Below are 118,634 nucleotides of genomic sequence, written 5' to 3'. Positions count from 1 at the left end.
CTAGGAGGGAGGCTTTGGCAAGCCACTTCTGTATATATTGCCAAAGAAAGCTGCTGGCACCACCTAGACAGTTGCTAGCAATATGGTCCTCCAGCATAAGTTACATCAAGGGATAAACCTCAGTTCAGGAAAGTGTTATGGGAATTTTTCTTCTGTTTTACTCTTTGAGGGCTGTTTCAGTTCTCTGAAAGCAAAAGTTTTGTAAAAATTATTTTTACTCTGCCAGGCTTGGAGGAGCGGGGAAGGCGGAGGCAATTGTTTATATTTTCAGCTAATCTGTTGCTTCTTTGATTTGTATATCATCTTCCTAATATAAAAGCATCCCAGAATTGTTGGCTCAATGCTGATCAATGAGCCTATGTGTTTTACCTTTTAAAATCCTAAATGTGTTATTTACAACAAGTTTACTGTGTTACATTTTTGTCCCTTAACATGGCATCTGATAAGGGTGAAAAAGTGGGGAGGAGTAAGTAAAATTTGATAGAATTTCCATGGTCAGGTATAATCTACCTGCCACAGGAAAAATGATTTTCCCCCCTCAACCGTTGGCTGTGGAAGCAATCCAGACAATAATAAATACAGGCAGCCCTCAACATATGACAATTGAGCACAAAATTTATATTGCTAAGTGAGAAATTTGTTAAGTGAATTTTGCCCCATTTTATAACTTTTTCCATCACATTTGTTAAATGAATCACTGCAGTTCTTAAATTAGTAATACAGTTGTTAAAGTAAATCTGGTTTCCCCGCTGACTTTGCTTGTCAGGGGTTCACAGAGAGGGATCACATGACTCCGGGACACTTCAATCGTCATAAATATAAGTCAGCTGTCAACCATCTGAATGTACATCACATAACCATGGGGATGCTGCAACAGTCACAAGTGTGAAAAATAACCATGTCATTTTTTTCAGTGCCATTGCAACTTTGAACCGCTATTAAATGAACTGTTGTAAATTGAGGACTTACATTCTGTACATTCTCATGTAGCTTCCCAGCTTTGCAGGATCTTATTCTGGGAATTATTAAGAAATTGGAAAGTATTAAATACTTTTGGAGCTCAAGCAATGGCTAGTCCCAGTCTTGCCTTAGGCTATAGGTAGATGCACATAGTCCTATCCACAGTATGAGAACCTACTTTGCGGTTGTGCTGAGATGCCAATCTCTCCTGATTTATCTTCTTAAGGGGAGAGAAATATCTGCCTAGCAGCTTTATCTTACATTGCATGATTATATACTTAATCCTAATAAGACTCAAGGGCCAACTATGCTAGATAAGACCAACTAAGTTTGTAAAATTTTTTTATGCCTAGCATTGTAAATTCATTTTTAAAAAATAAAAATCCATCATTCTTTGATAAAGTGACTAAACTAGTAGACCAGCGAAATGCTGTGGACGTATTATAGTTAGACTTCAGTAAGGCATTTGATAAAGTAGACCACAACCTACTTGGTAAGCGAGAAAAAGGTGAAATAGACAACATCACCACCAGATGGATCTGTAGCTGGCTGGCAAACCGTACTCAATGAGTGTAGTCCTCAATGACACTACATCCACATGGAGAGAAGTAAGCACAAGGTTTCATCTTAGGCCCAATACTCTTTTATTTATTTTTTATTTTTTATTTTTTAATTTTAATTCCATTTATATCCCGCCCTTTTCCAAAGACTCAGGGTGGCTTACAAGCTTAGCAGTAGCCTTCATTCTATGTATATGCCTGCTTATTAGGGCTTTCACACACACCCCAAGCGGCATTATTACAAAGTCAGCTTAATTGCCCCCAACAATATCTTCATAAATGACTTAGATGAGGGAATTGAAGGGGAACTCATCAAATTTGCAGATGACACTAAACTGGCATGAGTATCCAATACCCCAGAAGACAAACTCAGGATCCAAAAAGATCTTGGCAGACTTGAACAATGGGCCCTATCCAACAAAATGAGTTTCAATGTGGAGAAAAGTGGAACAGTTGGGCTCCAGAAATCGTGAGAGACAGTCACTTGTCTGAGATGGTATAGGTTCTCCTGCTTGAGCAGGGAACTCTTCAAGGTCTCTTCCAGCTCTATTCTATTCAAAATCTGTTTGAACTTTGAAATTGAACCATTTACAGGTATTTTACCAATAAGGTAACAGAAATATGTGGAATTGAGGCAAAAGGAAGGTGGATACTTCAGGTTCTGGTGAGCTGTGGCATGCACTCTCTATAACAATACAATAGCACTTAGTCTTATAGACTTATATGCTGCTTCACAATGTTTTGCAGCTCTCTCTGGGTGGTTTGCAGGCTCGGCTTGTTGCCCCCGACAATCTGGATCCTCATTTTGCCAACCTCAAAATGATGAGCTAATGAAAATCAAACTGCTGGAGGTCAGCAGAGTCAGCCTGCTGTGTTGCATTCTGGCCATTGTGCCACCATGGCTCACTGTACCTGTGATTTCTTTGGCACCTGTGGCAACAGGCTGATATTCAGATGTCCTATGAGATTCAGAGGCTGGGAACAGCCCAAGTCAGTTATAGTAGCCATTACTTTCTGTAAGTTTTTTTAACAGCTGATTTGTCTCCTGTCTGACCATGGGTCATTCAAGCAAGGGAAGCAGTGCATCTCACCTAGTCTATGCAAGCAAAACACCAGGAGAGAAGGTTTGCATATCTCATGTGTGGAAGGAAGAACCTGTTTTCCTGCTGGTGGACACAACTTAGAGCTACAGCAACAGAACAAAAAATGCCCAATAACATCAATATGGCACCTGAGTGGGCACTAAATACCAATAGATGCATGGTGAGTGTTAAAATAGAACCCTGGGTCCCCAGAACTAATGGCTAATGATTGTCTTTTGATTCAGTAGACTTTAATAGGAATCTGTCAGGAGAAACTACAGCCACTTTGAGAAGAGTTCTCCATACTCCTGAAAACTATACAGAGCTGCACATGGTTACAGCTTTCCTCCTGATAACTACAGATGCTGAACAGATTGAGCACCATTCCAGCTACAAGATTGACATTGCTGTACTGTCATACAAGTAACACTCGAAAAATTAGAATATCATGCAAAAGTTCATTTATTTCAGTAATGCAACTCAAAAAGGGAAACTAATATATGAGATAGACTCATTACATGCAAAGCAAGATAGTTCAAGCCGTGGTTTGTCATAATTGTGATGATTATGACGTACAGCTCATGAAAACCCCAAATCCACAATCTCAGAAAATTAGAATATTACATGCAATCAATAAAACAAGGAGTGTACATAGAACAATATCGGACCTCTGAAAAGTATAAGCAAGCATACTGTATGTACTCAGTACATGGTTTGGGCCCCTTTTGCAGCAATTACTGCCTCAATGCGGCATGGCATGAAAGCTATCAGCCTGTGGCACTGCTGAGGTGTTATGGAAGACCAGGATGCTTCAATAGCGGCCTTCAGCTCTTCTGCATTGTTCAGTCTCATGTCTCTCATCTTTCTCTTGGCAATGCCCCATAGATTCTCTATGGGGTTCAGGTCAGGCGAGTTTTCTGGCCAATCAAGCACAGTAATCCCACGGTCGTTGAACCAGGTTTTGGTGCTTTTGGCAGTGTGGGCAGGTGCCAAGTCCTGCTGGAAAATGAAGTCAGCATCCCCATAAAGCTCATCCGCGGAAGGAAGGATGAAGTGATCCAAAATCTCCTGGTAGACAGCTGCGTTGACCCTGGACTTAATGAAACACAGTGGACCAACACCAGCAGATGACATGGCTCCCCAAATCAACACAGACTGTGGAAACTTCACACTGGACTTCAAGCATCTTGCAGTGTGTGCCTCTCCATTCTTCCTCCAGACTCTGGGTCCTTGGTTTCCAAATGAGATGCAAAAGTTGCTCTCATCAGAAAAGAGGACTTTGGACCACTGAGCAACAGACCAGGTCTGTTTTTCTTTAGCCCAGGTAAGACACTTCTGACGTTGTTTGTTGTTCAGGAGCGGCTTGACAAGAGGAATACGACATTTGAAGCCCATGTCCAGGATCCCTCTGTGTGTGGTGGCTCTTTTTTTTTTTTATTGAAAAGTTTTAAAATACAGTTTTCCTTTAAAAAACCCCCCTTCCCCCTCCCTATACCCCCCCTACCTCCCCCCAGCCTCCCTCCCTCCCCCCCTCCCCCCCCGACTTCCCAGAGCTAAATACAAGGTATATATATATAAAAAGGCAATCATAAACAACCATATACTAACAACTATAAGTTCTAAAATCCATCACTCTCTAGCTTATATAGGATAAAACACACCTTAACAATATTAAATATATATAAAAAACTAGAATAAAAAAAAGAAAGAGAAACGAAAGAAGACTTATTCGAATGCTACATAAAACTTCTTAACCCTATACTTATTCTGGATAAACTCAATCCATTTTCTCCATTCCATAATATAACGTTCTTGCGAATGATCTTTCAAATAGGCCGAAATCTTCGCCATCTCTGCCAGGTCGAAAACCTTTAAAGTCCACTCTTCTATGGTCGGCAACTCCTCTTTCTTCCAATATTGGCCTATCAAAAGTCTTGCCGCCGTAATTAAGTTCAACATCAGCTTGGTGTCCACAACTGTAGCGTCTGCAATTATTCCCAGCAAAAAAAGTTGCGGACAAAACTTTATCCTCTGTTTAAAAATCTTCTGCATATTCCACCAGATTTTTATCCAAAAAGCCTTAACCTTCTTACATGTCCACCATATGTGAAAATATGTTGCAACCTCATCACCACACCTCCAACATTTAGGCTGATAATTCGGATACATACTTGCAAGCTTTTTAGGATCTAGATGCCATCTATAAAACATTTTGTAAAAGTTCTCTCTTAGATTTTGAGCTTGAGTAAATTTTACGTTTCTCACCCAAATCTTTTCCCACGTGTCCATTGTAATAACTTCCTGGATGTTTTGGGCCCATTTAATCATACAATCCTTAACAAGCTCTGTTTCCGAGTCAATCTCTATCAATGCAAGATATATCCGTTTAATATGTGCTGGTCCCTGATTTCTAATCTGCTTTGTCAAATTTTCATCAGTCATTGTAAATCCATTTTTCTGGTCTTCTTTCCACCTGGCCTGTAATTGAATATATTGAAACCAAGTTTGAACAACCTTCTCTTCTCGCAAGAGGCTATATGATTTCAAACACCAAACGTTCCTTTCCAAGCTTAAAATTTCCTTGTACGTAGTCACATCATGTTTGAAACCAGCATGTATATTTTCTATTGCGTGTTTTGGAATTGCCCACAATGGTATCTTGCTGCTTAGCTTATGTCTATACTTCTTCCAAACTCTCAGCAATGCCTGTCTTAAAATATGCATCCTAAACACAGTATCTACCTTTTTATCATACAACAAATATGCATGCCAGCCAAACAACAAATCATGGCCCTCAAGATTTAATAACCTCAATTGCGTCAAATTAATCCAATCGCTTATTCCTACTAATGCAGCAGCTTCATAATATAATTTAAAATTAGGCAGTTTAAGGCCACCTCTCTCACGAATATCCTGCATTATCTTAAGTTTAACTCGTGGCTTTTTCCCTGCCCACACAAATTTATTGATACCACGCTGCCATTCCTCCAAGTTGGAATCTTTCTTAAGAATCGGTATCATTTGAAACAAAAATAAAAATTTGGGCAGGACATTCATTTTCACTGCTGCAATCCGTCCCAACAAAGACAGTTGCAATTTTTGCCAACTCTCCAGTTCTTTTTGAATCTTCCCCCATAGTTTTTCATAATTATTTTTATATAGCTTTGTATTAGAGGGCGACAAAATCACCCCCAGATATTTAACCCTTTTAACAATCTCAAATCCAGTTAATCCTTCTAAGAGAGCCTTCTGTGAAACTGTCATATTTCTAGCCAAAATTTTAGTTTTCTGTATATTTACTTTAAATCCAGAAACATTCCCATATTGTGTTATTATCTCCATCAGGTCCACAACAGAGTTCTCTGGCTGGGTCACTGTAACAACCAGATCATCTGCAAATGCTCTCAATCTATAGTCCTGATCTCCAACTTGTATCCCCTTAATTTTTTCCGAATTCCGAATCTTAACCAATAGTATCTCTAATGTTAACACAAATAACAAGGGCGATAACGGACACCCTTGCCTTGTGCCCTTCTCAATATTACATGCTGCTGTCAGGCTATTGTTAACTATAATTCGGGCAGTTTGTTTTTGATATAATGCCCTAATCGGCTGTAAAAATTTTTCCCCAAAATCCATTTTATCTAACACTTTCAACAAAAATTGCCAATTCAATTGATCAAAAGCCTTTTCAGCATCTAAAAAGATTAGCGCTGCAGAGATCTGGTTGTGCCTTTCCAAAAACTCTAACACATCAACTATATGTCTCACATTATTTTTCATTTGCCTACCACTAATAAACCCCGTTTGATCCCCATGAATCACCTGTTGCAGAACCCTCATCAGTCTATTAGCCAAAACCTTAGCAAATATCTTATAATCTGTATTTAAGAGCGATATTGGTCTGTAATTTTTAACTTGAGTAGCATCCTGGTCTTCCTTCGGAATCAAAGAGATAAAAGCTGTCTTCCAAGACGGTGGCACCTTTCCCCCCCTCTGAATTGTCTGAAACAGTTCCTTTAACGGCTTTATCATCTCAAATTGTAAATTTTTATAAAAGGCCGCGGTCAAGCTATCCGTGCCTGGCGCCTTATCGACCTTCAGTTCCTTAATTGCTATAAGAATTTCTTCTTCTGTAATCAGTTGATTAATCCCCTCTTTTTGTGCTTGCGTAAGAACCGGGATGCTAGCATTCTCCAAATATTTATCAATATCTTTCACATTAATTTCCTCTTTAGTATATAATTTCGAATAAAAATCCACAAAAGCATCCTTAATAAGATTCTGTTGAAACACAACCCTTCCTTTATACTCAATCTTGTCTATATTAGAGGCCCTTTGTTTTTTCCTCAGTCTATAGGCTAACCATCTGCCTGGTTTATTAGCGTTGCAAAAAGTATTGTGCCTAGCAAACCGCAGATTGGTTGCCACTTGATCTGCCATTAATTTATCAAATTGTCCTCTTAACAGTCTAATAGCCTCCTTGATCTTCACATCCTCTGAATTCAAAATCAAAGCCTTTTCTTTTTCCTTTATTTCATTCTCCAGTTCTTTCCTTCTAGTTTCCACTGCACGTCTATGTCTATTATTCATATATATCAACACTCCTCTCATATAGGCCTTGCTAGCATCCCAAACCATATCCATAGAGGTACCCTTATTCATATTAATCTCAAAAAAATCCTTCATCCGCTGTTTACATTCTTCCACATTTCTCTGATTTCTAAACAAATTCTCATTTACGCGCCACGAGCGCCTGTCTCTTTTCTCCTTATCAATCTCCAACCAAACTGGACTGTGGTCAGAGATAGTTCTTGCACATATCTTCACCTTTTTAGTTCTCAAAAAAAAATCATTAGTCAACAAAATAAAATCAATCCTCGAAAAAGATTGGTGTCTGTCAGAATAAAAAGTATAATCCTTCTCCTGCAAGTGTCTCTCACGCCAGATATCTCGCAATTCCAGGTCATCCTTCATTTCAAAAAAAGATTTAGGCAGTCTAGCATGACTTGGAATGCGCTTAAAAGCTCCAGCCTTATCCAACTGTACATCCAGAACACCATTCCAGTCTCCCATAAAAATAAAAGATTTATAATCCAACTGGGTAAGCTTTGTGTGGAGTAAGCTAAAAAAATCAGCTTGTTGTTGGTTAGGTGCATATAATCCAACTAGAAGCGTCTTTTTACCTTCTAACAACAGCTCAATCATAACATATCTTCCATGCTTATCTGCTTCAATTAAGTTTGCTGTTAAGGCACTTTTAACATAAACAACCACTCCATTTTTCTTATTCTCTGCAGAGGCAACAAAATGCGTACCCAGTCTCGAGTTCAGTAAATGCTTTTGATCCAAAACTCTAATATGCGTTTCTTGCAAACATATAACATCTATCTTAAATTGTTTTAAATATTGAAAAACTTTCTTCCTCTTCTGCGGTGAATTCAGTCCATTAACATTCCAAGTTAGAAATTTAGTTGCCATGCATATCCTCCAGAAGCTCTTGGACCACAGCTTTGATAGGACTAACTTCTTTAGGCCGTGCTCCTCCCACAGCTTGACTATATGTACGTTGTGAAGAATCTGAAGACTTTTGCTGATCTTGTTCTTTTATTTTCTTTGCTCGTTTTAAAGCAGCACGCGTTACTCTTTGCTCTCTAGGATCATCCAAAGAAGTTGTAACTTGATCTCCTCCAACACCACTTTCCTCTGTTTCATCCTCTTGATGTTCTCCTTCTCCAGATCCCTTTCCAGCTTCCAGAAGTGTTAATGGGGTTGCTTTTAAGACATTGTTGTAGAAATCACGCGCTTGCTTCACAGTAATCAGCCGGTACCTTTTACCTTCATGCATCACCATCAGCCCCTCTGGAATCTCCCATCTGAACCTTATATCTCTTTGCTTAAGCTCATGCACGAGAAATGTATAGTCCTTCCTTCCCCTTAAGATCCTTGGAGGAATTTCTTTTAAAACCAAGACTTCTTGTTCAGCAATCACCACTTTAGCATCATAGGCAGCTTGTATAACTTGGTCTCTGATTTCTCTTTTTGCAAAATAAACCACCACATCTCTAGGCAACTTTCTCTGTCTGGCAATCCATGAATTCACCCGGAACACTTTATCCATAGCTGCTCTTATTTCAGATGCTGGCTGGTTTAATACCACTTCAAGAGCCTCAGAGATCAGCTGCTTTAAATCTTCTTTAATATCCTCTTTTAAACCTCTAATTCTGATAGCAAACTGCATCTGGTAATATTGGGCTAAGCTTAACTCCTTTTCCACTTTGTCTCTTGCATTTTCATTCTCCCGTGCCTTTACTTCTAATATAGCATTCCTTTGAGCCAGATCATCCATTTTTTCATCTAATTCTTCCACACATTCCGCCACTTTATGCACTGAAGACAAAATGTCTACCTTCATCACGCTGAACTTCTGTTCCATCCTCTCTTCCATTCTCTCCTCCAATTTCTCCAATTTCTCCTCCATCTGCGCAAATTTGTCAGCCATTGATTGATTGATTGATTCCAAAAGTTTATCCAGAGCATCTCGTAAATCCTTCGGTGTCAGCGCTTCAGGAGGGTGCAATGCCTGTAATGATGATTGTTGCACTGGCGAGGATCCACCACTCCGAAGAGTTTTAGGGGGAGGTTTCGCCGCCATCTTTTAGTCCTCAATTATGACGCACTTTCACTTAAAGTTTAAAAAGTCCAACAAGCTAGAGAGTATAGTAAAATAAACCTCTTCACCTTTGTCTCTTGTACCGCTCTGCCTGCTCCTTTAAATCATAGTCCTTTCTTCAGGCAGGGATGGTTCGCAGACACCTGGCTCTGCTCCAAGAAGTTCGGAGCAGAGACGCCGGCCAGCTGGGAGCAACCCAGGCTTCGGGGGAGTTCGATCCTTCAGCCGCCCAAGCTCCAAGCTCAGGCGGCCCCGGAGAACTCTACCCCTACCTGGGGCCTCACCCCCTCCTCTTCTCCCGAGGAGGGGGCTTCAATTTCGCCCGAACAGCTGATCGGCGCTGTTTCGGGCGAAAAAACAAACAGCTGAGCCGTGGGCAGCCCGGGAAGGCTGTCTTCGGCGCCGCGCCGCCACCGGAAGTCCCGTGTGTGGTGGCTCTTGATGCACTGACTCCAGCCTCAGTCCACTCCTTGTGAAAGTCCCCAAAACTTTTGAATGGCCTTTTCCTGACAATCCTCTCCAGGCTGCGGTCATCCCTGCTGCTTGTGCACCTTTTTCTTCCACACTTTTCCCTTCCACATAACTTTCTATTAATGCGCTTTGATACAGCACTTTGGGAACATCCAACTTCTTTTGCAATTACCTTTTGAGGCTTTCCCTCCTTATGGAGGGTGTCAATGATGGTTTTCTGCACAACTGTCAGGTCAGCAGTCTTCCCCATGATTGTGATTCCTACTGAACCAGACTGAGAGATCATTTAAAGGCTCAGGAACCCTCTGCAGGTGTTATGGCTTAATTAGCTGATTAGAGTGGGACACTTTGAGCCTAGAATATTGCACCTTTTCACAATATTCTAATTTTCTGAGATTGTGGATTTGGAGTTTTCATGAGCTGTACGTCATAATCATCACAATTATGACAAATCACAGCTTGAACTATCTTGCTTTGTATGTAATGAGTCTATCTCATATATTAGTTTCCCCTTTTAAGCTGCATTACTGAAATAAATGAACTTTTGCACGATATTCTAATTTTTCGAGCTTCACCTGTATAAAAAAAACCCCATCAAATGAACCTCCAGGGAATACTTGTGGAAGACTAGGCATAGGAGATTGTGAGGGTAGTAACTTGTGGTGATAATTGACTTTGTATTTACATTTTCTTTCTACAAAAATATGTCTTGGTCCATAGAATGGAAGGACTGCATGACATGGAACATGATCAACAAGATAGCCAAGGTCATCTATTGGGTTTGAGAAATAATTTTCTTATTAATATGTCCTCTAACACTTTAATGCATTTAAAGCTAGCAGATTTCTGAGTGTGTACACAATCTATAGAGGGCATCCCTTTTTGTTGAGGGTTCCTTAACTCTTCATGGCCCTGTTTTTCTTGACGCATCTTATACCTGTAACTGATTGCCTATGCAAAGGGGAAGTTACTTTTGTCCATGGGTGGATAGAATTTTGGGCATATAAAGATCGATCTGATCAGAACATCCATTGTATTAAGGACACTGTGGCCTCTATGGTATTATCACAGTAATCTCTTATGGCCACCCCTAGGAGGAGGTACTCAATATATTGATGAAGGTCCTACTTATGACACGACTCACTCATGGCCAGGCCCTTTCGAACATGGGCACCCTGCAATATAAGGCCACTATTGGATATGTGGTAATAGAGCTTATCGAAGATTACCCCTGAATTGGACCGGGATTTGCTACCCCAACATGAGTTTTTTCTATTACCAGATGCCTCCAGTGAGGCTGTGGCCGTCCCAGCACACCAACATTTGCAGCAGCAAAAGTGAGCTGGAAATCAGGGTGCCCAAGCCTGGGGAAGTGAAGACAGGCTCCCCGCAAGGATAGTCAAGGAATTAAGACTGGTTACATGGAGATTTATGGGAGTCAGGGGACTCTGAACCTTAACTAATGGTCTAACCCAATTACAAGCTGTGGTAGAATTAATAGCTAACAAAACTGCCACGGCTCTAGAATTAATTACTTCTTTTTAAAATAATATTTTATTAATTTTCCAATTTTACATTTAAGTATTTAAAAAGCAACGTGGTGGCTGGATTAATCAATAGTTCAATAACATACAAAAATCTTTAGTACAAATTTCAAGTTACAACATCATTTCCTCTCTTTTTCCCTTAATATCTACTATTTCATATTTAAGCTTATACAGTTCTTATTATATCAACTGAGTAAAAATATCATTATTACATTTATCAATAAATGTTTAGCTTATACATATCTTAATTACTTTTACATTCAATCTTTATAGACAATCAATCTCCTGTTATTGATTTTTCCCCAATTTTTAGTTTCCCATCAATATTCAAATTTAACATTTGATATTTATAATTTCCCAGGCTTTAGGTAACCAAAGTTTCCCTTATCTCAATTCATAACAGAATCTAATATTCAGAATAACATCTTATCTATTTGAATATAGTCTTGTTCTATTTCCTAAAAGTTATCTATTTCCCACCATATTAAATCATCTAATTAGTAAAGCTGAGCTTGTCGATCAGAAGGTCGGCAGTTTGGCGGGTCGAATCCTGAGTGCCGCATAACAGAGTGAGCGCCTGTTACTCGTCCCAGCTTCTGTCAACCTAGCAGTTCGAAAGCACGTAAAAATGCAAGTAGAAAAATAGGGACCACTCCGGTGGGAAGGTAACAGCGTTCCGTGCGCCTTTGGCGTCCAGTCATGCCGGCCACATGACCACGGAGACATCCTCGGACAAGCGCTGGCTCTTTGGCTTTGAAATGGAGATGAGCACCGGCCCCTAGAGTCGGAAACGACTAGCACGCATGTGCGGGGGAACCTTTACCTTTACCTTTACCTTATCCCCTTTAATAAATCAAAACCTTTATATATATTGTCTGGGTTAATCAATAAATCAAACATATTCATATTTTTTTCTTTTGGGTCTAATTTTTAAATATTAAACAAATAGAATCCTTATTTTCAACTAATTTCCAAATATTTTAAAATTTAATGGTCAAAATTGTCCTTATCTCAATTTCTCCCTTTAACCCTCTAATTAGTAATATAAAATCCCCTCTAATAAATCAGAACCCCAATTTTCTTCAATCTATTTCTTCTGATTTATATAGAAAGTCTTTTCCATTTTCAGTTTTGTCAGTCTCTTTTCTGGATTTTCCATTAACTGTATTTGTTGATCAATTGAGTTCTCTGTCTTAGTATTTGATTGTTCCACTTCTTCCATTATCTTCTGCATTGTAAGTTCTTTGGTTGTAGTCAAAATTTGGGTTTGGGTTTGTATATGTAAGCTGACATTTTGTTTGTTTATGTTAGGTCTTAATTTTGTCACAAGCTGAAAGAATGGTTTCATGTATTGCTTTCAACATGGAAAGGATCTTTTCCTGGTCTATATCCATATTCTCTCAATAGTATATTAAGTTGAGGACTTTAAAATCAGATATTAAAAACGATTTTATAACTAGGTATAGGACCACTATTTCACATGTTTATAAGTAGTCTTTATAATAGAAGTCGTTTGTCAAGTAAGATTTTATAGTCCAAGGTATTTCATCATCTCATATAATATCCAATGTTCCTCAAATAAAGAGATAGGAAGGCAATTCCCCACATATAACTCTGAAAGTCACTAAAGGTTTACATTCATAGTTCAAGCTGGCCAGTTATGCCACCCAGAAGTTTTCTTTACAGCTGAGTTTCTCACAGGTGGTATCAAGGTCAAAAGAGTTTCATCAGTCTGGGCTTCAAGCCAAATCCCTTTTAGGCAATAACGTTGTAATACCACATTTTGCCACAAGATGTCATGGATGCTGCTTAAAAACATTTTTATGTCCAAAATTTTTATAATCCTTTTCCAGTTTTATTTCTTTTTTTGTAGATAAAAACAAAAGTCACCAGTAAAAATAAGAAAACTTTTGGTCCCCAAGTTTCAGAAACATATAAATCTAATTAAATTAAAATTGTTCTTTTAGTGCTTTAGCTCCCCTGGGTAATAAGTTGCCGCTATTCTTAGAGGGTGGGGCAGATATTCCTTTCCCTCTCTCCTCATAAAGATACTTTGGGTAGTTTTTGCAGGAAAAGAAAATACTTAGGATCTTAAATAGAAGATCACATCTCACCCAGTTTCATCTGCGTTGCTTTAGAAGTGCTTGATGGTAAGTTTGACTTCCGCTGTCTGCAGCTTAGTGATGAGCCATATTGCTATGGCCGGTCTTTCCTCTGCTGGTTTGGAGGGCTGCCCCTGATCAAGCAGAAGGGCTGCCGCCCTCCTGCGATCAAGCGGGGGTCCCCTCTGTTAGGCATATGGTGTTAGCCTACAATGTTGGGTTGAAAATATATTAACCATGATGTTGTTATGTCTTTAAGAAGTTAATTGGCCAATGGGTGTGTAAGTGTTCTCATGGCCATAAGAGGAAGCTAGGAACGTAGCTTCTCTCTCTCTCTGATTTCACTGATCTCTATTGTTACTGTTTTTGCTCTGCTGTTGGTTTACTACTGTTGTAACCTGAACTGTGTATTTGACCTCTGGACCGGTAAGAAGACTTTGTAGCTTGGACTGTTGCTATTGTTTATGACCTGGACTGTTTATTTTTTGACTGTGCATTTTTGTTCTTACACCACCTCAAAAGTAAACTACTTTTTGTTTTTATAACTCAGTGTATTCTTGTGTGATTTTTACTACTCTCAGTACCATTCCTTGTCTGTGCAACTCTTTGGTAGCACAAGGAGACCTCTGCACAATAAATTCCTTAACACTGGTTATGGGCCCAGACCTGTACTGAGAGTTAGTACACACAGTATTCCTAGCTGAGTTTGTGTTAGCTATTTGGTGTAAAATGGCACAAGAACTGATGTCAGGCATCTCCTGGATAACCCGGTTGGATGGGACAAACTATGTTTCCTGGTCCACTAAATGCTGCTTGCTTTTGCGCAAGGAAGGACTATGGTCTGTTGTAAATAACCCACCAGATACTACTGCTTGAGATCCAGATGACGAAGAGGATGTAAAGAAGTTAGACGACTTTAAACGTAGCAATGAGAAAGCTCTTTGCATTATTGGACTAACACTGAATGATCAGCAGCTTGTCCATATTAGTGGTGAGGAGTCTGCTGCTAGGTGTTGGGATGTTTTGCGAAGGCTTTATGTTCGAGATAGTGTGGGTGCACATATACATCTTACACGTAAGCTGTTTAGAGCTCGTCTGCAGAAGAATGGAGATATGCTGACCCATTTAAATTACATGAAGGCAGCTTTTCAAGAGCTTCATGAAAAGGAGCTGATTTTTTCAGAGTTGCATCAGGTCTACATTATTCTGTCATCTTTGGATGAGAGTTATGATGGGTATGTTTCTTCTTTGGAAGTCCTGACCAGAGAGGAACTGACATTGACCAACATTACTGGGAGACTGCTGGAAGAATCCAGAAGGAGGCGTGACAGAGACCAGCTGAGAGAGACACAGCCACGAGAGGAGCAGCCATTCACCACTGCTTACAACGTCAAGAAATGTTATTCTTGTGGGGCTAGAGGGCATATAGCCAAATTCTGTAGAAAGGGTAGAAAACAGAATGTGAATAGCAGTGGGAAGGCTAAGAAGGGCATTGGCTTGGCTATTTCTGGTGAACCAACATCCAGAAATAATGAATTGTGGGTTGTTGATAGTGGGGCTTCACAATGCATTACTAAAGAGAAAAAGAGGTTTGTTAATATGAAAAACAGCAACCAATATGTTTCACTAGCCAACGGTTGGAAGATGAAGGCCTCTGGTGAAGGTAATTCCTATTGTCCATGCATTGATGAACAGTTACCTATGTTATATATACCTAAACTAAGATTCAACCTGTTATCTGTAAGGGAATTGGTTAAAGTTGGGTTTGTGGTAACATTCAGAGGGGAGCAATGCACTACTGAGAGGAATGGAACCTGTGTAACTGCTAATTTGAAAGATGGTTTATTCGTTCTCACAAGTAACCAGGTTAGTACAGTTAAAGCTAACTCAATATGTGAGAACAAGAAGCCACATGATGAGTGTATACATTTATTGCATAGGCGATTAGGGCATGTAAACTTTAACTCACTACATAAAACAGTTGAATTAGTAGACGGAATTAAACTGAAGCCATGTAGTAAGTATTTGAATTGCAATGCCTGTAATCAGGAAAAGAGTAAGGCAACTCCTGCAAACAGGATAAACGGTTTCAAAACAACTGTTCCTTTGGAAGTTGTGTTTGCTGATTTAATTGGACCCATGAAGCCAAGTTTAGGAGGATCATGTTATATTTTAAGTATATTGGACCACTACTCTCGATATGGTTTTTGTTATCTGCTTAAGTCAAAGGCAGACACTTTCCAACAATTTGCAAACTGGCTGAAGTTCGTGGAGAGAAAAACAAAGAGAAAGGTTCAGTGTATAATTACTGATAATGGTACTGAATTTACAAACAAGCGCTTTGTTGATATGTTAGAATCTGCTGGCATTGAGCATAAACGTTCAGCTCCTTATAGGCCTCAACATAATGCATTTGTTGAGAGACGTGGGCAAACGTTACAAGCCATGATGAGAACCATGTTACAAGATTCAGGCTTAACAGATAGACTGTGGGGGGAGGCAGCAAAATGTGCAAACCATGTTCTGAATATAGTTGTTAATACTTCCACTGGTAAAATACCATATACTATATGGCATGGTAGAAGACCAAACCTTGATTACTTGCACACGTTTGGCACCCCAGCTTGGGTCCACATTCCTGCACAACTCAGTAGTAAAGGCCAACATAGGGCTAGGCAATTATACTTCGTAGGTTACGAAGCTAACCATAGATCCTATCGTTTCTGGGAACGAGGCACAACTAATGTATATAACAGTGCGAGTGCAAAATTCCTTGAGCACGTTGGTTGGGATAGGTTAGAGCAAGAAACTGTTAATACTGATCCTCTAGTGTTTGAGGACTCCTCTGATAACGTAACTAGTAATGATGATACATCTCCTGTAAATATAAAAGATGAAGAGGAGATAGGGGAGATAATAGATGAATCAGAGGAAGGAAGGAGTCAGAAATTCAAAGCCCTGTAATTCCTTGGCGTTCAACGTGCATCAGACATCCACCTGATCGCTATGAAGCTATATGTCAAGTTAATGTAGAGCCATCTAACTATGATGAGATCAGGATGTATCCTGAAAAGGAACAGGCATCATGGAAAGCTGCAATGAACAGGGAGTTGAAGTCTTTGCAGGATCTTAAGGTTTATGTGAAAGCAAAACTGCCACCTGGTGAGCAAGCTATAGGTTGTAAATGGATATATAAGTTAAAGAAGGGTGTAGATGGAACTATAACCCATAAGGCACATTTGGTTGCACAAGGTTTTGCCCAAACTACTGAGGATTATGACGAAGTGTTTGCACCCAGTCTGAGGGCAACTACTTTAAGAGCAGCTTTAGTATGGGCGGCTAAAAACCAATATATGGTTACCCATGTAGATGTTGAAACTGCATATTTACATGCTCCATTGCAACATACTATTTATTTAAGAATACCACCAGGATTGACCAATGATAGAAACCATGATTGTTGGGAATTAAAGAAAAGCCTCTATGGATTGAAACAATCAGGCTATGAGTGGAACAAATGTATAGTTAATGAGATAAGTGCATTAGGTTTTGTAGCCAGTAATGCTGATCCTTGTTTGTTTAGAAGAGATCACAATGGAGCATTATCTTTTCTCTTATTATTCACAGATGATATTGCAATAATAACAAAAACTGAGTTAGAAGCACAAACTATCATTTCAAGATTGCAAAATAAATTCACAATTAGAAATCTTGGGAAAATTAGCCACTATTTGGGGTTAGATATTGTGAAAACGAATAGGGGTTTTAAGATTTCGCAAGCCAGTAAAATTTCTCAGTTATTAAAGAGATACAATATGGAAATGTGTAAACCAGCAAAAACTCCGATGGCTATGGATTTTAAGGACACTAATGTTGAGAGTCCTGTATTTGATAAGACTATGTACCAATCTTTGATAGGAAGTCTTATGTATTTGAGTAATTGGACTAGACCTGATATTTCTTACTGTGTAAACCAATTAGCTAGGTACAACAATAATCCAACTGTTAGACACTGGCAATCAGCTAAACGAGTATTAAGGTATCTGAAGCAAACTATTCACTACTCGTTATATTTAGAGCCAAATCGTGAGTTAATCCTTACTGCATATGCAGATGCGAGTTTTGCCTCTGATACAAACACTCGTAAATCTACCTCAGGGTTGGCTGTAATGTTGGGTGATTCTTTGATTGGATGGAAATCTATTAGACAAAAACACATAAGCTTATCTACAATGGAGGCTGAATTTTCATGTCTATCAGTGTTATGTACAGAACTGCTAGTGTACAAACAATTATTGTTAGATATGGGTTTAGATGTAAATGATCCATTCATTGTGTATGAGGACAATCAAGCTGCGATAAAGATGGCTAATAATGCTGCAGTAAGAACAAGATCTAAATATACTGATCTTCGTTATTTAAATGTCAGACAATGTATCAAAGATAAATTAATACAGCTAGAGTATTGTTCATCTGATGTAAATATTGCAGACCATTTTACAAAGGTACAAAGTGCTGTGAAACACAATGTTAATTGTGAAAGAATGTGCATAAGATTGTAAGAGTTATACATTATTCTACCCAAAGGGGAGAATGTTAGGCATATGGTGTTAGCCTACAATGTTGGGTTGAAAATATATTAACCATGATGTTGTTATGTCTTTAAGAAGTTAATTGGCCAATGGGTGTGTAAGTGTTCTCATGGCCATAAGAGGAAGCTAGGAACGTAGCTTCTCTCTCTCTCTGATTTCACTGATCTCTATTGTTACTGTTTTTGCTCTGCTGTTGGTTTACTACTGTTGTAACCTGAACTATGTATTTGACCTCTGGACCGGTAAGAAGACTTTGTAGCTTGGACTGTTGCTATTGTTTATGACCTGGACTGTTTATTTTTTGACTGTGCATTTTTGTTCTTACACCACCTCAAAAGTAAACTACTTTTTGTTTTTATAACTCAGTGTATTCTTGTGTGATTTTTACTACTCTCAGTACCATTCCTTGTCTGTGCAACTCTTTGGTAGCACAAGGAGACCTCTGCACAATAAATTCCTTAACACCCTCCTTGCTCGTCACCCCTACAGGGCAACTTTCAACCCTTTCCAGGGTCTCCCAGCAGAATGAAATCAGAGGTGGAAGACGGAGCTTGCCTTCTAGCAGCCGCAGCAGCCACAGTGGCAAACCAGAAGTCTAAAATTAATTACTTCTGAAGTGACCCAGATTAGGGAAGTAGTCCTTCAGAATAGGATGGCTCTTGACTACCTTTTAGCTGCTGAAGGGGAGAGGGAATTGTAGAAAGTTAAACTAGACAAATTGTTGTTTGCAAAAAAACAGCACCAGGTTATTTTATAACTTACCAAGGGCATCTGACAAATAGCCCATGTACCTGTACAAAACTGGGACACTGAACCTGGGATTGGCTTACTAGCTGGTTACCAGACTTTTCGTGGCTCAAATCTCTGGCTGTTTTTTCATTTTATTTTTTACTTGTTACAGACTACAATGCTTACCCTCATTCCTCACTCCCTGCCAACAAACTATCAAAACACTTAAAAATCAGATGCTGATTGTTGATGAATCTTAGGGAAATAATTTTTTCCCAGATTCAAAGAGGGAACATAATGGTACATCTATTGAATCAAGTTTGTATCAGAATATTGCTGGAAGGGACCTTGGGGGTCTTCTAGTCCAGTCCCCTGTTCAATCAGGAGTCCCTATACCATTTCAGACAAGTGGTTGTCCAGTCTCTTCTTAAAAACCTCGAGTGATGAAGCACCCACAATGTCTGAATTCATGTTCCACTAGTTAATTTTCCTTACTGTTAGGAAGTTTCTCCTTAATTCCAGGTTGCTTCTCTCTTTGATTAGTTTCCATCTGTTATTTCTTGTCTTGCCTTCTGGTGCTTTGGAAAATAACTTCACCCCCTCCTCCTTGTGGCAGCCTTTCAAATACTGGAATACTGCTATCATGTCCCCCCTAGTCCTTCTTTTCTCCAGACTAGACTGGCTGAGAATCAATACACCCCCATCCTAGGAAAGAATAAATACTTAGAGAAATGCAACTGTATTATGTGTCAGTTCAAAATGAAGGAAATGTAACAACACTGCTGGGAATTAAGTTACAAAGTTTAATAACAAGAAGCAATATAACTGCAAGTAGGAACAATGGACATGTAGAATCTTTGTGCAAGATAATTCTATGGGGAAAATGACAGATATACTCGGGTATAGGCAATTCCACAAACAGACTTGTATGCTAAAAGCAAGGTAGAACTCCAAAAAAGGTGACAGTTCTGTGAAATTTTACTTCCCCATTTTTGAAAACTACTGTAAAAAAGCTATGCTTTACTATTATTGTTCAGGGTCTCAGCCCCCTTAGTGGTTGGGACCCGTTTGCTGGAATGCTTCAGTAAATTTTTTGCAAAAGTCCATATGTCATGTCTGGCTCTGATTTGCTGAATCAATTTTTTGGACTTTATGACAGTTGCAGCATCCCTATGGTCACATGATTTACATTTGGATGCTTGACAACTGGTTCATATTTATGACAGTTTCAGTGTCCTGGAGTCATGTGACCATCTTTTGTGAACTGACGCAAAATGGAGAAGCCAGATTCACTTAACCATGCTTACTAATTTAACAACTTCAGTGATTCATTTAACAAATGCGGCAAGAAAAGTTGTTAAATGGGACAAAACGCAACACATTTCTCACTTAGGAACATAAATTCTAGGCTCAATTGTGGTCGTTGGAGGACTACCTGTAAATACCTTGCCCTCTCTCGAATCTGCAATGGAGGTGGCCTGCCTTGGATGGAATCTGAAAGCAAAGCCTTTCACATGTCACAATTCTTCTGATCCACCATTACATTTCAATGTACAAGATATGAAATGTACATTAATAATGTAATGCCATCCAAACAGGTTTTTTTTCCTTTAATGTGCTTCTTTATTCCTTCCTTCTTTGTAGAGATTACAAATACCTTTCTTTTTCTGGAAGCCAGCCACTTTTTTCAGTGCTGTTGTAACTTTGAATGGTCACTAAATGAAGTGTTGTAAGTCGAGGACTACCTATATTGTTAAATTGAGCTCTGAAATATGAAAACTTCTTACTTTCATTTTAAACTTAGACCGAAAGTGTCCGTAAGGATCCTGATACCTCCAGTCTAGCATTTCTATCTCTATCGTCCAGTCCCTTCCTCGAGCCCTCCATTCACCAGGCTTCGTTCTGGACTCTGCTAGCTAGGATCATAAGGAACACCTTTACGGAAGAGAAATTGCGTCACGTCCGACTGTCTCTCGTCACGTGATGATCCTGGAGACTGTAATATGGCGACGTTCTTGTCGCCGCCGCCAGTTGAGGGGATGGTGAAATTGAGGTAAGAATGGGTTAGTTATGTGTTTTGGTTCAGTTGCTAGGTTTCAGAGTTGTCTTGTCTCGCTTTGGCAATGATGTCATGGTAGTGCCGTTTGTTATCCTGAGCTCCCTGTTGTCACTTGGCGCTTGGGTGATCGAAGTAATCTTCTCTGTCAATGAGAAATTAAGGAGCTGGTAATCCTGAATTCGTGGCGGTTAACGGAGTAAGAATAAAGAGGACTTATTTTGCAGGAGACAGCTAGCAAACTGTAATGCCAAAGATTTCATGAGAGATGCAGCAAGTGGCTCTCGCAGAGGATATAAATATGGCTTAGGTAACGTGAACTTTAAATGTCAGCCTGCATGGGGAAAGCTGCAAACAGGCTAATGTGGTTAATAAAGGAAAGGAGGGGCGTATGTGGGATATAAATGCATTATGTCATCAGTTAGGGATGGAGAATAATAGACTAAAAATTAATAGTAAGCCTTCTGTGTTTACATTAGCAGATTTTAAAAATTGGGACAATATAAGTACTTTTGTAAAACAATGCATCTCAATTCTCAATGCATCTCAGTTCCCAAAATGATTACAGTGGGATACTAGTCAGACATTAACAGTTGCCACAACCCCCCCTTCCCCAAATTCAAATTTACGAGAGTAAAAAAAAGCACTAGTTTAGGTGCTCAATTATGTTGGAGAGGAGGTATTTCTTTGAAAAATTTCTTACTACAAGAATACTGTGGCTGGACTGTAGTAATTTACTGCTATTTGATGGTGGGGGTCAGGTGGGGAGGGGAATTGAAAAAACCTGAACAATAAAATCATCTGAATTTGCACAATTGTGTTAAATATTTGGAGCCAAGTTATTAAAGGACCAGGATTGCATTATGACATTGCCATATGCACATAATCACTTTTTCCACATCATTGTGTCTGGATGACACTCTTTGGCAAAACAACCATTAATTTAGTGAGTTGTGTGAGCTAGCCAGGTAATAATTCTAAGCCATAGTAGTGTTTACGTTGAAGGTATATGTGTGAATATAAGTATTGCCTCTCTGTCCTTTTCAGATGTGACTTCTAGATTTAATTAAACATTTTTTGCCAAACAGTATAGAACTACATCATGTTTCTTCAGTATAGTTTTTAATTGGGCATCTGTATCTGTGGTTTTGCTGGAAAATTGGGAATTCATTTGTTTCTTTGGGACCCTTTTTTGGAATGCACATTTACAATGGGGATGAATGGGAAGGGTTTGATCTGAATGAAAATCCTAGTAGCAAGGCTAAATTTCTTATGTTTCTACTTCACCCTCTGTTCAGTCTTATCTAAATAGGCACCATAAATGTCAATTTTGCATTGCTATTACAGGTAGTCCTTGACTTATGACCACAACTGAACCCAACATTTCTGTTGCTAAGTGAGACATTTGTTAAATGAGTTTTGTCCCATTTTACGACCTTTCTTGCCACATTTGTTAAGTGAATCACTGTAGTTTTTAAATTAGTAATACAATTATTAATCTGGTTTCCCCATTGACTTACTTGTCAGGGGGTTGCAGAGGGGGATCACATGACTCCAGGACACTTCAACAGTCATAAATATGAGTCAGTCAAGCATTTGAATTTTGATCACGTGACCATTGGGATGCTGCAGTGGTTATAAATGCGAAAAAGGGTCGTCATTTTTTTCAGTGCTGTTGTAACTTTGAATGGTCACTAAGTGAACTGTTGTAAATCAAGGACTATCTGTAGTTTTAAGCCTCTCACTTCTTTCTAATATATATTCTAATTGAGACTTCAGGTCTGGTTTGAAACAGCTTAGAGCAAGGGTGTCAAACTGCTGGCCTGCGGGCCGGATGCGTCATGCCGAAACTGCGCCCACCCCATTGCTGGCAATGGAAAAAAAGTCACGATACATCACGACACCTCACTTGACATTGCGAGTTTGACACCCCTGGCTTAGAGGAAAAAATTACATCTACATATCACTTACTTTGAACTTATGTCCAAATTCAGAATTCAAGTGCTGGCAGCTGAGTAAAAAAACCCAGATATATGCAGACTATATTTTTCTCTTCACAGAAGAATCTGGAAAAAACAATACTGCAGAAGCTGGCCCCTAACTTTGTAAACTAGCAAAAGGACCCAAAACAAAACACATTTTAGGCTAAAATCTATCTCTACATTATTTTATTTTTCTTGGGTGTTTTAATATTTGATAACTTTAGTAATTAAAAATGGAATACGTTTACCAGAAGTAAATTCTAAAAAAGTAAGTTTTATTTCTGAAATATTAATCAGATTCCACAGAAATTCCACTGAGTTCAATTAATTCCTAGTAAGAAAAACAGAATTATAACATGATCTATTTAAAATACTATATATTTAGAATCTGAGAATTTTAGTATTTCATCAGTTTTCAAAATAAAAGAAAAACTGTTTAATCTTCAGCCACAAAAGGTACAGAGCACTTTTGAAGAAAGAGAAGCGGAAGAAAAGGAGACAAGCTCTAGCAAGACTGAGAGATTCAGGTAAAAGAAAATATATTCTGATATAAATAAAGAAATACAGATTTTTTGCCAACTATGAGTTGTATTCTAATGATCAGAGGGAGTTGTCAATTTCCACTGTTTTGAATATATATGTATATGTTCAAAATGGTGAATATGGTTTTTTTACAGGAGTATGTAGACTATACGTCTGTGTGTATCAAATAACTTTGAGATTACAAAAGATAGGCTATATAGGCAGTAATAGTAAACTGCTGCTGATTTTTTTGATTAAAAAGTAAAATAGATATTAATTATTGTGTTTGAGTTCTTATGTACAATCTGGACATGGACAAAATTGAAATATAATCAGACTTGAGAAAACCAAGTATTTCTTGGGGAAGAGGAATGTTTGGAATAGCTTTAGAATATTTTTTGGGAAAGGTATGTCATAAAAGAGCAATATTCCCTTTACTAACATTATTAGATCCTGTTGTTTTGATATAAAATTAAATCTGAATCTAGATTGCTTTCATTTTGATAAAGTGATTGTATTATTTAGGTTACTATAGTGCCTGTCCCTCCAGTGAGGTTTGGGAGTCTAGTTGCATCAATGATTACAGAAACATACAATTAATTGAATTATTCAGGCCATTCGAACCAATCCCCTATATAAGGGCTTATTTGTTTATATTTTATTTAACAGTATTTCTTAGACCCTGGGCAGTCCTAGATGCTTAGACAAAAGCATCCTAGAACCTTTAATCCAAACTAAAACAATACAATTATTAAATGGTTCCTCATAGGTACTTGTGATAGTCAAAGACTCATTGAACAGGCTATTTTCAGGGCCTTCTGAAGTAGGAGGAGGATAGGAGCCGTGTATACCTTTCATGTCAGTTTATTACAGTCAAGGGACTATTATAGAGAGAACTTGGCTGATACATCTCTTACTTTTTCTTGGGAATGGGTATACTAGATCCACTGTAGATATTTGGAAGAAGCAGGCATGCTTGGTAAAACAGTGCCCGACGTAACCCAGCAGTATGCCATTCAGAGCTTTATAGGTTCTAGCCAGCACTTTGAACTGGATCCATAAGTTTATTGAAAACCAAAATAGCACTCTTAAGATCAATGTGATTCTAATGTAGTTGGCATCCCCAAGTAACCATCTGGCTGTTCTAATCCCCTATAGAGCACAATTTGCTGTAAATTAATGTGCTGTAAATTAATTTAAAGCCTTATAATGCAGGGTGCCCATGTCCATCTTTTTCTAGAGGGGACATAGGAGAACCTACCACCTTTCCTGGTAATTAGTTGTATTGTCATAAATATTATAGGTATAAGAAACAGAATTGACTTCCTATAACTGAAGTGCACCAATACTTATTTAAATAATGTGGAATGCACTAATCTGCCTTCTAACCAAAGATGAACAATTCTTTTTATTTATTTATTTATTCTTTATTCTTTTTCTTTATAGAAAATGCAAATAAAGATGAACCAATTTATGAAGACGAACCAAATGAAGAAGAGCAAGAACTTGAAGATGAAAGGTGAATAAACAGATTTAACCTATAACCAGGCAGCTCAAATTTCTGCATGCTTACTTAAAGCCATTAACCTTCTATCTAGGTATATATAACTTGGAAGACAAGTATATACAGTGCATTCAGAAAGTATTCAGACCCGCTTCACTTTTGTCACTTTTTGTTATTCTGCAGCTTGATTTTACAGTTGTTTTTTTCCTCATTAATCAACACTCAGTATCCTATAATAACAAAAAACAATTTTAGAAATGTCTCTAAATTTATTAAAAAGAAAAAAAACTTAATTATCATATTGGCTTAAGTATTCAGACCCTTCACTTAGTACTTCGTTGAAGCTCCTTTAGCCACAATTACAACCTAGAGTCTTTTTGGGTGTGATGCGACAAGCTTTGCACACCTGGATTGGGGGATTTTCTGTCATTCTTTGCTGCAAATCCTCTCAAGCTGAATGTAAGGACCCGCTTCAAAACCTCATCCCAAGAAAGCAGGACTCTTGGAACACTTTCATTCCAAAAGAACTTTTATTAGGAGAAGCTGACAGCAGGCATAAAAGGCAGGATCTGAGGGTTTCCCACTCAGATTAATAGGTTAAAGTAGCATCAAACAAACCCCACCCCAATAGTTCATCCGGTCAGTTCAAACGAGCCAATCAGGTGTTAAGTCCACTGTGGGAACGGAGGTGATAATGGAGTCTGTACCCATGCCCGTGAAGACGTTATTGGATCTTCACAGGTTGACCTCGGGGAAACAGTTCAAAGAGCAAGCATATAGAAAAGGCAGAGAAGATACATTGTAGCTAAGCAAAGGAGAAATAATGCATTCCATAGGGCCTCCCCCCTCCCCCTCAGGAGAATGACACAACCCACAGAAAGAAGCTGAAAAGGGACAGAACCACCCTCCCCCTAACAAGGAAATGGGTTCTGACAGGTTGGATGGCGACCGTCAGTGGACAGCCATTTTCAGGTCCCTTCAGAGATGTTCAATAGGGTTCAAGTTAGGGCTCTGGCTGGGCCACTCTAGGACATTCACAGAATTGTCCCTAAGCCACTGGCTGTGTGCTTAGGATCATTGTTATGTTGGAAAGTGAACCTTCGGCCCAGCACTGTGGAACAGGTTTTCATTGAGCATATCCTTGTACTTTGCTCCATTCAGTTTTCCCTCAACCCTGACCAGTCTCCCAGTTCCTGCTGCTGAAGAACACTCCCACAGCATGATGCTGCCACCACCATGCTTCACTGTTGGGATCATATTGGGCAGGTGATGAGCGGTGCCTGGTTTCCTCCAGACATAACATTTAGATTTGAGGCCAAACAGTTCAATCTTGGTTTCATCAGAACAGAGAATCTTGTTCCTCACAGTCTTGAGAATCCTTCAAACGCTTTTTTGCAACTCCAAACAGGCTTTCATGTGTTTTGCAGTGAGGAGAGGCTTCCATCTAGCCACTCTGTCATAAAGCCAGATCAGTGGAGGGCTGCAGTGATGATTGTCCTTCTGGAACTCTGTCCCATCTCCACACACGATCTCTGGAGCTCAGTCAGAGTGACCATTGGGTTCTTGGTCACCTCTCTTACTAAGGCCCTTCTTCCCCAATTGCTCAGTTTGACATGGCAACCAGCTCTTGGAATAGTCCTGGTTGTGCCAAACCTCTTCCATTTGAGAATTATGGAGGCCACTGTACCTTGTAATAATCCTTTCTCTGAGCTCTGCAGGCAGTTCCTTTGATTTCATGTGTTTTGCTCTGCTACAGTATGCATTGTCTGCTGTGAGGCATCCTATAGAGCAGTGGTGGCGAATCTTTTAAACACCGAGTGCCCAAACTGCAACCCAAAACCCACTTATTTATCGCTGGGTGCCAGGTGGGCGTGGCTCACTGGGTGGGTGTGGCTGTGGTGGTCATGGAAGATTGGGTGTGGCCAAGGTGGGTGTGGTCACCTCAGTGCTCGTGGGGAGGGACACCTGTGGGCAGTGGGCAGAGTTGAGGGAGCTCCAGGAGGTCTCTGGCAGGTGGGGCAGTAGGCAGGAGACTCATCCTGTGGGGTGAGGTGAGGCAGGGTGGGGGTGCCATTGCCATTGGGCAAGGCAAGGGCTGCGGCAGCAGCTGCCTGACACCATTGGCCCCCGCACACAGAGGCCAGCAAGCGCATGGGGGCCAATGTTGTCTGTTAGTAGCCACAGCCGGTCGGCCCCTCAACAGGTGCATTCTGGGGCTCTGCAGCCCATCGCTAACAGTTCAAAGAAGCCTCTGAGATGGATGGTCGGCCAACAGCTGAGGAGGTGATGCAGTGGGTTGTGCCTGGGAAAAGGAGAGCATGCGAGGCCAGGAGGGACAGGATGGGTGGGAGGGAAACCAGCCGTGCTGGGATGCATTCAGCCACGTGGGACCTTGGTGAATTAGCAGGCGGCTAGTTGAAGAGGGACAGTTGCCACCTCCGGGGCATGGCACGGGTGCCCACAGAGAGAGCTCTGAGTGCTGCCTCTGGCACTTGTGCCATAGGTTCACCACCATTGCTATAATGTATGCCTTTCCAAATCAGGTCCAATAAATTAGTCACTTGTCTGAAATGGTTTAGGTTCTCCTGCTCTAGCAGGGAGCTGGACTAGAAGACCTCTAAGGTCCCTTCCAGCTCTGTTCTATTCTAATTTACTACAGGTCAACTCCAATCAAGATGTAGAAACATCAACAACAATGTTAGCAACAATCGAGAGAAATGGGAGGCATCTAACTAAATTCCAAATGCTGTTGCAAAGGGTCTGAATACTTATGCCAATGTGATATTTAAGTTTTTTTCTTTTTAATAAATTTACAGACATTTCTAAAATTCTGTTTTCACTTTGTCATTATGGGGTACTGAGTGTAGATTAATGAGAAAAATATGAATTTCAACAACTGTAGAATCAGGCTGCAGAATAACAACATTGACAAAAGTGAAGGGGGTCTGAATACTTTCTAATGCACTATAAATAGCAAAGTGTGTAAACAATTTAATACATGTAAAACATTCTCTTTTTTCTCTATCTTTAATTGATTACTCTTGTTAGGCATATGGTGTTAGCCTACAATGTTGGGTTGAAAATATATTAACCATAATGCTATGTCTTTAAGAAGTTAATTGGCCAATGGGTGTGTAAGTGTTCTCATGGCCATAAGAGGAAGCTAGGAACGTAGCTTCTCTCTCTCTCTCTGAATTCACTGATCTCTACTATTACTGTTTTTGCTCTACTGTTGGTTTACTACTGTTGTAACCTGAACTGTGTATTGACCTCTGGACCGGTAAGAAGACTTTGTATTTTTGGATTACTCTTTGGACTGTTGCTATTGTTTATGACCTGGACTGTTTATTTTTTGACTGTGCATTTTTGTTCTTACACCACCTCAAAAGTAAACTACTTTTTGTTTTTATAACTCAGTGTATTCTTGTGTGACTTTTACTACTCTCAGTACCCTTTCTTGTCTGTGCAACTCTTTGGTAGCACAAGGAGACCTCTGCACATTAAATTCCTTAACACTGGTTATGGGCCCAGGCCTGTACTGAGAGTTAGTTCACACAGTTTCCTAGCTGAGTTTGTGTTAGCTTTTTGGTGTAAAATGGCACAAGAACTGTTGTCAGGCATCTCCTGGATAACCCGGTTGGATGGGACAAACTATGTTTCCTGGTCCACAAAATGCTGCTTGCTTTTGCGCAAGGAAGGACTATGGACTGTTGTAAATAACCCACCAGATACTACTGCTTGGGATCCAGATGACAAAGAGGATGCAAAGAAGTTAGACGACTTTAAAAGAAGCAATGAGAAAGCTCTTTGCATTATTGGGCTAACACTGAATGACCAGCAACTTGTCCATATTCGTGGTGAGGAGTCTGCTGCTAGGTGTTGGGGCATTTTGCGAAGGCTTTATCTTCGAGACAGTGTGGGTGCACATATACACCTTACACGTAAGCTGTTTAGGGCTCGTCTGCAGAAGAATGGAGATATGCTGACCCATTTAAATTACATGAAGGCAACTTTTCAAGAGCTTCATGAAAAGGAGCTGATTTTTTCAGAGTTGCATCAGGTCTACATTATTCTGTCATCTTTGGATGAGAGTTATGATGAGTATGTTTCTTCTTTGGAAGTCCTGACCAGAGAGGAACTGACTTTGACTAACATTACTGGGAGACTGCTGGAAGAGTCCAGAAGGAGGCGTGACAGAGACCAGCTGAGAGAGACACAGCTACAAGAGGAGCAGCCATTCTCCACTGCTTACAATATCAAGAAATGTTATTCTTGTGGGGCTAGAGGGCATATAGCCAAATGGTAGAAGGGAAGGGTAGAAAACAGAATGTAAATAGCAGTGGGAAAACTAAGAAGGGCATTGGTTTGGCTGTTTTTGGTGAATCAACATCCAGAAACAATGAATTGTGGGTTGTTGATAGTGGGGCTTCACAATGCATTACTAAAGTGAAAAAGAGGTTTATTACTATGAAAAACAGCAACCAATATGTTTCACTAGCCAACGGTTGGAAGATGAAGGCCTCTGGTGAAGGTAATTCCTATTGTCCATGCATTGATGAACAGTTACCTATGTTATATATACCTAAACTAAGATTCAACCTGTTATCTGTAAGGGAATTGGTTAAAGTTGGGTTTGTGGTAACATTCAGAGGGGAGCAATGCACTATTGAGAGGAATGGAACCTGTGTAACTGCTAATTTCAAAGATGGTTTATTCTCACAAGTAACCAGATTAGTACAGTTAAAGCTAACTCAATATGTGAGAACAAGAAGCCACATGATGAATGTATACATTTATTGCATAGGCGGTTAGGGCATGTAAACTTTAACTCACTGCGTAAAACAGTTAAGTTAGTAGAAGGAATTAAACTGAAGCCATGTAGTAAGTATTTGAATTGCAATGCCTGTAATCAGGAAAAGAGTAAGGCAACTCCTGCAAACAGGTTAAACGGCTTCAAAACAACTGTACCTTTGGAAGTTGTGTTTGCTGATTTAATTGGACCCATGAAACCAAGTTTAGGAGGGTCATGTTATATTTTAAGTATATTGGACCACTACTCTCGTTATGGATTTTGTTATCTGCTTAAGTCAAAGGCAGACACTTTCCAACAATTTGCAAACTGGCTGAAATTCGTGGAGAGAAAAACAAAGAGAAAGGTTCAGTGTATAATTACTGATAATGGCACTGAATTTACAAACAAGCGCTTTGTTGATATGCTACAATCAGCTGGCATTGAGCATAAACGTTCAGCCCCTTATAGGCCTCAACATAATGCATTTGTTGAGAGACGTGGGCAAACATTACAAGCCATGATGAGAACCATGTTAAGAGATTCTGGCTTAACAGATAGACTGTGGGGGGAGGCAGCAAAATGTGCAAACCATGTTCTAAATTTAGTTGTTAATACTTCTACTGGTAAAATACCATATACTATATGGCATGGTAGAAGACCAAACCTTGATTACCTGCACACGTTTGGCACTCCAGCTTGGGTCCACATTCCTGCACAACTCAGGAGTAAAGGCCAACATAGGGCTAGGCAATTATACTTCGTAGGTTATGAAGCTAACCATAGATCCTATCGTTTCTGGGAACGAGGCACAACTAATGTATATAACAGTGCGAGTGCAAAATTCCTTGAGCACGTTGGTTGGGATAGGTTAGAGCAAGTAACTGTTAATACTGATCCTCTAGTGTTTGAGGACTCCTCTGATAACGTAACTAGTAATGATAATACATCTCCTGTAAATATAAAAGATGAAGAGGAGATAGGGGAGATTAAAGATGAATCAGAGGAAGGTGAGGTGTCAGAAATTCAAAGCCCTGTAATTCCTTGGCGTTCAACGCGCATCAGACGTCCACCTGATCGCTATGAAGCTAGTATAATATGTCAAGTTAGTTCAATACCTTCTAACTATGATGAGATCAGGATGTATCCTGAAGATTGCAAAATAAATTCACAATTAGAAATCTTGGGGGAATAAGCCACTATTTGGGGTTAGATATTGTGAAAACGAATAGGGGTTTTAAGATTTCGCAAGCCAGTAAAATATCTCAGTTATTAAAGAGATACAATATGGAAATGTGTAAACCAGCAAAAACTCCGATGGCTATGGATTTTAAGGACACTAATGTTGAGAGTCCTGTATTTGATAAGACTATGTACCAATCTTTGATAGGAAGCCTTATGTATCTTAGTAATTGGACTAGACCTGATATTTCTTACTGTGTAAACCAATTGGCTAGGTACAACAATAATCCAACTGTTAGACACTGGCAATCAGCTAAACGAGTATTAAGGTATTTGAAGCAAACTATTCACTACTCGTTATATCTAGAGCCAAATCGTGAGTTAATCCTTACTGCATATGCAGATGCGAGTTTTGCCTCTGATACAAGCACTCGTAAATCTACTTCAGGGTTGGCTGTAATGTTGGGTGATTCTTTGATTGGATGGAAGTCCATTAGACAAAAACACATAAGCTTGTTTACAATGGAGGCTGAATTTTCATGTCTATCAGTGTTATGTACAGAACTGCTAGTGTACAAACAATTATTGTTAGATATGGGTTTAAATGTAAATGATCCATTCATTGTATATGAGGACAATCAAGCTGCGATAAAGATGGCTAATAATGCTGCAGTAAGAACAAGATCTAAATATACTGATCTTCGTTATTTAAATGTGAGACAATGTATCAAGGATAAATTAATACAGCTAGAGTATTGCCCATCTGATTTAAATATTGCAGACCATTTTACGAAGGTACAAAGTGCTGTGAAACACAGTGCTAATTGTGAAAGAATGTGCATAAGATTGTAAGAGTTATATATTATTCTACCCAAAGGGGAGAATGTTAGGCATATGGTGTTAGCCTACAATTTTGGGTTGAAAATATATTAACCATAATGCTATGTCTTTAAGAAGTTAATTGGCCAATGGGTGTGTAAGTGTTCTCATGGCCATAAGAGGAAGCTAGGAACATAGCTTCTCTCTCTCTCTCTCTGAATTCACTGATCTCTACTATTACTGTTTTTGCTCTACTGTTGGTTTACTACTGTTGTAACCTGAACTGTGTATTGACCTCTGGACCGGTAAGAAGACTTTGTATTTTTGGATTACTCTTTGGACTGTTGCTATTGTTTATGACCTGGACTGTTTATTTTTTGACTGTGCATTTTTGTTCTTACACCACCTCAAAAGTAAACTACTTTTTGTTTTTATAACTCAGTGTATTCTTGTGTGACTTTTACTACTCTCAGTACCCTTTCTTGTCTGTGCAACTCTTTGGTAGCACAAGGAGACCTCTGCACATTAAATTCCTTAACAACTCTCTAAAATTATATAATAAGTTGCTGAACTTGTCTTTATTGATAAACTTTATTTATAAAAGGTATATATAAAGCTTATATACACCTTCTTAGTCTTAATCATATCTGCTTGGAGATAGGCCTCTGTTGTGATTCAGGGTCAGCCTGTGGGTTCGGCAGTTGGGTCGGACGACTCAGAGGAGGAGGGGGGTGTTGAAGAGCTTGCTGAGGGGGTTGGAGAGCTTGCTGATGAGAGCCCTCAGCCAGGCCCCTCCCACCTGGTCACGACAGAGACCCAGCTGTGTGAGCCTGACAGCATGGATGAAGATGACCCACAGCTGGCCCTGTTCAAGGACGCCCGACGCAGGAGGCAGTCAATCAGGAGTAAACGGAGGAAGGCAATGGGGCACCTCGGAAGGAGGCAGAGAGAAGCCACGCCCTGAACTGTATAAAAGGGGAATGCGTGGGAGGGCTGGCTTGCTCAAGGCAACCGCTTGAATAGTTCCTGTTTCATAGCTCCTGTTTCATGGTTGGTGTCTTGTTTTGCTCTGTTTTATGTTAATAAATTTGGCAGGCTTAATTCCAGCCTCTTGCCGTTTGTAAAGGGGTTGTCCCTGTCTTTTCTGCAGGGCCGGTAGCAGGCTGGTACAGAACAGTCTCAAGGGTGTAGTAGAAGTTACTTCCTAAACAGGACTGCAGCCTCATTGCTGACGTATTAATTTTGATCAGTTCATTTAAAGAAGAAATAATGACTAGAATTGTTCAGAGTGAGACAAACTATTTCATTCATTGTTAACTTGATTATATTGGAAGGCAAAGGCTTCATGAAGAGTGGTTGCTAAGAGAAGAAAAGGCTCAAGAAGCTTTCAAGATCAGGAAGGAAAGAGAAGAGGCAGCCAGAAAGCGTCAGGAGGAAGAAGAGGTATAGTGAACCTTTTGAAGCAGTGAAATAGACTCCTAGAGTTAACTTTTGCATCTTCAAACATCATTAATTCCTTTATTTCAAAAAATTGTCAGGAACTAATATTGAGAATGCAGTATTATATTTGGAAGAGCTGCTAAATGAATAACAAAGGGCGCAGTTTTCATATTATTTGTGATTTAAGTTGCCTATAGACATTAAATATGGTTGATTACAGTGAAATATGGTCAGTCTTTCTTAAAGCTGTTTTATAAAACTATAGTTATATTTCTGTGAGAAGCCCTTAAATGTATTTATTTTTATTTATTTAAAACATTTATATAGCCTCCCATCTTATATCAAACTCTGGGTGTTTCCCAATCAGTAAGTAAAGCAACACCAATTTAAAAAAAAACAGTATAACCCATATACCTATTAAAACCATAAACATTAAAAACTTGGCACCAAACTTATGTTTCCAACTTCATTAAATGTATTATTTTGTTACGTTGTTGCCCTGCTTTCTTTTCAGTAATGCTTCTTTTTATCTTCTTTTTTAAATAAAGCAAACATAATCGCTGGATGTTGTAAAATTATGAGAATTTCCATGCAATGAAAACAAAATAACATGACAGCATATCTGACAGGTAGAAAAATAAAGAATAAATGGAGACCAACCCAGCCTTCCAAAAGAAGGGGGCTGGTACTCTGTTATAAAGAATGGAAGGAAAACAAAATGTAAGAATGTTTGATATACTTTTTTTCTGTGTAGGGCTGTTTTTATCACCAGAATTGCCAAATGTTTTTGGTTATGGCTTCTCTTCTCTTTTCCCTCTTATGATCTTACCTATTTAGATTTCTTCTGTGCTGGCTTTGTGGCTCATCCTTGCCTATGGAATAAGTGGGCAATTAATTTAAGCAACTTCTGTGAAGTATTTAAGTCTACTCACAAGAAATCCAAGAATGAGTAAGGTTTACTGAAGACTGTAGGAACCTGGAATCTAAGACTCAGCTACTTCAGTAGTTCAAAATTAAGCCCTTAAAACAGGTCATCGATTTTCTTTCATTTTGTTTTCCTTTCTGCTGTTTGTAAGACATTGGGTGGACTGTCATGTTTTCATTGTTGCAGCCGTTAGATTTGCTATTTTGTTTTTCTCTAGCTATGTGAGAAAAGTAACACTGAAATTTTTGAGGAAAAAAAATCAAATAAACTTGAATTGGTTCATTGGTCAAAAAGCAGATACCTAATTAAATTTAAGGAAACAATAATTAATTTAATACAATGCAACAATATTTGTACACATTTTCTAGATGAATAAAGGGTTTGCTCTTTTTTTTAGCAAAAAATAAAAGAAGAATGGAAGAAACAACAACAGAAAGAACAAGAGGAAGAAGACCGAAAACAACAAGTGAAGAGAGAAAGAGAGGTGATTCCGGCTCTAGGAGGATAAATCCAATGCATATCCTCTCACTGTACTCATAAGAGTCCTAAGTTACGTCAGCCAGGTGCCAGGTTTTTAACCAGAGATTTGAGTGGGAAAGTGCCAATCAGTTTATTCATAGAAATCTCATTTGGAATAAGTCATAGGACTAACTTTTGTCCAAGATAAAGTCTGATTGCTGGGTAGTAATGTTTCAAAGGGAGAAGATAAGACACCAGTGATGGCAGCCAAAGAAGAAGGGGAAAGCAGGAAAGGATGATTGGAAGGCAGGTGGACCAGTGGAATATTTTGTGTAGGCAGCTGATAGTAAGTAGGGACTGGATACGGGTAATGTTAGTGGGATATACTGAATGAGGAGAGAGGAGGCTGTGTGCACTGACCATTCCATAAAATCACTCCAGTTCCCTGTGGATTTGTTTTAGCTAGTTTTGGCCAACAAAAGCCTAAGCTTTGTTTCAGCCAAACTGTAGCCTTACACAATGGGGGGTTTGGCAGAACTTCCTGAATGGCTTGTTTCTTTTGAGTTCAAAACATAATACATTTGTGACTCTGCCTTGCTAATTCTAAATTAAGTCATTATGTAAACTATTAAACTAATACTTCTAAGTGTAAAGGGACTGGCTTGCACTGTAATTCAGTGTTAAATTGGAAAGAATATAAAGAATAACAACCAACTTTATCTCTCGTATATATAGTATCCTTTTTGTACATATGCTTCATCTTGCTACAGCTGGCAATTATAAATTTTGTGAGGCAGAAAGAAAAATCACAAATTTGCAGTCTACTTTTCTTGGTCAGTGGTTGTGATCAAGCTACCAGCTCTATTCCTATAATGGCAAATGAAAAAACTGTGGCTTTTGGTACAGTAGGTCTGAAAAAAGCAAGTAGGCTTCTTGCTGAGAGGATGTAAATGCAAGAAAATTATTCTTGTATGTCACTTACATAAATTTTAAAGGTGTAGCAAATAAAGATTAATCTTGTTTCAAGTTCTTAAAAATGGAATTATGCTGCTGCTGCGATTCCTTAACTATTTTTTTCACTTAAAGATGTTGCAGCTCATCTTATTCATCAAGACGTATCTTTTTCTATAGCTTATTAAGTGGGGGAAGAAGCAAATTACAAAGGTTTTTTTATAGGTTATACTTTACAGAATTTTGAAAGTAAAAAGTGAATATGTCTATTGCTCATTTCTTTGGCAAAAATTTGAGATTTGTCATACGGATATTTAAAACATGTTTAGAAAGAGGAGCTTGGGTCATAGAAATAATTGAAGTACAGCATTCTTCTTAAAAAATTGTCAGACTAGAAAGCATTAATTTAAATTAGCAAAATGGGCTAGGAAGGTTTTATGTATTGCTTTTTAAATGCTGATGGTATTTTATTCATTGTTTCTTAAGTCAAAAAGAAAATATTTGTGCACCAATTAGAAGCAGGTTATATAAACAGCATAATAGACTAAATGCTTTCCAAGTATGGTTTTACTGTGTTTGGGAACTAAGAGGGAAGCTGAGGGCTTCAAAGGAGGTGAAGACAGAAAGGAAAAGTTATGGATCAGGAGCCACAGTGTGATACCTGGATACACCATGGAAATTTTGTTGGATGTCTCTTACAATTTTTGTTTTATATAGTTTTTACATTTTAATTATTTTAATTAGAGTATTTTAATTTTTTAAAAAGAGAAAATTGTGATGTTATAAAGGTACATATCTGCCTTCAATTTCATTTTAATTCCAAGAAATGTCCTGGATCCTAAATGAGTCTCATAAGATTTCTTAGAAAATGAAAGTGATGAGTGGTTGCACCTAGTGCTGTTTCAGAGTGTGGCCACAAAAGGTAAAAAAGTGCTGGAAGGTGTGGTAGGGAGCTTATGTCTCCCCTGGCAGCTCTTTTGTGAATGAGCAACATATCCAAGTGGCCATTTGCCTGTATACCCACAATATAATCCAAATATGCCCACAAACCCTGAAAAGTTAAACCTACTATTGTTCTATAAAAACTGAGCTGGAATAAATAAACGTGATATTAGTGTGAACAAGTATTGGACTCAATGTGAATATCATCACTGAGGAATCATGTAATTGAATGATTTTGAGTATGACTGGTTACAACTGAAGTTCTGATATATAATGAGAAATCAGAAGCCGTTGATAAATTCTTAATTACCCTTAGTGCTTAGGATTTTTAAAATACACAACAATTTTTGATATACTAATATTTAACTTTATTCTACAACTCTAAGCTTTGCTATACAGGTATTAAAAATATGATTTGCTCAGCAATCAGTGCAGCAAGTGCAGTTGTGCATATTTCATCTTGTAGATACCATTGAGTTACATATAAATCAGTTTTTCTGGTACATAATTTGCAGAGTTGCTGCTACAATGACAAGATACTTGTCCCCTATAATATGTATTAGAGAACCAGTCTCATCCAAATTCAAAAGATTGATTCAAAGAATTCATAATATATTTAACTTATTGCAGAATTATATTGCTAGTTTGCAAAACTAAAAAAATCAGAATATCTTCTACACTTTCTAATGTTTTGGGCTGTTAATTGTTGGCAAAGGGAATACCATTATTGATGAATGATAGCATGATGAATGGTGATGTGGAGGAAATTATTTAAAACATTTAAATGCTTTATATAAGTTGTATGAGTGTGTATATGCATGAATACATTAGAATAATATGCAAGCCTTTTCTCAGTTGAACTAAGCAAAGCAACACTTAAAGCTGAGCATTTTGATCTTAACTGAACAAATCAGATGTCAGGATTCAAAGTTTTTACTAGTTCTGTATTTGCACCATTTGTAGGACGCTGTGCAGAAGATGTTGGATCAGGCTGAAAGTCAGGTATGTTTAGAGCAGGGACATAGAACTTTTTATCTAACAAGAAATATAGTTTGTAACATTAGATATGATTGCTGTTTAAAACTGTGTTGAATGTAATGAAATTTAATTTAGTGAAATTTTATTTTCCCTTTCTTAATAAAGTTAATGACATTTTTATAGAAAAGCTGATTTATTAGTTAAATTTACTCATCAGAATGCATTTTTAAACTTTATTTTGTTTTTATTATACTGGTATCGTTTTTTGGGGAAAAAACACAGCTGGAAAATGGAACTACTTGGCACAATCCTGAGCCCCCAGAGAATATAGGCACCGAGAAAGATCGTGCTAATTGCCCTTTCTATATTAAAACTGGAGCTTGCAGATTTGGGGACAGGTAATTCAATCCTAATTGAATAATTAAAATAACTAGAAATGGTTTTTTCTACAATGTTAATTAATAGTTTAAACATTTTGGCTTATATCCTAAGGGTGAAATTTACTTACTCAAAGACATTCCCTCTTGAGATGAATACCCACCAGTTTTATTTTAATATAGGCACACATTAATTCCTTTTTATTCATATTAACCTATGACATATTGTGTTCCATCCTTTCGCCCAGGAATATTGGTTATGTTGTTCTTGCTTTGTTGTTAATTTATAAAAAATGTTTTAACTTACAGTAACACTTTTAATATTGTACATCTCCTAATGCATAGAATGGCAGCTATTGTAGTGTTTTAATAGTTGATAAGCAAGCTTCTTCACCTGGAAAAGTGGCTCATTTCTCCCCCCTCCCTTTTGTGTTCATCTCCAGATTAGCTTTCAACTTCTGGAGACACATGGGAGACTGATTTGGGGGTCATGCACATCATTAAATGGGTAGTTCTGCTCAAGAAGGAACTCATTTTGTATATAAAATTAATGTCGGGTACAAGGTTACTGTTACTGTGCAGGGCCATGGTTTAATTATATTATTTAGTAAACATTTTTTTAAAAATCCCCATTGCATGTGAAGGCCTCAAACGTTGAGAAAGAATTGACCCAGTTGGAACAGGAATATATATTCAAGATATGAGAAAATAAAGATCATGTCCTTTCAGAGCTCAAAACGTCTGCTAAAATCTGAAACTTTATTCAAAGCCCCAAAGCTTTATGCTTCCCAATTAATTATAACTAGTAAATATCCAATGATAACTGTTTTTTCTCTTTGTGTGACACATTTATATTGATAAATACATATCCGTGAAGTCAATTTTTAGCTTGCTAACCATTGAAAAAAATTCTATGAGCGGGGGTAACTCATACAAGTTTAAAATCAAACCACATTCTTAAAGAGTTCTGCAAATACCATTTTTATTTATTGGCAGAATTGGAAATAATTTTCATCCAGTTTCCTTATCTGAAGGTATAATCAGATTGAATTTCAGTTGATTAGTTTCAAGAATTTTATTTTGTTATTCAGTAACAATAAATTCAGATTTTTAGTGTCTTAGTTAATGAAAAATGCTCCCTGAACAGTTAATTTTCCTGTTTTGCAGGGAGGATTATTTAATAAATCCCTTTTAAAGGTATAATCTGACACTCCTAATTTTGTTTGCCTTTGGATACTTTAGTGAAAAGGGTTCAGTGCTGAGTCCTTAAGATAATAAATTCTCATGCAAAATCTGTTGACAACATTTTTTTAGACCTCTGCCATATGTGTGGCAGGTGATCTCGGCTTCAAGCCACATTTTAGGGAAATATGGGCCAGATACCATATTTGAATGATTCATCTAAGAATGAGAGAAAATGTATTCAATTTTAAAGATACAATTAACTATATTCTCTTCTTTCATTTCTTTGTATTACTCAGAAATATTGTGTCAGAAAATTATTCCTATTGTTTGTTCTGGAACTTATGCAGGTCTGCTCTTCTTTGTCCTTTCTAGCTGAAGACAAGAGCCAGGATATTGCGTAAAGTAAAAGGAATTGACCCATACACTATTAACTGACAATTTTAATAGTGAGGTGCATGAATCGAAATGTAGTTCAGGATATTTTTATAGACAAAAATAAATACTATATCCTGAAAGGAAAATCATCATGTTTAAATGAACGCATTTGAAATGAGACATATGTTCTTTTTATATCTTTTGACTGGCCAATCTCTCATCTTGAAGACTTTGGAAATGGGCAGCATGTAAGGCAACACTTCAGATAAACGCGAAAAATAATTTATGAAGTAATGTCTTTTATCTCCATTTCCTATCACAAGTGAAAGATTTTGTTTGAAGCTTCTGTGTATGCTACAAGAATGCATTTTTATGCATTTTATGCATTTATGCATTATTAGGGAGAAAATTGAGGATGACTAATAATAATTGGAGTTACTTAAATCAATGGGTAGAACCTCGTAGATATATATTTAATAGTCCAAAATGAAAATGTCAGTTGCTCCAAGAATGGCTTTAAAGTAAGCAATAAATGTTGCTAACATATTTCACTAGGCTTAATGTTCTAGTGAAACATGTCATACATGATTAGACTTTTAGTAGGTTCAGTACCTTTTTCTTATTAATTTTAGGTGTTCTCGGAAACATCATTATCCAAGCTCTAGTCAGACCCTTCTTATCAGGGGAATGTTTGTTACTTTTGGGATGGAACAGTGTAAGAGAGATGACTATGACACAGATGCAAGTCTAGAATACAGTGAGGAGGAAATGTATCAACAGTTCCTAGATTTCTATGAAGACGTGCTTCCTGAATTCAAAAATGTGGGGAAGGTTATACAGTTCAAGGTACAAAAATATTTAATTTGGTATTTTCTGCATGCCTTAGTTGTGCATTTATAATCTGAAAAATTGTGGAAAACATAGGACCTTAGTCTTGTGTGAAAGAAGTGGGGAGGCAAAATAAGTTCATATGTTGACTATGAGTTTGTGCTTTTTCCTGCCGAACAAAATCTGACATGAAATGGTGCCCCAAAGCCAAAGGGTGAAAAAAAAATCTTATGATAATCCTCTGTTCAGTTTATAGGTGGAAAATAAGGAAGCATTTATTTTCTTTGTCTCTCTTTCTGCCCTTCTCTGTAACCTTGGTATATTAATTTCCTTAATGTCTTCTTTGAACCCAAATGTCATTGTCAGGTTTGTGTAACTTGGACGAATAAGGAACATTTATATTCTGACTCTATTCCAGCAAGAAAAGAGTTAGTGACCCAGTTGCTTAGGTCAAGATTTAGCTGAATGCCAAAATGAGTTCAATTACTTGTTGAATGTAGTAATATGTTAACTTTAATAGTGAATTAGATAAGATTTTGAATTTCAGTTTACCATCTATGAAAACAGCTGTTGGCTTACTAACATATGCTAAAACTAAGCACACAACCAGCTTATAGCTCTTTGAATTGGATGATGAAATTAATGCTTTGCATGCTGTAAATAGTGTATCTTGTAAACATGTATTATTGTGTAGCCCCCTGTTCAGAATTAAACCCCGACTACATCTAATTCCCAATACAATATGCGTAAGATTAAAGTTTAAATATAAACACAAAGAAACCATATTTACAAAATTAAGGGAAATGCTATGAGGTTAATTTTTCCAGATGTATAATTTGAATGACATTTTATCTTTTACATAGGTGAGCTGTAACTTTGAACCTCATCTTCGAGGAAATGTGTATGTTCAATATCAGTCGTAAGTGTTTAACAATAAATAGACTTTGATTAAATTTAATAAAGATCTTACAAAAAGCTTTAAAGCAAAGCATTAATCATGTCAGTGGCCCCATTTGAGCATTAATCTCCTATAAGTGACGTGTTTTAAACAAGATCTGCAGTGGGTTATGTGAATGGGAGCTACTTCACAAATCTAGGAACTGTTCTTTTTTAGGATTTCCTATCACAAAGGATTTCAATCATATTCTGATCCTTCCAGTTAAATATTAGAAGGTTAAGATAATTCAGTGCCCATTTGCTTTACCTGCACAGGTAATCCTTGATTTACAATCAGTCACTGTCATAGGTTATGACCATTACTGCAGGTGTAAGTCGATGACTACATTTGTAGGATAGGCATATCGAGGTATTTTCTGTTTGCTTCGCGGTATCTCGTTTTAATACTACTAGTTTCATGACAGTCTAGCAATATGTTCTCAATTTGATTTTTAAAGAGAACAAGAATGTCAGGAAGCTCTCACTTTATTCAACGGTCGGTGGTATGCAGGGCGGCAGCTGCAGTGTGAATTTTGTCCAGTAACAAGGTGGAAAACAGCTATTTGCGGTGAGTCAATGAAACACTTGGTTTCTGTCTTTGGGGTGGGGTTTTGTTTTTTTGTTGTTGTTTTTTTGCACTGAATGCCTAAAAATCAATATTTCTGAATTGAGTAGGAAGTGATAAAATACAATTTTCATTTCTGCTGCTATAGCACTTAGTTTTCCATCCAGCAGATTGCTGAGATCATGCCATAATCTTTAATTGACTTGGGCTCTCTAGGTCTAAATTGGCAAGTTTCTCTAGGACTGGTAACTCAGTATGACGAAATGCAGCAATGTTTAGCTACTGCTGTATTATTGAATATACTGAAGGAAATATCTCTCAGACATATGCAGTTATATATGGGATATTCTGGAAAAAGCTAACATTTTTGAAAACACCTTTGCCTAAATATTTCCGTTCACTGGTTGATTTCTAGATGAACCAAGCACAGAGCCTTTTTCGATACCTGTAATATTTTGCAGACACAAATAAATCACAAAGTGTACTGAATGGAAACATAATCTTGATTTCAAATTTGATAACTATTAAAATAAATCCTTTTTTAGGTTTGTTTGAAAGGCAAAAGTGTCCAAGAGGGAAGCACTGTAACTTTCTTCACGTATTCAAAAATCCAAATAATGAGTTCTGGGAAGCCAATAGAGATATGCACATTTGCACTGACTGGGCTAAAGAGGCAAATAAAAACTCTGAAAGGAGAAATAGACTGGAGTACTATGAAGAACATTACAGCAGATCAAGAAGAAGGAACAATCAAAGTCCCAATTATTCATACAATAAAAGAAATGGAGAATCTGAAAGAAAAAAATCTCATAAGCATAAGAAAAGTCATGTTTCTGAGAAATCAGGCAGTCATGGAAGGCAACGGTCACACAGTAAAAAGAAAAGAGGACGGAATCGCGATAGGAGCCTGACACGTAGTCATAGTAGAAGTCCATCTCCTACAAGAAATAGAGGCAGAAAGAGTAGCAAAGGAAGGAATAGTTGAACTTGCTGGAGAATTACTTTTAAGACTTGGATGTGTTTTGAAAAAGATTACTTATAATCCTATTGGATCAATTGTACATTGTTGTGTCTCAAAATAAAGTTGTTATGCACTATCCTATCTAAAGTTTTGTAATAAATTAAAAAATGAAACAAATTCCTTGGGACTTGTTTAATTAGCCTGCTGTGGAAAGTGGATGTTCTTTTTTTAATTTAGCTAAAATGTATTGTGTAACAAGTTAACAACTGAAGTAACAAAAATCTTTGGTTTAGACTTTGTTTATATATAAGTACATTAAATAAGTCAATTATACTTTCATATTTGTCCAAAGTTACATTTTGATTAGATATATTTCCATTTAGCATAGTCTCCATACAACAACAACAAAAACTTAAGAAAAACAGTACTTTGATAGAATGGCCACTATTAGCATGCTTTCTCCATCCTACTGCTTTCTAAATGTCATAGTATATCTGACTGTGCTGGCCATGGGAGTTGACTGCTATTAAATTTATGAAAAGCTTTCTTCTCTATGGCATTATTACATAAAATAATGATTAATTTAGGAGTCAAGAACTTGCTCATATGTCATTTAAAACACCTTTTTTGGCATATTAAATAAGCTCAAATTTATGTCTCCAGCCTGAAGATTTCCTAGTGTTTTCCCATCCAACTTTATTCAGGTATTTTGAAATTAGCCAAGGTCAGTTTGGTGTTGCCACCTGCTGTGACCTGAACACAGGTAATATAAATATGCATCTGTAAGACCTTCTTCCATGCATACCTGCTGATCCTGGAATTTCTCCCAGTTTGGAATGCTATTCAGGTTCCTTGTCCTATATTTTTTACATACTTGTGGTTTACAGTGGGTATCTTTTCCACTTCATAGCTTTAATTTTAATAGGGCTACGCAGTGTTTTCAGCATGCTTCTCAAATAATTTCTGAAACACTACTCCTTAACTATTTTTGAAACTTTAAAAAATACTTTTTATGAATAACATCTCCAAAATGTCAAATTCCTTTTTGCCAAGGAAGCAGATATGAAATTTGCCTGAGATTTAGTAATTCCACCTATAGTAAAAACTACTGATTTTAAATCAACTAAAATTAATAATAATAATAAAATTAGAAGGAACCTTGGGTGTTTTCTGGTCCAACCCCCTGCTCAGGCAGGAAACCCTATACTATTTCAGACAAACGGTTGTCCAGTCTCTTCCAGTGTTGGACCATTCACAACTTCTGGAAGTAGGTTGTTCCACTGAATAATTGTTCTGTCAGGACATTTCTCCTTAGTCCTAGGTTGCTCTTTGATTAGCTTCCATCCAGTGCTTCTTGTCCTACGTTCAGGTGCTTTGGAGAATAGCTTGACTCCCTCTTCTTTGTGGCAACCCCTGAGATATCAGAAGACTGCCATCATGTCACCCTTAGTCCTTCTCTTCATTAAACTAGACATACCAATTTCAGCAACCATGCATTTAAATCCTTTATCGGTTAAGCTACTCTGTAATCAATGAAGCTCACAAAAGTTTATAATAAAATTTCAAAAGGTGTTACAAAACTTGCTTGGCTAATATAGACCAGGGATTTTCAACCAGTGGTACAGGTGCCACCTGTGGTACATTGGCACCTGGCAAGTGGTATGTGACCATCCTAGAAAAGTGGTAGCGGGGGAGGGGAATGAGCTGAGCCAGTGGCAGCACTGCACAAGCCTGAGCGAGAGATGGCTGGAGCTGCAGGGCTGAGCAGAAGCGCCAGGATCAGCGCCAGGCTCCAGCTGGAGGTCGGCACTAATCCTGGCACTTCTGCTGAGCCCAGAAGAAGCACTGATCAGCTGGAATGTTGCAGCATCTCCAGGGTCTTGTGATTTACATTCAGATGCTTGGCAAATGGTTCATATTTATGATGGTCAGTGTCCCAGGGTCATGTGAAGTGACCAAACCCTGCTGCAACCACTCAGCAGATGGGGGGGAATAAAAACCAACCCCCCCACTCCACCCCCGCTGCCAATCATCAACAGAAATGCTCACAACAATGAAAACCTCGGACAGGAGGAAGAGTGCTGCCAGGTGGGCAGGCAGGTGTCTTGCTCGGCTGTGGCTTGGGGGATACTTTTTTCAGTGCCATTGAAACTTCAAACAGTCACTAAGCAAACTGTTGTAAGTTGAGGACTACCTGTACTTCATCACTTTTTTCCTTTTTTTTTTTTTTTTTTGCTCATCAAGCTTTTGATACCTTGCTAGGCGACTGGTGGTACTCAGATGTTGCCATATCCTAAAAGTTGTACAATGGGTGAAAAGGCTGAAAAGCCCTGCTATAGACTAACATGGGTCACAGTTGGCAATTTTGTACTTCAGTTTTCAGAAATTGGTATCAGTAAGTTTAACACTGCTTTATTTCCAAGTATGTAAAGCTGTATCATACATATAGAGTCCATATATTTATCATTGCAAATGGCTACAGATTACTTCCATGCACAGGCATAACAGAAATGAGCTGACGTTGAGCAGCCCTTTACTTTTTTTAAAAAAATGGCTGTTTTAACTCACCACTACAATGATTTATGTAATGTTTGAATAACTAACCTTTAAAATAAGGCAACATTAGTATTTTGGATTATTTAGTAGTGTGCTGACACAAACATTCCATACATTTTTGAATACACAGGCACAGTAGTGGAGTAAAAATGGACATTTATTACAACTAAACCGGTGTGATATACTACAGAGCTTATCTTACATCACAACGCTTTTTTAAACAAACACACAAGGCAACAGTGCAGACCTTAAACATGGTTTGGATGCATAAAAATTGTTTTTGATATTTTAAAATGTCAAGTAATTCCACCCAATTTCAACCTCACACATAGCAAATGGACCATTCTAATGCCATATGAACTTCATTCTTCCAGTTCCCATTAAGTTAAACATAGGACTCCAGTGTATGTACTTCATGTAACCTCTACTAATTCCATAATGCATCTATTGGACTCAGTATGATATAGTAATCTTTCTGATGTAACATTACTTATATTAATGCCTTACAATATTTGAGAATAACAATTATAGCAAATTGATGCACTAGAAGGCAATTTAGTAGTTATATTATTGAAAAAGTCTATGTATGAGAAAGTACCCCCACACACACAAATATATGTAAAGCAACCTACTTCCAGAAATAAAATGCTCTGAACAAAGTTTGCTTCAAACACATTACAGAATATTTAGCTAAATGCACATGAGGATAACAAACTATTGCTTTGTAATATCCATGCAGTCTGATCCTATGCATATTTAGAAGTTCTATTTTGTTTGATATGTACTACACCATAAAAATGTGCATATGCATACCATGGTAGTCAAAACTATGAACAAGCTGAGCAAAGGCATGTTGTAAGGTTTGCTTCTCTGCTGTGTTCACAATACACTATGATTAAATCTAGAATCTATGGTGGGATAATATTAATGGGCAGCTACAATTAGTAATGTACCTTTTCAGATTGACTTCAAACACACAGCAGATAATACTGGTAACAAGTAGATATTTTCTAATAATTCTTTTGTCAAATGTGTTCCAATGATACCTAAATTTATACTTTTGAAAAGACTATTTCAGTACTTACGCTTACAAAAAGTAACACACTTTATATAATTTCAATTTACATTCCCTTTGCAAAATATTAAATCAAGTTAGAATTTCATTCCAAGGAATTGTTACGTTTATAACTGAATCCTTAGAAATGAATCTGCCATGAAAGCTTACAATAGTTTGACTTGCAGATCTTGATATAATTCTTTGGTATAAATAAAACAGCTGTAAATACTTGTTTAATCTTCTGTGACAACCTAAAATGACTTAATAAAAGTCTTTGGCTATACAAAGCCAAGCTCTTTTGTTAACACATTTCACCACATGTAATAGTTTTCAGGATATAACACAAACTACAGTATTGGATACATTGTGTTTTAGCAAAGTAATTAACAAAACATAATTACTGAAATTGTCATTACTCAATACTTTAAAACTAATGTGGCTTAAATTGCTGTGAAATCCCCTTCCCCAATTTAAAAGGTTTAAAAATTTTGCTCCCTTTTTAAACTTTATAATAAATATTTTTTTCTCATAAACCTGAATATAAATAGCTTAGCAGAACAATAATACTGACAAATAGCATCATAATACCATTAGCTAACATTAAATGGAGGCAGTGAACATTTACACTTATATGGGACACTGTAGACATCAGAAAAGATTTATGTCAGTCCAATCTCTTCAAGAACACTACGAGGGGTCTCTGCTTCCTGTGGAGAAAACAAATAGACAATTAACTTTTTTTTGCTTCTGCCAAGCTAGATATATTAATAATTAATGAATTTCAGGAAATTACATCTCACCTTTTAAAAATAACTGTAATTGATACTCCCCATTTCCTGCAATTCTTCCCTTTCTTTAGTCAACTGAGTAGACTGGAAACAGTTTCTATTTTGTGAAATGCTTTGGTGAACCATAAAAGAGAAGGCAACCTACATAAAGTTGAACAACTCCCACAGGCACTAGCCACTTTGATAAGTGTGAATGTTTGACCTGATTAAGGGATTCAACCAAAGTAATAGTATTTTAGATAAAATTAATTGTAGATATTTAACAAATATGGATAATATCTTTAGAGAATAATTGTAAAGGCCAATTAAAATGTTATGTCTATGCTAGTGAAGTTAATGATTGTTTTAAATGTTCAATTTCAAATAAAATGTCAAAGCAAGTTATATTTTCCTTATATCAATGTACTCAAAGCACAGCCAGTAATTTTTGTATAAAAACACTTACTTTAGCATCCTAAAAAGGTATAGCCAAAAAGAAAGAAAATCAGAATTTTAGCAATATCTCCACATAAATGTAACAAATACACAGGAACATGAAAGCCTGTTTAGTCTAGTGGTTAAGACACAAGGCTAGAAACTGAAACATCATGAGTTTAAGTCCTTTTCCATAAAAGCCAGCAGGATGACTTTGCGCCAGACACTCTTTTAGTTTAATTCAATCACTTCACAATTTTTGCTGAGGGGAAAATATGAAGTGGAGTTATGTTGGATATGTTTGCCATCTTGAGTTATTTAAAAAATAGTAAAGGTAGATATAAATTAATTTTTAAAAATCTGTATTCCCAAAATGAAGGCACTATTGTAACACCTCTGAATTAACTAGCCAATATTGTTCTCTGCTGACATATATAAATTTTATATAGAGGATTGAAGTAATTTTGCTATGAAAAATAAGTTTTTATTAGATTCATGATTCTGAAGATTCATCCTCATTCACTATACAAACTTATAAAAACAAGATTGGTTTAGAGAAGGAGAGATTACCACAATGGCTCCCTTTCAAGTTTGCCACTTGATTCTGGCAATTTCTCATGAAAGTTAGAGCTGTAATCTGATAAATGAAATACTGCTGGATTTCACCTGCACTAATAGATCTTTTTATGTGGTCTAAATCAAATTGAATCTTTATTATGGTCATAGGCCAGCATAATATAATGAAGATATCCTATATTTTCTATTAAGAACCTGCATATCCTTATTACTGGATGCATTTTTGTATCATAGTATTTTTTAAAAATGTGTTTTATACTTCTCATAATGTACTATGAGCAATGATACAGCATACCCTTAATAAGTCTGCATCTCAAATACTACTTGGGGAAAGTAGCTGTACCATTCAAGGTGTATAAACAATAGCTCTTTGTGAATGTGCAACTATTTAGAAATAGCCGAGTTTAATCTTTTATCAGAAGGGTTTCATATGTTATGTCTGCAAATCAGAATTAAGGTAAATTCCACAAATATGAATTATTTCGCAGCAAAGAAATGGAGGGGGGAAAAAGCCAGTCACATGAGAAGTGCATGCAATAGTTTTATTACAGACATGCCCAAAAAATTCACAGTAATTTACAAGCATGCAGATAAATTTACAAGCATACATAAAGGTGCAACAATACTGCACCATCATCAGCACTCCATTTGCAGCCGTTTGAAGAGCCAGACTTTAAAAGAATGCAAAGCAGCATTTACCATGTACATTCACAGAAAGGGAGAGAGATCTGCAATATAAATGCTTCTTGCATGCTTCCCAGAGGTAATGGGAAGTTATGTTAATCCCGTGTTTTAAACAATCTCTCTAGTATGCTGTATCTGTATTTAATCATATTGCAGAAACCATTTTCTATTTTTTTTAAACAGCCATTTTGAAAGCCTGTCTTTGTAACAGCAGTTATGTCTCCTTTTTTATTATGACTTTTTGTTTTAAAATGAAATCAGGAGGGTTTTTTGTCATATACTTTGGTAGTTGCTTCTATACATTTATGAACATTTTTACTGCTATTGTAACATTTGGATCAGCTCCATTCATGCACTGAAAATATCCACATAAATCTACTCTAAAATGTTGAAATTAATGAAAAAAGACTTTGCATGCAGAAGGAATACCTTATGCACAGTTTAGAGAATATAAGATCAATGTACTTATTTTTTAAACTTAGCAGTGAAGCAAATCTGTTTAATATATATGTATAATAATTTGTGGCCTTCAGGGTTGTTTTTCATGATAAGCATAGAAGGCGCTATTTAAAAAACATTTTGTTTAGTGGGATAAAATGTATATGTTAAAATCAGTTGATCTCTATTTGCTAGCTGCATAAATTAGATTTATATACATTTTGAATTGGGTTAAATGTTTAAATGATAAGAGCGAGGCTAAGCAAAGTATTTCAAACTGGAGTTTTACATGCTATGTCAAGTGCTAATGAGATAGATTTAAATAGTTTTAACAAAAAAAATTACAGCATGCTGACAAAACATATGAAGAAAACAAACATTGCAAATGGCAGGAAAAGGAAAAATACAAACAGCAAAAACAAAACACACAACTGTGATATACACTAGTTTGTTCAAGATGATTGGATTCACCAAGCTGAGGAAAAGCGTTCTGCCATGAGAAAGCCAGGTCTAGTGCCTCTCTGTGTGCATGATGAATGAAGTCATTTAATATACTGGGACATTAAAGTATTCATGACGTGGCTATAAAAGAAATGTATATTCTTTATAAATAGTACAGAAATTAGCATGCATTTAATAAAACAAATGGATTTATATTACTTCCATTCTTCTCTATTCTGATCTTTGGAATTATGTAATAATAATGATAGAGAAGTTTAAGATATTTTTATTGTAATGGATGATTTAACAAACTATATTTAATATCCTGGGTGGTTTGCTTTAAACTAAGTTTGTAATGATTGATGTGTACACTGTTACTGCCAAACAGCCATCATTTTTTGCAAAACAGTATATTTAATTAGAGAAAATAGAATGGATATGCACTTTACACTTTGAACAAGCTATTTCAAAGATGTTTCTGATGTTGTATCAAATAATATCCAATTGTACAATTACTGAATTTTATAGCAATGTATGTAGACCACAATTAATTTATGTCCAAATTTCATTTTTCTTCAATGGTGCAATTATAAATCATATTTTAAGGGCTGCAATCAGAACAATAAACTCATTCTTTTTAAGCTGTTTTAAAACTACCTGTATTAACATTCCAGGCCAGCTAGCTGTTAATCCAACTACCTAGGGATCATTAATTTCCTACATTTTTTCGTGCTTATTTTAGGAGCAAAATAATTACACCATTCATAAAGCTAGTTCTACAAACAACTATAGATACTATATCTTTTTTTCTCTATATAAGAATGTGCAGGTTTTCAAGCATACTAATCAATATCTAATGGTAACTATGAATATTTCTATGTCTATCTCAGAAATATAGGTTTCCCAGGAAATAATGAAATAGAAAGTTTTCCTAAAACAGATACCCTGAGATTAATTCATTCAATGGAGAACATGTTATAAATTTCTGTTAACTTGGCAAATTGTAAAAGTACATTTTCCCAGACATCATATGAACATATTCAATAATCTTTGTCCTCCCAATACATTGTGATTAATATATCCAAACTCATAAAATTACTCTCCACCTGCCTAATATGCTTATGTGCAGTCTTCTCCACATTCTTTCAATGCTTATAAACTGGTACAGCAGGAATACATTTTTCCCCTTCAGTTTACCTACTTGGCCTAATAACTAATATGGATTTTCACTTCATGTATGCTCAGGTTTTTAACTAAAAGTAGTTAAATAACACCATTTGGTGATTAATGTATTAATTTACATTATTTACATTATTCTTAATTTGTTTTATGAAAATATTAAAAATTATAGGCAAAACCTTTCTATGAAAAGGTTCAAAAATGAAAATAAATTATCTGCATCATGTGTAATCAAAATTGAACAATTCTCAATTTTATCTGCTAAAAATCAAACTCGTGCAACTTTTAGCACCTTTCTGGCTAGAAACCAGGAAACTGAGTTCTAGTCCCACTGTAGGCATGAAAGCTGGCTTAGGCCAGTCATTCTCTCACACAGAGTTGTTACTATGGGGAAAAGAGGAGTATTAGGTATATTTACCACCTTGTATCATTTATTAAAAAAATAAAGATGAAGACTGCATATATAATAAATACAAAGACTATAAATATATATAAAATATATAAACAATAAAATAGGATTTGAAACTAAAGTTTCTTTTTGGAATCAGAACAAGGGAAGCTGTCATTTGAAAATATTCCAAGGGACATGGTGAACTGAAGACAACTCTGCAAGAGCATAGCCCACAACCACAGTGGAAAAAGGAGCCAATTCCTCCCCAAACTCCTCTCTGGATTAGAGAGAGAAATTGAGATGCCCGGAGTGTTTTCCTGCAAGAAGACTATAAAAGAACAGTCTCTGGGAGGTTTTAGAATTCTGGGAGCCAGGAGAGTCAGTTTTGCCCAAGCCATGATTCAGAGTCTTCAAGAGACACTGAGTTCACCTTTCTTAATCACTTTCACTGGAAATGGTTTGAAAATTGTTTTATGGATATTAAGAGCCTTCAGAAGGACATGTTTTATTACACTAGGTCAGGGGTAGGCAACCTCGGCTCTTTTATGACTCATGGACTTCAACTCCCAGTTGAAGTTGAAGTCCATGAGTCATAAAAGAGCCGAGGTTGCCTACCCCTGCACTAGGTGCTCTTCCTTCAATCCTCAGAAATAGAAGGTTCATGTAAGTTTTAAGTAAGAACTTAAAAACTTTGTTATAGCAAAAACATAATTGGAATGCTGATTTTGGAAAGGTTTTAAATGGACTAAAGGTCCAGATTAACTCAAAATAAGATTATGAAATAATTATAAAAATATTTCTGTGGTTTGTTTAAAATCCTATTAAAATATATGACAATTTTTAATTTTAAGTGCAAGAAATCTCCCCGGAAAAATTTTGTGGATTGGGAAAAGCATGAAAAAAGGAGACCTTGGTGGTTGGTTACTAGAAACAACTAGAAAGGTTATAATTAAAGGAAAAGACCTTCTATTACAGAATAGAGAGAAGTATTTTAACTCTGGAGGAATTCATGGATATTTGGCAACAGTATATTCAGAATTTTCTTTTTAGATTATCCAATAGTATAAAATGGATTCAAAAGAGGAGATAGAAGAAGATGCAACTGAGAATCAAGATGTTTTGGATATGGGTTTAAAAATGACAGGATACAAGAAAGAACTAACAAGAGAGGTGGCACACAAACAAACAAAAAATATTGACAAAGATGTTATACAAAATTTACAAATGAAACCAATTGATGTTTTAATAGCTAAAGGAGCACACAAATAATAAATTAAAATGATGACTTGGATGTCTAGATTCCAAGTCAGAAAAGTTACTTGGACAAGTTTTCTTATTTTGGACTTACAAAACAGATATGTAGAAGTTTCCAAGAAAGGATAGAATGAAAAGAAATCAGCTCTTGAGACATTTCTTAAAAGCATCAAGACTTTTAAACTGATTTATAAAGTTGGTTTATAAATAGTCATTCCTGAGAAAGTTATTTAACCAACTGAAACTTTCTTATGACAACCCACTGCTAAGAGTTTTTTCCATAACCAAGTCATTTGCTGCTTTTACTTAGAAGCAATGAAATTTTAAAATATATCACAATTAAGAATTACCCTGTTGACCAACTGTTTTGAAAAATGGACCAGAATGAACAGCTACCTCCTCAAGTGCTTGAATCAAAGCAAGAGAACAATGAGCTTGTCTTGAATTCCCATTGTTCTTTTGGTCAGAATACTCAAACATTTTGAAATTTATTCTGATGGATTTCTTCAATTATTCTGACTTTTATTTCATTGTAATACTGTCAGTTCAAAATTGTAAAAAGCAAGCAAGGATGTAACCTCTGAGCTCCACTTGCCTTTTTGTACACTTGAAAGCCAAGAGATTAAAGCACTAGGCAAGAAACCAGGAGACCCTGAGGCCTAAATCCAGCTGGGTGACTTTTGGTCGGTCACTCTCACAGTTAGAAAGAAGGCAATGGCAAGCAACTTGTGAAATCTTGCCAAGAAAATTGCAGATATCTCACTGCCTTATCATTATTTTATTTCAGAACTTTTGGAGAGATTATAAATTGTCAGGAATCGCCCAGTGATCCCTGTTTTGCTTTTTCAGATCTATTCCAAATGAACAGAGAATTAGTGGACAAGATAAAAGCAGTGAGAATTATGGGAGGAAGTGATCATAATTCCAGGAGGCTCAAGATATTGTAGAAAGAGAAACTAGAGCACAATTAATACATGCACACTAAATTTGAGGAGAGCCAATCTCTACAAGCTTAAAGTAGTATTAGGGAGCAACCCATGGTCAGAAATCATCAGGCCAAAGGACAGCTCCAAGAACACTTGCCTACTATTCTAATTATGGTAAGGAGAGGGCAGAGTTCCTCTATTCTTACTTTGCTTCAGTTGTCAGACAAAAAAAAAAGGAGTGGCAACTAAAGAAATTGGCTATAAATATCTTCAAAAAGATAACTGGTAACTAGAGACCAAACAGCTTGACAATGATACAGGGCAAAAGTGAGAAACAGATTATTCAGCAGTTGCTTTGTAAGCAAGAGATAGCATAAGTTTAATGAGAATAAATCATGCTATACCAAGAGTGACCAATTTCATTACCACAGAAACATAGTGGACACAGCACACCCTGCTTTTAGAAAAAGTATTCAACAAAGTCTTCCATGAGACTCTAGTAGAGAATGATAATAGACAAAATGTGATCAGGACATGTTACAATTATAAACAGTACCAACATAGGTCACTTTCAGCCCAACTCACCACACAGGATTGTTGTTGAGGGGAAAATAGCAGGAGGAAGGAGTATTAAGTATGTTTGCCATCTTAAGTTATTTATAAAAAATAATAAAGACAGGATAAATAAGTAAAATATAGAGAGCTAGCTGAACAATCGTATTACATTAATGACTTCATATTAAGATGGAAACAAGTATCATGTGGCATACTACACAGCTCCAGTCTATCGCCGAGTTGTTCTACATATATAAAAGTGCTTGAATGAAGGGTTAAACATATACTTATCACATGAATAATGAAGCAAAGTTAGGACACATAACAAACAAATGATAATATAAAGATTCAAAAGGATCTTGAAAAGTAGAAACAATGGGTGGAAACCAGCAAATACATTCAATCAGAAAATTGCAAAACCCTATGTTTGGGCAGTAAAAAGATGCAGTTTTATTCTAAATGAAATACCCCAGGTTTTTACGTACCATACATAAATTTGTAGCTATGTGTTTACATAAATACACATAGCTACAAATATGACAAGCTTAAAGGCTTTTATTTTAAACCTGAAGAAACTAATTTCATAACCTCTCCTTCATTACAAATGTAAGGTAAGAAGTGAAGAGCATCTAAGTAAGTATTGTGCAGGGGCCTATGATAAAATGTGGGATAAATAATATACTTTCAGAGACAGTTGAACTCTACAAGTCATCTTGGAAATCAACTTGTTTGGAGCAATTGAGAAACACCAATAGAAAAGGCATGGTTTTTAATAACCCTCAAGATGATGGGAATGAATTTTGTATTTGAGATAACTAATTCCATGGGCAATTAGGCCAGATGAATACGTCTTCTATAGAAGTATGAATGTATATAAGGCCTGTTTGTGCAGCCTTCTACTTTTTTGTTTTATTTAATTAGCAACACCATGAAACTAAGTTTTGCATTCTTAACTTCATCAAGCATGCTGTTCTAGAACACTTATAGTTACTTTTATATCTATGTTGAGAAAAAGGGAAGCTAAAAAAGCCTATTTAATTATATTCTTACAAAAGCCATATATGGAAAAAGCATAAAATAGCTGTGAAGAAAGTGCAGTTACTTGTTTTCTTGTATTCTTTGTTAACCAAATAATTCTATCCCTTAATGCCGATCCATGACTGTAATAAATTTTAGTCATCTACAATGCTACACTTCATACTAGGTCAGATTACTGTTTGTAGTTCTAGTTTTAATAAAGTAATCTCATGAAGTTGAATAAAAATTCCTTAATAAAAATAAATAATTCAACATATTAAGCTGAGTTATCATGGACAGAATTTAAATTACCCATTATAAGTGTTCTTACTCACTAGGAAAAATATAAAATGTAAGTAAAGTAATTATTATGAGGGGTGTGCAAAACAATGATTTCAAAATAAGATTTTAATATTACCAGAAGACTTTCAATGCTGTTCTGACCTTACTAGAAGTATTCAGAGTTTAAAAAGGAAGCTAAGCTTTCACATTTTAAATACAGACATTTATCCAACAAGAAATTGAAATACTTCCATCTATACCTGACAAATATGCCTTGATGATACTTGGAAAAATGTGAGAAAAAGAAAACAGAATAATCAATATTCTTGTCACAGTATAGGTCACAATGCCTACTTCAAATTCTTTGTTGAATTAATAGTGGAAGGCATTTCTCTTGCTTATATTGCTCATGTCCTTTTTGTTTCAATTTTATTGACTTTATCCTTCAACACATGTGTCCTTGGAAATTTAGTATGGGAGATTAAAAAGAAGCAAAATATTTTAGGATGCAGAAACTTTACAAGGATTCCTCCTGATCTGAACAGAGCTGAGAATCTTTTTGTCCATTTTATAAATATGTAAGGTAACCTTTTAACAAAATTAAATGACTGTTAAATTATCCGTAACCTGATCTGGTAGGATCTTTAAAACATAACCTACCCTCAGAATCTTGATGAAACATTAAATCACTATGAGACCAACACTGCTGATAGTATTGAGGCAAACTTCATGATGTTAACATGCTGATCACATTTAAGACTCTCTTTAGTACATACTATCAGACCACAGCTAAACCCCTATTAATATGTTTAAAATGACACTGATTTCTATGAAGAAAAGCACAAATAATTTTTATAAAATCAGTTAAAATTATACTTAGAAAATTATAATTAGGTTTAGTTAAATTGTGTATTTAAACATGCACATTTACGAGGCAGTCACAGTAAATCATAATTATACATACTGTATCAGTACATAATCTATTATATCAATTTATTTTGATGGAGAGTCACATGTTTAGAGCACGCTGTCAACATTTTAAGAGTTTTGTCCTTATTTCAATTTCAGAAAAGCTATTCCAGGAGCTTGGGAATTTTACCTGAAAGATGCTACTCATTCAAGTATAATCATGCAACCTTGTATGCAAGCCATTATGGTTGATTAAAGAGCATTTTTGTAAAGTTCTATAATTTAAAATCTATTGATACACATGCTTATTTGATGGTTATAATTTCTGCTTTATCAACATTTTAAATGGAGGATTGAATATGGTTAGTTTTAATTAATGCATTTAAGCCACATTATTTAAGAGGAACAGAAATTCTAATTTAATGTAAAATACACTAAAATATTTTAGATGATTTTTTTCCTCGTGCACCCGTTTGTGGAATATGGGATTTAAAATGGCAATTACACAATTACATTTTAAGAAATTCAGATGTTGAAATAAATTGGGACTAGTATATCATTTTTCCTTAAGATAAATATTTATATCAGCAATTTACTAATGTATAAATTATAAGATACTGCAGCTTTTTTCATTTACACACTGAACTATATTTAACACACATCTTTTTTCTGCTGCCAGTCATGATATATACTGTATTCCAGAAAATAGTTTAAACTACTTTAGAAGATGAGTGATCTGTTTATTGGCTAATGTGGGATCTTTTAAGCCCTTTCAGCATACAAAAATGATTAACATCATTAGAACAAAACCATGCAGCACAGACTTCAAAACTGATGCTGTTAGTATGAAAAATAATAAAGTTAAGACAGAACATCCAAAGCAAATGTCCATTCTGTCAAGCAAATAAGACAAAGAATAAGTCCATTACTCGTCACTTTTTGTTTTTTCTTGCTTAACAGACAAGGGTTCTTTTACACGTGCAAACCTCTGCAAAGCACCCATGTTATCCATGCCACCAAAAGGTAAATTTGGTAGTTACCAATTGTACAGGTAGGGGCCAAAGCGCTAAGGCTTTAGATTGTTCTTAATCATAAGATATCCTCAGACAAACCTCCCCAGTCTTCATTCTGGCTCTACAAACAAAATTAAGCACAATTGAAAATTTTATAGTGCATTTTACATGTTTGTGTAAAGATAATCAACTTCACATAGGTTTGTGGATATTAGTACTCTTTAGGGTTTTCTGCATGAGTATTAACAGGTACAAAGCTAGTGAACATATGAAGAAAAATGAATCTATTACACAAATACACCTCACTTTTACCATATGATAAGCAGTGAGTCTTCACTTTTCCAGAGGATTGCCAAACTCCTAATTAGGGTACTGATTTTCAGAATAGTACGTAAGAGGATTCCTTATAAAAGCTATAGGAAATGTATCAGTAGCGGGGACATCTTTCTTTTTCATTGCCTACCCCATTCGCATATAAAGAGGGGGTGGATAAGAGGATTGTTTTTTTCAAGCAAGAGAAGACTGAATCTTCCTATTCCCTTTCAGACAATCCTAGGTAGTCCTTGATTTACAACTATTTGTTTAACAATAGTTTGCAGTTATTATGTCTTGGGAAAAGCAACTTACAACTCCTCCTCAAAGTTATGATGATCCCACTACCTCCATTACCTGATCAAAATTCAGGCACTTGGCAACTGGCTTGCATGTATGATGGCTGCAGTGTTTTGTGTTATGTGATTGCAATTTGTGACCTTCTCAGCTGGCTTCCAACAGAAAAATCAACTCAAGAAGCTAGATTTGTTTAATGACCACATGGTTCACTTAATAATCATGTGGTTTACTTAACAACTGTGGTTTAATGACTGCAGTAAAAGTGGTTGTGAAATCAGGTCCACTGACATGATGATTCGTTTAATGACTACATCTCTTAGCAACCAAAATTCCAGTCCCAATCATAGTGATATGTCGGGAACTACCTGCAATGGATCCAGAAACATGGAAAGTGCAGTTCCAATTGGGGGGAAAAAAGAAACCAAGGAAGCTACAAGAGAATAAAAATTTCAGCATCTTTCTTCCACAAGGTTCTTTTAAGATCCTCTTCAAACTGTTTCTGTACTCAAATACAGATTCTGCTCCAATTATTTATCAACTACTGTATAAATGTCTATCAATACTGTACAGTATCTAAATTTACTTTAGAAACTACAATGTAAAACACGAGAAATAATGGAAAGAAACAGCTCTACTTTAAAAATTCTGTAATTTCAAGTTGAAAGACCAAACACCTAAGCAGGGTGGTGACAGTTTTAAAATTTAACCAAAGTTTGTGATTGAGATTATATAGCTTTTCTACATAAAGAAATGTTTATTTGCTGCATTATGAATGAGGTTCAGAGATGTACAACTTCACCAAAAATCAGGGACTATCAGGGTGCCCAATTAATTTATTTTAAACAGACATTCAGTATATATATTAATGAAGCAGCATGTTTACATCCCTAAGATTGATTTTATGCCACTACTATATCAATTAATGTAGCTATCACAGTGATAGGAACAAGATAAATGAGAAAAACTATGACAACATACACATGTATAACTCAATCCTGAACATAGGTATCTCTTCTCAGTTAACTGGCTTTACACGTTATCCTATTAGTTTTCTGTAACTAGAATAACTAGTATAGGAGAGTGATATCACAATTTTATATGGACCAATCTAGTGAGATTAGATCAGGGGTCTTCAAACTTGGCCCTTTTATGGCTTGTGGACTTCAACTCCCAGAATTCCTCAGCCAGAGTGTCTGGTTGAGGAATTCTAGGAGTTGAAGTCCACAAGCCATAAAAGGTCCAAGTTTGAAGATCCATGGATTAGATATAACATTATTACATTATATATAATACAAGTAATCACCAAATTATGAAGGTTCACTTAGCTCCTGCTGGAAGTTACGGGGCAAGCACCCCCTAGTGCTTACGAGCAAGTACCCAAATCATGAATCTTGCAGCACCATGGCAGTTTTTCACCCTTACAAATGACTGCAGAGGCTCTGCAACCTTCAACCTATTCCCCCCCTCACAACTGCTTCCCCCTCCCTTCCTGCCACGCCGGACTCACCTTGCAAAAATCCTCTCTGCCACTGTTTCTTTCCCTTTGGGGGAGAAGAGTTAGCTTGGTAATGCTTTTTGTGCTGAGAATGGAAGTTTCTGAAGTCCATGATCTTGCACAAGTATTTGAAGTTGTGCCAAATCACAGACCTCAGAAACTTTCCTTCTGTATGGAAAAGGTATTTGCAGTGCCTGTCTCCTGCTCCTGCCCCCAACTCCTTTCTGCCTGAGGGCAGGCCCAAAGCCTTCAACTGAGGGAGGCCAGGCCCCTCGCACCCGCATCCAGCCCACCAGAGCTCGCCACGCCGGAAGAAGTGAACCTGTTGTCCCCAGAGCCTCAGACACCTCCTCCATGCTGACAGGAACGGAAGCCAGGGGAGGCTTCTAAATACCTCCGGAGGTCAGATCCAGGACTGCTTCAAGACATTGCGGCTGGAACAGAGGCCGGGGGAGACTACTGCGTGCCTCCAGAGGTCAGATCCAGGCCTCGGAGGACTGCTCCAAGCTGTTGCTGCCTGGAACAGAGGCTGGGAGGCTTTGGATGCCTCAAGGAGGTCGGATCCAGGCCTCAGAGAACTGTTCCAGGTCTTTTCAAGATAAGTAAATCCAGTGCAGCAAGAAGGGAGGGGGAAGCATGAGTTATCTTAGTGGGTCGGGGAGGCCTTGGGTGCCTGTTCCATCACTAGGCCTCCCATGGCTTTCCGCACCTTGAGATACTTCATGTGCACCTAACGAGCTGCGTGTGTCTTAATGAGCAGGGAGTGACGTTGCTCAAGGTATGAGAGTACTGAGTTTCCTCCATTTGTTTAGAAAACTAATTATATTTAGGATTTTGACTAAAACTATTTTTATTGAATCAAATATATTTTTATTTGATTTGGATTTGGCAACCTGTATCACTACTGACCTGAATAGTAATAAAAGTCTAAAATGCATGTACAAAAACACTTAGAATGCCTGTTTATTGCTTGTACTTCTTTCCTCAGCTGTATCAGAGTATCAGTCTTGTAGGAATAACTAAGCACGTTAAGACTTACTTTCCTAAGCTATTGTTTCCTCAATTGTAACTTTCCTCATATATTTTCACCTCATTATTTCCTCACATATTTTCAGCTCTTTATTATGACTCCAATCCAGCTTTTCTCACAAAAAACAATTAGTGTGTCAGAACCAGATATTCATTAGTATTTTAAATAAAGCCAACTTAATGGGTTATCTTGAACAAGTATTCACAAATCATTTGCACATATGAGCAGAATTTTATCTTGTGCATAAACATGGCATTATAAAACTTCCTGCTTCTGCAGAAGACCTGGCAAAAAAAACCCTGAAACCAATGCTATACCAATTTAACACAATAAAGTTGCACTGAAAAAGTTCTTAACTTCAATATCATATTAAACAAGTTCTTATTAGGGATGATAACATTTTAAAATTAATTTCATTATATTACTAATACTGTTGACAATCATGCCCAAATAAGAAAATTTTTGTTCTTTATTTATGCATGTACTTTATTGATGGGCATTTAGGTGTCATGCCTGTAATGAAATGATGAGCAATGAAGCCCATCAAACAGTGCCAAAAAACAAAAGTTTTTTAAGAGGGAAAATTGTACAGTATTAATGAAAAATGTGAGATAAGCAAATTGTTGGGAAATGCCCAGGCAGGCAGGGAAAAAGATTCACGGGGGAAATTAGCCTTGAATTGTTGTGCAGCCATAAGAGATCCAAGACTGATCCTTCTCCTCCAAACTCCATGGGAACTTATCTATGTATTCCCAGGGGAAGACAAGCATTCTGGGGAGATTCCTATATTTAGGCAGAATTCAATAAATCAGTTAGCTTGAACTCTCTTTGCCTAATTTTTCATTAGAAGTCTTTTATTTTACTGAAGAGGTCACTGAATATAATGTATATTTTATTTACATAAGCAAAGGAATAAAAACATTAGAGTTCAAGCTAAATATTAAAATAATTTTAAACTTTTTAAATTTTAATTTTTTTCTACTTACCTAGTAGAGTCCCTTATTAATATAGTAGAAATCCAATACAGATATTACATTTCAAGACTCTACAAGGGAAGTATGTGATTACAAATACACTTCAGGTAACAAAGGAATATGTATTGTTCAGAAACTCTTAAATATATAAATGAATTCAGTGACAAATGTTAACTTTAAAAACATCTTGAGCAGATGTATCTACAATTAATTTCTGTGAGGTTATACGAGAACAGAAGCTACAGATTTGTCATGGTTTTACATATATTTTTTAATCCCATTTATATCCCGCCCTTCTCCGAAGACTCAGGGCGGCTTACAATCTAAAGCACAAATCAATGTGCTTAGCATATAAAATATTTTGGATATTTTTCTTCTATGAAGACTTTTAAAAGGAATATAATATATAGTATTGTTATTTAGTTTACTTTATTAAATTTCTATTATAGTTAGCATATTATATAATTAACTTCTTTCTAAATCATTGAGCTATAGAAGTAGGGATTCTTTGGGAATTTTGTAACAATTCCTGACCTCCTGTCCTTTCCTTGATTATTCTCAGGGCAATAACATTCTTCAGAAGAAGCAGCCAGGAAATTTTCTTAGCTACTTCAAGATACCTTGAGCATCTTCCCTGAAGCAGACAAACAAGCAATTTTTTTGTCTTTTCTCCTACCAATATCTGTGATAAGACACTGTTAATAACTTACATGTGGAAAACTTCCACTTTGTCATTAGTATCTAAACATTTTAAATAAGTAAAGCTTTCAAATAATCAGCTCCTTCTAGAATGACTAATTACCAAGAAAACTATATTTTATCAGCAAATACAACTAGATACATTTCTCTTAAATAGTTATATTAAGGATTTCAACTGATAAATGCAGGGATAGAATACGATGAGGGTACAGAATAAAATAAATACATTTATTAATATATCCCATGTAATGCTGGCAAAAAAACCCCAATTGTTTCTACTTACATAGAAAGCCAAGCACAATTTACCTAAAACAACATGCAAACCTGACTTTGCTAACATGATATAGCTATAATCAAAATTATTTTACCACAATATATTAATATAAGTATTATTATATTATAGTTTAAAGAGAATAGGTATGAATGATGAAAAAGGTATTATTTACTTCTCTGTCACACTTAGATAAACAGGAAACACATTTCCTAAATTAATAAGAAATAAAGAAATATATTTCAGCTACTACATTAACATCCACTTTAGGCCAAGGGGTTTAGGCATTACAGGCCAGAAAAAGTAGAAGTTATGGAATAATTAGCAGTTCAGATATAGTTCCAATCCAATCCACTTACTACTCATCAAATTATAACAAAATTACTTTTTTAAAAAAAACACTTAATAATAGCGATACTGCAAGTGTTTTAAAAAGGATCTAATTTTTGGATTTCAACATTGAAGAAAAGTAAAGAAATATACAATTATAACAAAATTATTCAATCATTCAATTAATTAAAAAAGGCAGAATATAAGTTGAACAGAGAAGTGGCTAAATCCATATGAATACAATTGTGTAGCAGCATAAAATATATAAAAAATAAAAGCATTATGTGGTAGAGGTTATTAAAAGCTTTTTGGCAACTTGGAAGAAATGGAAAAAAATAATGTGTATCAGCCCAGCATGCTGGTGTGCTTTAACAAACAAACAAAAATTGTATACCTCTTGTAATAGATCTGCCTGTTCAATGGCCTTAAGAACATTTTTCTTGGAGGTCTCTTGAACTTCTCCTCCCAAGAGGAATTCATCCAAAATAAAATAAGCCTTCTCAAAATTAAAGATGATATCAAGTTCACAGACCTACAAAATATTAAAAAAGAAAGAAGATGCAATGCCCAAACAGGAGTTCTCTGCAACAATCTATGGAATGTTTCCCTTCCAGAAGTATGGATGAGCACCACTCTGGCAACACTGTTGGCATTTTGTAAACTAGCCAAAGTATTTTGTCTCTGTACATTCAGTCCTTAATTAGCTTATTTATGGCTCATTGATTAGCAATTTGTTTTTAATACATTACTTTATTTATTGATTACATCTATTTGATATTTACTGATGTTAATATCTTAATGCTAATATTCCATTTTTAATTTGACTATTAACCTGATCAGCATCTGCAGAATCTTGGGTAGCCTACAGTGCTACATAAATTGATTTTTGTATTATCAATTTTGGACAAAATAAAGGGAGAAAATAATGAATATATGAGTAAACTAGCATTTTAAAGACAACATGCAGAATAACTATGAACTAGTCCTCTTTGCAAAAAAAATGTCCTTTATTCCTTTAATCATCTTTAGCCACAAGACATAATGAAAATCGTTCATGGGGTTATTACTGTGCTCGCAAGCTCCATGGCCATCTAACTTTAAAAAAAATTAAAAAGTTAAATAAACAGTTGCAAAGCAAGGCACCAGTCTGTAACAAATTTGCACTTATCTCTTTGAATACAGAGTTTCCTAGAGGTAAAGCATTGGAGATTTGGAGGGAGCTACTGGGTACCAAAAAGGGACGCGGTGGCTCAGTGGATTAGGACGCTGAGCTTGTCGATCAGAAGGTCGGCATTTTGGCGGGTCGAATCCTGAGTGCCGCGTTAACAGAGTGAGCACCTGTTACTCGTCCCAGCTTCTGCCAACCTAGCAGTTCAAAAGCACGTAAAAATGCAAGTAGAAAAATAGGGACCACTACGGTGGGAAGGTAACAGCGTTCCATGCGCCTTTGGCATCTAGTCATGCCGGCCACATGACCACGGAGATGTCCTTGGACAAGCGCTGGCTCTTCGTCTTTGAAACGGAGATGAGCACTGGCCCCTAGAGTCGGAAATGACTAGCACACATGTCCGGGGGAACCTTTACCTTTTACTGGGTACCAATTTAAATTGGTGAATTGGTGTTATGTAATTGGTCATATGCATTTTGATGACATTTTTTTCAATAGGCTATTTTTTTCAATGTACACAATGCATATTTTCAAATTTGAAAATGTTAATTTTCTGCCATGAAAATATAGAAAAATATCTCATCCCTACAACAGTGATTTCCCTGAAGAATTCAGAATAGTATTTTCTCTGGTTTCCTCCTCTCCCACCAGGTAACCACTACTTTTTATACTGTTTTATGGAATCCTGATTTTATTGATGAGCTTTATTCAAGTGTCAGAGAAAAAAAATCTTTCTGCTACTTCTCTTTTCCACTGAGAACCAATGAAACTACCTCTGAGATTTTCAAAAAGTAGGAAAAAAATACAGGGAATAACTTACACTTCCAAAATATTTATCAAGTAATTCTACATAACGATGAATTATTTCCAAGGTTATTAACTCATTATCCTGATCTTCAATGGCACAGCAGAAATAGAGGCTTGCATATCTGTAAGACACATATTTAATTTAGCAGGGACATGACTTTTGCAGTTTTAACTATGTTCAATAACAGTTTAACAAAAATGTCCAATCTTTAAAATAAAATTAAAATGTCACAATTGCAGAAATTGACAATAAAATATTAGATTTAGTATTTAAAAGTAAACCTAAGGTAACTGTGAACTAAGAAAATTAGTAAAAATGCTTTTAAAATCCCCTTTCTTCATTTTCTTTAAATATTGGTTGCGAAGTATGGTTGTTCAGAACAAGACTGTTGAAAAGCTTCTGATCTCTTCTAGAGAGGTGTTTTTATTCTCATCATAATTTAAATTATCAGATCACCTTTTTGTGAGATGGACAGTAATACAAAGTTGATTAATAAATACATCTTACAAAAGGGTGTGTGCCCAACAATTGATGGCCAAATGAAAACAATAAAAGACAGAAAAACACATTAATCAATTTACAGTTCAGTACAACTTTCTGTTTCTACTTATAACCCAAACTACAAAAAAGGGAGGTTTAGATGGTCAAAGCCAGAAGAAACAAAGGGAAGGGTAGTTATGACATCAAGAAAAGCAGCCATAAAAGTGTGGCATTAAAAACCATTTCTAAAAATTTCAAACTGCATGAAAAATTGTCTTTAGCACATGGTGTGTAAATAACTTGACTCATGTAAACATTGAGTTATGTAACTCAATATTTACATGCATTATTTAGTCTTTCTGAAATAGAATGTTACATAAATTGGGAAGAGTCTACGTATCGATACGGAAGTACACTTTTTTCCCCCCACACAGTGATGTATACATTGCAGCCTTATTAAAACAGCCCTTCAGGATACAGTTAGGTATTTTACATAATTAATTCTCACATTATGTTCCACTGACTATTTGATTATTACACTGTTTTGGGATCTATGAAACACTTTGACCATCACTGAAAAAATATACGGTAAATCATTGAGTTCTTTATTTCACATGAAAATATATGGCTACAGCATGGCAATAAACAAAAAAAATGCTATTCTGTTTTCAAAATGCATCCATTCTTTGATTGAACAAGAAAATAAGGTATTTATAATTTAATAAACAATTCTTAAACATTATGCTTGAATTCTTTGGGAAAATTGCCACAAAACATCTTTGATTAGTGATTACAGTTTTCTTTTCAACATCACTCCAGGTGGTCACTTTAGCAATCTCAATTTAAATGTAAGTAGCACACATATCACGATCCAATCTCCCATGTAACTCTTAAAGCACCATTATGTTTAATGCTCATTAAAAAACTAAGGTAATGAATAGGATACTTCAATAGAAGTTTATACTTATATTGAATACAGCGTTAATAAATTAACTTGCACAAAAGTTGTTACAAGAAATGATGTCAGATACTAAGATTTGGGAGCAGTTTCAAAATTCAAATCATACAGAATTGGTGTCAGACAAATTTTCAGTTAAAGATATAAATACACTATTATAATGGCAATCTATTAAAAACGTATGTTTAGTACAGAAAATTTCTATCATAGTTTGCACTTTCTTTAAAACCAGTGTTCCTGATACATGCTGTTCCTGTGCAGTTATTTTGTGGTAGTGAGATGACTCAGTAGGATTCATATCACAAAATGCAAAACTCAAACTGAACTTTATTTCCATTTTCACATTTACAAATTGAATTTAAACTTAAAAATAGAAAACTATTACATTATTCACGCTATAGTCTTCATTGATATCTAATGTGCAAAAGAATAATTTCCTCCGTTTTTGCTGGACTTTCTATATTTGATGAAATTAGATTCTAGCTTGAAGTAAATTTTTAAACCACAGCGAATAAACATCTTTTGAAACCTGTATGGCAGCTGAATACAGAACTATTTTATATAGTGCAGTGTACCAGTGTGCTAAGAACCTGAAAAGGTGGGAGATCTATCTATCTATCTATCTATCTATCTATCTATCTATCTATCTATCTATCTATCGTATACACACGCACACACATACAAAATAATTGCATATTTTTTTAGTATATTTTAAAATGTATAACTAGCATTTTAGGCATGAATTAAATAAAAAACATTTTCTGTAATAAGGAAATAAAACACTTGTTTTTCTGATCTCATTTACTTTTTCTCAGATGTGTTCATTTTATGGTTATAAGGCAATACAACCTTTTGTAGACAATCTTCAGATCTCTCCATTCCAAGAAACTGCACATTTTCGGTTTACGGGCTAAGACTGTTTGAACAAGTTCTCTTGTGATTTTCTTCTTTTCTTTGTCAGATAATGGGACATACCATTTTTGAAGTCTCAGTTTTCCCTGGCGACTAAAAAGCAACATGAACTGCATCTGTTGAATTAAATAAAATATTTCGTGTTAGCCTTTCTGACACATTGTATAATATGTCTAAGCCAATTTTCTTGCACCATTTTTCTTCAATTAAACATTAAAACACTACACTTCTCAAATTTTGTAGTGCATACTGTAATAATGCCTGCTCCAATCCAATATCCTTCAGGTGGCAAAGCCACCATTCTCACAATCTTAAATCAACAATAGCACACTATACTATAAGTTCAGTAGGTTCAAAACTATAGGATATGCCGCTATATTTTATACCAAGTATATATAATGAATATCACAGTAATAAGTATTCAAAAATTATTAACTAGATAGTTTTATAAGTGCAAAGAACTTTAATTATTCTAAATTACTACCTGATTATTTTTTCATGTTTGCCAGTGCAGTTTTATATTGCTGGAATTTATTCTTTAATGTTAGAAAGTTTTTCTGCTAGAAGAATCTATCATTTCATTTAAGTATTTCCAGTATTAAGGCCTATATTTGATTGCAGTTTCAGGTGCACAAAATATTAAACACAATCTACAAAGTCCTGTATAACGAAGTGTCTTAAATAAATTATGTGTGGTATTTCTCTTGCATATTTCAAAACTGCACAGAAAAAAGTGTTAGGCAGAATCACCATCTCAGTCTAAGCACAATATAAAGTGCAACCTATATTGCCAGGTAATATACTCTAGCCTTTTAACTGATTAACTCAGAAAAAGAAGGAAATGGATATATATGGTTAAAATGTAGTCATATTTTACAATTACTATTTGAAGATGAGTCATTTCAGTAGAAAATTATCTATTTTGATGCCAGCACATTATAGCACAATTATGGGACACATATTCAGTCCTTGATACTTTTTTAAAATAGTAACTATTGCTTAATGAAACAATGAGTTTTATTTCCTTCGCTACCCTACCCTATAAATAGCCTATTGTAAAAGAGCTATTCTGAGAAGGCAATTATTATTCTGTAAAAAGATGACCCAAATATAGAAATTGAAACTGAAATTAGTAGGTGAGGAAGCACTATAAATAATGCTCAGCCACATTAAGCCACTATTATTAAGATAACAATGATCAGTCACAGAATAAGCTAAAATTGTAATTCAAGTCTTTCTTGCAATGAAGAGAGATTACTGTATGGCATATTTTCAACACTGAAGAAAAAAAAATATTGTTTAGAAAAAGTCCTTCCTCTAAAATAGTTACTTTTATTATAATTAATCATATCCCTATAGCCTGTTTTTGTGAGGCTTAGTTATGATCATTCAATATTGTTTCCCCTTACTTTACTCTGCAAATCATGGCTTTAATCAAAATAATAATCTGTATATTAAAACAAAACTCCCTAGGACATATTTTGTTTCCCTTTTTAATAAGATTAGGAAACTGGAGAAAACTATAAATAGTAAACATCCAAGCTCCAAATGGTTTACTTCAGGGCTTTTCAACCTGTGGTACACGTACCACCAATGGTAACTTAGCACCTGACTGGTGGTACACAAGCCCTAGCTAATTGGAGTGGTGGAGGGAACCAGTTAAAGCAGAGCCACACAGATCTGGAGATCTGGAGCTGCAGAGCTTTGCTGGAGCTGCAGAGCTTTGCACAATCCCCAGGATCTGCCACGTGGCGACACAGAAATTGGAGGTTCCGGTGCACCCGGAAGAGAAAAGGAGGAGGATGGAGAGAAGAGGCTTTTCTTACTGAAGCAGTGAGGAGACAGAATGACCAGCCTGTTTTCGGAGTAACAGCGAGCAAGGAAGGGTAAGTGAGCAAGTGGCATGTTTTGGGGGGAAGGGCTAGCAAGCGAACGGCTCCTGCCCAGCCACCCAGAAGCGTGGGTCAGCTGTAGCCCAGCGCTGGTCCTGGGGCTTCACTTAGCAAGCAGCATGTTTTCCAGAAGCGCAAGGGAGCTGGGCAGGAGACCAGGATCAGCATCTGCAGCTACAGCTGAGCCCCGCTTCTGTGGAGCCACTCAGAAGCACGGGTCAGCTGTAGCTACTCTCCTGCACAGCCACTTGCTAGTGCTTCGCTGGAAAACATGCTGCTTGCTAATTTAGCATAAGTGCAGATCAGCTGGAGCCCGGCGCTGATCCTGGCGTTTCCGCTAAATTAGCAAGCAGTGTGTTTTCCGGCGAAGCGCGAGCGGGGCAGGAGCTCTCCTCTCCCTCTGCATGTGCAGAGGCAGGTTTGGCATGCTGCTGGTTCGCCTCAGCCGGCCGCTCCACATGATGAGGAAAATGCGCCACTGCCTGCCAAAACCAAGCTTTTCAAACCATGGCCACCAGCAGCACAGCCACCAGCCACACTGGCAACCTGTCCCCCTCCCCTTGTCCCTTCCTGGGCATGGAGGGGGGGAGGAAGGAAGGGACAATGGAAGGGAGGGAGGAAAGGAAGGAAGGAGGGAAGGGACAATGAGAAGGAGAGAGAGAAGGGAGGGAGGGAAGGGACAAAGGGAAGGGAGGAAAGGACTATGAGGGAAGAACAATGGAAGGGAGGGAAGGAGGGAGGGACAAAGAGGGAGGAAAGGAAAGAAGGGACAATGGGAGGGAGGAGGGAAGGCGCCCATGCCACCACCCCCTCCAGCAGAGACCCATGGATTCCCCCCCCACATCCCCACCCGCACCCCGCAACCTGAGTGATGAGCTGGCTAAGCCCCCCTGGCCATTGACTTGTCAAAAAGTTGCAAAAGGTGATCACATGACCCTGGGACACTGTGACCGTCATAAGTATGAATCAGTTGCCAAGCATCCAAATGTAAATCACATGACCCTGGGGATGCTGCAACAGTCATAAGTGTGAAAAATGGTCAATAACTTTTTTCAGTGCCGTTGTAACTTTGAACAGTCACTAAGCAAATTGTTGTAAGTCAAGGACTACCTGTACTTTATCATTTTTTTTCCTTTTTTTGGTCATCAAGTTTTTGACACCTTGCTGGGCGACTGGTGGTATTCGGATAATGCCTTATTCTAAAAGTGGTACAATGGGTGAAAAGGTTGAAAAGCCCTGGTTTACTTGATCTCCTTTTTGCCTAGGTTGACTTTAAAATTATCTTGCCATCTTGTATCATTAGGGAGAATTTGAAAGAGTATTCATTCCTTTTGAACTGCATAACTCCAATAGTTTTAGAAGTGTTTTATAGATGGCATTTACCATCTGCAAGATTAGCAAAAACATTTTAAAACATGTCTAGTAACCATTGGAAATGTAGGCAAAAGCCAGGTACATACTGTCATCTTTGGTGGACATGCCCTAAAGCAAAAGATTTTTGTCAAAAATACACGTGGTTACAGAAAATATTAAGAAAACATGTATATTTTAAGCCTAGAACAGAATAAAATCTCGAAGGGACCTTAGAGGTCTTCTAGTCAAGCCCCCTGCTCAAGCAGGATAACCTATACCATCTCAGACAGGTAACTGTTTAGTCTCTTCTTAAAAATCTCCAGTGATGAAGCGCCGACAATTTCTGGAGGCACAGTGTTCCGCTGATTAATTGTCCTCACTGTCGGGAAGTTTCTCAATTCCAGGTTCTCTTTTTGATCAATTTCCAACCAGTGTTTCTCGTCCTGCCCTCTGATGCTGTGGTGAATAACGTGACCCCCTCTTCTTTGTGGCAGCCCCTCAGATACTGGAATACTGCTATCATGTCGCCCCTATTTCTTCTTTTCTTTAGACTAGCGAAAACCAAGTCCCGCAGCCGTTCTTCGTATGTTTTAGTCTCCAGGCCTTTAATCATCTTAGTTGCTCTTCTCTTGATTTTTTTTCAAACTCTCAACATCTTTTTTGTGATATGGTGACCAAAATTGGCTGCAGTATTCCAGGCATGCTCTTACTAGGCTTTTATAAAGCAGTACTAGTACTTTGTGTGATCTTGATTCTATGCCTATGTTTATACAAACCAGGATTGTATTAGCTTTTATGGTTGCTGCTGCACACTGCTGGTTCAGTCAAGTGATCGTCCATTAGGACTCCAAGGTCCCTCTCACATTTACTGTTTTTAAGCCAGGTCTCGCCCAATCTGTACTTAAACCTTGGTTTTTCCTGCCTAAATGTAAACATTTGCTTTTCTCCACAATGAAACTCATTCTGCTGGATAGGGCCCATTGTTCAAGTTCGTAAAGATCTATTTATGACTTTGTTTGCTTCTAGTTGTTCACAGATCTGTTTTTTTTATTATCTTTTCTAGGATCTTCCCAGGTAGTGATGTTAGACTGGTTGGTCTGTAGTTTCCTGGGTCTGTTTTTTTCCTTCTTGAAGATGGGAACCACATCAGCCCTTTTCCAAACCTCAGGTACTTCCCCGGCTCTCCACGATTTAGGAAAGATGTGGTACAATGGTTTTCATATAACATCAGCTAATCTGTTAGATCCCAGTGATTTATACTAAGGTCAGATAGGTGTTTTCATATCATTTTCTTGGCTTATTTTAATTTTTGTTTCTAGTATGTCTTTTGCAGTGGGGTTTTGGGGTATGATGGGCTACAGTTTTTTTGTGTGTGAAGACTGATGCAAAGTATGACTTAAGCAACTCTGCTTTCTCCCTGTTGTCTCTTATTTCCTTGCCATCTTCTCTCTTTAGTGGACCTATAGGTTCCTTAATTTCTTTTGTTGTTAATGTCGGAAGAAACTTTTTTATTATCCTTAATTTCTGTTGCAAGACTTTGTTCGCTCTGAGCCTTTGCTTTCCTGACTTCATCTGTGCATGTTCTGGCTGTCAGCTGATAATCAGCCTCAGTTATGCGGCCCTCTTTCCATTTTTTGTATTTGTCCTTTTTGTCTTTCAGTTTGTCAGCGAGATCTTTGTGCAGTCATGCTGGTTTCTTCTTGAATTTCTTGTTTTTCTTTCTCAATGGTATTGTGCTGATCTGGGCTTTTATGATTGCATTTTTCAGGGTTTCCCATGCTTCTTGTGTTGTTTTCCCCGTCAGGATTTTCATCCATAGGATCTTTCCTAGGTTGTGTCCAAGTTTGTTAAAGTCAGCTCTTTTGAGGTTTAAGATATTGGTTGGATTGTTTGCTATTGCTAGTGTTTGCATTATATTAAATTCCAATACACAATATGGTCACTTTCATTTCATTTATCCAAAATCACGGCTAATTTTACTGTTTCTACAGTTCCATGGAACTTTCTCAGCTGAGTTGCCCGTTTTGCAAAAATAGTGAGGGGGAAAAAAAAGGAACAAGAGCCCACCACCATAACTACTCTGTTTTCCTACCATGTTTATATTGCCTCTGTCTGGAGGAAAAAATTGTTGATCAAAAGACAAAACAGCTGTAGAAGGACTTTATGATGTGTTAATATCAGAACAGTACGTTGGGAAACACCGTTATTAGCACTTCTGTTTTATGCAGAAGCTTGCTTAAAAGATGGAGGGAAGAAAAACAGTTCTGCTCACGGGACCCGTCGCTGTTTATTTTAAACGAGATTAGGTAAAGAGATGATTTAATCAACTAACTGCCCCGTTCACACAGCCACTCAGAAAGATACACGTAAGTCCAGCGGCAGGCAGATCCAGCTTAAAGAGGAAGCAGAGTCCACTCTCCAATACTTCGGCTAATGAAAGAATAATCAGGAGACGGTCCTCCCGTTTAACCACCCAGTAAAGCGCACCGAGTACCACGCGAGAGGCGAGGGCAGCGGTGTCACTCCTCCTTCCGCCAACAGCATGACAGGTCACGCGAGTGCCAGAAACGGGGCCCAATCCCTCGAGGCTGGAGCCAGCATTGGCACACGCGCGCGGGGAGTCCGGCACAATCCCCTCTCGAATTACACCTCCAATTATACGGGGCGATCATTCACGCGCAAACACGCATGGATCCGTACAAGAGACGAGGAGAGGGAGATAGCCCCAGCCGCGCAACTCTCTCAGTCACCCATCCCAGCCAAGACCGCTTTTTTCTTGTAGCTCCACGCGAGTTCGGAGGTGCAGCTGCCAATCGCCGCACTCTCTGATCAACTTGCCCCATACTTACCGTTATCCCAGAAGCGTTGGGAGGCGCGCGCACGGCTGAGGGAGAGGGAAAAAAGAGAAAAGAAATCCCCTCAGATCTCGCTTGAGCAGACACAGCCGACAACCTCCCACCCGAACCACTGGGCGAAGAAGAGGGGCTGCTCGCGGCAAGGAGCCCGAGAGGCGTGGCCGAAAGAGAAGGCGCGAGGGAGGGAATACAGCCCAATTCTAACGGTCCAACTTCATTCGCTCTTCCGAACAGAGCCTATCCTGTCGAGAGAAAGAGGAGGAGAAAGATTTCCCTGGGTAGCCAATCCCTGAACAGAAAATGTACGCGATAAGATAGAAAGAGTAAGAATCGGCGCTGGTGCTACCCGAAAGATACAGCAGCTTGCAAGGAGGAAGAGCAACCAATCAGAACAAGAAGTAAACGTATATTTTTTATATAGCCAATCGAAAGACAGCAAGGAGTGACATTAGCCAATCAGAGGCCAAATGGGGGGGTCTCTTGTTTTTTTTTTTACCCATCCGGGCACAAACCGATACACCGATGACTAGACTAAAATGGGCATGCGCCGTTGCGTTGCTGATAGCGACGTTTCGCTTATTACCTTTAGGCTAGGCTTTCCTAACATGTCGCGACTTTCTTTTCTTTTATGCGTTGATTTTTAAGCAAGTTAGGAAATTGGAATATTGTTACAAAAATAATTACCCAGAATAAATTGGGAGGAGACGAGAAAGCGACTTTGCGTGGCCTATGGCTATCCAACTGTAACATCAGCTGTGCAGGAAAATTATTTTCTGTGTGCAACCAATAATTACATGCAGGAGAATATACAAGATAAATGGCAAGGAAACTAGAAGGTCAGGAAAGCAATTAAGTTTCTACAAACACTAAATAAAGTAATGGTGGATATTCTATTCTAGAAGAGTGTTGTCAATTTCCCCGAGAGCAGGGGAATTACTAGGAAATAATTAGTATGAGAAGCACATTTTGTTGTCTGTGAACAACAAAGATGTAGGAAGGACCAGTGACAGGTTGGTTTCAAGTGGTAGATGCTGGAAGGCTGAGAATTATTGAGTGGGATATAAAGACTACCCATCTATTTTATTTAAAATACTTATTAGTTATGATGGAATATCCTGACTCTTCAAAAGTCTTGAAATAAGATCCTACTATCAATCTAGTCTCTCTCTCTCTCTCTCTCTCTCTCTCTCTCTCTCTCTCTCTCTCTCTCTCTCTCTCTGTGTGTGTGTGTGTGTGTGTGTGTCACACACACACTTTTAAAAAAAAGTTTCTACAAAAGTGCAGGCTAGTTTGTGCAGGCTGGAGTAACGTATTCTGATTATTCTGTATTCATATTCTGTTTCTCGAGTAGATACATGCATTTGTAACATTAGAAAGATGCCTTAAAATAAATGACTTTTACCAGTACCAGTTCAAAGATACTATGTAATTGTATTTATATAATTTATTCTTTTAATAAGTTTGGATAAGTACTTAAAAAGAATTTTTAAATAGAAATCACCTATATTATTGCAAAAAGGAAATAGAAGGCTTCTCTATCACACAAATGAGTGAAATGCAAAGCATGACATGACATATCTGAAAATAAATTGAATTTATTAATTTATTTAAAATAAACTATCAAAAAAGATTTAAATTGCACCAGTTATAGGTCAGAATGGAAATTTAGATAATTATTGATTCATAACAGTCATAAATAGCTTCTTCCCCTGAGAAATAATTTGTTTACCATGTCATATCTGACACGAAGCCTAGATATATTGATAAATATGCTGCTTATTTATTAAGCAATAAATAATTTAAGATATTAGGAAGCACTTAGGATTAAATTTCCAAGGGAATGATTTGAAAAAGTGGTTCATCAGTGTCAACAGAAAGGTTCTGAGTTTGATTGTTTATACAAGGGCAGTTCGGAAATAAACCTCCATTTGAGCATGTGCAGTAGTTCAGTCGGCAGTGAGGAATGGAAGGAGAAGGTTGTGTTTCAGTTGACTTGTGCGCTAGATCAATTGAAAATGAACCCTGCCATAGAAAATCCCGCCAAATGTGAAGTGCATGCAGTAATACAATTCCTGTGTGCAGAAAAACTTTGGGCAACTGATTCATCACGAACTGTGTAATGTTTACGGACCAAATGTGATGAGTGAATGTGTCACACGTCAATGGTGTCACATGTTTAAAGATAGACGAACTGACATGCACGATGAGGCAAGCAATGGCCGTCCTGCTATAGTCAGCTATGAACTCATACAGGAAATTGACAAAAAGGTCTGTGAAGTCCGTTGTTTTATGATATCTGTACTTTTTTTACATTTTCCCCAAATGTCTCGGACTGTTTTGTATGAGGTAGTGACAGAAAATATGAGATACTGCAAATTCTGTGCTTGTCAGGTACCAAAAGTCCTTTCTGAGGAGCACAAAACACACCAAGTGGGTTCATGATGCTGTTACAGGGTGGCTTCATTCCCAGGCAGAAATTTTTTTTGCAGAAGGAATTTCAAACCTTGTAAGACATTATGACAAGTGCCTCAATTTGAATGGCAGTTATGTCAAAAAGTAATGTAATGTTGTAGTTTTCTAATATATATAATAAAGGTTCTGTATCTGCGAGTGTCTGTCATTGATAACCAAACAGAGGTTTATTTCTGAATTGCCCTCATATAGATGGTTAATATATTAGGGCAGACATGTCAAACTCATGAAATCACGTGATGTTGCATGACATATCGGAGCTTTTTCCCCATTGCTGGCAATGGGGTGGGCACGCATCCGACCCATGGGCTGGCAGTTTGACACCCCTGTATTAGGGTTTATATATTATATCCATTATATTATGGTTAATATATTATCCTCTATAATAATTTGAAAATTAGAATCAAGGTTTATTCTGAAATAGTTTTATCTTAACTTCAGATAAACCCACTAACTAATTCATATTGTATAAAGGTTACTATCCTACTTTGAAACTTATTTGTAATTATATAACACTTTCCCCTGTACTTATAATCCTATATAGGATGATTGCTTATTGCTTTTTAACTTCTTAATGTTGCTTATCAGTGCATAAAATTTCTTCTGACATAAGTATGTTTAAATTGTTGACAGTAAAATTACTTGTTCATTGGGAATGGACATTTAACTGAAAACAATTGCATAGGAAGATGTTTTTCTGCTTCATGCAGTCAGACAGGCACCATAAGCACAAATAAAGAAACGAAGATGTATACAGTATTTGAAAAGTACTTAGAGCTAATGTTACGTGCTATTTTCGCACTCAGATTGTTGAAAGGGCACGACTGAAGTTTACCACACATTTTCCTCTTAAGGGGAAAATGAATACATTTAATGAAAATTGATTGAAGTACGGTACATACCAAATCAGTAATGTTTAAAACAAAAAACATAAAAAGCAGTCTTTTAAATACTTATCCTAAGAAGGCAAAAAAGGTTTCTCCATTAGAATAATAGAATTTTCATTTTATGTTCCTGATTTTTGAAGGTTCACATTTTTATTTGCTATAGCTATACCTTTAATATACTTGTTTGAAGCATCTTAATTAAAAACTACCGGTAGTCAAAATTGTTTTTGCATGGACAAAGATAAATAATAAGACATTCCTTGCATGCAGATTTACAAACTTAAAACAGGTTTTTCATAGATACTCATAAGAGGAAGGTTTAAAATTCATTTTGTACTCCATAGTTTATGTCTATTAATGTTTTGTTTCTAAGTCATCTTTGCACAGCCTTGGAGCTTTAAACTGGGACCAGAATCTCAAACTACACTCCTATGTTTATCCTTTTTTCAGCACTCCACTTTTATCCAGAGATCTAACTACCAAGACAAATTTTTACTATTGTATTTATATAACCCTTCTGCCATATAATGTCCCTGTTATTTTTTTAAAAAAAATGGTTACTGCAGAGACTCCTTCCCAAGAGGGCTGCTGACCAGTAGAGATTTTTCTCTTGCTGACGGTCTTCTGATTTTGCTGTCAAAGCTGATTCTTTGGCAGCGTTGTTCCCTAGATTTGAATGGGGACACTTAGGAATGACTCGAGATGACTTTTGAAGGGCTGTGGACCTACCCGGGAGGGGAAATCTTGAAGATTTCCACTGCGGATAGCAGTGGAAAGTCACTGGTCTTTCATCCACCTTTTCCTTTCAGCAGACTGTTCTCAAATTTTACTTACATTAAATTAAGAAGTTAAAAAGCCTGGGTTTTAACTTCACTTTTAAAATTTTTGTTTTGCTTTGATTTTTATCTTTAAAAGTTAACTGGTTGGTTGAATACTGATTTATTTCAACTCCCTGCTGGATTTTATCTATTCTTTTTGCTTCTTCCCTTTGATCTATTTGCTGTTTTCATTAACTCCTGGCTTTTCATAAGGAAAATCAGAGCATGTTCCTGGATAGTGAAATGGCTTTTACTTGATTTATATTTTTATTGGACATTCAATACAGGGATTTTGTATTTTATCAATTTGAAAAAAAGTTTGGATCTTATTTTCCTCAATGTTTCTTTTAATTTTGGATCAAAATCCCCAGAAAATATCTTTCCTACTCCTTTGTCTGAAAAATATCTACCCACATTGAAGCAAGACACCTGTTCATTAGACAAAATGTACTAGCAAGAGAGTTTACAGGGAAGTATAAATGGACAATTAAAAGGATGCTCTTTTTTATATTGAAAATTGTTCCTGATAACATTTGGAGAGAACACACTGACCATTTCATGAGAACAGATTTATAAAACAAGTTGTGCCTGAAGTGGTTGGAGAATAATGTGATTCCTGTAATTCCAGTGCTATCTCTGGTAGTACCTTCCCTCTAAGTAGACATACAAGGAGTGTCAGACAGACTCATGCATTTTTGGCTTTATTGACAGATGTTCTGTTTGCCTATAAAAGCCACAATCACACCTAGATTTTAAACATCTGTAATTTGTTAAGTATTATGTTATTGTGTTTATTGATTGATTAAATATGACAGTCATTTTGTGTTATTAGTTACCTTGGGCTGCCTTTTGTAAAGGTTATATATTCATTGAGGTATTCTAGATGTTACTGACACTGCTGTCTTTCATCCTCTTCCTCCTTGTTTCAGTAAATCAAGCAGCAGAAAAACTTAAACCTAAATCCTGCTGTTGAAAAAAAAATCTTTATCAGGGTCACATCCAAGCCAGAAATAAACAAAATGGAGGCTGTTTGGAAAGAAGGTTCTTTATTGAGTTGCCAGAAACTTCAGTGACACAGCATGTGTTTCTGGGGTGGCTGACCACATGAAGCTGGGAGCGGCGGGTTTTTATACCTTCTTGGGCTTTTGTGTTTGGAGTTGTTCCTGTTGCTGTGGCATGAACTTGACCTAAGGTTCAGTGTGCCCTTTTGGTATTCTAATGGTGGTGGGTTAATCCTAATATGTTGTAAAGGACATGTCTTGCTTCCCTCAGGCTGGGGCTAATGGCTATGTCCTGTGTTGGATTTTTGGGTGAGGGGTTGTTGGTTCTAATTCTATCACTCTGCTATTGTTAGCTATCAGTTTTGCTGCAAGGGATTTCAAAATATTTTGTCTTGAAAGGGCTTCTGTCAGGTAGTATTTGCTCATGAACGGGGGGGGGGGGGGGGGCCTTAATCTTTCTGAATGGGATTATCAAATCTGCATTTCTACAGAGCTGATCTGCTTAGTTTCTGCTTGGGGCTATTAAGAAAAAACTGGGCCTGCTTTTCTGCCTTTAAGATCCTTTGGGGAAATATAATATTCTGCCTTTTTAATATTCCCCAAAATATTTCCTTCTCTGGGTGTGTGTGTTTGTGTGTGTGTGTGTGTGTGTGTGTGTGTGTGTGTGTGACTTCCAACACTGCCTCTATTGTATTTTTGCTCAGGAGAAAGAAACAACAAAAAGGAAGATAGTTTCCCACTTTTCCTATATTAAAACGTTCCATTGCTCTGGCTAATTTCCTGCAATCTTTCTTCCCTATAGCCCTCCTAGAATATAATCTGAACAAAGGATTGGCCAGACATATACCTGTGACTGACCAGCTCATGGTTCAGCTTTATTTTAAGCAGAGACATATATGTATCCCTTCGCATGCATGCAATCCTTGTCATTGTGTTAAAGGAAAAGTCTTCATCATGGTTCAGTCCAAGCCAGGGATAAACAACATGGCAATTGCTTTAGAAAGAAGGTTGCAGTTTATTGAAGAGGAGAGCCAGACAGAAAGATAGCTCTGGAAGAAAGGAGAAAAAAGGGTGAGCACATGTAGGGAGTGGGTTTTTATACCCTCTTGAGCCTTTTGTTTGGAGTTGTTTCCTGTTCCTGTTTGAGGCTATTTCCTGTGTCATGTAATCTGACCTGAGTCTGGGTGTGCCTTTTGGCATCTGTGGGTTAATCTTATTATGTCCTGTCTTAGAGTTTGGGTGGCGTATGTAGATTTTAGTTGTCTTTGTCTTCCTAAGCTTTTAGCTCCAACCTTCCTGGATTTACATCTGCATTTCTATAGAGCTGGTTTCTGCTTGGGAAGAGGAAGACCTGGAGCTATTAAGAAAACTGGGCATGCCTTTGTGCCTCTTTAAGATCCTTTGAGGAAATATATTTTTCTGCCCTTTTAGTATTTCCTTCTCTGGGAGGCTGACTTCCCACAATTGATTGTTGAGATTTCTGATCTACCTTACTAAAATCTGCCTTTGTGTCCAAACATGAAAATTAAAGGATGCTATAGAAAGAAGTCTGCAGAGTTTAAAAGTCTTAACATCCCAGAGTCACATTCCAGATGATTTAATTACAATGTTTAAACTTTATTAAAGTTACAAGAATATTGCAAGAATTGTCCTTGTACTTTCTTCAGAAACCTAATTATATAAATAGAAATGCACAGAGCAATTTAAACTTGAAATTTGATGTTTTCAATTGTGTTTCAAATAAACACCATGTTTTGTGGGTTTTCTTTCAGATATAAACCAAATAATCAGGTGAAACTGTTCTCAAGTTTTTTATGCTGTTTAGGCAAAATGACTGGAAATCATCTCACCTCTTGCAATCTTGTCTCTAATATTTTACTGGCTTTGGGTGGGTAGCTGTTTTGAGGTGGAGCATTGGAGTGAATCAGTGTCATGGCCGCGATTCAGAGCCTGAATCTGAGGAGGAGGTGGAGCTGGAACTGGTGCTGATGGAGGGAGATGGAGCTGCCTTTCTGGCCCCAGAGGAACGACCAGTGGAGTAGCAAGAGGCAGTCCAGGGACCCTCAGGTCTCAGAAGGGTCGCCAGAGAGGCACAAAGGGTGCAGGATGACCGAGTGAGGGGAGACGAGCTTGAAGGGACAGGCAGTAGAGCAGAAGAGCAATGGAGTTCAGGGGATGAGCAAGTGCCTCCCCCACCTGAACTCCAAGGATGATGAGTGGAGAGCAGGCAGAATCAGCACAGGGCGACCCACCCCTCTTCACAAGGCTCACTTGGAGAACAGCTTTAAGGAGACACTGTGGGGAGGGGCTTTTGTCAGGACAAGCCTTGCATTTTGCTGGCCCTGTTTGCTGTTACTGACATCTGGTTAAATTGCCCTACTGTGCTTTGTTTTGCTTTGTCATGCCTAGTCTGGCCGTGAGGGACCTTGTAGCATCACAGTTCTGCTCCAGGTAGTGCTGCATTCCCAGCAAACCCACTGTGTGCTGAGGACACCCAGGGACCAATCTCCTGAAACTGTGCTGCTCCCCTAGACTTTTAGGAGCCAGGAACTTGTGGAGGCGTGTGTGGGCGTGTTTAGAGCTTTAGCTCTGGGACTTGCATTGAACTGTGCTGCTCTCCTGGACTTTTAAGCAGCCCAGAACTCTTGGAGGCGTGTGTGTGTGTGTGTGTGTGTGTGTGTGTGTGTGTGTGTGTGTGTGTGTTTAGAGCTTGCTCTTGAATTCTTGAATAAGTTTATAGAGATTCATATAAAACTATAAGTCAGTTACACTACCAAGCTTAGGTGTGGATGTGCAATCTATTCATATTAATGAAGTTCATTTAACATTTTGCTGGAAAGATGCATTTGGATGTGTTATTCAGCTGGGTACTTCATTCCTTTATCCCTTAGGTTTAAGTCGTAGACAGCATAGACTAAGGAGCATTTTAATTATTATTATTATTATTATTATTATTATTATTATTATTATTATTATTATTATTATTATTTTATTTGTATACTGCCCTTCTCCCGAAGGACTCAGGGCGGTGAACAGGGCAATAAATACTAAAATACAAAAATACAAAAATTAAGAAAAGATTAAACATAATGCCCAATACAATACAACAATAAGTTACAATACGTTAAAAGCAATAATAAAACCCAAACCCATCAGACCAGGCCGGCTTGTTCAAACAAGTAGGTCTTTAGATCACGTCGGAAGGAGCGAAGGTCGGGCGCCATCCGGAGCTCAACCGGTAAGCGGTTCCACAAATCCGGCGCACCCACAGAGAAGGCCCTCCCCCTGGGGGCCACCAGACGGCATTCTCTGACCGGTGGCACCCTGAGGAGGCCCTCTCTGTGGGAGTGCACTGGGCAGAGGGAAATTGATGCCGGCCACAGGTGCTCCCTAAGGTACTCCGGACCCATGCCATGTGGGGCTTTAAAGGTCATTACCAGCACCTTGAATCTCACCCGGAAGACAACTGGAAGCCAATGCAGCTCACATGGGAGTATCGGGAGACTCCCAACACGACTCTTGCGGCTGCATTCTGCACCAGTTGGAGCCTCCGAGTGGTCCTCAAGGGCAGCCCCATGTAGAGAGCGTTGCAGTAGTCTAATCGAGAGGTCACAAGCGCATGAGTGACCGTACGCAAGGCATCCCAGTCTAGATAGGGCCACAACTGGTGCACCAGGCGAACCTGGGCGAAGGCCCCCCCTAGTCACAGTTACTATATGATCTTCAAAAGAAAGCTGTGAGTCTAAGAGGACTCCCAAGTTGCGGGCCCTATCTACGGGGGGTAATAACTCACCCCCCATAGAAAGAGATGGAATATTCTGAATTTCCCGAGATGCCGGTACACACAGCCACTCAGTCTTGTCAGGGTTGAGCCGAAGTCTGTTCCTCCCCATCCAGACCCGAACCACCTCCAGGCAATGGGACATGAGGCCGCAGAACAAGCCGGGAGGAGGTAATGAACCAGTATACCAGTTTCTTACTGCCACCCGGCTTGTTCCGCGGCCTCATGGCAGCGGCACTGGTCAGGAGGCAGCGAACGGTGGTTTCAGTGCGACACGACTGTCGCCTCACATATTGCACCCAATGCTGCTTCAATGTGGCTTGGCCAAAAGCGGCTGTGGAACAAGGCAGGTTTCACCCTCACCTGTCCATTCAGCTACAGCTTTGGTGGCTCTGTAGGCAGAGCTGTGAAGTTCTCTTCTCTGACAGGTCTTTGCGATCTTTCATGAGAAGTTGGAATTGATTGATTGACCTCTTTTTCCCCCAAAAAAACCTTTCTTTGTTTCCTTGCATGCAGCGGCAGCAGATTGCAAAGGAGAAACAGCATGGGGCAGGAAGTCAGGTAAGGAAAGAAAGGCAATTTATGGGGGAAGCGAGGATTTCTTTCCTTACCTGCCCCAGTTCCGAGGCTGCTTTCTGCTCAGACGTGTTGCTCTTGCCAATGGCCCGACGGCCCACTTCAATGCCTTCCCTCCCCGAGCCTCTAGTGCTCCACCTGCTGCTTTGGTCGGCCTGCCAGCTTCCACCTCAACACCTTGCCCACTGTCGCCCAGCACAGCCATCCCAGGGCTGCAGGGGCTGGCCTGGCATGGGAAGGGCATGTGCCCCACCCTCCCGCCACCATGCAGGGTAGGGTTTCCGCCCCCTCCCAGATGCCCTCGCCTCCCCCAAGCGGTTTTTTAAAAAAATAACCTGCCTTTCAGCTGCATTCCGTTTCTCTGTTCACTTCTCAGCCTTCGCTACATGTTTGTGGGACTATCAGTAAAAAAAAAATTCCATCAGACTTTCTAACTTCTTGAGATCTTGAAAACTTAGAAAGTTTGATGGAACTTTTTGTTTTTTACCGATATGCTCTGTAATGAGATTACATGAAAATGGAGGTTTTTGGAGCAGGGGATAAAAATGATAGCAAAATAGGCCATCAACCAACATTAGTCAACAGGGAAGCTCTATAAGTAGACAGTGAGAGTTATTGCTTCAGGCCTGAATGCAACACATGTAAATGAGTGATTGTGACTGTGTTACTGTATGATGAAATCTGTATGTAGTACAATGTGGATGTTTTGGTTTTTTTTTACAAATTTTATTGAATATACAATTAAAAACAAAAGTGGACATGTTACAGCTTCCCTGGCTTCAACATTGCTATTAGTATTACCCAGGGCTTTTTTTGTCATAGAACGCCCAGAACGGAGTTCCGGCACCTTTTTTGGATGGAACCTTGTAGGATAGGCAAGGCGGTTTGTATGACGTGTGAATTCCAGCACCTTTTTCTTTTACAAAAAAGCACTGGTATTACCTCATATAAAGAGGGGGGAAAACAAAAAGAAAAAGAAAAAAGTTACATTGTAGCAAAATGTGCATATAACATGTGAGTTTTCTAGTGAACATTCTTTCATTCGTCTACAATGTAATCAAGTATCTTTCAATTCTATCCTGTAAAAAGTTTCTAAACTATCAACTAATCAGTCGGTATTCATCCCAGCATTCCTCCTTAACTCTAGCCATTTATATACATTGTTCCAAATTTCATAATAGTCCTTTTCGGTTTTGTTTTTGATCTCCAATGTTAACCTATCCATTTCAGCGCACGATAGGACTTTGCTTATTAATTCTTCTTTCCTTTTTCATTTTTTAGCGTAAGCCAGTCTTGCTGCAGTACAATGTGGATGTTTGATAGCTTTTTAAAAGGCATTTTCTGAGGAAAACAGCATTAAAATGTTTTTTTTAAAAAAAGACATTTAAATTATGAGAAAGCTGGCTGTTATTGGTTATATAAAGCTATAGGGAAAAATCAACACCTAATGAGGATTAGTGTACTTAGATTTACACTTGCTAATGGGCATTTCATATATGCTAAACAATTTATCTCATTTTCCTTGCTCAGTATCTCATTTGTGTTAGGGATATACTCATTAAGACACATTAAGGAAATGATATTGCTTATTCTATAATGTGAAACTGCCTTGTACCTCTAAACCTAACCCACACATTATTAGTGGAATGAATCCAGAGAAAACTATTATCCAAAATAGGGAAAGAAAGTAATTCAGAACAAGGGCTTGTCCTTTGTCAATGGCCTCTATTCTCTTGAAATGGCTTTGTATGCTGATCTTAGGATCCTTATTGTGAGTTTGTGAATAAATTACTTTGATTTATTTTGGCAGCCATTGGTGGACTATAATTATGTGGAAGCAAGAACAATCAGCCATTTGTGCAGAATAAGAAAGTCATTAGGAAACATCTTTGAGTTAGTTGGGTTTGGTTTAGAAAACAATAAATGAGAACTTTTGTGTGTTAAACGTTTAAAAGGAAACAAAATGTACTTTGCATTGGTTTAATAAATGATTATAATAAATTTTAATTTATGAAGTAGAAAAATAGTACAAATATATTAGGAAAAAATGCCACAGACATGATCACTTTGGCCGTCCCCAATCTGGTGCCCTTTAGAAGTATTAAAATATTACTCTCATCTTAATCTGAATAATTGATGCCATTGTTGTGACTTTGTTCTCCAATGTATACTACTTTGAAGAAGAATGGGTTACTGTGTTTGAGATTGACTCTTTGAAGAACCAGTTTCTACTCAAGTCTTTCACCCAAGTAGAATTGTTATCAGACGTTTTCAATGGCCAGTGGGAGAAATGAGTTCCACAGGCTGCATTTTTGTGTCTAATGTCCACGGGAGACCTTTACACCACTAGAAGAACTTATCTGTGTTATTCCAAAATAAACAACAGATACAGCTTTTATTATAAAGTTCTTGAACTACATGATACAATTGAGTATAAAGTCATTGTAAGCATTTGTTGCATTTTCCAAATGGCAATTTTGTCAACCAAGGTTAGGCACAGTAAAGTAGTTCAGAAGTCCTTCATTTCTATCTTTTCTATCCCACATACTTTTGACAATATACAGATTTTATCCTCTTCCTCTGTTAATATTTTTATCTTTACTTCATAGCTTCTCACCATCTGTGCACCTGATATAAAACATCATGATAAAACCTGCCAGATGAAGCTGTTTTTCATCTCTCTGTATAGCCAACTGCTATTGATGTTGCAAAAATCTGGCTTAAAAAGGAAAATAATTATAAAATGATTGGTTTATATTTCCTTTGTTGGAGAAAATAATATTTTTTTAATATTGTAACAGCTGCCTAATGTTGGCAGGCATTCAAGCTGACAGTTTATCTTAAAGTTTATTTGCTTTTTGGCAGTTATAGCATAATAAAGAGATCTCTTTCATCTGTATGTAAGCCTACATACATTATATCATATATTTACTGATGTTGGGATTTTAAAATAAATTTTGTAGGTGAAGGATTTTCTGGGGAAAAAACCCTTAATTACCCATTTGTCCCTTTCTATAAAGGGCAAAAAGTAAACTGGAAGTAATTTTGACACAACATTGTTTAAATGCTTCTGTGGCTTAGAGCTCAATACTTCATAGCTATACATTAACCATACATTAATTGACATTGCTTTGCTCAGGTAAAAGGGATACTGTATGTGTCATTCCTCACAAAGTAATTGGATTTACTTACAATATTTGTGGGCCATCTTTGAGAGCCAATGTCTCCTGGGACAGTTCCAACAAATATATATTCACACAAAAAACATCCCTCTCCTACTCAGGGTTATGATAACCAACTGCTATAACTAAAGGATCCCTGAAAGAAAAGAAGGGAATGGACATAACTGGTTCTTGGCCTGTCTACAACTAGTTATCTGTGAGAAGGCTCCAGAAAGTTTTGGATCTGTTTGTTTATGAATAACATTGAATAACATTTATTATATTTTTATGATTGTTTGCAGGGTACGCGATGGCTCAATGGTTAAAATTGCTGAGCTTTTCAGCTAGAAAGTTGACAATCTGGGTTCCAGGCCAGAGTGCTGCGTGATGCAGTGAGCTACTGTTACTTGTGCCAGCTCCTGTCCACCTAGTAATTTGAAAGTATGCAAATGAAAGTAGATCAATAGGTACCACTTTGGTGGGAAGGTAACAGCTCTCTGTGTTGTCATGCTGGCCAAATGACTGTGGAAATGTCTTCAAATAGCACTGCATCAATGGCCTTGAAATTGACATGAGCACTGCCCTCTAGAGTCAGAAATGACCAGACAGTGGAAATAATTATCTTTACCTTTATGGTTGTTTGGGAAAATTAAAACAAAAACCTGGAAAATGACAAGCCATTTCTGTCTTGTCAAGAAAGCCACATGAATGTATTTATTTAGTCTCTAAGAAATGTGCTCATGGGCATCTTTACCTTTCATATTGTTTGATAGCTGCCTTAGAAGAACGGTTATCCTGAAAGATGGTCATTTATTTATTTATTTATTAGTCTGTCTGACTCCTTAGTGACTCTAGGTGGCTTGCAGTTAAAAGGAAAGGAAAAAGAAAAGGGGGTAAAATCCTAATATGGGTGACCTCAGATTAGTCACTCCCTTCCAATCCAAGGAAGAAGGCAGTGATCAACCACTTCTAAAATCTTGCCGGAGAAACTATATGAACTTGTCCAGGCATTTTCTGAGAAATGACAATTAAATGGAAGAAAAAAAAATACTAGCTCTTTATAATTTCTGGGGAAAACAAGTGATACAAGCAGCAAAAGAGATCTGACACTGGCACAATTCTGCAAACATATATCTGTAAAACCTGTTCTCTGATACACTACATCAGGGGTGTCAAACTGCTGGCCCACATTATCCAGAAGCCGCACCCACCCCATTGCCGGTAATGGCAAAATTGTCCCCATACGTTGCACAGCATCACGTGACATCGCGAGTTTGACATGTCTGCACTACACTAACTCACAAAGAGAATGAGCTGGGTTTGCAGGTATGCTAAACCACAGCAAACCAAGATGAACAATAATAAACCTTAGCATTTTGTTTACATGTAACTTCCATTTCTTAAAGTGATTTGGTTAAAAATGTTGAGATAATATGCCAATATCTAGTTAGAAACATAGAGTTTGAATGACTCAGATCAGACATCACATCCACATTTCTGCTTCATCAGGAATTCAAATTCCAGTCTCTGCTTGAAAACATCCAACAAAGAAGGAACCTACCACCAGTGTAACTGATTCCACTAATTCCATAATATTTTTATTGTTAGGAAGTGATAGAACTTGCCTTTCTATAAGGTATTTATTATCTTACATGTCTTACATTCCTGAGTGAAAGAGAACCAGCTTTTAGCCAGTTTCTTCATGCTTTTATCCTTTCTGCTTCTCAAAATCAGTTCCAATTCATTTGAATCCATATTACTAACAACTATAGTGAGTCACTTAACAACTGTGGCAAGAAAAGTCATAAAATGGTGCAAAGCTCACTTAAGAATTGTCTTCCTTAACAACAGAAATTTTGAGCTCAATTATGATCATAAATTGACTATCTGTAAAATAGATCAAAAAGGCCCTGTAAAATCAAAATTAAATCTCCATTGATTCAGCTTTAGGTTTAATTTACCACTTTTGCAGCTGTACCTCATTATTTGTTCATTCATTTTGCAATTAATAGCTATTTCATAAGCCTTTTTCACCATTATAATAGTGCAACAGATACAAAAAACTTTTGCTTATCTTTGTTAACATTTCATTGTTCCTTTCAGTTTTCTAATCTATTATGATAGTTTTGAAAGTTATTTTTGTCTCCTAATGTATTACTAAATTAAATTTTCAGGCAATTTATTAGGTGCTCCCTGTGTCTCATCATCCAAGTCATTAGTGAGTAATACAAAGCGCTTTAAGGTTCACTTGTTACATCTTGAAAGGAGGATCTTTTATCCCCCTTTTAAAGCTGGTTGCATCAAAGATAACTTTGAAGACTCATCAATGAGCTCTTCTTTGATGCACTTATATTCCTGGCCAGTTTGTTGTATCCAAACTTGGCAGGTAGTTATATTTGATAGAAAACCCTGACAGTTAACTTGTGACACCAGGAGTTGAAAGATCAGCACATCAACCTACCCCTCATTGTTAACAAAGGCATCTGCAAGATGACTTGGTTTTTATATTGGAAGAACCTTTGGAAACCAGCATGAAATTGCTGGATACAATAGAACAATATGGTGATGTAGCAGGTTTGATAATAAATAGAGAAAAAACTAAAGTTTTGACAAAGAACAGAAAAACAGAAAACACAACTTGAAAAAAAAACTTCAAATAGTCAAAAAAAGTTAAGTATTTGGGAGTCTACTTAACAGCAAGATATGCAACAATAAAAGAGGATAACTACGTAAAAATTACTAAAACAAACAAAACTGGGCTTAGAAAATTGGAAAAATCTCCAACTTTCAATGTTGGGGAGAATAGCTACAATTAAAATGAACATTTTACCGAAAATATTTTTCTATTTCAAACCATTCCCATAAAATTAGAAAAAGCGTTCTTTGACAAACTGAACACCATAATATTGAAATTTATTTGGCAAGGGAAAAAAGCACGAATTAAAGTGAAAATGTTACAGCACGTTAGAGAAAGGGGAGGATTGGGACTCCCAGATTGGAAGTTATATTACCAAGCAGCTATTCTAATGTGGATTAAAGAATGGATAACACTATTATACCTAGAGGGACATGACCTGCAGATCGGCTGGCATGCCTTCCTATGGTATGGGAAGAGTAAAGCGCATAGATATTTTCAGAACCACACCATAAGAAACGTACTTCTCTTAGAATGGGAAAAAATAAAGGAAAAAACTTATATTAAGATACCTGAATGGCTTCCAACAATGGAAGCTTTTGCTTACCCAAACTTAATTAATTATGATAAACTTGTAACATACAAGGACTTAGTGGATAATGAAGGAAGATTGAAATCTAGACAAGACCTACAACAACAAATTATTGATCTAGCATAGTGGCTATACTTACAAATTCAAACAAGATATGAAAAAGACTTGAAAACAATGGGGCTCTACAAAGAACAGACAGAACTCGATCGTATATTGTTAAAAACACATGAGAAGCTGATTAAAAAACTTTACAGATTTCTGCTTAATTTAAAGATGGAGGAAGAATAAGTTAAAGAAACAATGATAATTTGGGCAAAAAATGTTGGTCATACTATAGAACTTGAAGAATGGGAAAAGTTATGGGATAGAAATATTAGATTAACTAAAGCTGTATCATATAAAGAAAATTTGTATAAAATGTTTTATAGATGGCACATGACACCAGTGAGACTAGCGAAAATGTTTAAAAATACTCCAAATGTTTGTTGGAAATGCAGCCAAAGACCAGGTACTAATTATCATCTCTGGTGGACATGTTTTAAAGCTAAAAGGTTCTGGCTCAAGATGCACTTATGGTTGGAGAAGATGGTTAAAAAACAAATAGAATTTAAACCAGAATTGTTTTTGTTAGGAATGATAGATCGCAATTATGATAAAGAGACTGGGTATTTAATATTACATGTATTAACAGCAGCGAGAATTATGTATGCCCAATATTGAAAAAATGAGAATTTACCAACTGAAGAAGTGCTAATTAAGAAAATATTAGACTGTGCAGAAATGGATAGATTAACTTTAAAGATTAAAGAAAAAGAGCATTTAGTCTATTATAGAACTTGGAATAAATTTTATCAATGGCTAGATAAATGAATTAGAGAGAAACGAATGTGACATTTATTTTTGACCTTATTCTACTAAGAAAAATATCATAGATTGAAAATTTAACATTGTTTACTATAATTTGCTATATCTATTACTGTTATTAATCATTATTTTTACTATTTCTATTGATATATATCTACCCAGACAATATGCTACAGTATATTGAATGTTATTGGGGGAAACCCCAACCTTTCCCCCAACTTTCCCGCTATCCCAACCTAGCCCTTCATTTTCCTCCCCAACCTTATAAAAACCAATAAAATTTACATTAAAAAAACAAAGGCATCTGCAATGTTTTATCAGAATAATGTGGTAAAATCTTCAGCAAGACTGCAGTGAGGTGATAAAAGAAGACCAAGTTTAGAGTCTTTGCAATGAAGGAAGTGGCACAGGGCTGACTTCCCTCAGAATCCCTGAAGCCTTATCTGACTATTCCGAGGCAGTCAGTCAGTCTGGTGAGATTCTTGTAATATAGATGACTAACAATAAAGCTTTTGCTTGAGACTATACATGCATGACAAATAACACAATAAATCCAATCCCTTAAGGTCCGTATGCTGTTAGGATACATATAGAAAAAGTTCAGCTTGTATAATTACATTATGATGCCCATTTTGTCATTTGTCCCTCATGGACAACAATATTCCTAGTTTATAGAATGTCAACTTATGTTAAACTTAATTGATTCTCAGATACTAGTGTATATTAATTACCAAACTGGGCTACCTCAGCCAGGGTCCCTTTGATTCACTTTTATGCAGGTAAACAATAGAAAACTTGCATTAGCTGACTGACTGATTTGCATTTCAGAGCTAGAATGGATTATTCAGAAACAATTGAGATACATAAAAAATAACCACATTAAAACCACTGTCACATCTCCCATGTATGAAACTTGTTGCAGGACGCCGATTAGAGTGAATAAAGTGGTGACTATCCATTTCTGTTATGTTTCCATTCCTAGAAAGAGAAACAAACAGCATACTTTCTAATTATCTGTGACAGTAGCAAACTAATAAGAAATCTCTATTTAATAAATAACAGTTATCCAATTATTATATGCCCTGTTTAATTCATAGGCAGGCTTGAAAACACCACCAATATAATAATGTGTTTTGAGACTGAAACTATAAATACCATTTTTAACTGGCAATTAAAGAAATCACCCTGTCACAATTTCACCTAAGCCACCTATGTTTTTTTTCAGCAAGGTACTGAAGGATTTAATCTCTTTTTATGAAATGTATTTCCTTTTAAATTGCTAGAAGTAAGATAATTTGATGCCATCTTGTGTTTCACATTGTCAATATCCAATCACTAATTGCTCTTGCTATTTGTTCTATAGTACTGCTTTCTAGAGTTTCATATTTTAATTCAGAAAAGAACAGAAAGGTTGGAAGGGATCTAGCTCAATTCTCAATTCAGTCTAAATATCTACTATTGTGATATCCCTGATAGCTGGCCCCACCCCTGTTGAAATACCTTCAACAACTAAGAGTTCATCATCATTGTTACTCATTGTTAGTTTTTTTCCTAGTTCAACTGAAAGCTAATTTCTTGACATTTAAACTTGTTCTTGTCTTGTTCATATTATATAATGAACTCTCTTTGAATGAAAAAACCATCCTCAAATACTATGCAACAATGCTGAGCAACACTAGCCTGGTAAGAAAAATGTGCATTCCAGAACAGATGCAAAATTTATGTTGGCCTTGAGAGGTAGTCCAGAACAGAAAACCAAAATCATAAATACTAATATTACTTTTATTATTAAGGTTACAGTAACAGAATCTTGCAAATCTGAAAGTATTTCCAACCTCCCTGCCTTTACATTCCAGGAGAGTCAATTCTGAGATGCTTTCTCAGATTATATTCCTGGTTTGGACTCAGATTTCATTTATCTAATAGTTGTCTACAGTACTTTTTTTGTAAAAGAAAAAGGTGCTGGAACTCACGTCATAGAACCTGCCTTGCCTACCCTACAAGGTTCCATCCAAAAAAGGTGCCGGAACTCCCTTCCGAGCGTTCTGTGAGGGAAAAAAAGCACTGGTTGTCTAGGCCAGAGGTCCCCAACCAAAAGCACCAGGGACTGCATTCATAGAAGACATTTTTTCCATGGACCGGTGGGGGGGGGAGGGGGAGGTTTCATTATATTTATTTTAAATTTTATAAATAAATAATGCACTTTATTTCTATTACTATTACATTGTATTAGATTAGACCAGTGACTTTCTGCTTATAAGAAAGTGGAAAGGAAAAGAGACAATTCTAAACTCAGCCTTCCAGCAAAACAAACCAAAGACCCAGCACGCTTAGGAAGTGCTGAGAAAACCATTCAGACAGAGAGGGGGGAGGGAGGGAGGGAGGGAGGGAGGGAGGGAGGGAGGGAGAGAGAGAGAGAGAGAGAGAGAGAGAGAGAGAGAGAGAGAGAGAGAGAGAGAGAGAGAGAGAGAGAGAGAGCACTGCATAAGCCCAGCAGCCTTGGAAAAGGTGCAGATGAGAGTGGGATTTCCTTGGAGACACAGTGCTTAAGGAGAAATGTAGCTTGTCCCCTCCCCTCTCCCCCATTGCAAGCTGGGTAGGAGCATGCTTGGCTTGCAAACTTGAGAGCTGTACAAAGAAAGGAGTGTGAACACACACACAAACACACACATACACAAAATTAAACCACAAAAAGCAGGCAGGAAATTGCTAAAACATGAGGTACCTGGAGCACCATCAAAACAAAAAGCAAAAAACTCAGCGGTCTTAGAAAAGGTGGAAACAAGAGAAACAGATTCCCTTGAAGATGCAGTGCTTAAAGTGAAAGGTAGCTTCTCCTTGCCCCTATTTGCACCTTGAGAAAGCACCCTCACAAACACACACCTTGGGGGGGATCCCCCTCCAACAAAGTTTTGGGGAAGCCCCTGGTTAGAAGCTGGGCTGGCACACGCCTGCCTTGCAAACTTGAAGACTTGGGCAAGGGAGCACAAGCCTAGCTAGGGAGCCAGGAGGGGGAGAGGAGGAAAGTGAGGAAGAAGAGGAGGAAGAAAAAGCAGGAGGGAGAGGTAGCAGGAAGAGGAGGAGGAGGCAGAAAAGAGAGCACAAGGAGGAGGAAGAGGAGGAAGGATGTTGAGCTCAGATGTTGCAAGCTATTTGCAAGCACAGTCGCTGGAGAACCTTTGCACTGAGCATGCCAGCTTCTGCCCTGCCACTCTCCTGCCCTGCTCACATATCTGCAGACTTGTTGCATTCCTCCAGCTGCACGCCCCAGTTCCTAACTGCCGAGGCCCAGTACTGGTCTGTGGACCGGGGGTTGGGGACCCCTGGTATAGGCTACAGATCTTCCTCAGTCTCTGACATTTATTCTGGCATTTAGAGACATAGCAATCAAAACTAAGTAACTTCAAAGAGAGAAGAAGATAAATCGGTTTTGCTTGAAGACAGCTATTTTGTGTGCAGGGGATTTATTTATTTTATTTATTTTTTATTTATTTATTTTATTACATTTATATACCGCCCTTTCCCGAAGGACTCAGGGCGGTTTACAAGGTGATTAAAAAACCAAGATACAAAAGTTAAAAACATTTTTTTTAAAAAAAAATTATATTTGTCCCTGCATAAATAAAACCCCAGTTAAAATTAAGATTAATCCTCAGCCTGGGCCAGAGAGCTCGAAGAGCCAGGTCTTCAGGTCCCGGCGGAATGAACGGAGGTCGGGGGCAGTCCTCAGCTCCACTGGCAGCTGGTTCCAAAGGGCAGGTGCACCCACTGAGAAGGCCCTATCCCTGGGTGTCGTCCGCTGGCAATCTCTTACCAGTGGCACCCTGAGAAGCCCCTCCCTGTGGGAGCACACTGGACGAAGGGAACTTGATGCCGGCAGCAGGTGTTCCCTCAGATATCCCGGACCCAAGCCATTTAGGGCTTTATAGGTCATCACCAGCACCTTGAATCTCACCTGGAGGGCAACCAGGAGCCAGGCTCAAGGTTGACTCAGCCTTCCATCCTTCCGAGGTAGGTAAAATGAGGACCCAGATTGTTGGGGGCAATAAGCTGACTTTGTAATAATGCCGCTTGGGGTGTGTGTGAAAGCCCTAATAAGCAGGCATATACATAGAATGAAGGCTACTGCTAAGCACATTTGATTTGTGCTTCTTAGATTGTAAGCCGCCCTGAGTCTTCGGAGAAGGGCGGGATATAAATGGGATAAAAATAATGCAGCTCACGGAGTAGAGGTGTTACATGGGAGTATTGGGAAACCCCCATCACAACTCACGCGGCCGCATTCTGCACCAGCTGAAGCCTCCAAGTGGTCCTCAAGGGCAGCCCCATGTAGAGAGCGTTGCAGTAGTCTAAACGGGAGGTCATGAGCGCATGAGTGACTGTGCGTAGGGCATCTCGGTCCAGATAGGGTCGCAACTGGCGCACCAGGCGAACCTGGGCAAAAGCCCCCCTGGTCACGGCTCCTATATGGTCTTCAAAATTGAGTCGTGAATCCAGGAGGACGCCCAAGTTGCGAGCCCTATCAACAGGGGGTAACACCTCACCCCCCATCATTAGAGATGGAATAGTCTGGTTGACCCGAGATGCCGATATGCACAGCCACTCAGTCTTGGCGGGATTGAGACGAAGCCTGTTTCTCCCCATCCAGACCTGGACCGCCTCCAGGCACCAGGACATCACGGCGAGGGCATCGCTGGGTTGGTTCGGGGTGGAAAGAAAAAGTTGGGTATCATCAGCATACTGATGATACCCTACCCCAAAACCACAAATGATCTTACCCAGCGGCTTCATATAGATGTTGAACAGGAGGGGCGAGAGAACCGACCCCTGAGGAACTCCACAAATGAGAGGCCTCGGGGCGGATCTCTGCCCTCCCGTCAACACCGACTGCGAACGGCCCAGGAGATAGGAGGAGAACCACCGTAAAACAGTGCCTCCCACTCCCAACCCCCTGAGACACCGCAGTAGGATACCATGTTCGATGGTATCAAAAGCCGCTGAGAGATCTAATAGGACCAGGACAGAGGAACAACCCGTGTCCCGAGCCCTCCAGAGATCATTCACCAGCGCGACCAATGCCGTCTCCGTGCTGTATCCGGGCCTGAAACCCGATTGGTACGGGTCCAGATAATCAGTTTCCTCCAGGAACAGCGGAAGCTGATGCGCCACCACACTCTCAACAACCTTCGCCAAAAAGCGAAGGTTGGAGACTGGACGATAGTTATTTAAAACAGCCGGGTCCAGGGCAGGCTTCTTGAGGAGGGGTCTCACCACCGCCTCCTTCAAGGCGGCAGGGAAGACACCCTCCTTCAGAGAAGCAGTTATTACTGCGTGGAACCAGCCTTGCATTCTTCTGCAATAAATTCGGTTTTCTGACAGTAAATCTAAGTGTATTGATCCAATTAAAATTCTCGGGGTTTCTGAGCATTAAAGTGAAAAGCAATATACTTTGGGGTAATCTCTTCTTCCAATTTCATAAATACTTATGATTTGGATTGCTCTTTTCAAAGTACATTTTATGAATCCCAGTGCAAGCTACCTATGGATATTCACAGCTGATCAGTATTGGCTTCTGACTTAGTAAAGAGTGATGATCAATCTATTAGTTAAATTATTACCAAAAAACATATCCTATTGCTACCTAATTTTGATTACTTGTATGACCAGATCAGTAGAGTAGAAGGAAAATGAACATCTAATCAAACATTTTATTAAATAATAAACATCTAATCAATAAACATCTAATCAAACATTTTATTGAATAATATTTGAGAAAATTAAAGAGGAAGTGTACTAAAGTAATTGTGTAAACAAATGTATTCGTGTCCTTAGGAAAGACGCTGATCAAGGTAGCCATAATTCCGATAGCGTAACTGCAAATATTCCCGGTGACTGTCTTAAAGAGGAATGTATTAAAATCCTTGTTTAAGCAAACATAGTCTTGTCCTTAAGGCAGATGATGATTGGGATAGCCATATCCTGTCTGTGAAACTACACGTACTTCATGTAATTTTCTTCTGTAAACTGTTGTCTGATAAGAATGTACAGGATGTAACCATATAAGGAACAATATATAACAATGTATAACTAGGAATTAGAGGTGTATAAATATGTCTGTTCATGAGCCCTTCGGGGTTCAGACCTTTTGCTTTGTTTAAGCCTTCTGAACCTGCGCAATAAACCTTTCCTTTCCTGAAGAGCTGGCGTTGAGTCTCTTCTTTCTACAACAGTTCCATGGCGACCACCAAGGGACTTCATTGCGAGGTGATATTTCGCTGAGGGCAGCCCGACCCCTTGGACCCGACGAGAGGCCATTCCTGAATCATTCTCCAGGCACCACAGGGGAAAGCACCTCCGGGAGACAGCAGTTACACCTCTGTGGGGCTGACGGTGCTGACAGCTAGTGCAAGATCCCTTGAGGGAAGGAAAGGAGGTCTGAACGCAAATCCTGGCCAGGACAGGGAGAGGACGAAGTGTGAAGATGCCTCAGAAAGATGATGACAGTGGGTTAGAGCGCTATATCGGTGAACCCCCGGCAGAGAAAACTCAAGTGTTTTCTCCCAAGAAAGGTCAGAAAAAGAAAAATTGTGAAAAGAAGCACAAGAAATCCAAGGGAGATTCTGAGACTTCTGAGGAAGACAGTGGCTCCCATCAGAAGAAAAAAAAAGGATACCATCTGTAACCGTGAAAGAAGAAGAAGCCCAAGAAATCTGCAGTAGCGGAAGCGGTTCCCAAGAGGAAAGACACAACATTTAGAGACTGGTCAGACGAAGACATTCCAGAGCATGGGGAAACGGTTCTAGAAAGGACTTCTGAGGAGCCCCATAGAACTAGCCAATGCATGTGAGGTGAAACCATGGAGGTGGTTTATCGTGGGGTCGAAGAAACTTCTCACCTCCGTCCTGTGGAGCAGAAGCGGAGCAGTAGCCTCGGTAGCAACAGGAGCCGTTCTTCAAGTAGACTCCGATCACCCTCTAATGATTCTGCACATCACAGCGGAGAAGACCAGGCTGCAGTTAAGAAGATCCTGCGCAGCAGTTCCAGCGACAGAGACAGGAGATGCCTTGAGATTGCTGGTGAGCAGAAGTCCAGAATCAATCAGCTGAAATGAGGGGTTGCTAGCTGTAGCACCTCTTCTGATCAACAAGATTCAAGGAGTCACAGTTCAAGGTGAAGTTCTCCTGAATCTGATCGCCAAGGCCATTTTAGATCTGGGTCATTCGATAGCAGAGAAAGAGTGCAAGACAGAGACTGACATGAGCATGATCATGAACGGGAAAGAGAGAGGTGCTTCAGATGGCAGGAAAAACCCCTGTGAATATGTCTAAGCCGTCTTTGGTAATGCAGGAAGCAGATGAAAGCCCGGAGAGTTTTTTGCAACGGCTGATAGAGGCTTATTTATGAGCTGTATACGCAGATAGATCCGAGACACGCAGACAATGTACGAATGTTGAATAAGAGATTCATAGCACAAAGTTATAGTGATATAAGGAAGAAGTTACAGAGGTTGGAAGGAGCTCTGGGAAAGAATACCAGTGAATTGTTGGAGGTGGCAAGGAAAGTGTATGTTAATAGAGAGAAAGAGAGAGGGAAGCACGAATGCAGAGGAAAACAGAATTGTTGGCGGTAGCTTTACAAGGAAAGACACTGCTTGGGTCAGACCAGTGTGTGTATTGTAGGGAAGAAGGTCATTGGCATAGGGAATGTCCAAAACGAGGGACGAGAGGACGAGGCTGGAAAGGAAGGACAGGTTTTGGAAGAGGAAGTTCTATAGGCAAGGTACAGACTGGATTTCCCTTGAGAGGTAGAGGATCCCGAGGGAACTGAGGAGGTAGAGGAAGAATGGAGGGTGAACGTGAGATAGAGGGGATTGGATTGGCAGAGACAAGTTGGATGGATTGATTCTTCTAAGCAGATGGAAAGGACCGTATGTTGTTATTATGTCCTCTCCTCTTGCTGTCAAGATTGCAGAATCCAAATCATGGATCCACTATACAAGGGTAAAAGTAGCAGCTGAACCTGAATGGGTGGTGTCTAAAGATCCAGTGGCTCCCACAAAGTTAACGTTTAAATGAAAGTGATATATGATTTGTTAGTGTAGCTGGACTTATTTAAGAAGCTTTAGTATACATGCTGAAAGGCTACTCTGCTGGAACCTTACCAGCAATAGGTGTTGTGATTCAGGGTCAGCCTGTGGGTTCGGCAGTTGGGTCGGACGATTCAGAGGAGGAGGAGGGGGTGTTGGAGAGCCTGCAGAGAACAGCCCTGAGGCTTCGCAGAGCCCTCAGCCAGGCCCCTCCCATATGGTTACGATGCAGACCCAGCTGTGTGAGCCTGACAGTGTGGATGAAGATGACCCACAGCTGGCCCTGTTCAAGGACGCCTGACACAGGAGGCAGTCAATCAGGAGTAAACAGAGGAAGGCAATGGGGCACCTCGGAAGGAGGCAGAGACCACACCTTGAACTGTTTAAAAGGGGAATGTGTGGGAGGGCTGGTTTGCTGAAGACAACCGTTTGAATAGCTCCTGTTTCATGGTTCGTGTTTTTGTTTTGCTCTGTTTTGCTCTGTTTTGTGTCAATAAATTTGGCAGGCTTAGTTCCAGCCTCTTGCCTTTTTGTAAAGGGGTTGTCCCTGCCTTTTCTGCAGGGCCGGTAGTAGACTGGTACAGAACAATAGGTTCCTCTATGCACAGTAGTGAAGACCGCTGCTAAGTCACTCCAGAAGCTCTATGCACGGGAGAAGAATGGAGAAAAGTTTACTGTTGCTCTGGGTGTATTGTATTGCTGCCGCATGTAACAATGTTTCAAAGGAAGTTAGGGGTAACCAAAGAAATGGGACCAAAACTGACGCCTGTGATGCCTGTATAACCAAGGCAAGGCATGGGACCCATATAATTAATACTTTGGTATATCATACCCAAAAGCCTATTGGTTGTAAACCAGAAGGGATCACATGTCTACATAACAAGACTATGTATTCCCTGTATTCACAAGAGGGAAAAAAGATATGTTACAACCCTGAGACCCCAATTAGGCTTAACTTCTCAATCTATGCTGGTTTGTTTTATGAGGCTAAGGTGGGGCCAAGCAACCTGGGTAGAGGATGGCACCTATGGTTACAGAACACTAATCTATATGATAAATGGTATAATTAGGCTGCAGGCTGTTGTGGATCTGGCAGGGCAACGCCTAGATAAAGCCTTGAACTTGTTAGCTGTAACTACTGATAAACTCCGGACAGCAGTCTATCAAAACCGATTGGCTTTGGATTACCTATTGGCAAAAGAAGGTGGAGTGTGTGGAAAATTCAATCTTTCAAATTGTTGTCTTCAAATCGATGAAATTGGTCAGGTAATCAAATAATTAACCACTGAAATGAGGCAATTGACACACAATGCAGATCAAACCTGGAAGGGCTTTAATTTCCAAGAGATTTTCAGTGGATGGTTTGCCAAACTTCCAGGGTTACAAGCAATCGTGGCTCTCATAGGACTGATAGCTGCAGGATGTGTGTTGATTCCTTGTATCTTGCCTATTTTTATAAGAACTATATCCAATAGCTTAGCTTTACTTGCTGAAAGAAAAGCTACTGCACAGGTAATGGCAATGTGGGAATATGAAAGGTTACAAACCAAAGAAGACCTCTGTTGAGACTCATCGTCACAAGCTGAGATAAGTCTCAAAAGAGGGGAATAAAAAGGAAGTGTACTAAAGTAATTGTGTAAACAAACGTATTCATGTCCTTAGGAAAGACGCTGATCAAGGTAGCCATAATCCTGATAGCGTAACTGCACGTATTCCCGGCGACTGTCTTAAAGAGGAATGTATTAAAGTCCTTGTTTAAGCAAACATAGTCTTGTCCTTAAGGCAGATGATGATTGGGATAGCCATATCCTGTCTGTGAAACTACAAGTACTTCATGTAATTTTCTTCTGTAAACTGTTGTCTGATAAGAATGTACAGGATGTAACCATATAAGGAACAATGTATAACAATGTACAACTAGGAATTAGAGGTGTATAAATATGTCTGTTCATGAGCCCTTCGGGGTTCAGACCTTTTGTTTTGTTTAAGCCTTCTGAACCTGCGCAATAAACCTTTCCTTTCCTGAAGAGCTGGCGTGAGTCTCTTCTTTCTACAACAAAATGCTGTGATAGTCAGTGCTATAATAATCAATTAACAACCAGGTGACCATTTATGAGTACTTTAGCATAAAGTACTTTTCCCATCTTTTCCCATCCCAATTAATTAGAATCCCTTCTGGAATCAGCCACCTAAAATTCACTTCTTTTTCAGTTAATTTTCTGGTCAGGAATTGATATTCTCTTTGTACATCTCTTATTCTCCTTGAAATCTGCTTCAGAACTGTGATCTCTTTTTCTTTGTATTGCAATTTAGAATATTGTTCAATTCAGTAAAGCAAGGAATCTAAACAGCTTATTTGTTACAATGAGAAAAAAGGCAGGAGGTTCAAACAGTAATACATTCAAATCAGTGAGTGAAAGGTATGGAATTTCAAGGATATGTTCCATTCAGTAGGATGATGCCTTGAGGCCAGAGAATAGAGCATAGAATTTAGATAGCAGTAAAGGTCTAAATTTCAAAAAGCTGCAACAAGAATGGAAGAAACAATTTAAATAAATGATTCACTTTGTGTTCAGTTATAGAAAAAAGCAGAAGTACCGTGTTTTTCCAAAAGTAAACCCTATTCAAAAAATAAGCCCTATCCATTTTTTGGGGGGCCTAATATAAGCCCTCCCCTGAACGTAAGCCCTAGCATGGGGTGGGGCAAATAGGCCCAGAACTTCTGTGCAGCCACCAGAGCACACACCCACCCACTGCTGACCTGTCAGGGCCCTTCATCAGTGGCCGCTGGTGGAACTGCTACTGCCGGCCCCGCCCTCTCCATGCCATTGTCTGCTTGCCTGCGGCCACAATGAACCAAACCCTCTGTGAGCCCTGGCTTCCACCTGCCCTGCCTGCTGGCCCTACTGCTGCTGGGACATTTCTTGGCTGTGTTGGGTGCTGTGCAGCTGCCAAGTGGCTGCCCTGGCAGGCCGGAAGCGGACGGGCACTCCAGCGGTCACACAGAAGATCTGGGCCAACTCGCCCAGCACCAGGATCGGCGCCCTGCCCCTGCCCACCACAGCCACACCAATACCGTACCTGGTCTGACACCATGCTCTCGCCACTGCGTTGCTTCTCCAGCCCATGCACAGGCCCCACCCCACCCCCGCATGCTCGCGGCCTATGGTACCGGCAAAAAGTAAGCCCTCCCGGAAAGTAAGACCTTCTCCTTATTTCAGAGCCCCAAAGAAAGTAAGACAGGGAAACATGATATAGAGACTTTCAATGCAACAAAGAAAGATTTTGGAGCAGCTTCCAGCCATAGGAAAAAGGGAGATATAAGATATAGTTAACGTTTCATTTGGAAAGAGGTGGTTGGGAAAAATCATCTTTCTTTTGTAATTTGTGGACAGATTTCTGAGAAGAGAAAGAAAGGGAAGGAAGGAAGGAAGGAAGGAAGGAAGGAAGGAAGGAAGGAGAAAAGAAAAGAAAAAAGAAAGAAAAGAAAAGAAAAGAAAAGAAAAGAAAAGAAAAGAAGAAAAAAAGAAGAAAAGAAAAGAAAAAAAGAAGAAAAGAAAAGAAAATTAAAAAGAAAAGAAACCATATCGATAACTCTTTCCAGCAGTCTGGAATATTTTGTCAAATATTTCTTGGCATCTTAAAACCATAACTCTCCTGGAACTCAGCTGACTCAGACCAGGTGACTGACTACTACTGGTGTACTGCTCTTTTGTTTGAATCAGATGGATCCAGTAAGACCTGGTCTTATATTTTTTTGCCTCTAAAAGAGGCACCAGGTCTCATTTTCAGGGAATATCTTACCCACTTACCTTAGGAGCTCTGCAGCCAGGCCTCCCATGCCCTGACACCTGCCTCACCTCACCAGCCCACTTCTTCTGTGGCCACTTGCTGCCACTGGGACATCTCACCCCTGGCCTCCATTTTGTCATCAGAGGTCTTCTAGAAGGGCCTCTGAAGCTGAGAAACGAGCTCTGGATTGACGGGAAGGCCTCTGACAGCAAAATGGAGGCTGGTGTGTGTGTGCATCAATCTGGAGCTTGTTTCTCAGCTGCAGAGGCTTTTCTGGGCATGGGAGGTCTGGCTGCAAAGATACTAAGGTAAGCGGGTGCAGGGTATATGAAGCAGCTCCATCCCCCCATCCCCGCCCTAGCTTGATTTTTTCCCCACCTCATGCAACCAGGTGCAATGGAGCAGGCAGGATCTTAAGTAGGGCTTATTTGGGGGGTAAGGCACACATGTAAAAATCAAGCTAGGGCTTATTTTGGCGGTAGGTCTTATTTTTGGGGAAACATTACTATAAAGGGGTTTGCTTCAGCCACCTTCCTGAGATTGTACTCTTAATTCAACTCAGTGGAAGACACTGACAGACCACAGTTTGATAGTCAGGGTTATTTGTTCTCTAGAAAGAGTAGAGAAAAGAGCAACAAAGATGATTAGGGGGACTGGGGGCTAACAAAAAAATCTTGTTTGCTTCTTAAAACACAGAAAATAAATATGAAGGTGTGGAAAAAGGAATGGCCACAGGAGGGCCACAAAGCCCAAAAATTATTTCACCATAGTTTTTTTTCCATTTTTATAAAATAAATGTGTACCAAAAATATCAACCATGCACTGCAATAGTCAAACTTTTTGAAGACTTTGGCTCTTTTGTGATATGGTACATGTGTTGTGTTCATAAGAATGAATTAGAAGAAGTCCAATCTAAATTTCTGAGATCCCTACTCCTAGTCCCTCACATTATTACTAGTGTAATCTGCATCTAGAGGTTGTATGCCTCTGTCACTTGCATGTCTGCTGGTTGAAGTACTGGCTTATGTAGATCTTTGGAGGTGAAACTTCAGCTGAATAAGTATTAATAGAAAGAAGCCAATCTTGGAAGAAACAAATAGCAACTATTTTGGTTTTGTGTGGGTTCAGCCCCGCTTTGTATCTATGCTGGGCCTGAATAAAGCCTGGAAAGAGGGCAAACAGAGAATCTTTGACCTTGGCATAAAAGGACAATGTTAATATTTTATGTCTCCACTACAATGAACTCTTGCATCTTCTTTTTGCCTTCCCTAAGTATGTTGGTCACCTACTTGCCCCATCATAGATGTAGAGAGAAGCAGTGGCCTTGAGGGATAGGAGGAAGGGCCACCACAAAGGCAACAGACAGATAAAGGGGCCTAAGTCCAGAGCAAGAGTGTAATGTGAGTAATCTCAGACAGGTCATTCCCTAGATCACATAAAGAAAAAGGGAAAAGAAAGAAGCACTTTCTTTACAAAAAAGCACTAGCTTTACAATAAAAGTTGTGCTGACCTACATGGCACTAAGTTCCTAATTTGTTCTATGTTGAAGGTCTGACATTTTCACACTGGCTTGCTTGGATGCTCTCCCAGCAATGGTACTATCAGGAAGTTTTAACAGCATTTCTTACCAAAACCCTCAGTGTTTTCCAAAGTCAAGACAATTAAGTATGTTCTTCTCAATTGCCCTATTTACTATCCTTGGAAGGGATAGCTAATCTGCTCTCTTATCAGAAACTGCCAGATCAATCTCACAAGGCAATCATGTACTATCTACTAAAAAAATGATCTGCATAGAGAAGTTTCCAGAATGGCAATCACATAATGTTGCACTTAACAACTGTGTGGGACTCATTCAATGACCATGTGTCAATGCTGCTAACATCAGATGTTCTTGCTTGACAACATAGGGAGATGTAGCCTTCCTTTAATTCATATATTACTTTTAGATCTAGAATTAGTGGATGCTGGGGGGAGTGGGGAGAATGTATCTCAAGACTGTTTGTAATAAGAGAAGATAAGAATTTGATGGGTTATTAAATAGGAGGGAAAGTTTGCATTTTAAACTAATTGAAGAATGTGATTTATGACGTTTAATTAAGGGAGGGAATTGTGTTTGATATGATGTGTTCAGGGGAGGAGAATTCAGATTTTGGCTTCCAGTATGTACGTGCCGAAGCTATGCAACTATAATAAAAGATTCTTTAAGGTAAACAATGCCTTGAAGTTCTTTGAAGTACTGCATTTGTCGGAACCAGGACACCATGACTGAAACTGTCAGGACTAACATCATAAGTTAGTGTGGTCATATGACATTGTGCTTTATTTCCACATCATTTTGAGATGGATGCCAGTCCCAGTTATCTGTTAACTGAAAACTACCTTTACATTTAAATTTAATTGCTCTGATTTTTATCACTGATTAAGTAACTAAATTGAGTTCAAGATACAAGAGAGAAAGCAGGATTTGAAATGCATACTACAGTCCTATGTTGTTTAAATCTCTGAGTTCCTATACTGGCTCCTGGAAAAGTGGCTAGAGGATTGTTATTTTGTAAAATGAATCTTTATTTACATTTCGTGTTAAAAACACACCATACACCAACAAAGACAAAAAAACATTTACAATATACAAAAAATGAAGAAATCAAAAAATTGAAAACCATTTCAAAAATTTCACATTATATCTACTTCTAAACTAACAATTATATCCCACTCATTAAGTCTCTTATAACCATTCAACTCCAAAGCTTATTCATTAACAAAGACTATATCACTTCATTTTTGACCAACCTCCAAGCCACCCTCATTTCTTTAATCTTTTATCCATCCAAATATACCATTTATTCCATGATAGAAATGCTGGTGTCTCTTCTTTACCCTTCAACTTCTTGGTCAATGTGTCTGCTTCTGCACAATCAAGTATTCTCCTAATTATAACTTCATCCGGCGGGGTATGATTTGCCTTCCAAAATTGAGCATACCCCATCCTTGCCGCCGTTAAGATATGTAAAACCAAATACCATATTTCCTTCTTAATATTTCCAGGCCTGGAGCCAAGCACATACGTCTCTGGCTTAAGATCAACTAAACACCCTGTGATTTCCTCTATCCATTTTTGGATCCTCATCCAATATCTAACCACTTCCGGACATGTCCACCATAAGTGATAGTATGTGCCAATCCCTTTACCACACTTCCAACAATCGGCTGACAATCCGGGGAACATTTTGGAAAGTCTAGCCGGAGGGAGATGCCATCTATAAAGCATTTTGTATATGTTCTCCTTATATGACGTGGAAACCACCAGCCTCATATTAGTCCACCAAATCTCTTCCCATTTCTCAAGTGGAAGTGCATAACCAAAATTCTTCCCCCAGGCAATCATCGCATCTTTTACCACCTCCTCCCCTACTACCCTAGTTAGCAACAATTTATAGCACTTAGATATCCTCAGGGAAAGAGTCCTCAGGGAAAGGGCGGTATATAAATGTAACTAAATAAATAAATAAAATAAAATGTAACTAAATAAATAAATAAATAAATAAATAAATAAATAAATAAATAAATAAATAAATATCATCCCTTTCTCCCGACCCAGCAGAATCTTATCTAATTCCTGCAGATTCAGATAAATACCCCTTCCTTCCCTATCCTTCTTATACCTTGACTGGATCTGCAGGTAGGCCCACCACTCCAATTGAAACCCTTGCTGAGCCAGATCTTGTTGTGTTTTGAGTTCTCCCCTGCTATCTAAAAGTTCTTTATAAGTTTGTCTTCTTCCCTTCTTGAGTAGGGTCGGATGGGTCAAGGCTTCCAAAGTTGATAACCAACACGGAATTTGCGTATAGTACGTAGTTCTTATCTTATCCCAATTCCGAATCAGTATATCCCTTATGTAGTGGCGAGTAAACTGTTTGCTTGGAGGAGTACCTTCCCACCAAAGAGCTGCATGCCATCCCTGCAGCAAATCAAATCCTTCCAAACTCAACAATCGATTATTCCTTAGACTTATCCATTCCTTGCCCCAAACTAAGAGGGCAGCCTGATAGTAAAGTTCCCAGTTCGGTAGGCCAAGGCCCCCTCTTTCCTTAATTTCTTGCATCATTTTTTTCCCAATCCTGGGCCGTTTCCCCTGCCAAACAAATCTAGAAACTACCCCCTCTAACTCTTTTAAAAATTTCAGCGAATGTTTAACTGGTGCTGTCTGAAAAAGAAAATTCCATTTCGGCAAAACATAAGATTTCACTGTGGCTACCCTTCCTAATAATGACAACTGTATCCTACCCCATTTTCCCAGGTCCATTTTTGTTTGTATCAGTAATTTAGAATAATTATCCTCCCTAATACTTGAACATCTTCCGGTCAACCAGATTCCTAAATATTTCACCTTCACAAGAGGATTGTTATTTTATATATATATACTTCTATATATATATAAAGGTAAAGGTTCCCCCGCACATGCGTGCTAGTCGTTTCCGACTCTAGGGGCCGGTGCTCATCTCCATTTCAAAGCCAAAGAGCCAGCGCTTGTCCGAGGACGTCTCCGTGGTCATGTAGCCGGCATGACTAGACGCCAAAGGCGCACGGAACGCTGTTACCTTCCCACCATAGTGGTCCCTATTTTTCTACTTGCATTTTTGCGTGCTTTCGAACTGCTAGGTTGGCAGAAGCTGGGAAGAGTAACAGGCGCTCACTCTGTTATGCACTCGGGATTCGACCCGCCAAACTGCTGATCTTCTGATCAACAAGCTCAGCGTCCTAACCCACTGAGCCACCGTGTCCCTTTTCTATATATATACTTCTGTTATAACTAAACCTTACACTAGTGGTTGATATTTCAAAATGGAAGGCTTGCACAAACTACTTTGAAATGTGCTTAATTGGTTGGTTGGTTTGAATTTTAGTTTGCTTCTGTTCTAATTGCTGAAGAGTCTGTTTTCTGGACATACAAAAAGTACCAATCTTTTATATATTTGAAAGGACATGGAAATGTAGCATGCTGATTGTTTTTCTCTTAAACCTTGCAGATCTCATCTCTTCTCATTCGAAATCTCTCCACAAAACAATTATCTTTATAAGAGGGACTTAAGCAAATGTACTCTGGAATTCATATAGTAGGAGAAAATATGAAAATGGTTTAGACAAGTAAAACAAAGCAAAACATCCCCCCCCCTTTGAATTACTTTTCCCAATGACATTAGGAAAAATAAACTCAGTTTAGCCATAAAACATTTAGAAAGCCAAAGAATGTTAATAAAATAAGAAGAAACTAAGACACAAGCTTAGGCTCTGAAAATTTATTTTATTTATTTTTTATTTTAATTCCATTTATATCCCGCCCTTCTCCGAAGACTCAGGGCGGCTTACAAGCTTAGCAGTAGCCTTCATTCTATGTATATGCCTGCTTATTAGGGCTTTTACACACACCCCCAAGTGGCATTATTACAAAGTCAGCTTAATTGCCCCCAACAATCTGGGTCCTCATTTTACCTACCTCGGAAGGATGGAAGGCTGAGTCAACCTTGAGCCTGGTGGGATGCGAACCTGCACTAATTGCAGGCAGCTGGTGTTACTTAAGGAGCCATTAGCCCACTGCCATTAGCCCACTGCTCCACCAAAATCAATTTCAGATAAAGCCCATAAATGTAGGAAGCAACTATATTCATAGAATGCCCTCATTCTTCTCTCAATACATCAGTGTTTCTCTAGTTCCACCCCATCTATATAGTGTAAGGTTTTCCACCTAGCCTCACAAACTCCTGTGGGCTACTCAGGAATTTTGAAGAGCCAAAGGAACTCCTGAGCCGAGGTTTCAGCAAAGAAAACAACTTTATTTTGGCCAAGATAGAGTTGGGTAACTTTTTCCCTCTTCGTGGTTGCTTAGAGGGATGAAGGCACACCCAGAAGAGACTTCTTTCACTTTTTATACCTTTTCAGAACAAAGAGATTCAAGTGTCTGCACCAGGAGCAAGGAAGCACAGAAAAACAAATCCCAAGGTAATGACTCATACACATCAATCCAGGCTAACTCACCTTCCCCCTCCCTATTTCCTGGACCACTGAATCTTACCTTGCTCCTTTCATGTAAGCAATCTCCTGTATATTTAGCATGAGACATTTACTTTTTCAATATACATAAACCACTTGCTTCTATAAAGCTGCTTGCATATAAACATTTGTATAAAATAGATACAAAATAACACTACTAATATTAAGCTTAAGCATAATAAAATCATAAGCTCAATAAGGTCCCTTCAATAGAAATGCTATAGCCAGGGCTTTTTTTTTCTCATAGAACGCTCAGAACGGAGTTCCGGCACCGTTTTTAGATGGAACCTTGTAGGGTAGGCAAGGCGGGTTGTATGACATGTGTGAGTTCCAGCAACTTTTTCTTTTACAAAAAAAGCACTAGCTATAGCACATATACTGCTTCATGGTGCTTTACAGTACTCTAGTCTCATGTCTGTTTGTAATCCTAAATTGGGTGAAAATGCATCATAAGGCAACAGTTTTTGAATCAATATGCTTCAAATGGGCTAATAACCACAATATTGTGCCAAGCAACTGAATTCTATTCATGTGACCATGGGGATGCTGCAATGATCATAAGTATGAAAAACGGTCATAAGTCACATTTTTCAGTGCCATTGTAATTTTGAACGGTCACTAAATGAACTGTGGTAAGTCAAGGACTGCCTGTACTGAATTCTATTCTATTCTATTCTATTCTATTCTATTCTATTCTATTCTATTCTATTCTATTCTATTCTATTCTATTCTATTCTATTCTATTCTATTCTATTCTATTCTATTCTATTCTATTCTTTTTTGTGGTTCAGTTGAAGTGGAAAACATCAGGATTATTTCCTTTTCCAGTACGGGGAAAAAATAAGCACTAATATGTGGTCCAGAAGATGTTTCAACATTTCACTCAGAACACCATGGTTGAAGTTAACTACTCACTTACATGGAAGTAAGTCCCACTAAAACAAGAGTTTACTTTTAACTAGACAGATTTCTATTAGAATGTAGAAAGTCAGCACCCACCCTCCTAGAGAAGGAAATATTTGTGGGGATATTAATAAAAGACAGAATATTATATTTCCCCAAAGTAATAATGGAGAAAAAAATTTTAAAAGCAGAATCCAGCCTCTGCCCCAAGCAGAAACTCAGGATGCCAGCTTTTAGAAATGCAGATTTGGGGCACATTTGAGGACCCAGATTGTTGGGGGCAATTAAGCTGACTTTGTAATAATGCCGCTTGGGGTGTGTGTGAAAGCCCTAATAAGCAGGCATATACATAGAATGAAGGCTACTGCTAAGCTTGTAAGCCGCCCTGAGTCTTCGGAGAAGGGCGGGATATAAATGGAATTAAAATAAAAATAAATACGCAAAACTCCTTCAGACTCCACAGCTGATGGGATTAAGAATTTACATTCCCCCACCCAAAATCTAAGAACAGGACATGATAGGGTTAATCCTACACCCTCTTCAGACTAGCAAAAGACACAAAAGACCACCTCAAGACAACACAGAAACATTTCCATTTCAAAGTCTCAAAGCTCTATAAAGATCCATTGACTCTCAATTCCATTTAGTCAGCTGTCCCAGGAAAACATGTTGGTTCTGTTAATCAATAAACTGTAACCCTCTTTCCCAAACAGCCTCCATTTTTATTTACAGCATCTTAGCCTCCGTTTTATTTACTCCCGCCTTGGAACTGGACCTGATGATTTTTCCTTCTGACAATTTGGCACCCCAGATGGAACTCCAAGCTAACCTGACCAATGGATAGGGTAAGCCTCCATCTTGCTGGCAGTGGACCCCTTGTGTCTGTGGATGTGTTTTCTAGACCCTGCCCATTTGGAGCAACGGTAGTAAAGAGTTTTGAGTTTGAGCTCAATGGCTGCTTGGAAAGAAGATGAGTAAATTTTAACTTTTAAAGCCCAGGGGAGTGAGGGAAATGTGTTTATGTCTGTTTGTGTGAGAGAGAGGCTTCCTCTTCTGGCTAGAACTGAATCCTGTTCTCTCCATGCTATTCCTAGGTGTCTCCCCCTCACCAGCCTGCTGCTAGCTCCACTGAGCCATGACCAGCAGATCCTGGACAGTTGTGCTTGGAGCCAGAAGAAATGAAAGCGAGAGAGACCTTGAAAGAACACGCCAAAGAAGCCAGTTACTAAAACACTATGCCACCTGTGGATTGGCTGGAATTCAAATGAATACTGGGACCCTGGAGGGAGGAGTATTGGATATTGCTTTTAATATACTGCTTTTACAGGTTTTTCCTTAGACCTCACCTTGTTTTCCCTGCTATCACTAGCCCCTAATAAAAGTTCCTTTTGAGACAATGCCTGTTTCAAGAATTCTGCTTTCTTGGGTGGCTTAGCTGAAGTAGGTCTTTACAGTTAGTCTGCTCCATTGTATTCCCCATAGCTACTTATAGTTCTGAAAAATGAATCTTAAAAAAGCAAGACAGGAAGAAAATTGACTCATTTGAGTTGTGGTGCTGGAGAAGGCTACTGAGTATTCCTTAGAGAGCAAAGCTAACCAGCAAACAAGTATTAGAGTACATAACATCAGACATGTCACTAGAAGGCAAATCACAAAACTGCATCTCACTTATTTTGGCCATGTCATACAGAAGAATTCACTGGAGAAATCAGTTATAATTAGGGGAGTTTGTGGTAAAAGGAAACCAGGCCATCAAAGAACATCATGGCTAGACACTATCAAAGCTGACACCAGTCAGAATATAGAAGAACTCAAACAAGCAATGCAAGATCAGAAGATGTGGAGAGACCTGGCCATAGAATTACCAAGAGTTGGACACAACTGAATAGATAACATCATTATCATCATCATTATTTGTAAGTGACAAACCTTATTTCTCCATCCACTTCTGCCTTTCTCTAGGTTTCTTTGGGTTTGGAGTTTTGTTTGTTTTTATCTCATTCTTTGTTTGCTAGGGGATGATGCCACTTCTGGGCGATATCATTTGGTTGTCAGCACTTCAAAGCCCTATCTTTTGTAGCTTTCATTCTCCTGGAAACAGCAGTCTATTGTTTCTGTGTACCACTAACGTGGTGGTGCAGTAGTTAGGATGCAGTATTACAGGCTAATTCAGTTGACTGCCAAGAATTCGATTTTCACCAGCTTAAGGTTGATTCAGCCTTCCATCCTTCTGACATTGGTAAAATGAGGACCCAGATTGCTGGGGGTAATATACTGACTCTGTAAACCACTTAGAGAGGGCTGTAAAGCACTATGAAGCAGTATATAAGTCTAAGTACTATTGCTATTGTTATTAAAGAAGAAAATCCAGTTCAGACAATGAAAGTACTTCTTCTAAGGTTCTGATTGCTCATGAAACAGGCCACATGGTATAAATCAATAACCAATTGATGGTGTAGGTTATTTCAATTTTTTCAAACCAATGATTGACATTTACAAAAGGATACAAATCTTTCCAGTTAAATGACCATGACAATCAGTGACAGTAAAATTATACTGAGGAAATCAATGGAGCATAATTAGAGTTTAAACTCTAATTATTATTGGTGCATATACATTTGAAATTTTAGCTATTATATATTTTTAAAAAATCCTGATTATCTAATTTATGTAAAGCATTAAGAAAATTAAGGAAAGACAATTTGAAATATTAGGTTAGATTTTATTAGATACTCTACATTTATATGTACTTAATATTAATATCTTGGCAATATTGATATTTATGTTGTCCATTCATGATATTTAAGGAAACTTCTGGTCCTTTCCCTGTAACAGGTCACATGGCAGCAAACGGCAATGTCCTTATTTACTAGTTGCAGGGCACCACATTAAGTAAAAGGATGAATAGATTATGATTGAAGTGATAGATACTATATGGGATTTTATATGGTAATGTTGCAGGAAGGAGACTTTTTTTGCATGGTGCAACCTATTCTACATATCTGGTGACATGGTAATCTGCTGTCAGCCCATCTAATATTTCCCTTTAGTTTAACATGGAAGCACCAATGAACTTCCTTTGATTACAGTATGATTTCCAAGTCATCCCTACACATCCCCTCTACTTAATTATGATTCCTTTTAGCCCATATTTACCTAGCTGGCTAATCATATCAAATATGTAAAAATGTATTATATTTATGGGATACAATATGTTAAGAAAATTACCAATATATATACAAAAATCATCTCTCATAATTTCTGATAATTTTTGTGGAATCTTATTCCTATGAGTTTATATATATATATATTTTTAAAAAGTCCAAGATATAGATTCACCATTCATTTTAGTTTCCTTCCTAAGGGAGGCCACTTTTTCCTAATGTTTCTAGTCCTTCCATATTCTCAGGTCTTCTTTTTTTTTTATTGAAAAGTTTTAAGATACAATTTTCCTTTAAAAAACCCCCCTTCCCCCTCCCTCCTCCCCCCCTACCTCCCCCCCTCCCCCCCCTCCCTCCTCCCCCCCTACCTCCCCCCCTCCCCCCCTCCCCCCCGACTTCCCAGAGCTAAATACAAGGTATATATAAAAAAAACAAACATAAACAACCATATACTAACAACTATAAATTCTAAAATCCATCACTCTCTAGCTTATATAGGATAAAACAAACCTTAGCAATATTAAATATATATAAAAAACTAAAATAAAAAAAGAAACACTCTCTAGCTTATATAGGATAAAACAAACCTTAATAGTATTAAATATATATTAAAAACAAAAAAAAAGGAAAAAAAACCCAAGATAGAAAGAGAAAAAGAAAAAGAAAAAAAGGAAAAAAGAGTTATTCAAATACTACATAATACTTCCCAACCCTATACTTATCCTAAATAGACTCCATCCATTTTGTCCATTCCATGATATAACGTTCTTACAGATAATCTTTCAAATTAACCAAAATCTTCACCACCTCAACCAAATCAGAAAACTTTAAAGTCAACTCTTCTATAATCGGCCGTTCCTCTTCCAGTGCCACATCTATAATTATTCCAAACAAAAAAAAAAAATTGCGAACAAAACTTTAACCTCCATTTGAGAATCTTCTGTATATTCCACCAAACTTTAATCCAAAAAACCTCACCCTTTCCACAAAACCACCACATATAAAAATATATTGCGTCTACACCCAAACCTTTTCCCACCTCCCATACTTGACTATAAATACGTTATAGAAATTCCATAGACTTCTGCAAATTCTGCTATTTTCTCTTCTTAGATCGTTTTGCAGCAGCACGCGTCACCCTCTGTTCTATAGGATCATCCAACGAGGTTATATCTTGATCTCCTCCAACACCGTTGTCTTCTATCTGACCATCTTCAGCCTCTTGATGCACTCCTTCTCCAGATCCCTTTTCAGCTTCCAGAAGTGTTAATGGCGTTGCATTTAAAACATTATTGTAGAAATCACGCGCTTGCATCACAGTAACCAGATGGTACCTTTTACCTTCGTGCGTCACCATCAACCCAACTGGGATCTCCCATCTGAACCTTATATCTCGTTGCTTGAGCTCTTGCACAAGAAATGTAAAATCCTTCCTTCTCCTTAAAATCTTTGGAGGAATTTCTTTTAAGACCAAAACTTCTTGATTAGCAATCACAACTTTAGTATCATAAGCAGCTCGTATAACTTCATCTCTAGTTTCCCTTTTTGCAAAATATACCACCACATCTCTAGGCAACTTTCTCTGTCCAGCAATCCATGAATTCACACGAAACACTTTATCCATGCCTCCTTTTATTTCAGATGCTGGCTGTTTCAATACTACTTCGAAAGCCTCAGAAACCAGCTGCTTTAGATCTTCCTTAATATTCTCCTTTAAGCCTCTAATTCTAATGGCAAACTGCATCTGGTAATATTGAGCAAGACTCAGTTCCTTTTCCATTTTATCTTCATTCTCCAATACTTTTGCTTCTAATATAGCATTCTTTTGAGTCAAATCTTCTAGCTTTTCCTCCAATTCTTCCACACAACGAGCCACTTTACACACTGAAGACAAGATGTCTACCTTCATCACTCTAAACTTCTGTTCCATCCTCTCCTCCATTCTCTCCTCCAATTTCTCCAATTTCTCCTCCATCTGTGCAAATCTATCATTAATTGATTCCAAAATTACCTGGGTGTGTTTTTCAAGAGCATCTTGTAAGTCCTTTGATGTCAATACATCAGGAGGATGCAGCGCCTGCAGTAATGATTGTTGCACCGGCGAAGTTCCAGCACTCCGAAGAGTTTTAGGGGGTGGTTTAGCCGCCATCTTTTACCAATTGTGACGCACTTTCACTTCAGATTTATAATCCAAAAAAGTCCATCAAGCTGGAGAGTAAAATATAATAATCCTCTTCACCTTTTCCTCTTGTATCGCTCTGCCTGCTCCTTTAATCCATAGTCATTCCTTCAGGCAGGGGTGGTCGCAGACGCCTGGCTCTGCTCCAAGAAATCAGGAGCAGAGGCGCTGGCCAGCTGGTCTTCTTATCTGGTTAGTGAAAGATAGCTAAATGCAGTTGTTGCTTTCCTCTATACTCTGAAGGGTACAATTTTCATCAAGACAAGTTAGGATAAAAACAGAATGTATAACTAGATGCAACAAGAGCATTTTCTGTTTTCAGGCAGCTCAAAATAGTAGAAAACATTTCATAGGTCAAAGTGCAGTAAATAACCACTCCAAAAATTTGTTATTTCTTTTCACTGAATTATTTAATCTTGTTTAATTTAGAAATTTAGAATTCATTTCAGACTATTAATACTGTGCTGAGTTCTTGTTCTAGTTTTGCTTATATGGTCTCTGAAACGGCTTTTGATGGCAAACATAATAAGATTTCTTTTTGTCAATTTGAATGTTAATCATAAAGCAATCACTATTCCCCCTAAAAACTGAAGAAAAAATAATGAAATCCAGGCACAGCACTATTTTCCAGGTACTCTGTGCAACAGTTTCCTTATGTTGTGTTTGATGAGTATTCATAACCCTTGCATGGAAGACAAGAAATTGAAAGAAAAATCATACACAATGGAGAATATCACTGACACTATACTGTATGCTTGGTATTGTACACTTGGCAGTAAAGACTCTAAATCATTCAACAACATGAACTGGAAATTCCAGTACATCTGGAAGGTGTTAGTATGGAGAAGGCTAATATAAGCCATATCTAATACATAATATATTTTTCTAAACAATATTAAGGAAGAAGCAAATCTAATTTAAACTGGGAATTTGTTCTAAAGAATGGGCACTGCCATTGAGAAGCATCTCCTAGCTTCAGCCCCTTTACTTTCCAGAATCTCAGATTTTTCAGGAAAGATCCCCATTGGCAAAGACAGTTTTAGCAGGAGAATGATGTCTGCAGGATTTGTTTACATGTATTATGTGCTCCCAAGAACAAGTGCCATGAAGTACATTAGCTACATTCTGAACCATTGCAGTTTCCAAGTAATCTTTAAAGGGATCCCTGGATAGAACACAGGGTCCTCAAGTGTGTGGGTATAAGAAGGCAAGTTAAATACATGATGTTTCTCTTTATTCTACAGATAAAAAACAGCTAGGCACAATTTGGAACTTTCCAAATTTATCTAACTGTTAATATTGCAACCAGGAGATATCCGATTGGGAAAATGACTAAGGCCTGGGTGACAGAGAATGTCAGAGGCACCTCAGGGAGGGAAAGCAAATGTGTTGTTGTTTTTAACTGAGCATATTTTAATATTATGAAGGGATTTCTTTGAATATAAAGGTATGGAAAATTACATTAGAGATATTGTTATAAAGTAGATCTTCATCAATGACTTAGGTGAGGGAATAGAAGGGGAACCCATCAAATTTGTAGATGACATTAAACTGGCAGGAATAGCCAACACCCCAGAAGACAAGCTCAGGATTCAAAAAGATCTTGACAAACTTGAACAATAGGCCCTATCCAACAAAATGTGGAGAAAAGCAAAGTTTTACATTTAGACAGGAAAAATCAAAGGTGCAAGTGCAGATTGGGCAAGACCTGGCTCAAAAACAGTAACTGTGAGAGGAACCTTGGAGTCCTAGTGGACGATCACTTGACTATGAGCCAGCAGCATGCAGCAGCAACCAAAAAAAGCTAATAGAAGCCTGGGTTGTGTAAACAGAGGCACATGAAGTATTATTACTGCTTTATAAAACCCTAGTGAAGACCACATCTGAAATAATACAGCCAATTTTTGTCACCATACTACAAAAAAGATGTTGAGAGTTTGGAAAAAATTCAGAGAAGAGAAACTAAGATGATCAAAGGCCTGGAGACTAAAACATATGAAGAACGGCTGCAGGACTTGGGTTTGGATAGTCTAAAGAAAAGAAGAAATAGGGGAGACATGATAGCAGTATTGCAGTATTTGAAGGGCTGCCACATAGAAAAGGGGGTCAGTTTATTCACCAAAGCACCAGAGGGTAGGACGAGAAACAATGGTTGGAAACTGATCAAAGAGAGAAGCAACCTGGAATTAAGGTCTGACAGTGAGGACAATCAACCAGAGGAACACCTTGCCTCCAGAAATCGTGGGTGCTCCATCACTGGAGATTTTTTAAAAGAGACTAGACAGTCACTTGTCTGAGATGGCATAGGTTCTCCTGCTTGAATGGGGCTGGACTAGAAGGTCTCCAAGGTCCCTTCCAGCTCTATTCTATTCTATTCTATTCTATTCTAGTCTAGTCTAGTCTAGTCTAGTCTAGTCTAGTCTAGTCTAGTCTAGTCTAGTCTAGTCTAGTCTAGTCTAGTCTATATTTAGTAGATTTCTTTTTCTTGCAATTCCTTTGGTTTACTATTTTTTTTTGTATTTGCTTAGTGTTGCTCCCTCCCTCCACTGCTGAAATAGAAAAATAGCATGAAGGGCATTCTGTATATTGAATAATAATTTGATTTTGTCTAGGGCTGCTATACTGGGGCTCGAAAATTAAATGACCATTAGATGACAATAAAGAGTTATAAGTAGGCTGTGTCTTTATTGCCATCTAATGATCATTTAGATTTCTGTAGCCTAGATATGGTATTACTAATTTTGTTCTAAGTACCCGAGCTAGATAGTTGCTGTCATGGCCTGTGACTTTTTAAAAATGGTTAACTAGGAAATGCAATTCTTGAAATGTTAACCCAATCTTAATTTTTGGTCATTTATCTGCAACCAAAAAAATACCATTAAACTATACTCAGAAATCTAGCAAATGTTTTACAACTTGCTTAATGTTTTTACAAATAAAGCTTTAAGAGCAATGTAATTTAATTTTAAATGAAAGATACCATATGCCATAACACAAGGTTTAAAATAGATTACTTAAATAAGGAATAAGCTACTATTTAAACCTCTATAGTTATACATATATAATATGTTGATATATTCAGACATCCTTACAAATATACAGTATGCTGGCAAATGTATTCCTATTTCACCCAACCAAGGCAGAAAAATACTTTGAATTCAAGAATAATTCCAGAGTAGCACAGTATAAGTTTGGCCCCCATTTTTCTTTTCTTTTCTCTCATGAAGAACTTAAATGTTTCCATTATGTTTTTCCTATTCTGCCAAGCAACTGTTTAATGCCCTGAACAGAACATTATACTGATTATGCAAAGGGTCCACAGGGACATAATGAACACTTTCATAATCTCTCTCCCGTCTTGCCATTCTGAGACTGTTGTTTCTCTCTAAAAAAAGTTCCAACTTTCTTGGATGTACTAATTTTCAGAAGAAGAAAAAATAGAAGTTTTCATTTTTTGTGTATTAGTAACTAGCTCCAGTCTTCCCAGGAAGGTTGGGTGGCTAATAAACTATAACAAAATGCCATTAGGAGAAACCCCTGTGCTGCTTTGTAAGGGGTTATATTAACACCCCAGTCTCTGTTATGCTATTCATGGATAAAGTCTCAGCAGGAAAGTATGTTCTACTATGGGCAATAGCATTTTGGGCTCATATTGTATCTAACTGCTTTAATCCCCAGCTATCACTGTTTCAAATATTATTGTACTCTCTCTCCATGGTTCATAAGTATGTATTCTGCTATAGAAATATACTAACATGCATTTATAGGTACCGTAGTAGGTTCTAGGATTTTAGAGTTTATTCCTGAGTTCAAGAATAGCTGAAAGGAAAATACATTTGCCAGTACAGGTGTATATGATATGTAGAGATTTTATCATCTGCCTACCAAACTGATTTTCCTTATAAACATAAAAGCAACTAATACAGAAGTAGTGGTCATAAAGAAAGCTTTTAGAATAGGCTTCATAATGTTCTTTGGAACTGTCTGAAGTCCACTTTGTATCTGAAACTTAATGAATGTTCAGGCTTCAAGGACATGCTTAAACAGTATAACAGCTCATTCATTGATGTGTTTTATTACTTTAAACAGTTACCCCAAGGGAATTCTTTATTGAAAAATTGACAAATACCTGTGCAACATAAAAACTAAAGTCCTGGATATATCTCAGAGAAGGAGAGAAGTCTCCCAATATTGCTGAGCAATAGCTCCAAACATCCTTCACTATTGGCAGAAACAACTAGCCGAGGAGGACATATTAGCTAGGACCAGTGTGCGTTGAAATTGAAAAACATTTCGAGGATCAGAAGATTCTCCCTGGTGTCACTATTGTTGAACTGAACCTAATATAGGATAATGATCACAAACAGTTTGCTCAGATCTTTTTCTGGAGTCAGTTGGTAGCAAACAAAATTTGGTGAGATCATTATTAATTGATAAACAAGAGAAAATTTCAGAATGCCATGAATTGCTATCAGAAATTGCCTTTGTGAAACATCACAGCTTTATTCTTTTCAAATAGAGAAATAAAAGAAACCTCATTAGAAAAATAAGGCAGAGAGAGTTTGCCTCCCCAAGAATTAATAATTATTTTATTTGGATCTGTTTTAATGTCCCTGCAAACAAAACACAGGAACATATGAATCCCTCCCCCAAAACACTCTTTCAAAGTTGCCAATTATTCTTGATCCATGTTACCATAAATCACAAATGTCTTTTATCATTTGCTAGTACTGACTGAGGGACGTGGTGGCTCAGTGGGTTAGGACGCTGAGCTTGTCGATCAGAAGGTCGGCAGTCTGGCGGGTCGAATCCCGAGTGCCGCGTTAACAGAGTGAGCACCTGTTACTCGTCCCAGCTTCTGCCAACCTA

General features: G+C 38.0%; 2 protein-coding genes and 1 long non-coding RNA gene across 5 annotated transcripts; 2 read left to right on the top strand and 1 right to left on the bottom strand.

The window, feature by feature from the left end:
* The first annotated feature begins 20,650 nt into the window (after window positions 1-20,650).
* Window positions 20,651-42,669, top strand: ZRSR2 (zinc finger CCCH-type, RNA binding motif and serine/arginine rich 2). Its single transcript, XM_083361859.1, has 11 exons — window positions 20,651-20,769; window positions 23,202-23,281; window positions 24,723-24,795; window positions 32,905-33,013; window positions 34,333-34,419; window positions 37,251-37,289; window positions 37,548-37,663; window positions 39,835-40,048; window positions 40,894-40,949; window positions 41,425-41,534; window positions 42,077-42,669. The coding sequence occupies exons 1-11, from the start codon at window positions 20,720-20,722 to the stop codon at window positions 42,514-42,516; spliced, it is 1,374 nt and encodes a 457-aa protein (XP_083217985.1). The 5' UTR covers window positions 20,651-20,719; the 3' UTR covers window positions 42,517-42,669.
* A 2,518-nt stretch (window positions 42,670-45,187) lies between these two features.
* Window positions 45,188-73,198, bottom strand: AP1S2 (adaptor related protein complex 1 subunit sigma 2). 3 transcript variants are annotated; one of them, XM_083361861.1, is made up of 6 exons: window positions 72,804-73,198; window positions 66,647-66,825; window positions 64,372-64,480; window positions 62,778-62,915; window positions 57,000-57,093; window positions 45,188-46,812 (listed from the first exon to the last, which is right to left on the bottom strand). In XM_083361861.1, exons 2-5 carry the CDS (start codon window positions 66,823-66,825, stop codon window positions 57,049-57,051), a joined length of 471 nt encoding a protein of 156 aa, XP_083217987.1. In that variant the 5' UTR covers window positions 72,804-73,198; the 3' UTR covers window positions 45,188-46,812; window positions 57,000-57,048. The 3 variants fall into 3 exon arrangements, with proteins under 3 accessions (XP_083217987.1, XP_083217986.1, XP_083217988.1); XM_083361860.1 differs by lacking the exon at window positions 57,000-57,093; XM_083361862.1 differs by lacking the exon at window positions 57,000-57,093 and having other exon boundaries at window positions 45,188-49,587; window positions 72,804-73,196.
* Window positions 73,199-101,180: 27,982 nt separating this feature from the next.
* On the top strand, window positions 101,181-108,402 carry LOC310639884. The gene is made up of 3 exons (XR_014492421.1): window positions 101,181-101,364; window positions 107,412-107,471; window positions 108,351-108,402. It is a non-coding gene; the product is annotated as an uncharacterized lncRNA (long non-coding RNA).
* Window positions 108,403-118,634: the final 10,232 nt, after the last annotated feature.

Source organism: Vipera ursinii (genome assembly GCF_947247035.1).
Source record: "Vipera ursinii genome assembly, chromosome: 4".
Taxonomy (NCBI): domain Eukaryota; kingdom Metazoa; phylum Chordata; class Lepidosauria; order Squamata; family Viperidae; genus Vipera; species Vipera ursinii.
This window is presented reverse-complemented; position numbering and strand designations above follow the sequence as displayed.

What these genes read in the sequence shown, in the direction of transcription:
- ZRSR2 (XM_083361859.1), top strand. Translation starts at nt 20,720, where the DNA reads ATGGCGACGTTCTTGTCGCCGCCGCCAGTTGAGGGGATGGTGAAATTG. An exon ending in GGAAGGTTATACAGTTCAAG is followed by an intron (nt 40,049 to 40,893) that starts GTACAAAAATAT and finishes TCTTTTACATAG; the next exon opens with GTGAGCTGTAACTTTGAACC. An exon ending in GTGGAAAACAGCTATTTGCG is followed by an intron (nt 41,535 to 42,076) that starts GTGAGTCAATGA and finishes ATCCTTTTTTAG; the next exon opens with GTTTGTTTGAAAGGCAAAAG.
- AP1S2 (XM_083361860.1), bottom strand. Translation starts at nt 66,825, where the DNA reads ATGCAGTTCATGTTGCTTTTTAGTCGCCAGGGAAAACTGAGACTTCAA. An exon ending in CTGAAGATTGTCTACAAAAG is followed by an intron (nt 64,481 to 66,646) that starts GTTGTATTGCCT and finishes TGTGTCTTACAG; the next exon opens with ATATGCAAGCCTCTATTTCT. An exon ending in AGGCAGATCTATTACAAGAG is followed by an intron (nt 46,813 to 62,777) that starts GTATACAATTTT and finishes TTTTCTCCACAG; the next exon opens with GAAGCAGAGACCCCTCGTAG.